At 47.9% G+C, this 144,179-nt stretch overlaps 2 protein-coding genes across 5 annotated transcripts in view; both read left to right on the forward strand.

The window, feature by feature from the left end:
• Window positions 1-12,923: 12,923 nt before the first annotated feature.
• LOC142564091 (chymotrypsin-1-like) lies at window positions 12,924-76,629 on the forward strand. 4 transcript variants are annotated; one of them, XM_075674933.1, is made up of 8 exons: window positions 12,924-13,283; window positions 19,718-19,745; window positions 33,209-33,282; window positions 45,115-45,224; window positions 50,638-50,779; window positions 56,745-56,856; window positions 67,557-67,720; window positions 76,279-76,624. In XM_075674933.1, exons 1-8 carry the CDS (start codon window positions 13,182-13,184, stop codon window positions 76,486-76,488), a joined length of 942 nt encoding a protein of 313 aa, XP_075531048.1. In that variant the 5' UTR covers window positions 12,924-13,181; the 3' UTR covers window positions 76,489-76,624. The 4 variants fall into 4 exon arrangements, 3 of the variants coding, with proteins under 3 accessions (XP_075531048.1, XP_075531049.1, XP_075531050.1); XR_012824482.1 differs by lacking the exon at window positions 56,745-56,856 and having other exon boundaries at window positions 76,279-76,413; XM_075674934.1 differs by lacking the exon at window positions 67,557-67,720.
• A 25,196-nt stretch (window positions 76,630-101,825) lies between these two features.
• LOC142564093 (chymotrypsin-1-like) overlaps window positions 101,826-144,179 on the forward strand; it is a 47,727-nt gene continuing 5,373 nt past the window's right edge. Inside the window, exons 1-7 of the mRNA XM_075674938.1 lie at window positions 101,826-101,993; window positions 106,060-106,087; window positions 108,680-108,753; window positions 118,127-118,233; window positions 120,025-120,166; window positions 125,225-125,336; window positions 132,219-132,382. Coding sequence (XP_075531053.1) covers window positions 101,892-101,993; window positions 106,060-106,087; window positions 108,680-108,753; window positions 118,127-118,233; window positions 120,025-120,166; window positions 125,225-125,336; window positions 132,219-132,382 — 729 coding nt within the window. The 5' untranslated portion in view covers window positions 101,826-101,891. The remainder of the gene's footprint in view (window positions 101,994-106,059; window positions 106,088-108,679; window positions 108,754-118,126; window positions 118,234-120,024; window positions 120,167-125,224; window positions 125,337-132,218; window positions 132,383-144,179) is intronic.

A 144,179-nucleotide genomic window follows, 5' to 3' on the forward strand; every position in this document is an offset into this window, starting at 1 on the left:
AAGGGGCCGTTCCTTATAAAGACTGGGTGGGCACCTCATTACAGGAGCCCATTGGCTCTAGCCGCGGTTCGGGCACGGCCGATCAGGGCCTCCTGGCTCGCCATGTCGGAGCAGCCGAGCAGGGCCGCCTGCCCGTCCTCCCGGGTAGGGTTGGATATAGGGGAAAGGTGAAGGGTTAACTGGCATGCTCACACCACGTGGAAAATATCCGAAGTTTTTTACTCACAGTGCGGAAACTTCCCTGTGTACGCAGGGTCGGAATGTTTTTGGACTACCGGGCACAACAGTGTTTTAGTACAGAGGCGAAGGAGTAAACGCTCCTGCGCCTACGTAAGGCCCTTACAGAGCTTAGGAAAGATTGCAGGGCCGCATTGGTAGTGTTGGGTGATTTCCTTCAAGGTAAATGCCGGATTGGGGTCGGAGTCCGCAGCGACGGGAGGCGAGGGCGATGCCCGAAGAGTGAGCACGCGGGCAGCGGCGTCAGCGGCTTCGTTGCCCTCGAGACCCTCGTGCGCGGGAGTTCATATTATCGCGCGGGATGCGGGGACCCCGAGATAATTGCTGCCTTGAAGCAAGCGGTATGCCAAATAGGGAATAAAGCCCCTTTCGATGTTTCTGCAGGCCCCTCGCGAGTTGCTAATAATGACCCGCGAGTCCTGATCTGCGGCGGCGAGCGCGATGGCCACCTCTTCCGCATGTGTTATGTCTTGTGCTTTGAACGTAAGACCGTTCGCTGCAGCGTTTTGGTGTACGACTGCGGCCGTATACCAACACCTATGGTGTGGGCCGGAGGCGTCCATGTAGAATACTCTGTGCTTGTTCCCATAGTGACGTGCCAATGCCAATGCCAATGCCAATGCCAATGCCATAGTGGCCGCGCGAGGCGCCGGCCACTATGGTCATCTCGTGTCATGTTGGCCGGAAGAGGGCGCACGTGCAGGGCGTATCTTCAGATTTCCGGGATTCGCACGCGCTCTTCCGTCAGTGTTGGATGGTGGATGTGTAGTCGGGCAAGGAGGCGGCCACCCGACGGCGTCTTTGAGAGTCTTGTGTAGTGGTTCGTCAAGTGTGCTTCTCGGAGCTCCGCGAAGGTGTTGAGCATTCCCAGGCCGAGGAGGCGCTGGTTGCATGTGTTGATCGGGAGGTCGAGAGCACGTTTGTAAATTTTACGGAGAATCACCTCAAAGACGTTCTCGTCAAACCTGCGAAGGTGGAGCTAAGGAGTCGAGTACAACACTCGACTGGTTACGAATGCGTGCGCCAGCCGCAAAGCGTCTTTGCACCGTAACCCCCAGTGTTTATTGGAAACCTGGCGAACCATGCGGCCCACCTGCTCCCCCACCTTGCGCAGTTTGGCCAGTGTTGTGTCGACTCGGCGGTGTTTATGAATAAAGAGACCCAGTACTCTGATATGATCGTGTTCTGTGATGGGTCCATTTGGCAGGGACAGTTCCATTTTGGTAGTGCACTTCGGTGAGGGGGAGCATTGAAGGCCGCAGCGGCGGGCGTAGGCATCCACAATCTCCGCCGTTTGCTGCAGGTTGGCTTCAATGTCTCCTACCGATTCGTGTTTACCCCAGATGGTGATGTCGTCTGCATACAGCGCGTGCTCTATGCCTTGTACATTCCCCAGCTGAGCCGGGAGTTTCAGCATTGCCAAATTGAATAGTAGGGGTGAGAGAACCGCGCCCTGCGGGGTACGTCTGTTGCCTAATTGGTAGGGGCCGTGTTCTTCATCTTGTATCCGGATGTACGATTGCCGGTCGGAGAGAAATGCTTAACGTATTGAAATGCATTGTGTCCACAGTTGGTTTGGGAGAGGTGTCAGAATTAGGTAATGTGTGACATTGTCGAAGCTCCCTGCAAATCCAGGGCGAGTACTGCCCTGTCATTGAAGCGGTATTCGACGGGATTTAGAATTTCGCGGTCTAGATGAAGCAGAACATCTTGCGCGGACCGGTGCGGGCGGAACCCCAACATGGCGTCTGTGAAGACGTTTTGGTTTTCCAGAAACTCGGACAGCCTATCTCGCAGCATAGTCTCCATCAGCTTTCCCGCACAAGACGTGAGGGAGCCGGGGCGGAGGTTGTCCGTGGTTATGGCTTTTACGGCTTTCGGAAAGAAAGTCACCAGGGCGGTCTTCCATTCCATTGGGAGGGGTGCCTCACCGAGCCATATTGAGTTTATCTATGCCAGGAGCGCCTCGTAGGCCGGGTCGGGAAGGTTGGCAAGTAATTTCACTGTTATTTTGTCTCTTCCCGGCGCCGTTCCTCGCTTCATTTTAGTGAGGGCCGCCTTCAGTTAGTGGAGACGAAACGGTTGGTCCAGCTCCGCGTTCTCGGAACCTGCATACGAGTACGCTGGCCCTCGGGGGTCCTGTTGTATACAGAGGCATTGATCGCGTAGTTTGCATGCTAATTTTGAGATTTCTCCATCGAAGCTATGGATAGCCCGTTGGAGATGTTTTTGTGTCTCGGCTCTGGTGTGAGTCGGATCGATAAAGGCGCGAAAGAGACGCCAGGTGCTCCTGCTAGACATTTGTCTAGCGGCCGTGTTGCATCGGTCCACCCAATTCGAATCGGCTCGCTGGGCCACGTACTCTGCTTCTCGTTGGTTGAGCTAGGCGGTGCGAATTTTGAGTTATCGATTGTATTTTTGGCGGCGCCACCTGCGGACGAGGCTCTGCCGCGGCTACCCTAGGTGCAGGAGGTGGTTGTCCACCTCCGGCGTGGCGTCCGATAGTTGAACTTGAGTTTCCGTCGAACGAAGGTGTGCAACCAATTCTTGTGACCACGCGTGGTAACCTTGTTCGTGGATAGGGGTCGAATTAGTGTAGTTTTACCGGAACTTGGTCCAGTCGGGTAGGCGGGCTTGGGAGTGGGATATTGCCAATGGTTGGCTTCTGATGGTTGTGTTGAGTATGCAGTGGTCACTGCCGAGGGTTTCCTCGGTGTTGGCCCATTCTGCGTGTCTAATGTTTTTGGTGAAGGCAAGGTCCGGACACGTGTCCAGAGTCGCGGAGTTACCCACCCGCATTGGATGTGCAGGGTCGGTGTGAAGAGTCAGGCCCAGCGTGGACGCAAATTCCGCTAGCTTGCGCCCGCGCTTTTCTTCCCGCACGTACCCCCAGAGTGTGCTCTGAGCGTTGAAATCGCCCACGATCACCAGTGGGTCCCTGCCCGCCGCCTTCAGGGCGCGATTGAACAGGGCTGCGAAAGTTACATTTCTGAGCTTGGGAGAACAATAGAGGTAGAGTATATGTAATGGTGCGTTTTGTTTCTTAAGCGGAAGAAGGGTGACCATCATATAGGAATAATAAGTATTGAGTTCCAAATCAACCTGGTCGGCTGTATAATTTTTGTGCACGCAGATACAGGAAGAGGGGTCCTCCTGGAACATGGTATAATTCGTAAAGGTGGCGGCCGCTCCCTGGCTCTTGGAGGGCAACCACCGCGGGGAGTGAAGCGAATGTTGACAGGAAAAGCCGGAGGTCCGCCCGCTTGGCATGGGAGCGGAATCCCCGGCAGTTCCATTGGGTAAATTGGATGGGGGTGGCCGAATTGGTACGGGGAGAGCGCCTAATTTGAGGGCTGTCCGTCATGGTCATGAAAGGGAAAGACCGATTGCAGGGACGCTGCTCCGGAGCCAGCACTCGTGTGGAGGGAAGCATCCTCCATTCCGGAGAGCGAGCAGCTGTGATTGTCTTCTACGTCAGTTTCAGTGGTGCGGCGCGACGTTTTCAGACATTGACCGGACACGTCTTTGATAAGACCGCCGGTTCTTCGGACGCCACACGAGGATTGCGCGATGTGGTGTGCGACGATTGTCAGTACGTTTGCAGTTATATTGGCAATGACGGAGGTGATTGCCGCTGAAATTTGACTTTCTAGGGTGTTGAAACGGGCGCCCATGCGGGCCTCCAGACGGGCCTCAAGTGCAGCTTCCGCGCTCAGTGCTGCATTCGGTGCTGCGGGCTCACTCTCCGTAACCTCAGTTGAGGGGGTAGAGGGGGGAGTGGTAGGCTGTTTTGACTGCGATTCCAGGAGCGTAACTTTCTTGAGCAGCATCTTAATTTGGCCCTCGAGAGCTGCTATCTTGGCTTATGGCTTATGCAGGGGAAGCGGAGGCAGCTGCCCGTACCGCTAACCTGCGTTGTGTGTTTCACGGCGTTGGCCCAGGCCGCGCCTCGTGGAGGTGACGTCGACAGCTTTCCAGTGCCGCCGTGTGGTGGCGGCTGCGTCGGCGGGCGCTTGCCGGCTCTTCCGGTAGGTGGCGCCGGCTTCTCGGTGTTGCTAGAGTTACTGTATGTGCTACCGCAGGTAGCAGAGTTGCGCGTCTGTTTTATCACGCCGCTAACGCCTCTATTGGCAGAACGTCATCACGTGGTAGCCAAGCAACCGTGCATTGCGGAGAAGCACATGTTCGGGCCAATTTTTGTATTTCCCGACGCCGCCGCTGCAGCGAACTGGAGCGCGCCATAGCACGCCGAGAAACTTCTGGCTTCAGTTTCGACTCTCCGCATGTGCGTGTCTGTGAAAAGCACTTCGACGCGAGTGGCATTGTGCGTGCGGATCAATGGGTAATTGATGGCGTGGTTGTGACGTCGCAGCGCGATGTGCCAAAATTTTCGCCATGCCGTGCCGAGGATTTCTGAAGGCCTCCCTGCGTATTTGGCAAAACCGAAAAAGTTCAGAACTCACTCGTCTCGACAGCCAAAGGCTACCAAGCGTCGCCGGGAACCGTCAGCTGACCTGGAGAGCTCCGGCGCTGCAGCGACGATGCGCTCGAGTTTGACGGGCGCAGATGCAATGGAGATTGGCGCAGGTAATGAAAGTAGACATGCGTGTGCCTTGTTGCCTGCTTGCTGATTTCATGTACGGCGCACGGGATATCTATGAGTGAAATTTTTGGTTTTTTTCTTTTTCGTAGGCATTGGGTGAACGGATGCGTACGTGTAGACGCTGCCTGTCAAACGGAGGAGAGAGCTGTATGCAGCTTAAAAAATTGAAGCCACATATCCGTTCCTTGGAGCAACGACTTCAGCGCTGTCAACTGAAGCTCGCCAGGGTGACAGCTCAAGAGGCGAAACACCGAAAAACTGAACAAAATTTGCACAATCTGTCAAAGCGTGAAAAGTTAATTCATGATGAGCGTTTAATGAGAGTGAACGTGAAGCCGCCAAGTGCAGTGCGGTAAGTTTTATATAGATAGGCACACCGCTCAACGTTTTATTTATTGAGATTTGCACATTTTTCCTGCTTCGCTACGAAAAAAAAATCTTTGCCAACAGGCACAAGAAGGAATGTCTTCATGACTGTATGCTGCTGAAGATAAAATGGGCATCAGTGTACACATTTCTTTATGAACATGAGTTTCTTCCCCGGCCACATTCTCGGACGTTGTACACTTTTTTGAAGACTCTAAAAGCAGATTTCGGATTTGACAAGAATTTGTTTCCTATTTTGAGGGAAAACCTCCAAGGTCTGCCTGAAAGGGAACGTCGAGGTGTGCTTTTATTAATTAAGGTTGAAAGTGGTGACTAATTTGTATTTCCTGACACTTCACTCTGTATATTTTCTTTTCTTTCAGGAGTTCTGATGTTTGATAAATTGAGCGTGAGGAAGAGTGTCCACCAACTAGAAAGTGACGTGAGGCTTCTGGATAAAGTTGATTTTGGTGAATACACCAGGGAATCTGATCACTTCAAGGATGGCGATCACGTTTTCGTGTTTCTGTTTCGGCCATTCCTGGGTGGTTGGTCACAGACCATAGGCGTGTTCTGTGCGTCTGGTGCTGCTCCAGGCACAGTCCTTGCAAAACTCTTATTAGGGTGTATTGCTCACCGTTGTAACGCTGGAGTGGTTATAGATGCAGTCACTTGCGACAATTCCGCATCCAAAAGGTCAGCTTTGAGCTCACTAGGTAAATGTTTTACTGTAGCACACGCATTAGTGGTATTAAATTTGCGAATTGTACATCATAGATAACGTGGCAATTTTCTTTAGGTGTCAGTGGAGAAATCAATGGACTGCAGACCTCTTTTGAACATCCATGTGATCCTGAGAGAACCATTTATGCTGTGATTGACCCGCCACAGATATTTAAGTGCATACGGAACAAAGTGGGGAAAGTTGGAAAATTGTTGGTAAGTTCTTATTGGCATGGAAAAAGTCGTCATGGTTTGATGATGCATTTACGTTCTTTTTTTTAACAGCTGCCTGGTGACAAAAAAGTCTGTCATTTTTACTACGCGGCCTTGCTGGTATATGAGGAGCAACAGTCTGGGCTACGTGCTCTCTCGAAACTCACAAAAGCTGATATATTTCCAAATGCAGTTCAGAAAATGAGCGTGAAGCTTGCAGTGCAGGTATGTTTACGTGCTGGTTACTGGATGCGTTTATTTGTGGTTAATGAGCCTTATAGTATATTTCTTAGTTTTCAGTTATTGAGTGAAAGTGCAGCTTCAGCCATGGAATTCTACAGTAAAAAAGAGAACTGCAGGAAGCTTCATGGATGCACCGACACTGCTGATTTCACAAGGCGCATGAACAAATTATTTGACTGCCTGAACACTAAACGCACAGAGTAGGTTCTATTCAAAGAAACTGAACATATTGCAGTGAGTAATATAGTCAGTGTGTTTTGGTAATAGGCTACATGTAGAGAAAATTTTGTGCATTATAAAAAAAAACACTTTGTTATCATACTCTGAAAGACAACATTGCATGGCTCGATGCTTGGTCTGCTTATGCCAAATCTTTGCCAAAACAGCTACAAATTTTCTTCCTCAGCAAGCCAACTTGTGCTGCTCTCAGAATAACATTGCATAGCACCGTGTCCCTTATGGAACGTCTCCTCACAGCTGACTTCCGTTACGTTCTCGTTGGAAATATCGGACAGGACCCCTTAGAGGTAAGCCAGAAAGGTCTGTCAGAAAACGTATGTCCTATTTACATTGCGTGTTGTGCTTGCTGCCACATTCTTGTAGTTATTACATATATAATGCTTATAACGTGTCATGTGATGAATGAATACATGTTTATGTCCTCTTTTTCTAGCGATTTTTTGGCATAGCTAGACATGTGGCCGGAGATGGAGGTCAACCAACTGTCCAGCCGCTCTTGTTTATCTACCGTATGCTACGTGTCAACAACTTGGTACGGCCTCCGAAAAGAGCATCAGTCGAAGGTGAAGCACCAAAGTTGCTGCTCAAGTTGCAAGATACTGACTGCAAGAGAGCACCTTCTACAACTCACGTAAGTTGCACATTTTTGTTTCGTGACAAGCTTATATGCAATTTTTCATTGCATATGAGTAACAGTACTGCAAGTTTTGTATTCTTCAGGTGGACACACTGGCTGTGCTCTTCGATGATATTCTTTTAGAGCCTGCTGACTGCATGGAAGGCAACATTGGCACAATGCAGCCTATGTCACCCAAGGAGCGTATTCTAGATCATCTTGCTGGCTACGTGGTCATGAAGTTTGCAACGATGGCTTGCTTGTTCTGTGTCCAAACCTTAAAAAGTTCTACTCGGAAGCCAAATTATTTGACATCAATAAGATCAAAAGGCTATCTACAAGTGCCCACAGAACACTTGCTTGGCTTTTTAAAAATCGTAGAAGGCGATGTGGAGGAGTTCACAGTAGAGAAAGTTGCATGCACTAATCTCATACATTAATATTATTGAAAGCATATTGCATGACAATAGAATTCCCTCTGCTAGCGTGGGCTGTCCATCCCATTTTGTTGCAACCACTGCAGAAGTTGTTCATTTCTTTCTGAGATGCCAGCTGCATTTCATCACAAGAGAAAAAAGGAACAAAAAGTCCATAAAATCATCGCGCTGGTCTTTTCCGGCAAGTGGAGGGAAAAAGTTGAGTTAAACATGGTTAAATGGTTCCTAGTTATTTAGCTCTGTCACGCCTCTGCAAAGTAAAAAGATTTGTGGGATTTCTTGCTTTAAAAATTGTCCTGTTCTCATGTATAAAACTATTGTTCCGACTTTCTTCATCTTTGACGTTGGAAACGGTTCTGACTTAGTTTACCTTATTAATTATAGTCTCGGCCATGAAGAAGAATTACTTGATTGTGTTGATAAATTATTATTACCAGTTGCAATAAAAACCAGAATAAAAGAATAAAAACTGCAGGATACTTTATAAGTAACCTTAAGGGCAGATGCGGAATGAAGGCGCTGGCATTAAAAAAAGCAACAATAAAGCAAGAAATTCATATGAAACAACACTTGGTCTTAATTGCTTATTCCGGAATTTGCATCACTGCTTTATTCATACTGATTGCAGTTACGAAGAAAATACATTGAATAAAATGGAAAACAAATTTTTACAAGTAAGCTTCTGTGTAGAAAATTGCGGACAGGCGTGGTCGCGAGCTGTAACCATTGCACTTTTGGGAGGCCTTAAGGCCGGTCCGAGTCTTAAAAGGGCCGTGGATCGGCTACTGAAATTTGCACTAAATGCTTTAGAAAAAAAAGAACGTTTTATCAGCATTGTATATTGCATAGTATAAATAACACGCTATTATTGCCATCGAAATTCTCGTTCTAAAGACAGATTTAATAATAAGTCCCATTAATCATCATTTGCCCAGATTTCCTTCAAGTAGTAGTCATGTGTAGTCTCAGACATGATGCACGCATTACAAGTTTTGAACATACCACGTAGTTTGATGGCCCAACTGGAGCGAGGTCATCACATTGCCCTTCGACTAATGCTTGGGTACCTCGTAAGGCGCAATCTATTGCATTATCATTGGTAAAAGTTGGATTAAACGTACCACCTAGTTTTACCACATACCACATACCACCTGACTTAGTAGAACTCAGCGCTGGTCCTGTGTCCTCTCTTGTCCGTGTTTTCTGGCGCTGTTTTAAATATGAATATTGCATTACTCACTGAAGCGCATCAGTTACCCCTGAGGCTGCAAGCAGACCAGAGAGCTCTGTATCATATTGAGCGTCTGCACCGCGCATCGAATGGTCAATCGCTCCTTGATCGTCTCATGCACCGCCCGTTATCTCGAATGTGAAAAATGGTGGCATTATTTATGAATATCGTTACCATTGCTGAACATGCTGCTTCAGATACGTCTCCGCCTCCAAAAGATATCACGAAACACGTATTCCCCATTTACCTCACAATCCCTGACAAGCACAAAAAGTCTGATATGCCTGTTTCAGCAATATTTCAATTGGCTCAGTCTCACATGTTCGAAAAGCTTACAGATTATCTTCAAGTATTCATAGATGCATCTGTACACAATGACGGTCAAGGCGCCTCTGCAGCTTTTTTCTGCCCTTCAACTCAAGTACGGCGCATTATTCAAGTACCTCAACCAACTTCGCCAACAACTGCGGAGCTATCAGTGATTAATGTTGACTGAAATGCGTGCAAGCGGAGTTAACTACATCGTAGGTTGCCATATTTACGGACTCCCGTGCTGCCCTTAGCAGATTACAGCGCAGGGAGATTGATTGTCGACTTGTGCGCAGCATTACTGACTCTGCGAGCAAAATTAGATCACGTGGGGTATCTCTCGTTGCTCAATGGAAACCTTAACACGTAGGAATCGCTGGAAATGAAGAGGCTGATCGGCTCGCTTCAACTAGCGCTCAACACAACTGTGACTGCCCAGAAATTTTGTGCAAGCTTGATGACGCTCGTCTGCTGATTCATCGTCACCTACTCAAGTAGCATCCAGAACAGCGCGTCGCAAATGGAACGTTCCCGCCGCGTGTTCGCGGTCGAGCCTCCCCTCGTCGCGCTAGAACACAACTACTCAAGCTGGGGGTTGGTTGCGTGAACGTGCACGAACGTTTATACAGACAAGGACGTGGGGCAAGTCCATTGTGTAGGTCTTCTGGCTGCTGCGAGACACTCCAGCACCTTATACTTGAGTGTCCCGCTTTCAGTGCGCAGCGCATGTGTCTAGTGAGAAACTATCATCTCCTTGGCCTGCGGTGTGCGACACTCGAAATATGTTTATACCCCAGTGGTCGTGCGTCTAAACGTGATCAGGCCCATCGCGCCCTACTTACCTTTCTAGGGTTAACTTAGGTTCACGCCTGTAGCGTGAACATTCACCATTCTGTAGTAGCGTGAGCTTTAGTGACCGGCCCTACTGTGTGTGATCTGTACTGTGTTCTACTTTAGTCTTCAGGCTTGTCCTGTTGCTCATCCTTTCCTCTTTCTTCCCTCCTTCCTATCTTCCATTTCTGTGTTGCTGTCACCTCCCTTCAGAAGAGTAAGCAGGCGTTGTGCCCCATCCGGTGGCAGTTGCCAGCCTGCTCCTCGCTTTCCCTTTCCTGTTAACTGTGCATATGTGTTCAAAAAAATAATAATTCCGAATTTCGACAACATTTTGGTAAAAATTTGACGTTTTAAATCAACATTATCTTTCCTATAGATTTGCTAGAATTTAATGTTCCCTCTGAAATGTAACATTGCGACTCTAGAGCCACCCTGGAGCATATCCTATGGGAATGTACGGCTATAATACACAACAACGGTGATGCAGCCTCAAACAGCGATAGCCTCCGCTCACGCTGGGAGTCTGCGTTGCTCAGCTCGAACCTGTAGCGTCAACCCTGGGCCATGAAGCGAACCGAGGAAACCTCCAAGGGCCAACAACCCTTGGCCGAAACCTAGGCGGGGTTCAGGCCCACCTCACCAAATCGCAGGAGACTCAATAATGTTATTTAAATGAATGAATGAAATGCAACACATTTCACTCGAATTGCCTCATAGAATTGTTTCTGCGTCTTACACGTATTAGAATATGGAAATTCGGAGTTGGACTGAAACTAGAGCTTCCCCTTAAGACGACTGTGACTATTCGGGGAGAAGCCTGTTTCTTTACTTGCTGGACACGTCTCGGCGTCTATGTCACAGAGAGCTTTCCATTGGTCGTTCAACCATAGGCGTAAGCAGCAATGGCGTTGATGGAGAATTCTGACCTGAGAAACACGCCGGCCTCAAACGTATACGAAGCAGTGGTAGTCAGCCACTAAAACGCTGTCTAATGCGGCGAATTTTCTGGCATGGGAATTTTACGGGCTAAGTTCGAACAGCAAATTTTTTTAATCGAACCGAATGCGAATACACGCAGGAAACGACCGCCGAATACCGGATCGAACATTTTTCTGATTCCTAAACAAAGTGATAGGTTGCGTGGACTCCACCTGGTAAAAAAAAAATAAAAAAATAAGGACGCTTTTTCGACACTTTTTGATAAGTGCACGTAATATCGTCTACACCTGCATGTACTTCCGGCCAACTGAGTACTTTGTGAATAAGAAACAACTGATTCTCTTATCTGATGCACCAAGACAACGACAGTATACTTGCGTATGAATGTACTAAAAGCAAAATGTTCTTATGGAATGACTGGGATGTATTGAACGGAAGTTAGGGGCTGCGTGCGTTTGCTCAGGAAACGACGCATCTACGCAACCATCGATGATTATCATGCCGCAGAATTATTCGAAACAATCCTGCCTTGCATAGAGCGGCATTTCTCCCTCAAGGCTCCCGAAGGTGTCATCTCTAATGATCGAAGAAAGCGAATATTCGTCAAAGTCGAATACTTAGTTTTTGTATCGGTAACGAATCGAATAGCGAAGATTATCGGATTGGTATTTGATATTTTGAATACTTGCATCATCTTAGGGCTCACCTTGTAGCACTGCGGCATTGTAAGGGCATACAACATTTGATAAATACGAATAATATGCACAACATTGGCTCTCGCAATAGCGGACATGGTATAGCGATTGCACCCGTTCAATCTCAGGCTCAGTTTGCCGGTACGGTGCAATGTCCCAGTAATTTTTGATCAAAGCTCGTAAATGCTCAGTCGGAATCCTGATAGAGTCCATGTAAGCGAAGGTGCACAAGGCTACAAGCGGTCGCCATGGCATACACCAAGACACTTTGCCGTGTTTACAACACTAACACTTACTGCACAGAACTTTTATCACACTTCACACCGTTTGCGTGGCTCTCTCGTAATCGACAGAATTAACATGTTTCAATATTGTGTGCATCAACTAGTAGCTCCACCCTCAAGTCCCGTATGTTGGCAATTTTTTATCCCATTCAAGCTGAACCATTCGATAAACCGAGAACAAATGCGCCGATAAAGGAGCTCCGCAGTGGTCTGGAAAAAAAAGTCAAAGAAACAAATGTAATCAGAGCCCTTCCAATTTGATGTTGCTAGAGCATCTAAATCACTTTCAATGAAATCTTCGGACTGTTTGGGTTGTTGTCCCGGCGTTTTCATAATATACGCACGTATTCTTAGAATTTTGCAGACGTGCGTGCCTTGAAAGAAGCTTCCGGAGTACGTCGTATATCTTGCTACGACTGGCGTGCCTCTGCGCTGAAGTCGTCTCTGTGACTTACGGGCGCGCTTAGAAAAGAAAGGTGCTGCAGTTATTTGTGAGATCAATTTTTAGCAGTTAGCCTTGGAAGTGTTTTTTTTTATTGCTTTGGGATTAGCAACAAAACTCACGCACAGCTAGTGCATTTCAAAATGATGCCTTTTGCACAAAACTTCGCACATATGATGGGACACATCGCCGGAGTTCCATTGCCAACGCGCACAATAGGATCGATTGAGAGGCGCGCAGACAAAGGCGCCACACGTTTCAAACGCCAAACGGCATTCTCCGCCAACGTCCGGGACCCGATGCTCAAGACGTGCACAATGTGTCACGCCAGGAACGTCCGCCGGCTAATAGCACGTTCGTTCAGCAGCACGACAAACTGAGAATATCGTTAACGAGCAGTTCCACTTAAGCGTGAAGTGCAACTGCAGCTGCCTGACACGCAGGTTCCAGAAGGGCAGGTAAAGTTTTTCTTTCTTTTTTTGCTTAAGACGTACGTCCGCGTAACTGAATGGAAAGCTTTAGAAATAAAGGCGCGCGATCGAGGAAGATTCATGGTGGCAAGTTCATTGTGCGAAACTTTCTAGCTTCATACATTTATCAGGCATTGGCAGTCTGATTTCTACGTCTGCATTTTAGGTTCGCCTTACTGGTTTATAGGCTGTAGTGACGACCGATAGGAAGGATTGAAAACTGCATGCTCTGCCGATGTGTCGTCCTCTTGGGACGCATCCAGATTTCGTGATCTCTACAAGAGGGAAACGTGGAAGGCATGGCTTCCTTACGTAGCGACTACGTACCATGGTATACGCAACTTTATCTCACAAAGGTTGCTCTCGTGATTTTTGTCATGGCGCTTCCGGCAACTGCTAACGTAAGTTTTTACTCTTACATACTTGACTACAATAATGTATGCTTAACGTAGATTGCACGCACCATGATGACCAATCGGCGATGGTGCCGGGTAGTCAATGACTGAACTGTTTTGTAGTTTCCGGAACTAGGCGTTATTTGAAAGAAACGTTGTCATTTAGGTGATCTTGTGTTTGATAACCGGCATGATAACCGGATTCATATGTCGGTGCGTTGCTTTTCCTACGCAGGGACGGTTAGTTTTTTGGAAGACATGGCATCCAGCATTATCGATCACGCAGCTCTTGAATTGTTTGTTTATTTTAAAATGGAAGAGCTCTCAGTATAGCTTAGAAATTGAAATCTGCGCGCTTCAACATTTACGGTTGTTTTTAGCTTGGTCCGCTAAAGCTTGTAGCCGAGATTATAGCACTATATATTATGAATACCTTTATATTGGAATTCATATGACGTACTTCCTACCGGAAAGAATAACGCAACTGTAATGGTTACATATAAAAAGGATAATAAAATGACATAGCCAACAATTACCCCTTCGTGTTTTACCTGCAATATGGAATAGATTCAATATCACTGCTATTGAGAATCGAAGGCTTAAAAAATATGATTTGTGCACGCAATCTGTCTCAACATACCGGAAGATTCGAAGCATTAGCTCAACTGTTCGAAAAATTGACAATCCTAGAAAACCTTAAACACCAGGAATATAAGTCGGATGTTTAAGATATCGTAAATCTGCTTTTTTCAAATTGACATTAAAACATTTGATTTCATGTTCTCGGAATTCATACATCGTGTTCTTACTTCATAAGTCGCCGACAACAAGCTAATTTTGTAGAGTTTATCCATCTGAAATGCAACTAATCCCAAGTGGTTTTCCACCAGGCCGCTTATCAGGGCCATTTATGAAATTATAAGAACCCTGTGCAAATTATGAAATGAAGTACCATTGTACATTACAGGGAGTATACATGTTGCACGCAGACCTTGCCGGACTAAATATCAGTGCCTGTTTAGCACATGAGCTTGTCGTCAGTAATCTTTGGATATATGAATTTATCCTTACGGGTGTACGTGAGCAAAACCTGCAATTTTGAAAAAAAAAGTTGAGTTTTGTGAACTCCTGGTATCTCCGAATCTGTCACTGTTGGCACAGGCGCGCAACACTCCTTGTTGCGTGTACAGTGAAAATTTACTTTGAATGTGAAGCAGTTATCGACGAATTTAAAGCTACAATAAACATTTCGAGGAGGGGAAAGCTGGTTTATCCGAAGTGACCTCAAGGAACATTTTTATTTTCCCCCTGTGTCAGAACGCGCACGATAAGAAATCCATTGACGATCAAGGGAGGGGGTGGGCTAAAATCGAATGATTCGTTGCTTAACTGCAAGAACTAGCATCTAGAAATGTCACATTTACTTGCAGGCTGTTTTATCTGAGTGGATACTTAGTTGTTTTATCTGAAAGTATACTGAGTTGTTGATGCTGCCAATCGTGATTATAGTTTTTCTTCATTTAAAAGGTATTGACAGTTGGCATAGCAATTGCAGAAAAGAACCTTTCACGACTCTTACTAATGGGAACATGCCAGCGTCATAAATGGCAAACCGCGCGACTCGTAACCGGATAATCAGCCCTGTTCACAGTCGCTGGGATCACGATGTTAGAACGTGTCACCCTACAATGCGCTATAAGAGGGGCATACAGTCTGAATTTTGTGGCAACCTTGAAAATAAATTTCTTAGTGAATTACGGTGTCTGATAGATTTATGTGCAATAAATAGAAAATGCTGGCAACTATTCAAGCACCGGATTTTCCACAAAAATGCTTCTATGGTTGAAGCGTCATAAGGGAGATGGTATGACCGCGGTGCGGTAATGGGGCACCTCATGAATATGCGTGTGAACAGCCTATATATAAAGAACACAAGCAAAACGGCATGCTTTGGAGTTTCTGCTGTCAGAAAGAAGCCAACAGCCTAAGAAAAATGTGCAGGTTGGACGCCTGCTTCTTTGTTTTTTAACCATGAGAACGGGAGGCTTAAGATGTGGTCGCTGGACGCTGATACCTGACGTTGTTTGCTGCTTAGTGCTGACGCACTCTTGCGGCTTTCCACTTCTTTGCTTCATCTGAGAGCGGCGCAAAGCACGTTTCAGGAATGCAGGCTAATTCACAGTCCCAGGCAAGTTCGCTGTACTAAAAGGATTCCTGAGGCGAGCAGTGCGAAAATGAGAATAAATACAACAGCAGAAGGAAGTCAAACCCAGCGCTGTTCATCTCAAGAGTAGGATACCATCTCGCGCAGCTAACCATCCTGCTAAAAGGATGTTTACCAGGCTTAAACATGGTGCGTGCATCCTCTCGAAGCTCAGCTTTGCTGCACCTAGTTAGAACAGTTTATAAGAACATGTCGCCCTTTCTTTGGTAAGTGGGCCGCGTTTCACGGATGGTCACTCTTCTGCTATATTCGAGGCCAGGTGACTTCGATTATGGAACCTAATTACAACGTCATCGCTGTTTTTTACCCAGTGATCAAACGATGCTTGCAAGCACTACTTAGAAGCTTGGACTATATTTTATCGGTACTCTGGCGTTTTCGGGCCGTTTTCAGTGGGAGTAGCATTCTTGGAATTGTCATACCAGTTTTTTTTCCCACCTATCGAGCTATCCCACCAAAAGTTGAGGTTCGATCTCTGAGATAGTGCAGCCTCAAAATATGGGTCGATCGCAGACTACTCCGTAAAACCTCGTCATGTAATGTCGCCCCACATATATTTTTAAAGCGCACCGATCTGTCAAGGAAATGCTGAATTACACTTGACGGATTTTTCGATTTACTTTATTTTCTTTGATTGAGCCATTGGTATGCGGCGCTGGTGGTTTGCCCCTGTTTTAGCCAATGATTGAAGATGGCCGGGGGTTATGTTACGCTTTGACACAGGAGGTGCATAATTCCGAAATGTTGCTTGATACGTGTCGCACTTTACTGTGCATACCCTTAGCATTACACCGTACCCTCAACAACCAGCATACATCGTTTTCGTTATTGTGACGTCGCTGCGTATGTATCCGTCTCAGACTGTGCATCCACCTGACTTGGCGCTTGAATTTCGACATAGCTTGTGAACGATGCAATCCGTAAACATAAAAATTAAACGACAAAATAGTTGTGACCTTCGTGGTGAATAAACAAACATTCTATAATGTTACGCGTTGGATATTTTGAAAGTAAACAAAATTGTACGCATCGACATTAGTTGAGAAGCACTGGATTAAGCCCATTAATTAATCACTAGACAAGAATTATGCAGATACAACGCACCCACTAGAAGGTATGTGAAGCAAAGCGGTTAATTGCACATATACTTGGTCAGCAGGCAAGGACTATTTAAGCCAGTTCGCTGGTACTTTTCTTCGGCATACATGACCTCCCGCTGGCCAAAAATGCTGGAGGCACGACCGCCGAGGCATATCGCGGCAAAGCCAACCCAGAGCTAGATCGGGACTTCTCAACCGAAGAGATACGCACGGCGCTTCAGAACCTAAACAGCACGTCAGCGCCGGGGCCGGACGGCGTAACTAAAAAGGCACTTAGAAACCTCGACGAAACCTCAATCGAAACCCTCACAGAGGAAATCAACAAAATCTGGAGGAACGGAGCACTACCCGAAGACTGGAAAACGGCCCTCATCGTGCTCATCCGAAAGCTTGGCAAGGCGCCCAACATCAATAACCTCAGACCTATCTCGCTGACGTCTTGCGTCGGCAAGGTAGCCGAGCACACAGTCCTAAACAGGCTTTCGAGGCATCTCGAAGAAAAAGATATCTACCCCGCAGCAATGATCGGCTTTCGACCCGGGCTATCCAGTCAAGATGCCATGAAGCTCCTCAAGCATGAGATCATTGACGACGCAGACACGAGAGACGCGAGAGTAATCCTAGAGTTAGACCTCGAAAAGGCATTCGATAACTTATCACATGACTACATACTCGACACGATCTCCAACCTCGACCTCGGCACGAGACTCTCCGCTTATACAACATCGTTCCTGAGCGACAGAACGGCCAGCCTCCGTCTAGGGCAAATCAAGTCCCAGAAATACAAACTCGGCGGCAAGGGCACACCGCAAGGTTCTGTCATCTCTCCGACGCTTTTTAACCTTGCGCTTGCCGGCCTAGGCAAGAAACTGGATCAAATCGAGAACGTCAAATACACGGTATACGCAGATGACGTAACGCTTTGGGTCCCCGGAGGTAGCCTGGGATAAATTGAAAGCGCTCTGCAGCAAGCGATCGATGCGATCGAGGAATACCTCGCTCCCACCGGCATGCGATGTTCGCCTGCGAAGTCGGAGCTCCTCGTCTACAAACCATCGAGAAGCGGTCCCAAGCGAAAGAACGAAATCAGAGACACACTCTCCATTACTCTCAGAACAAAAGACGGAGGAACCATTCCACACGTCAGCAAAATCAGAGTCCTTGGGATGCTCATTGAGAGCAACGGCTCTAACGCCGCGACAGTGGAGAAGATCGTGACAAAGTCGAATAATGCCTTGAATCTCATACGACGCGTAGCAAACAGACAACATGGCCTTAAGGAAGAAAATCTCCTCAAGCTAACACACGCCTTTGCGCTATGCCACTTCACCTACGAGGCGGCCATGCACAGATGGAAGGTAGCGGAGAAGGACAAACTCAATGTACAACTGAGGAAACTAATCAAACTAGCGCTGGGAATCCCTAAGAACACCGAGACAGAGCTCCTGCTGCGATTGGGGGTGCAAAATACACTTGAAGAAATCGCCGAAGCTCAAGAACGGGCCCAATGGACAAGACTCTCTGGAACAAAACCAGGTAGAGGTATCCTAGCCAAACTAGGTCATGACACCACAGTAATGGAGAATCTATATCAAAGCGTTCCGACGGACACACGCAACTCCTACACGGTTCGCCCACTCCCGCTGAACATGAACCCCGCGCACCATCAACCCAGAAGGCTGGCACGCGGATCGTTCATCCTGCGCGAAATACGTGATAAGAATATCTTAGCCTGTTTCGTAGACGCGGCACAGTACCCGACCAGGAAGGCCTTCGTTGCCACCACGATCAATGAGCAAGGTCAAGTGAGAAACGCTCTCACAGTCAAGACCCACAAGTCCGAGATAGATGAACAGGTCGCCATCGCACTCGCGCTCACAGACCCGACCACCACCCACGTCTACAGCGATTCACGCTCGGCCGTCAAAGCCTTTCAGAAAGGAGCAATTGCAAGCCAAGCTCTACAAATAATCAATAGATCCGCACCGCTGCAGCATCACACCACCTGCTGGTTCCCGGCACACCTCGGAGATTTCGAGGACGCCCCTCGCAATCTCAATGAGATGGCTCACAGGAGCGCGCGAGACCTAACCCTGCACGGCGCCACCTATTCTGGTCGTGACCATCCCAGCGAGAATCGGGACCCTCCCTCCACATATGACGAGATAACCTAGCACTATTATCTAGACCGCAGAATATACAGCACACCTCACAATAAGCTCGCCAGGCCTCAAGCCCTCACGTTCATCATGCTTCAAACAAACACGTACCCCACGCAGAACAGACTACATCACTATATGACAGACCTATACAAAACATCATATTGCGAAAATTGCCATAGCACACTAGACGTACATCACTTGCTCTGGCCGTGTGGTCGGACCCACGGAAACAAGGATCAAGACTCCGCCAGGCTACAAGAAGCATTACGCAGCACGGGCCTCGCGGAGCAGCTCTGGGCCGTCCAGCGAGGCCACGATGCGGCCAGGGAGTTACAATTCCCGGTCCCAACGTGGGAGTAGCCCGCTCTATGGGGCCTTGCGTCCCGTAGCTCACAGGACCTTTCATTAAAGTTATTCAATCCAGTCCAATGTAACCTTTGCGTGTATGTATGTCCACAAATATATCTACCGAGATAGTCACTGATGCAACACCCAGCAGCCCAACCAACACCACCTAGATAGCACAAGGCCTCTTCCCTCCGATCGATGTCATCGTGTTACCTGGCCCCACTGCCATAGAATCTAATTGGATGCTCCCGAGTAGGCAACTGTGATTTTGACGTCACCGCTTTTATCATGCCAGCCTTCTCAATGGGAATTTCGGGCCAGGTAGCGTGACCTCATGGATCGGAGTAAACATGCCTTGTGCTATCTAGGTGGTGTTGGCCCAACCCGGTAAACCAGGCAAAGAAAGCTTCGCTTTATTGAGAAGTCATTGAATACAATCTCCCGTTCCTGTAACAGGTCCAATGCTTTAGGCATTCCTGTGAGCCAAAATTATATGCCCAGTTTTAAGGTCGGGGTTCGTTTTTTTCCCTAGAACATAGGTTCCACGTTGAAGCTAATTATTTAGAATGCTGCTATTAAATGGGACCGTTATTTCTCTCTCCGCAGGAAATGGCCACTAATTTGAACCAAGCCGGTGAGTGAGACCTTTATTCTTTAATAGTGATCTCACAACGTGATCGAAATAGGCGGTTTTGTTTAACGACAAATGTGATCAAGCAGAGAATGAATAATATTTCTGCGTCCGCTGCAGCGAGGCCATTAAAATAATGATTATGATTTGGGATTTTTTTAAGTGAAAATTACGCATAGTAAAGTTTCTGCAACTTCCGCGCCAATAGAACCAGGCTTACGAGTTCAGGAGGGTGACGTAAGCCTTTCAAATACCACCTACATAGCCTTTTCATTTCAGGTGTTCTTTGTGTCATGCTCAGTGGAGAATTCCTTCATTATGGGAACTCACATAAACATCATAAAGATAAAAAGACAAGCGGGCTAAGAATTGTTTCTTGTAAAGGTCACATTTCCACCCACTTAAAAAGGAGGTAAAGAAAATCCCAGGAGGATCAAACTTGGTTGACGTCTTTGCAAGCAATATATAACCTGTTGCGCATTACGATAAGAGACGCACTGCAGTCATATTCATGACCGCAATCGTCGCCTACCATGGTCGACCTTGTAGAGACAGCGGTACCGTTATTCAGCGTTAAAACGTGTTCAATCGTAAGACATATGACGTCCCTGACCCGGCACGAACGTGCCACAGCGCAACAGTAGGAGGCGATGCGTGCCGCAAATTTCTTATCGTTGCCAACGAGGAGGCATCGTGAGAAATCAAGCATCGAAAATTTTGTTATCTATCTATTTAAGTCATTTCGAATGAAAACTTGTGCCATATAGTGCCCTCAGAGAGGGAAGTGCAAAAGAAAGTTATCACTTGAGAAAAAGAAAATGTGACACCACAACAGATCACACGCACAGCACCAGCACTGCAGATCAGAGTGCAGTTCCGTGGTTGAGATAAATTCTAGTAGAACTTTGTGAGCCTCACAACGAGTTAAAGCACGACCTTACGCAAACAATAAATCATTGAGTGCAGTTCGAGCAATATTAAGTTGGTGGAAGATCCTCCACCGCACGCACCAACAACTGTTGAGCGTTGGGCATTTCAACAGCAGGTGCTCAAGCGTTTCACTGCAGTGTCCACAAGTCGGACACGAAGGAATCGAGGCACGTTCTTGACGGTGAAGGCCATGTGCTACATCAACGCACCCAATGCGTAACTTTCCCAGTAGGGACCTATTGCAGTAGGTTGAAAGCGCGGACACCGATTGGTGCTGAGTAGGATCCCCTGGCGACCCGTTCATCAGGGTGCAAGCGTTGTAAGTTGCGGCATATAAGGCAGTAGAGTGTCATCAAACTTGTATGAGATGTTATGGGTCAAGCCACCACAGCATCAGCTGCCTCGTTTCCTGAAATACCAATCTACGGCAGTGCTCACTGCAACGTCAGTGGTCTTCCGTCATATACGATGAAAAATATTGAAAATTTAAGTTAAAAGAAAGGAGTTGACGTTGGAGAAGCGGCTCAGAGCTCCACAGGAGTCACTTAGGATCCCAGCCTTTAAAAATTTAGGATCTGAGATAATAGACTTCAGCGCCATACTGAAGCTTAAAAGTCCGCAAGACGTCTTGGGCAAGCAGAGCGTTCGATTGTTCGGAACGCGGGAGCATTGTTTGAAGAGCCACTTGACGATTTTTCTCCAGATGAGACATCGCTCTATATGGAACATTGATCAATGACAAATCCATTGAATGCAGCAGCTGCCGCTGTCAGTGCTTTCACATTAGAATCAAGAACTTAGAACCTAGAAGTAGAATGCGGCGGCTTTGTCTGTTTCATAGGCTCTACAACTGGCAGCTCGGCACCTCTATCATCCGTCCAGTTTACCGCGCGTAATACCGCGCAAGTAATTTGAAAGCCATTACTTACCCGCTTCACGACCACACTTCAGTAAACCTTAGTTATTTTTTGTGCGTATCTCGATGGGCTGGAATGACCTCCCACTTGACGGCGTGTACACTTGCTAGTCCCACTCACTTCAAACGCATCGTTGAAGATTGTGTTCCAGCTCAAACCTACCCCTCACGTAATACCTCTTTGATGCGGTATTTGAGGTGCTCAATAAATAAATAAATAAATAAATAAATAAATAAATAAATAAATAAATAAATAAATAAATAAATGGTGACCAAGAAGGTCGGCAGGCTAGATAAGCCCCATTGCCATCGCGTGGCTCATACCCAGTTCGTTCACTGACTGCGCCGTACCTGCCGCTGCTGCCTTGGTCGCTCCTTATCTACGATCCGAATAAGCCCCCTTTACAATTGGCGGAGCTGCTGGGTACAACAGGAGTTCTGGAACTTCGCAACCGGACACTGCAGCCTGTCTTCATTATGCCGGAAGAAGGACCACCGCAACCACGACCCGCTGCGCTGGTGACTACCGTGGCGTGCCCCGGCCCGTGGCGTCAACGCGACCCACTCTTCTTCAGCGGTACCGAAGACCATGACGTAGAAGACTGGCTCGCTGACTACGACCGGGTGAGCATCTACAACCACTGGGACGACACCAAAGAAACTGAATTACGTGTCATTTTATTTGAGCAGTGTCGCCAGCGTGTGGCACCGCAACCGTGAACGTGATGTCACGACATGGACGGCCTTCAAAACTAACGTGACGGGGGTACTCGGGCGCCCCGCCGTTCGCAAGCTTCGCGCCTAGGAACGTTTGCGTGGTCGTGCGCAACAGTGTGGGGAGACATTTACCAGTTACATAGAAGACGTTGTTGACCTCTGTAACTGCGTTGACGTCACAATGGCTGATTCGGAGAAGATCCGCCATATCTTAAAAGGCATTGAAGACGACGCTTTCCAGATGCTGTTGGCGAAAAACCCGGCGACAGTCTCTGAACACGTCAGTCTCTGTCAGTCAAAGCTTCGACGTACTCCGCAAACAACGCATAGCCACTCGCCAATCTACTCCTCAGGTTACTTCAATGTCGAGCTTGGCTGTTGCTCCGGATAACACGCCGCTGCTGCTACAGATCAAGGAGTTCGTCCGTGAAGAGGTGGCTCATCAGCTTTCTTTGATTGCATTTGCACACAGCCAGTTGAGTTCTCCGTTGGCGCCCGCTCTCCAGTCTGCCATCAAGGAGCAGGTAGCCGACCACATTTCGCTTTCTCTCCAGCAGGCTCCGATTGCCGCTTCACTGACGAACGCCGAAGTCTATGAGGCCTGCACCACAGACCTACTGTCCGCTTCGCCCGCCTTTGCGCCCGCCTTTGCGCCTGCCCGTATCCGCTCCAGTCCGGCCACTGGTGCAGTATGCACAACCTCAACAGCATTGGAGCACGGAACACAATCGTCCGATTTGTTTTTATTGCGGTCGTGCTGGACACGTAGCACGTCACTGTCGCCTCCTTACCTCGAACGTCCCCAACAATGTGCGTTCCCAACAACGCCACAACTATTCGGAAACCTTTGAATCTCCTCCTGGCGTCGAGACTGCTTTCTCCGCCGCTCGCCGTTCACTTTCTCGTCGCCGCCACTCCCTTTCCCCCATGCACCCTTGGCGGAGCCCCGTGCCCCAGGGAAACTACAAATCGCAGTTCAGGAGGCGAGAACTGCGGTGTGTGCGAAATGTATAAGGCCTCACACTTCCCCGAAAAACGTTTTTCAAGTCGCAATTGAAGGAGCATTGACGCTAGAACTTGTCGACACCGGCGCTGCACTTTCAGCGATAGATGTCGGTATTTGCCCGAAGATAGGAAAAGTGAGGACGTCGCTTTCTGGACTGTCCCTTCGGACTTCCAACGCGCAGCATGTTGAGCCATACGGCGCCTGCACCGCTCGTGTCGTCGTTCCGGAGGTCCTCTATATAATAGAATTCATCGTGTTGCCATCATGTTCACATGACGTTATTTTAGGTTGCCACTTTCTACCCACACATCATGCGATCATTGACTGCGCCCTGACCGAAATCGAGCTGTTTCAGTTTTCGGGCGATATTATCACTGACCACAGGGACTCTTGTCGCAAAATCGCCGTCTCTGAAGATACCATTATAACTGCTTGGTCTTCCGCTCTTGTCAGTATCTCTTGTGAATCTGTAGATGACGGCGCAGTCCTCTTCGCTCCGTCTGAACTCTTAGTTCGCCGCCATTCACTACTACTGCCGTTCACCGTCCTCGAGTTCAAAACTGGTGCCACTCTCATGTGCGTGTCAAGCCCATCGGTCGAACCAATTAGTTTACCCCGCCGTGAAAGCCTTGGCAGAGCAGAGCCCCTGGCCCCATCTTCAATATTTGACACGACGGACGACTCCACTTGCCGCTACCGAGGCGTGGCCTCCTCAGTCACTGCCGCGTTCTTTTACGCCAGCTATTGCCAGTGACCTTACGACGACGCAGCGCGATGAACTTCTTCACTTGCTTGAAGGCTTCCCTTCTTCTTTTGACTGCTAAGCAACATCACTCGGCCGCACAATGACGGTCTCGCACACTATCGACACTAGGAGCCATGTACCCATTCGGCAGCGTCCCTACCGTGTATCGGCGACCGAAAGACGTATTATCAATGACCAGGTGAACGATATGCTGAAACGCCGTGTCATTCAACCTTCTAGTAGCCCCTGGGCATCACCAGTCGTAAAAAAAAAAAAGACGGCACCATACGATTTTGCGTTGATTATCGAAGGCTTAACAAGATTACCCGGAAGGATGTATACCCATTGCCACGTATAGACGACGCCCTTGACTGTTTGCAAGGAGGGGAGCTTTTTTCCTCCTTAGATCTTCGCTCTGGCTACTGGCAGGTCCCCATGCCTGACGCTGACTGTTCTAAAACCGCGTTTGTAACACCAGACGGCTTGTATGAATTCACTGTAATGCCGTTCGGTTTGTGCAACGCGCCCGCCACCTTTGAAGGCATGATGGATGGCATCCTACGCGGCCCTGAAGTGGCATAATTGTCTCTGCTACCTCGACGACGTTGTCGTCTTTTCCCCTGATTTCCCGACCCATCTTCGCCGTTTACATAAAAAATTCTGACCTGTCTCCGGAATGCTGGTCTCCAGCTTAACTTAAAGAAGTGCCTATTTGCAGCTCGAAAACTGACTATATTAGGCCATGTTGCATCCAAAGACGGCATTCTTCCTGATCCTGCTAAACTTCGCGCCGTATCCGAATTCCCGAAGCCGACTAACTTAAAAACACTATGCAGCTTCATTGGCCTATGCTCCTACATGCGACGTTTCGTTTGCGATTTCGCTACTGTGATCGCACCACTATACGAACACCTACAAGGCGACAATATACTTTCTGCTTGGTCGAAAGCCTCCGATGATGCCTTTACGACTCTTCGCCGCCTACTCACGTCTCCGCCGATCTTGCCCCATTTTGATCCAAGCGCACCTACAGAAATTCACAATGACGCCAGTGGTGTCGGCCTTGGTTCCGTGCTCGCACAACGTAAGAACACTAATGCCGAATGGGTGGTCGCTTATGCCAGTCGTGCCCTCACAAAACCTGAGGCTAATTACTCAGTAACAGAAAAAGGGTGCCTGGCTATCGTATGGGCTATTCAAAAATTTCACCCATATCTCTACGGTCGACCCTTTGACGTGGTGACGGACCATCACGCTCTTTTCTGGTTGTCTAACCTCAAAGACCCATCGGGCCGCCTCGCTCGCTGGGCCCTCCGAATCCACGAATATGATATCCCTGTCGTCTATCGCTCTGGACGCAGACACGCTGACGCCGATGCCCTCTCACGATTCCCAGTTACTTCAGACAGCTGTACTTCTACCTACAGACATGAGATCTCACCATTTGATATCCTTGACATGGCGTCGGTGCAACGAAAATACTCATGGACCGTCAGGATATTACACTTTTTGTCAAATCCTCCGGAAGCTAGAGCAGCTCGAGCGTTACGCCGAGAGGCGCAGCATTCCACCATCCGCGACGGACTTTTATGGCGCCGAAACTACCACGACGACGGCCGCACATGGCTCTTAGTAGTGTCCCGCCACCTTCGACAACATTTATGCTTCGCTTTTCACTCTGACCCGCAGTGTGGTCACGGCGGAGTGTCGAAAACCTACACACGGCTTCGCCTACACTATTATTGGCGAGGGATGTACAACTTCGTCCACAAATACGTACGCTCCTGCATCGCCTGCCAACGCCGCAGATGTGTCCCGCATTTCTCCACCGCACCTCTCCAGCCCCTTCCCTGCCCAGCTCAGCCATTCGACCGTGTCGGCATTGATTTATGTGGGCCTTTTCCATCTACTGACGCTGGCAACTGATGGATTGTTGTCGCCGTAGATCATTTGACACGATATGCTGAAACCGCCGCTTTCCCTGCCGCATCAGCAAAATGCGTCGCCTCATTCATTCTGAACAACTTCGTTCTCCGCCATGACGCACCTCATGAATTGCTGAGCGATCGGGGTCGCGGATTCCTCTCAGACGTCCTGCAGCCACTCCTATCGGAACGCCAAATTATTCCCGGCACTACTACTGCTTATCATCCACAAACCAATGACTTAACAGAACGATTCAACAGAACTCTTGGTGACATGCTACCAATGTATGTTGCGTCCGACCACTCCAACTGGGATCTTGTGCTTCCATTCGTCACATACGCCTATAACACTGCCTCTCGAGCTACTACCGATTTCTCATCATTCTTTCTCCTTTACGGCTACCATGTGTGTATGTGAAGTGATTTTAGAGTGAGTGGAAGAGATGAGTGCAATGCCGTAACTGACTCTCACAGGAGGACACCTCAACAGCACTGCACGGGGAAAGGGGTGTGGGGAGAAAAACATGATATGGGAAAGGAGGATGCGGCAAAAAGAAAGAAAATGACATAAGCGAATGCAGGGCTCAGAGCCGCGCTCTTAGTTGTGTCGAACTGCAAAAGCCAAGTAGTGCCGCAAGCACATTCTTGACGATAGACGAGTGGGCAACAGGAAAAAGCAGCGCGTTGGCGTGTCGCAAGGCAGTCCCAAACGCCGATACGAAGAACACAAGTCCGTGCTCTCCACACTGAAAGCAGGACAGTGAAGTAGGAGGTGCCCGAGCGTCCAGACATCGGTACAGTTGCTGCACACTGGGCTGCCCTCTCCCTGCAGCCTAGGAGGAACGGAGGAAAAAGGAACGAATGGTCTTCGCGGGAGAGTCTGGTACGGGGCAGGAGGCGACGGGGCGTACCTGCCGCAACGCGCGGGTCCGGGTGCTGCGCGCGGGGCGTGCGCAGGATCGTCGTCTTGGCCACGTCGAAAAGGATGACGGAGGTGGCGATGGGGAAGCGATCGGAGTGAGCGTCCATAGCGACGGCGTCGGCCGCCTCGTTTCCCGGTAAGCCGATGTGCGCCGGGACCCACTGCAAGGCCAAATCGCAGCCCCGCCCGACGCGATGGCGGAGTTTTGAACCGACCCGCTGCACAAGCGGAAGACCGACATAGTTCTTCGCAAGCATGCACAGTGCCGCACGCGAGTCAGATAAGATCGCAGCGGAAACGACACCGGTCTGCTGTAGAAGTAGGTCAGCCGCAAGGTCGATCGCAGCGAGCTCGGACACCGTCGAAGACGAAGCAAACCGAAGGTGGCACTGTCGCGTAGCGGAAATGTCCGGCACCGTGCACGCAGCAGAACCGGAGCCATCACTCGGCACAGAGCCGTCGGTGTAAATGAGCAGCCGGTGCACTAGGCGCACGCAGAAAACTGCAGCCGCCTCCTGCTGCATGGCACATACGGCTGTTCGGCGCTTTGACTTGACACCCGGCACGGTGGTGGTGACGTCGAGTAGCGCGGAGTCGTGCGGCGAGAGCGGCAGAGGGAGAAGTTGCGGCAGCGACGCAATGAATACGCTGAAGTCGGTGGCGCGCTGGCCCATGCCCGAGCCCTCGAGGGTGTGGAGGCGGCACACGAGGCGCTGGCCCTGTGGCGAACGCTGGAGGCGCTCGATGTGTTGTAGCGCTTGCTTCCGCGCGCGTAGTGAGGGCGGCCAGTCTCCCGCATCGGCGAGAGTTGCTTCCATTTGCGAACTGCGAGGAAGCCCGTAGAGTTGGCGGATTACGGTGCGGTGCTCCATGTCGATGGCGTTCCAGTTGGTGGCTCTGGCGTTCGTGAGGGGAAGCACATAGAGTGCTGGCGTTGTTGCGACCGAGTTGTAAACTCGAAGCGCCAGTTGCGGTGTACAACCACGACCACGGGCGAGCAGAGAGCGTGCGGCGCCGGTCACCTTCCTAGAATTCTTGCAGAGCTGGGAGGCGGCGGCGCTAAAGTTGACCCGGCAGTCGATGTCAAGTCAGAGATAGCGCACTTTTCTCTGCCACGGGAGGGGGCTTCTGCGCAGCGTGAGACAAGCCATTTCGAAGCGCGCACGAGCACGCGGGTGTACTAACAACGCCTCAGTTGTTGACGCCGAGAGCTGGAGTCCTATGCTGGCGAGATATTCATCGACGGCGTTGATCGCCGGCTGCAGGCATTCTCGCACTTGGAAGCCGAGGTCCGCGGGCCCGCACGCGAAGAGTGCAGTGTCATCGGCGTAGATCGCCACGCGTACTTCGTGGGCTGTCATCTTCGGGATGTAGTCAGGTAGTCTTGCCAGTGCCAAGTTAAAAAAGAAATGGGCTGATCACACTGCCCTGGGGAACCCCGGAGGTCACGCTGCGAGGGGCACTGAGCGTGTCGCCAACTCGCACTCTGAGCGTACGGTCACTGAGGAAGGCCGCGATGTAGTCAAAGAGGCAGCCGGTGACACGTAGCTGAAGAAGGGCTTGAATGATGGTGGTGTGAGGGAGACTATCAAATGCGCGTTGCACATCGAGCAGCACGAGATATCCGGATTCTTGGCGACTTGCTGCGTGCTCGAGCGTAGCCACGACGTCCGCGAGCGAGTCAGCTGCTGAGCGCAGTCGCCGGAAACCACTCTGTTCAGGGGCGAAAGCGTCGAGGGCGGAGGCAATCCACTCAAGGCGGCGCAATGCCATGGCCTCCAGAGTTTGCCCGCTACCGAAGTAAGCGACACTGGGCGATAGGAGCTGACGCTCGTGGCAGATTCGCCGCGCTTGAGAATAGGGACGACGATCGCCTCTTTCCAGTCAGCAGGAGTAATGCCACTGCGCCAGACGCCGTTGAAGGCCTCCAGTAGGGAAAGGAGCTGCGCTGCATCGACGTTCCTTAGGACCTGATCTGTTAGTCCGTCGGCACCAGGCGCTGAGCGTCGTTTACGCGTGTTCAAAACAATGCGCAACTCACTGAGTGTAAACTCGGCCGAGCAAAGCACCTCAACGTGCTCCAAGATAGCACTCGTAGGGAAGTAGCGCAGGGGAGCGAGGAGTTCAGCCTTGTTGTGCGGCGGTAGTTCGCAGGTTGCACTGACGGGGCGCACAGACGGTGGCGGTGGAGTAAGGCATCGGCGAAGAGTTAGGCCAGTTGCTCTGTGCTCAAGCGCGTAGCCACCGAGATGCACAGTGCAGGATGGCGAGAGATCATGGGACGGAGGAGGGAAGCGAGAAAGCGCCGAGGGCGCGACTTGTCGCGTGTTTCCTCCAACGACACGCAGACTTTGCCAGCTCTGGTTGCGACGCTGCCTGGCGTGACGACGGCACGCAGCGTCTAGGCGGTGATATAAAGTCCAATGCTCCACCTTGTCGCTCTCGATGGCATGGCGTTCGGCGCGACGACGGACAGCGCGCAGATTGACAAGCTTGATATCGGGGACCGGCGTTGCAGCAGGCAGCATGCACAATTTTGTAGCGGCATCCAAACACCTCGTAAGATGCGTAAGAAAGTTTGTATTAGCCGGAGGGTGTATGGCACAGAGGGACCGAAACTGGGGCCAGTCCGTGACGCGGTACGTACGTGTCCTCGTGCGGTTCAGGCCGAGCGGGTCGAGGGACATCGGATAGTGATCCGACCCCTGCGTGTCAGGGCTGCGAACCCACTCGTAGTGGCGTGGCTGACTCACGAGGGACAAGTCTATCGCACTCCCGTGTACCCTCCGACGCACGAAAGGGGGACTTCCGGTATTGATGATTAGCAGGCCCGAAACATAGATGGAATCGAGCAGTTCCCTGCCATTCGGCTCACTGTGGGCAATGCCCCACGCCGTTTGGTGGGAGTTGAAATCTCCGCACACGACACAGTCACCACCGATGCGCGCGGTGAGGCTCTCGATGAAGGTCGTATCCCACCATGGTACTTGCTGCACGTACACGCTGGCGACACAAGTGTTGACCCCCAACACGCACAGTCACAGCCACGCACTCTACGGAGGTAGGAACGATGTCGGCCACACGAACGACGGCTTGGGCAAGATGGGCACGGACGTGAATAGACGCGCGGGAACGACCGGGTGGATAGAGCGGATCACAGCACGGCGCGTTGGCGCTAGTCTGTAACTCGCAGGTGGTCGCACTGTGGTATCCCACGAATCCCGGAAAGTTGCACTCCCCGTCGCGCGTGTATGGCTCTTGCAACGCGAGCACGTCGTACTCGTGCAGGAGTAGGTGTCCAGACAGTTCGGCGTGTCGACGGCGCAGCGAGCGCACGTTCCATTGCACGATGCGCGGCCGACGTTTTGCTGTGCGACTACCCATGCTGATTGTGTCGCTGTTGACATGCCACTGCCTGCAGGCAGATGGCCCGGAGCGGATGGTCAGCTGGCAGCATGGTGCTGACTGCTTGCATGGTGAGCAGCAGATTTTCTACCTGCGGATCCATAGTAGTTTGGGCGGGTGGAGCAGCGGTATCCTGTGTCTGCTGGCGTTGAGAGGCACGAGGGGCTGGTACCGGATGCCTGGGTGCAGGGCTGGGGCCCTTCAGCACGCTCGCATAGGAGCGCTGCTGCGGCTGCTTCTCCTCCCGGACTGCTGCCCTGACAGCACGCCTCGACAATGCCGAGATGGAGGAAGCCATGATGGTGGCTACCTCCCGTACTTCCTGCCATTTGGGGCGGGCGGGAGTGTCGGCCCAATGGGGCCCGCCGCAGTTCCTGCAACGGACTTTCTGGCAGGAGGTGCCCTTCGCGTGGCTCTTGCCGCAGGAGATGCAGTCGGTCGGCCATCTGCAGGACTCCAGCACGTGCCCGAAACGGTCGCACTGCCGACATTGTACTGGGCGTGGCCTGGCAGGCCTCACCCTGAACCCGAGCTTGAAAAGGCGCACGGGTTCAGGGCGGACCGGTCCCGCGAATCGGATGGTGATGGTGCTCTCCTCCCTCGTTGCCGACAGCACAGGAATGCTCGACTCGATGGCTCCCAGCAGGTCTGTGTCCGCGGGTAACCCGACCACCCTTGCAGGAAGACGGTGCTCTAGCGACGCTCGGCTGGCAGTCGGCCAGTCACTGGGATTCCGTGCAGCTCAGCGACTGCCAGCAGCTCCTCCAGACACTCCCGGGTGTTAGTATCGGCGGCCACGATGTTGCGTTCATGGCTAACGCGAGCCACTGCAACACCGGGCCGCGAAGAGAGGGTTGCAGCGAGTGAGAGGTGCGGTGCTCCTCGGAAGGCTCCACCGGGCGCCGAGGGACAGAAGAGCACCGTACCGACGACAGCAGGGTCAACCGGGAGTGCAGCAGTGTCCAGGGCTCGTGCACGCCGCCGGTCCCTCTTTGACTGCACCAGCGTGCAGTCGTACGTGATAGACTCGCGGGCGGCTGGTGTCGCTCACTGTACTGCGGCTGTAGGCACGCTGGGGGTGACCAGGGTAGTGGATGGGCGCCGCAAGTCGTCCGTTGCCCCGGGAGACGAACGTGAAACATGGGCAGGCTCCTTCCTCTTCTTCTGCTTCTTCTTCCCCTTTGGCTTCGGCCGCGAAGCAGGCTGGCATGGTGGGTCCTTTAGAAACCGCTCTGCGGGGTGATCAGCGCCCTGATGTGACAAAACAGTGGGTGTTGCGTCCGTCGGCTCCACCGCGTCGGCAGCGCTTTCATTTGTAGCTGATTCGCTAGCAGATGCTGCAGGGGACGCGCTGCCATCAGGAGCAGATGGCGCGTTGAGGATGGTGCCGGGCGTGCCCTTGCTCGGAGGGGGCGCGGAGGAGGCGGCTGTAAACTCGGCGGTATGTCGAGAAGTGGCGCTCGCCCTTTTTGGAGGCCCTCCGTCTTGGGCGGCAGAAGGAGAGGAGGTGGCGGCCGTTTCGGCCGAGTGTGGGGAAATGGCGCTGCCGTGGTCCGGTTGATGCACGTGGCAGCTGGCTGCCGTGTGATGCTCCGGGCTGGGGGAGAGCTCGACAGCTGCTTGCGTCGCCCGGTTGGCCCCTCGTCCTCGCTCTCCATCTCGCGGGCGCGTGTCTGGGAGCTGTACATATCCATGTCCTCGTCGTCGGAGGGGGGAGCAGGACCGAAGCATGGGGCTCCTGTACTGGGGGGCCGTCCGGGAGAGGCTTCAAAGCGGTAGTAGGCAGGGGGGATCCACAGGGAGATCGATGGTGGTGGCCCGTTGACTGAGCCGCTGGCCCAACATACGAGTGGCATGAAGTTCCAGGTCCTCCCTTGCCCGGAGTTCGTCGAGGGATGCAGGGCCGAGCGTCACAAGGCTGAAACTGGCATGGCGACGGTGGCGAACATGTGGCGGGCGCTCTCCGGGCGAAGCGAAAAGCATCTTGGCCCGAGACTTCAGAGCGACATATCCTATCTTCAGAGCCTATCATATCTTCCGCGAAACGACCCTCTGGTGTTGGATGCGTCGGCTTCGCCTCACAGTGCACGTGCAACGCCTATTGTTCGTGCGGCAGCGAGCGCTGTCGGACCCGTGTCACCATCTCCCGATCTGCGTCGTCGGGGGCTAGAGACTGTGCACATTGACCGGCTGAAGCCATTACGATCCGCTCACCTCTTCCTAGGTCGCCAGGATGGCTACTCTTCAATTCCGGGGGTGATTGTGACGAAGAAGATCGGCAGATTAAAAAAAGCCTCGTTGCCATCGCGTGGCTCATACCCAGTTCGCTATCTGGCTGCACCCTACCAGCCGTTGCTGCGTTGGTCGCTGCTTCTCTACGACCCGAATAAACCCCCTTTACAAAGTAAATAAATAAATAAATAAATATTTGTTATGTTTGTAAGCGCAGTTTTTACCTCTTCCCACCCATTTGCGGGTACTGGCTGCTATAGCTGCTACCTACTTGGTGCTGGCTGCTGTATTTCGCGACTGGCCCATCCTGGATATAGTGCAAACGGGCACTGGATTCATTGATTCGTAGGGTTTAACATTCCAAAACAGCTCTGGAGCTAAGGGACGCCGTTGTGCAGGGCTCCGAAGTAATTGTGGCAACCTGGGTTTGTTGAGCGTATTCTGAAATCTAAGTAAACAAAACGAATTACACGTGCGTTCTTGCATTTAACTTTATCTAATAGTCAAAAAATGATTAGGCAATTTTCATTACCTAGTGTATCATTTAGCATGTCTCGCGCGGCCTCGAACGTTCGCCACCATTAACATACCAGTTCATGAGAAGCCATACTTTTATCTTGAAAAAGCTACTATGCTTAGTCTTCGAATACGTTATATGAGTATTGCAGGTTGTGGCGAATTGGGGTCAAAAGGAAGAATATACCACGGCAAGCCAACCTCCAAGGAGGACATGCCATGGATAGTAAGTGAAACTTCTGTAGTTTATTATCGTACCTATTCGCGAGATTTATACCCAGCGAACGCATTTGCACAGAAGGTTAGGGCAGGAAAACATGCTTTGAGGCAAAAAAATGAAATAGCAAAATAAGCTGGGAACGATGGTGCTCATCGGGTTTGCTTTTAATGCAAATGACAAATACTGAAGAAAACAGTGTGCTACGGAATGGTGGCAATATAGCTGCCAAATAAGTTCTGCGGAATCCCGCAAGGTGGATGAAAGTTCAGGAAAGGAAAAAAATTGCTCTCCATCTGGCTGTAGCGCGAAGCTATATATACAAAAGAAACCTATACAAAGGAAACCTATAGAGATTTCCGAGAAAGAAAGCTTCACAGCTGAAAAAAAATTCGCCTTGGTCTGAGGTTCGAACCCGGGAGCAACACCTTCCCGGGCGGTCGCTCTACCATCTGAGTTATCCGGGAGGCTAGCAGACCGCAGAGAGACGGTAAATTAATTGAAACCTCGAAGCACTAGAGCACTGACCATGACACATCAGTTCCGTGGAGTCACGCAATAGAAAAGCTCATGAAAGGGGCGAGAATTGTCATCCACCTGACTGTAGCACGAAGTTACAAAGGAAACCAACACAGGTTGCTCAGTGAACTGCGAGCTTCGTCCTCCAGTCCGGTGGATGCCATTTTTTCCCCTTCGTAGCAACGTAGCTGTATGAAAATTGTGAAATTTACAAAAAAGCTCTATATAATCAAGTCATATCGTTATTCACATCACGTCTGGCTTAAATGAACCCCTTACAACGGCCCGCGTAACCCCCTGACTAGCCGGGCATCATTAAGTTTTCATTCACACCTTTCACCTGACCTACCATGGCTTTCTACGTACCATGAACCAAAATAGAGTAAAGAGAGAAGGAAAGATGGAAAACTCCCAATCTTAAGTGTCGCATAATGCCCTCTTTATACCCCTTGTGCATTAAATTGCACTTTTATTTCAATCCTGCTTCATAAATACTCCGAAGAAACCACGTTAAATATTTGCACCGGATATGGAGTCAGATGCATGCATTGGCGTACGGAAGTGGCTTAGTGGCTTGCCATCAGATTTAAAGAAAATTGACGTGAATGTGATCTAGACTGTTCTGATCTGATGTTCTGTTCTGTAATCTGACTGTTCTGATCTAGATTGTTCGTTAATGGTATCTAGACTGTCTTTACGGAAGGCGTAACGCTCCGGTCGAATGCGTTACGAATGCTGCGATACACGACATGAATATCGAGGATGCAGGCTGAATATGCCAGCCCATCACTAAAATGTGACATATTAATCTGTGATTAAGCAAAGCAAAATGTTTTTGTTTGCTTTTTTGCTTTTGCGGTTGCTTTGTCGACTTTCATGGAGATGTTAGTTTCAGCATCTAACCGCCATGTTTAGGCAAAGCAGTGTTTGCACTGTAAACGTGACACAAGGCAATGCCTATGAGACCCACGAATTTACTTGGCCGTAATTCCCCCCGAAAACATTCAATGCAGCAATTATCGAAGTGAAAATTTAGGAAACGTACCTATTCAGTGCTAAAAAATAATATGGATTTATTAGATTACAGGGCGCAATATTCAACAAAAAATTCACCGAAATGTGACATGCACGTTAGAACAAAGTACCAAAGCAAAATTGCAACAGTCAGATTCGAAATCCCCCTCCCCCCCCCCCCGCCGCTCCGTCGACCTCCTAATCTCAAATTGAAATTTCCAATCCCGAAGTTCTAGGTTCTCAGCACTGGGGGTGTCGTATGTTTATCATGGCCTTAAAAATTGCGGCCTTCCAATGCAATCCATCGTTTTACCGAGAAGTTCATCGTATTTTTTTACGTCTGCCTGTGAGAAATCTGGTGAGCGTTAGAATAATGTTATAACTGTAACACGAGCGATCAACAACGGTACAATAAAACTGGAGCCAACGTTTTGACAAGGTGACGTCTTTGAAAGAGCAAGAACAGCCACTTAGACAGAAGGTATATGTCATGCTTCTGATCGTTGGTCGGCAAAACATAAGGTGACTTGCATTGTGCCACTAAATATGGCTCGCTGAAACACATTAATCCCTTTATTCGTATTGCTCCCAAATTTGCGTTGTCAAGGGGAACTAACAATATGATTAGAAATAAAAGGCTTGTAGTAAAGTGATTATAGAACGAAAGCTGCTTCCACAGTCTTGAGCCATCATAGCACTCATGCAGGGTACCTACGTAGATTTTTCTATTTGCTGGTGGATTCCATGACAAATCAAATTGCCACTTTTTTGACAGCTCTATGCGTTTCAATGGTGTTGCCTCTAACATCCTGTTTGTTCAGGTCGGTTGATTCAGAATTGTTATCGTCGTCTGACTTACAATGCATAAATAAGTCACGAAATTTTCTTATTGTCGAAATCGCTAAACCCTAGGTCGGCAGAATGAACGGAACTGACTTAAGCTCACTCATAAAATATATTTTTTTTGCCTAGGAATTACTCGCACTCCGACTAAACAAAGTGCTACTCAACCGGCGCTCACTCCCACTGAGACCCATCAGACGTTTACTAAACTGGGCTCGCTAAAACTACACTAAGCCAGGTTCACTCGTACCAGAATCAGACACAAGCAGGCCCGTTGAAACTCACGAGCTTTTACTCGGGTTTAGTGAGATTCACATGATTACGGACGAATTCATGCTAATGGAAACAGGGGATCAGACTCCTTTGAAATTCATGGAGTTGCCCACTTACTCATTTGATTAGAACTCGCAGGCTTACAACTCACGGGAATTGCCAGCTCAATAAAACCATTGCTGAAGCAGAGCTCTCTTCAAAATCACGTTCACACTGACGTTTACAGACATGCACTGCTATTCATCGACTTACCGAGCCTTCTGCTCACACTCACACGTACTCGTTCTCGCTGATAATAACGTCCATTCACACTCGCCGGCGCTCACTAATTATCAAACAAGGGTGTCGAACTAAAGAAGAGATATCCGAGGACACATGAGCACTTATGAGTGGTGAATGCAAAAACATTGATGTCCAATTGAACGGCGCTGATGCTCTCCCCTCTCACACAACACCTGGTACTCTGTAGCACCTTAGCAGGTGCTCCCTTTCGACCACTCTGCCAGGCTCTGCTTCGGCGAGTAGTGTTGGAGTCAGAGCGAGGATGACGTGACGTCAAGGAGATCCCCTCTCGACTTACACTACACTTGGCGAGTTTTAACGTCGTAGCAGGTGTTGCCTTTCGACCGCTCTGCCAGGATCTACTCCGTCGAGTAGTGTTGAGAGTTAGTGCGATGATGACGTGGCGTCAAGGAGATCTCCTCTCCACTCACACAACACCTGGTGAGCTATAACCTCGCAGCTGGGGTTCCTCTGTCCTTTGTAGCAGGCGAATATGGGTCGTTAAAAACGCTGCATGTTCGGGGCATTCATGGCGAAGCTCGTTGAAGCGTTGGCTTTAAAGACAATAATTAAAAAGGCGCAAGTACCCTGTGAAATTGTGGCGCAGCCTGCTATAGCATCGGGAGCAAGTCCTTGAGGAATCATGTTGACGTGCGCTCGACACCGCCCAGCATCGGATAAATTTAAGGATGTTTCTTGTCGTTGTACGTACAGTGGCACATTCCCTTTGGCACATGCCTATCTACACAAGTTGGCGCGAAAGACGGCACCCACCTACTAGTGACCCAAATCGGCATCAAAGATGTTCATTGAAGAGAACGCTGAGATCGAGTGGCACATACCCCGTGCTCCAAGGTGGCGTCAAAATGTCTCATACAGCGTCACCTACCCAGTCACGCGTCTACATTGACCCATGTAGGCGTGAAAGTGGTTCGTTGAAGAGCGGCACATATGTGCACATTACCAGATGCTCAGATGAAGAGAAGGGCGGCCTCAGGTACGACGAAAGCCAGTTCCCGACGTTGGGGAAGACGCTGGAGACTGGGCGAGGACAAGATCGTGGGCGTCGACGTTCAAGATCAAGATCAAGGAGACCAGGTATAGCATCTCGCAGCCGCTCCGGTGGCCGGTCTGGGAACAGATCAGCGTCTACAGTGCGCTTCGGACTGAACGGACAGTTGGGAACTGGACTGCGCGTGGCCCCAATGGAACTGCGGGACAGGGTGTGCGCAAGAGTGGTGTGTTGTAGTGTCTACAAGGCAAGGGCCCCAGTGGAGCGGCCAGTGGTACTACCTGGGCGGAGCGCACAAGTACTCCAACGGAGACGCCTAGTTTGGTAAGGCCAGAACATAGCAAGAATCAGGCGAGATTCAAGAGGCTAGAACACGAAAGCGCAGCGTTGAGAGAAATGGTGAGGTTACTTAGGGCAGAAATCTCGGCCCTTAACGGTGTGGCAGGACCTGCACCGGCCGAGAGGGCAATGCCTGAGCCCATAGAGAGCATGGATTTTGCTGATGTAGGTGAGGCTAGTGATTCGCGCCCCTCAAAGAGGAAGGCGGTGACTCATGAGGCGGAGCCCGCGTCGAGGAAGCTGAGATCTGAGGTGAAGGAGATGCTGTCGATTGTTGTGGATAGTGTTAAGCAGGTCAACGATGGTCTGGCGCAGCTGAATACGCGTCTCACAGAGTCGCTCGGCTAGATCGATAAGAGGTTCAAGGAGCTGCAACGTAGAATAGAGTTGTTGGAAAACAAATCCAGTCTGAGTGCCTCTCCCCTTCTTAGGTCGGGATCCTAGTCGGCTCGTTCCTCGACAGGGAAGTCTCAGGTTCAGCAAGATGGCTCGCAGCAATTGCTTCAACATGGCGCGACAAAATAAGGCTTTTTTGTGTGTGGCAGTGGAAATGTAGGGGGTATGCTCGTAAACGGGTGCTTCTGCAGCAGTATATTCGTGCGTGTAAGGGTAGGCCGCAGGCTATTTTACTGCAGGAGACAATGACGGAAGAAGTTTCGGCGGATCCAAAGCTAGGGGGACCTGCATTCTGTTGGATAGCAAACGGACGCAGGTGGTCCATGATCTTAAGATACCTTTCAGTTCCCTGGAATATGTCATGATTGAGATGATTCCTAACCGAGTGAACAAGAAAAGCGTGTTTATCCTGAACGTGTATAGTGCCCCGAGGGAAAGGGTGCAGAGATTCTAGCTGCTTCTGCAGAAGGCTTCTAAGCTTGCCGGGGACCGTCCGCTGATCGTGGCTGGGGATTTTTGTGCTCCGTATTACGTGTGGGGTTACAAGCATGACAAAGGTAAAGGGAGAGACCTTTGGCAGAACGGTGCGGAGTTTGACCTTACGCTTGTCACTGACCCTGCCCTTCCAACACGTATAGGGACGTCGACGTGTAGGGATACTACCCCTGACCTCTGCTTTGTGAAGAACGCGGCCAAGCCTAGTTGGTGCAGTCTTGCCGAAGACCTAGGTAGTGATCATTATTTTAACAAAGTCGTTTTTGAGGCTGAGGGTAGGCGCCCTGCGGCTTTAACGTTTATAGACTGGGGTAAGTTTATAGACTGGATGATCCGGGAGGTGAGACGAGAAAGGGGAGTCCCTGGAGGATTGGGTCATCCAGGTGAGGGAGGATGTAATACGAGAGTTAGTCAGGGGCACGTCCTTGCTAGAGCTGTACACGAAGCAGTGGGGTCTGCCTCGGAGGAAGAGCTGGTTGAAAAGCTAGCGAACAAATACCTTCCTGTTGCGGACCCGGATGCTCTTCTGACGGAGAAGGCCTACACGGGAGAGGACAACTTTTCCCTAGATGACGACTCTCTGTGGAAGAGATACGCACGGTTTTGCATAACCTTAACAGCAAGTCGGCTCCTGGACCGGACGGGATTTCGAACAAGCTTTTGAAGAATCTGGACGATAGGTCAATCAAGTACCTTACCGGGGAAATTAACGCTGTGCGGAGAGACGGGGTGGTTCCTGAGCAGTGGAAGACAGCTCTCACGGTGCTGATTCTCAAGGCTGGCAAAGTCCCGAGCATTGATAACTTAAGGCCTATTTCCCTCACTTTGTGTGTGGGCAAGGTAGCCGAGCATGCGGTGCTCAATCGGCTTACAAGGTACCTTGAGGAGAACCAGGTCTACGCCCCACTATGATTGGTTTTCGGGCCAGGCTGTCGACCGAAGAGGCAATGAAGCTCATCAAGCATCAGGTCATTGATGGAGATGGAAGGGGCGTTAAGGCCATCCTAGGGCTGGACCTAGAGAAGGCTTTTGACAACGTTCGGCACTCTTATATTCTTAAGTCCATTTCGGATCTTGGCCTGGGCACGCGCTACCATAACTATGTCAGGTCCTTCCTGAGGGTTGCGGAGCTGGAGTCAAAGACGTTAAATCTTGGAGGCAGGGGCACTCCTCAGGGGCCGTCATCTCGCCCACATTGTTCAATCTGGCCATGGTCGGATTGACCAAGAAGCTCTTGGAGATTGAGGGGATTAAGCACACCATGTATGCAGATGACGTCACAATATGGTGTCCCGGCGGTAGTGAGGGCTATATCGAAAGTGTTCTGCAGGAGGCAGTAGATGTAATTGAAAATTATTTGGACTCGACGGGGTTAAGGTGCTCCTACTCCAAGTCGGAGGTGTTGCTGTACAGTCGCACTAGAAGGGGACCCAAGCCAATGGGATGGATCGCCGTGGACCAGCTGAGCATTCAACTTCGTACAAGAAATGGCGATCTGATACCTAGGGTGGATAAGATCAGGGTTCTGGGGATAATGATTGAGTCGAACGGCGCCAACACGCTGACGATCCAGAAGATCATTGTCAAGACAGAAAATGCGGTACGCCTAGTGAATAGAGCGGCCAACAGGCAGACGGGGTTCAAGGAGGATAGTCTGATTAGACTTATGCACGCATTTGTATTGTGTCACGTTACTTATGTGGCGGCCATGCACAAGTGGAAACCATCGGAGAAGGAGAAGCTTGACACGCAGATTAGGATGATCACGAAGAAAGTGTTGGGAGTGCCAATGTGTACCAGCACCGATCAACTTCTCCAGCTGGGAATTCATAATACCTTGGATGAGATAGCTGAGGCTCAGGAGAGGACGCAGATGGTGCGTCTCTCCACGACTAGCACGGGTCGGCAGATTCTGAGAGAGTTAGGTGTTCCTAAGGAGAAGATTTCGCAGCTTGATGTCGGTATTCCCTTGAAGGCCCGTAATCGGTATCACGTCAAGCCTGTTCCCAGGAACATGCATCCGGAGCGAAATGTGGGCAGAAGGAAGGCCAGGAGGGCTTGCCTGCTGAGACTCATTCGTGATGAGAATCAGAAGGTTGGCTTCGTCGATGCTTTTTTAAACGAGGAGAGGAAGGTGTTTACCATAGTTGTCGTGGACAATGAGGGCAGTGTCGTTCACGTTGCTACCGTTGGGACTGATAGGACACAGGTCGCGGAGCAAGCAGCTATTGCTCTCGCCCTGGTTGACAGGCGCAGGCCTTTTGTATATAGCGATTCAAAGTCGGCCGTTCGGGCCTTTGAGAAGGTCCCGGTGGCTAAGGTTGCTTTTAAAATTATGCAGACATGTGAGATCTCTCAACACTACTTGTGTTGATTCCCTGCTCACCTTGGGATGATTGAGGGAGCCCCTCCGAATCTGAATGAGTCCACTCATGAGGCAGCGCGAGATCTTACCCTCCTCTCTGCCCCGCGCCACGGCGTGGCGGTACTCCCCGAGAACAGAGACTCCCCTTCCACATACAATGAAATCGCGACGTATTACCTTCTTAATCGCAGGGTTTACGGTTTGCCACATCCTAAACTAAACAGGGCTCAGGCACTTACACTAGGCTTACTACAGACTGGTACTTACCCTTGCCCACGGAGACTGAACTTGTTTTATCCGGAGACGTATACAGGGCCTCATTGCCAAGATTGTGGTGCTTTAGCCACACTCGAACACATTCTCTGGTTGCGAAAGAATTGAAGACTCGGCGATCAAGGATGCGTCCAGGTGGGAGGCTGCACTTCGCAGCCCGGACCTGGATAAACAATTCTGTGCTGTCCAGCAGGCTCACGACGTGGCCTTGAGGCTAGGCCTTCCGGTCCCGAAGTGGGAGCGGCCCGCTTAGTGGTTAATTATCACTACTTGCAGGACCAAATAAAGTTTTCCATCCATCCCTCAGCACAGCAGCACGATGAACTACCCATTTTGCAATGAACTACTCAGCAAGCCAGGTAGGCGGAAAAGCGGTTAGAGACAAACATGCATTGCCACCGGGAAGTACGTGAATCACGCTCAGAATGAGAATGCAAGAAAATCCAAAAAGTAAAGTAACGGTAATAAATTAGTGAATGTTCACTCGATTATGTAAGCTTTTGCTCACACTCTGCGACGTGCTCGCGAAGATTGCAGCGTGAGAGAAATAGCACGTTCCGTGAATTCAGCGTGAAAACCCCAAAGTAACAAGATGCTTAACCTAACTATAATATATAATAGCAGTGCTGCAAATCCAAAAATACTGACTGACTCAGGTCCGGCTCGCCTCACAATTCTAAAGAAAGCACTGGACACCGAGGATTTCCAGATCCGCCGTTGTCTCTCAGATGGAACAGGAGTGCCAACCACAACACAAATTTGCGCAAGAGTAGACGCGCATGCAACACGGCCAGCGCACACCCGCCATATCGACATCGATATCAGTCGCACTGCACGCGATAGCCCCATCCGCACTAGGCAACAGTCCCGAAGTGATGTTTAAGCAGGACGCGGGTGTGGTACGGAAAAAGAAGATTGAGCGAGCGCTGACAACGAACAACTGAATAAATGCCACTCGGCATTGGGCGTTCATATCGCCTGCTTCTCGTGACGCCGCTGGAGCTGTAAGTACTAACCTTGTGTGACCTTCGTCCCAAAGCAGCAGGGGAAAGGGATAAGCAACTTTCTGATGGCAACGAATGCTTTGCACTCTCCTGCGAAGCTTCCCACATTTCCCTTCCAAACTGCCTGTATCGTATAGCAGAGGCGCGAAGAGTGGACACAGCCTTAGGAGGGAAATGGGAAGCACGGGACATATAGGAAGTGGATGTATGGCGCCGTACATCTAGACTGAACGGTGATGTTGCTTGATTTGCCCACGCTACGACGGCTTCCGACTGGCGCTATGCAGGGGCGTATCTGTCGAATGTGCGTGTGCACGTGAGGGAAAGAGGAGGTGCGATTACCCTGAGGATGCAACGTAGATCCAAGTGTAGTGCTGCCAACGACCCAGCGCCCACGTGATTCGATGCGCACCGCTCTGTGAAACATTTCAGGTTGCCGTAGTCTCCACAATACTGGCAATGTATTTCTTTAGAAATTGACTGAGATTCAACCAAATATTTAATTGTTGTCTAATGCCTTTGCTCAGCCGGGTTCACTAGAGGTCAGACTCAGCAGAATTGTTCTCAGTGTGTCTCACTAAGCCGAGAACTCACGGGTGAGCTTGAGTCTGAGTGAGTCTACTCATGAGTGATTTTTGCCGACCGACGCGCTAAACTAATACAGGATGTCTGAAAAGTCATAGGATGATTCAGTATCGTATGACTTAAACTAAGCTAAATGCGCTTCTACAATCCTGGAAATGAGTTAATCGCAGAAATGAGAAAATGACAAACACCTAACCCAAAGAAGAAAAGGCAAGCAGGCGGTTAACCGTGGTCACGCTCGATTTTCTACCCTACTCGTGAGGAGATAAGAAGCTGAGAAGGATAGCCGGTGTGCGCACGCCCACACATGAATGTTTACCACGTACAGTCACAAGCGGTCGGCAACACATTCGTATTCAAGATGCGTATTAACGTCTTGTTTACCTCTTGAATGCGCACCAGATTGCTTCGGCCACGGTCCTACGATATTTTTGCATCCGAGAAGGATCTGTCGTCTGAATGGTTACATGTAAGCAGAGCACGTCGTTTAGAGTGAAACGTGGACAATGGACACCGAATTTGCTGTATATTTGCGTCACACCCGCAAGAATGGCATGCGGCGCTATTAGTCGTTAGGACATGTGACTGAAACTGTATACTTAAGATTAGGAGAGAACAGTGATGCTGGGCAGGTCATGCAAATGATCCTTGCTCAGTCTCAAACCATTTCACTAACAAGCATATGTTGTAGATCATTACAAGATACCATATGCTATGTTCATTCATTTTCGAAAAACATTTGTGATTACGCACATTCGATTAATAATGGAGGTAATAAACAGTACAATTAAAGAACAGTAGAATTACAAATGGATAGTTAATTTTTAAACAACTGAGGCCAATCAGTCTATGTAAAATGGTACTAGCCTTCCCTTTCGCATGTAAAATCCGGCGTACCACAGGGCTGGGGCCTGGGTCCAACCTTATTTCTAATCTATAATAACGACACAGGAAAGACTATCTTCTACTATCACGTTATTCGCATGCCACTGTATTATATGCAGATGAATTATTAACACCCAAGATAATTCGCTACATTTAGACCTCGACAAGCTCGCATTTTGGCGTCGCCAGTGGCCAATGGAAATTCACATTTCTTAAACTAAGGCCATGACGTTCACGAGAGCACATAACCCAGGAGAGAGGTGCCAATTGAAGGAATGGATGTTGAAATGGAATCCACACTTAAGTATCTCGGAGTTCATTTATCGTTTGATTTTTCTTGGAACGAAGAAACGAATACCAAAACTAGTAAGGCATCTGACACATTCGGCATTATGAAACCCAACATGGCCAAATGTACTATTTAACTATTAGCATAAGCTACGCTTCTTCGGTTTAGGGTAGAATATGCCTCCATCATTTCGAATCCGCAACAAACGTATCTTGTCGATAAACTAAAGCTAATACACAATAAAGGAGCAAGATTTATCCCGAAGAAATACTCCCGCAACTGCAGCGTTACAAACATCAAGGAGTCACTTTCATTGGCCTCACTTGATAATCGCTCATAGCAATGACGCTTTTGCCCCATTTTCATGCGCGTTAGTAAAGTGAATCCCTGTTCCCTGAATCTCGCATCGTTGCAGTTCATTGTATATTTCAGCGTTTTGATGACCAGTTTAAAGTAAAACCAGTTTCATTTTCGCGCACTAATCTGTATCATTATTCACAACTTCTTTTGGCAATGTAGCATTTCAATAAATTATCAAGGGGCATTGTATGTGTCACTAATCCCGACGCTTTGGTTAACGAGTCAAAGCTTTGCCCGAATCCTAAATGTGTGATAATGTAGGTGTTTAGTGTGTAGCTGCATATGTTCTGTTTCCTGTGTGTAATTATGCCACTGTACCTGACTAATGTTCGTTTTTTGCACCTCAGTTATTGTAACTGACTCCCCCCTCCAACTTAATTCCCGAATAGGCCTTCAGGCTATATTAATAAATAAATGTGAATAAATAGAGATCATGATCGGTAGCTTATCAAAGTGACAGAACGGAAGTCGAGAGAATGAATACGCTGCGTGAGGCAGTCGAGAATGAAGCGGCATGTTGAGAAGACGAATTTTGCTGCAGCACGATGCGTTCCGCTGACCCAACACCAGAGTAACCGGAAGTCGCTTGGGCAGGCCTTGGTAATGCCGTGGAGGCACAAACACTCTGAGCCTGAGGACGTCTGTAAAGCACAAGGCACGCCGCACCGCTGACCTCGCAGTCTTCCAGATTGCCTTCGATTCGGACGCAGCCCGTTACATGGAACCTCTAGTCGTTTAGCGCGCCAGATACCGCAGAACTTGTCACATATTTTCGGCGGCCTGTTTCATGTTGAATCGCTGTTTTACGATGGCACGCCCTTCCTTAAAACTAAAGCATGCTCGAAAAATGATTTGCCATTATGTGGTATTGCGCAAAAAAATGCCTGTCACCTTTTTTCTTCCGTAGGTTCAAGTTTTTGTTCTCTTTGATCTTTCGTCGGATCGTGGAGGTGGATGTGGCGGGAGCATCATTACAAGGAACGTTATTCTGACTGCGGCGCACTGCTTGTTTGTTAAGTGAGTCGTCTAAAATGTTTCTGCACTTGATACAAACAGGGACCGGGCCGAGTTAGTAGGTTAACGTCTTCGAAAACGCAGTACAAACTAGTGAACTAGTGAAGTACTACGTGAACAAAGAATCAGAGAACACGAGCGCTGATTCATGACTAAATGTTTAAATTCGGACACGAGATTATACGGAACACAAATTAAATCACATGGTGCATGCCAGATTTGCAAGGTGCATCGGCAAATTGTGCCGCCTATTAATTTTACTTCCTTTTTATGGAAGCCGATAAAAGTCTCGACTGTATCGCGGTTTATTTATTTCTTGTTCTTTCTTTAAACTTCGGAACAAAATTTTAGTTTGATCAAACACGGTTCGGTTCCGAAATAAAAAGGCAATTAGACTGTCAGGGAGCTGAGGCATATAATATGCATAAACATTCTACCTCACGTGTAAGTTAGGCTTCTAAACTACGCGCTTGTGCTTTATTTTCTCGCACTTAAAATATTTTTCGCACTGGACTCCTTGGCCGTTTATGCCTAGTTTCGCGACATGGACAGGCCACTGAGCCTCTTGACCGCTCACTTTCTTCGACTAGCATCAAGAAAATCCTATGAAAGCGACCCTAGGGCAGAAAGGAAGCATAGAAAACAGTCATAGGAAAGCAAGCATAGAATCCTTTGCTTGCCCTCTTGATCTCGTATGCTTTGTGGCAATGACAATATTATCGAGATAAGCTTTCTTTGCCTTCTTCAGGCGTTTTGAGCGTCCGTCCGTCCGTAATGCATTCGTTGTCACACCATCATCGTGAAGCGTTCGTGGTCGTTCCGTTGTCGTCAATCCGGCTTCATGATTAAGCTCTCGTAATGCCGTCGTCATCACGCCATCGTCATCATGCGTGCGTCATCATACAGCCTTCGTGATACACCGTCGTCCCACCATCGGCGAAATACACTCGTAGTCTCTCTACTGTCCCCACACCGTTGTCATCGTCGCCATATCGACGTCGTCATTCAGTCGTATCATGTATTCGTTGTCATAGTGTCGTTGCGGTGCCGTCGCGGTCTTTCCTTCGTCGTCACTCTGACTTCATCATCCGACTCTTGTCACACAGTCATCGCCATACTATCGTCAGCCCGCCGTGTTCATTACACCACCTTAGCCGTTCCATCTACTTCATTGCTTCTTCGTCATTCCATCATCGTCACTGCATCGATGTCATACCATTATGCTCATAGGCCACCTTGGCAGGCGAGTGCAGTAGCAGAATGGGCCGATACTAGAGACAGTGTACGTCGCATGTAGCCGAAGCAATGGAAATCTCAGTATGACCACTACAGATTTTGAATAAACGTGACCTCAGCAATACAGCGAGTCGCTACATTGCTTCAATGCTAATCTCATTACCGTCGAGAGTTATCGTGCGGTGGTTCTGCCGTGTCTTATTTTCTGAGTTATAGTTTATCACTGTGCAATTCCGTTGAAAACAAGGCCAGCAGCCAGGGCATGGCATCTTTAGGGACAGATAAAGATGGTAGAGCGGTTCTGCATGTGACCTATGTGGCAATACCCCAGTCAAGAAAGTCCGAGATAGTTCGCAAAAAACAAAAGAGCTTCGTTTTAGAACCGCGGTGTCTGTATAACACACTGATGGAAACCTTAACCGCGGTTTTGGTGCAAAGTATAGAAAAGTAAAAGAATAAAAATAAAGGGAAGTGTGGCACGTGGCCAGTTCGACAAGAGGTAAGAAAGCGTTATACATTTTTCCTAGCAGCATGATTTACAGTGAGTCTACGGGTCATGTGGACGTCGACGTGGGCGGTAAAGTCGATGCCCCACAAGAAGTCTAGTAGACCATGGATGGGGCTGCTACGCCTTGAGCGCGTGGCACCGAAGGGAACAGGAGATCCTGAAGGTTCGCCGTCCGGAAATAGAAGTGTCGGTATGCAGACACCATGGGGCTACTTTCGGCGTTGTGACCTGAACATTACAGAAAAAAACTCTGAAACCAGGGCCTCATTTTCCTGAAAAATGAAGGAATTTGAGGGAGGTCATCCAACCCTGATGGAAGAGTCATTCTCCTGCATGTACACATCCGATACTCAGCACGAGTATGAATGAGTGGTCTTTCCGCGAAAGGAATGTCCGACACTGGCCGCTCTTTTCCAGCGCACGCTCGGTCTCGTGACCAACAACATTAGGCGCGCGAGATGGTGCTCCCATGAAGCCACCAGTCTTTTCGGCGCAACCTCCGAAGCTTCCCTTGCACCCTTAGCCTACGGCGTTAGGGGGTATCGTAATCGTTGGTGAAATTTTTATTGTCGTTGTTGTGTGTGAGCGACTTAAACGTCAGTGTCATTTGTTAAAGGACTATGGTAACGCGCGGGTGTACAACTTAACCGTTGTTATAGGTTTGAATTTCTCTTTTAAGGTTAAATCCTATGGCTTTCAGTGAGCGCATGATTTGCAGTGAGACGCGTTGGTTGCGTTCCGCTAGCGCGTGTTCTGTGCAGACGGCATGAACGTTAGTGGCTGGATCCCACGTGTGAGCTGAAGGCGGCAGTGTTCCGAGTTTTATCTTAAGCGTGCATGGAAGTTGTTAAGAGTTGACCCGTTTTTTTAAAAAGTTCTTCTGAGTGCGTAAGTTACGCAAATTTAGTTTAGCGGTACCCTTAAAGCCTGTCATGAGTGGAGGAAACGTCTGCGTGAGGTGCAAGCATGCGTTGTGAATTGTGACCGAAATATTAGCGATACTTTGGCCATGCACCCGCAGAGTCGGCAAGGCTGTTCAGTGGCACCAGTACGTGCGATAAGTAGTCCACTGTGATAGAGTGTGAAGGCGCTGTTCATGAAGTTAGGCCGTCTAAGGGTTTTGAAGCGTTAGTTATTTAGAGCGTTTGGTTTAATTCTACGTATACATTTGCTATAGTCTAGCACGACAGTCGCGCTTTGTCTGGGTCAGAGGAACGTGACCGCTCTCCCTAGTAGCACAAAATTTTTGGGTGAAGATTTCCAGTTCCTAGTTTAGCAGCTCAAAAAAATTTTTGTGTGAAACCCGGTGGTTTGACAGCTGATTTCGGGCGTCTGCGCGTTGTGTATTACTGCGTTGCTGGGATCGGTTCTTCCGCGCCGGTTGTTGCGAGATGGTTGCAAGCATTCTGAGTTTGCAGTTGTTGCAGAAGGCCAAGCCGTTTTCTTGGTCACCAGCTATTCTCTTCCTACCCGCGCTGACGAGCCGACATTTTCCGGGCCGCGGGGGGAGAAGTTAAGTTTGGCGAACTCGTCGAATTGCGGAGGCCTGGGTCAGTGTGTTATCGACGTCAAACAGCATTCCACGGAGTCGATGCGGACACTGAAATGCTGAAAGAATCGGCTTTCCTACAAGAAGGTGCGCCTATCAGTGGCGGCAATTGGGTAGACTTCGGCTTGGGAACCAGACGTCGGAGGGTTTCCCCGAACTTCACCTAGAGATGGCAGGACCTGGAGTGGGTTTACCTTCTGGCGAGCTTGGGACACAGAGCTCTCGCCCGTCTTCATTGAAACACTGGGTCTGGTATGGTGACTTCCCCATTTCCAGGATGAGCTTGCAGCCGGCGCATGCGCTTTGTGTCATCCTTCTCCTCTTCGGAGGTGGTGTGCTGTGTCATTAAGAACCACCGGACTTGTTGAGTGAGACACTACCCAGCGAGTGATCTAGCGGAGCGTGCTCTTCCAGATGTAGTAGCTATGACGTGTAACTTCTGCGCGCTACGATGCACGGCGCTCCGTGCTCCTGTGAGTGCGAGTATGACTGTTCTCTCTAAATAAGTTTGCCTCTTCTATGTAAACAATACGCCCCCTCCCTGTGCCGTTTCTCCATCCTCTCGCCCTCGTACTCATCACTAAAGAAGCAACCATCGTCAGGAAGGCTCGGGCGACGGCATAGGCGCGCTAAGCCTCACTGTGGCCCCCCGGTAGCGTAGGCCATGGCAACCCGCTTCCAGACGCACGGGCGGTGCAGGCTAGAGAGCGACGATCTGCGTGGCGCCAGACACGGACGACTGCGACCCCCAAATCCTAGAGACTGCAACCCAGTCACGCCATCCATGTTTACAGTAGCAGGAAAACCAGACGTGGACAACAGAAAGCCAGATAACGAGAAGGAGGAGGAAACGATAATCTTTCAGCCGCAAGTTCTTCATTTATTGCGAAAAAAGGAAAGATATATTTAGGAAGAAAAGAAGGAATAAATGTTTGTTTCGTTTTACACTGCGTAGTCTACAGATGTTAACACTGGCCGACTACATGCTGGCGCACAGGAACAGAAGTGTACTTCAGTTGAGTAGCTCTGGCTGCGCTGCCACTGAAAGCTGTAGCTGGATGTAGGTAGGGTCCTCTTTCGCGTCGCTTTTAATAAAAAAGACGATAATGCTTCACCGACAGTGGAATCGAACCTCTGCCGTCGAGCACAGCAGACAAGCCCTCTAATCACTACATGGCTCGATTTTTTCTTGCTCCTACGTCACTGATATTTGAAAGCTGTCAAGAAACGGGCCCCGATCGGGCACATACTTATCGAATTACGAAGGTAGCCAGCTTATCGAAAGGCTCGGTCAGCCACTTTCGCCTCTTTTTCTTTTGACTGCTGGCACTCTGAGGAGCCGTCTTAGATTTCACTATCTCCCAGACCCAACCACTTTTCTCTGTATTCTTCCACGTTGTGCGCAAAAAAAAAAAAATCTTGCGACATTGGACCGGCTTAACAATCGTACACATTGTACCTGTACTAACATTTCTTCGCGGCAGTACAAATGGTGTCGTCGATGTAATTTACAACACATCAAACAGCCGTAGGTAGTACGTACAAGCGGTACGATTGCATAGCACATTGCCGCTGATGACGTCGCAATGCGCGTTTCTCTCCGAGTACGCTCGTCCGCTGCCGACCTAGAAAGCAACAATTAGCATGTCGTGGGTTCGTGTTGAACGGCTGGCGTAGAAATTGTACCGCCGTCCTGCTTACGACGTCACAGGCACATACGGTCACGCGCCCCCCCCCCCTCTCGTTCCCACCCAACACAGAAACAACTACTCAATTTTCGCAAACACGCTGGTCCATTTCGTATCGCATTGCGGAACCACGAACAATCATAGCTAACCATGTACCTGCAAATCGGTTCGCATAAGATCTATTCCTGCAGCAATCTGCCATAATTTGTTTACATTATTTCCTACAAACCTCTACATTAGGTAAAGTTACGTATAGCTGTAACCATGTGGCTCCAGCTCTCTTCTGCTTCTTTTCCTCCACAATACTTTAGACACCTCTTTCTTATCTTGACTGCTGACCTCCGTATAGAGAATAAACGTCTATCGGCGAAAAGATCACTTAATGTATATACGCTGTTCTTGTTACAGTTGTTAATACACGCTTCTTTATTTCAGAGGCACCTTTGCACAAAAGGTCACGGTGGTGTACAAATCCCACCTGTATAACAATGGTAAAGCAGTTCAAGCTGAAAAGATGATGCTGCACCCAAAATACGTCAGCAAGTTAGAAATCGTGCATGACATCGCACTTCTAAAAGTAAGTTTGAAATTCTGAAGCACGCTTCAGCGATCATACAAGCACTTTAGCCTTATGCCATTGTCTAAAATGTGCACGCATAAAGAAGAGGCACAGCGTTCTTGTATTGCTATTTTAGACAATATTTCAATAAATATTCTGAATGAAGAGAATGAATATTAACAGGAATTTATGTCCAAGAGGGGCAGACTCATGAATGAGGGACGCCGCATAGGAAAGCTCCACTTTATCAAGCACAAAGCAGGTAATTCGTAGCATGTGCCTACCTCGGCAGTGTTTTGCATACCGTCCCCAATGGAATTTAGTAGTAGCACAAGAAAAAAAAAGAAGAGAAAATGCATTCAAGAAAAATAGAATTGGACTGTTCCGATGCCAGTCATTTCATTTAAAATCACATGACATAACCGCCGACAAAAATGTCTCAATTCAGTTTTTCGGAACAAAACGGTTACTAAGAGCAATATCAGTTTTTCATTTCGATATGCTGACAACGTTGCTTACAGCAGTCAGGTAGGTGATGTCGTGTAACACCACAAAAGTTTCGCCTTCAGGGGACTGCGCAAATGAAAGTGTCACCTCGTGCTCTTTACAAATGCCATCTAAGTAAACAAACTGAAAAAAATTTTTTTGCCCATTTATATGCAGTGTTGGTTCAGAGGGATCGTGAAAATTTGTTCCGATTAATCGTTCGCGTTCACAAGTGATCCACAGAACCTGTTATATGCTATAGCCACGACACAAATTAATAAATGACAGAGCGCCTAACCCAAAGGTAAAAAGTAAGGAAACGTTTATTGGACTTGCATATTAAAAAGTGTTATTTTAGGTACTATTTTATTGTTTACGCTTTTGAGCAATTATTGCTTACCGGTGCTGCGCAAGTGTTTGCGCTGTCACAAAAGACGACAGTTGACCTTGATTGGTGGAAAGTTATTGGGTGTTCTGACATCGCATAACTATAAATGGGATTAAACACACAGCACGGCGAATACCGAAGAAAGGAAGAGAAAAAAAACTTTAAAATACCCAAGGCGTTGTCAGCTGCGCCATGTATGAAACTGGTAGAAGTAGCTCCTGGGCAGTGTTCTCACCCAGTTGCAAGCGTCCGGGACCAGAAGTACACCGAAGACCTCCAAAATCGCTCTTTCCTTTTGCAAGCCATGCAGCTTTCCACGTCGTCATCGGCGCTGGCCTATCAGTTGATGTCAACACAAATGCAGGGCCTCTTCAATTTTCGGCGTTCTGAGAGCCCACTGGCAGCCAGACAGCAGCTAGATAGTTCCTGCAGCGCTCACAGATGACGTCATGGCCACGTAGGTAGGGAACCGAAGACCACCCGAAGCCGCCCGAATGTTGCGAAATTGAATGACGGGACAGCTTGGGCTGGGATAAACGTAAACGTGCCACTAGAACGACAGTGATCTTTGCAGCACCACTCCGTGTAGTCGACGTGCCTGAGCGTGGCTCGCTTGGAAATGCATACGTTTGCCCGGAGAGTTGAAGTGGTGTTGGCGAGCAATAGCATTCGCGGATGCAATCACTCTCGGGAGATCTTGCGCGACTCGGCAAAAGATGCGCGTCGTGCCAAGTTTACTATCATTGCAGAGGACAGTGCACAGTTGGCACTCAGAATGCTGATGTTCCAGAGCGGCCGTGGCAAAAAAAAAAGAGAAGAAAGAAACGCCGTCCTGTTCTAAAACGCGAAATCTCGCGAAAGTGATCGAATCCCCTTAAAGCAACCGCTCGAGGACACTTCTTGCAGCAATCCCGTTGCCCATCGGGCGCTTCTGAGTTGGCGTTAGGTCACCACTGGCCAGTTTCGACCTTCAAACGCAGTGTATACTTTGTACGTACTATCAGCGTGAAACGAAACGTGAACAATGGAGAGCGTGGCCCAAGCATAAGTGAAACACACTGCGGCATTTCAAAGCCGCAGTGTGTTTTGCATTGTTATTGTGGAAATATTTCACTGTTTTTTCATATATTGTATAACGGCAATGTTTTATGGCCACTATATAAATGTAGTTTATATGGCGCTTGATGTGTTACCCCATGCAGCCATATTGCACCTAAGGGGGTGAGGTTACCTCAAGCCGCGTCTGTGCGGCTTTTTTCCCTCATCCACCTCCATTTACCACTCCTCTGTACATGTGTGTTTGTAAATGGAAATCAATAAATCAAATCAAATCAAGGTATAGTGCGCGCCGTCCAGTCATCACCAATGACAGGCGCGCACATCCGATTGGGCCGCATGGCGCTCGCTTGGTAGTCAAACAAACGGCCAAACGCGCTCAGCACACCAATGCCGGCCACCGTCGCGGCTGCCAGCGATACCGCGCTGCGAAAGTTTGCCGATTGAAAGAATGATGTGGCGGCAAACAACATGAGCGAATCTTTAACGATGACGGTGCAAACTGCTCCATTGCGCACCGCTGTTCGCGTCGACGAACTATCAGACAATACTCACTGTAAACTGCATACTTTAGCTTCTGTTGCCTTTTATATTTATTTTCCACCTTTCGAATGTAAGAAGCATATCATAGGCGAACATATTTCACTATTGGGGGATCGCGCGGTGCGGCCAAATCGGCAAATGCGTGCCTGTCATTGGTGATGACTGGACGGCGCGCACTATACCTTCACTTATGCTTGGGCCACACTCTCCGCTGTTCACGTTTCATTTGACGATGATAGTACAAGCTTTCGCGGCAACTTGCTTGGACATCGAGTTAAGAAGGATGTGTCGGGTAATCCAGCCTCTCTTAATTCTGGCCCCTGTGCCAAAGGATATGGAGCTGGCACGTGGAAATGGGGGCACTGAAACGCCGCGGTCGCAAGACCGATAATCAAACATACGTGTGGTGAATTACACGGACCTGCTGATCGACCCAATCACCGCATTTCACTGGCATCGACGGGCTAGTCAGAAGACGTCTTTTTGACGTCATTTACGAAGCCAATTATTGATAGTGTTAGTATCTTTCATGTCGTCACCGCGTTTTCGCTCAAGGACCTCGAAGGTCGACTGAACGAGGAGACACATAAAGCTTTCGCCTTAATAAGCGACCATGAAGTAGTCCAGGTGATTTTCTCGTTTTCCCGTACCGTACATCACTAAGATCAGAAAATGCTCCACCTGTATGACAAATGAAACCATGCCACGCTCAACAACGAATTAGCTCCATTCAAATCGGGCTTTGAAAATAGCTCGATACAAGAAAACTGGTTGCTTCTTCAAGATAAAATGATCCTCGTTGCGCTGAACCTCGTTGAATGTCGTTGCGCAGTTTATTCCGATAAGTTCACTTCGCGCTAATTGTTATAGACCATGGTTCACGAACGTGCTTAAAGAACTAGGTAGGAAAAAGAAAAAAAAAGAAAATGACTGTGCCGCCTTATTAGGCTAAGGCAGAGTTCAAGCTCCCGGGAAAACTACTATGCAGCAGAAAGCGCATACTCGGCAGCTATACGCAACCGACGGACTCATATTTTTCTTTTCGACTTATCATGCACGATAACCGACAACACAAAAACATTCCGGCAAGTAATCAACACCAAGTTATCCCCTATTACAAGAATTTCCAATGATAGTGAACATTTGTCCCAACTTGCCTGTGCCATCATGCTCAACAGTGAATTTTTATCAGTATTGACCACCGAACCGAAGGCACCTCTTCCCGCTTTCCGTGTTCCTACCCTGTATTGAAGGCCGGGCATTACTTTTTCACCAGGTTGAATATCTGCACTGATTGATAACCTCAAACTATCGTCATCAGCCGGTGTTGACGAAATCACCTCAAAGCTAACAAAAAAAACTCAAAATGTATCTCCGAGATGTGTCTAACGTTGCTTTTCTCACATTCACTGTCATGAGGCACCCTATCGCAGGTGTGAGAAATGTGCAAGGTCTTTCTTCAAATCCGGTTACTCAATAGCCCTGAATCTATCGTCCCGTTTCCATAACTGGTGTCCCTCGAGAAATGGTGGAACATGTAATACACTCTCACGTAAATAATGCTCTAGACAGCAACTTCTTTTTCCCTCCATCACAGCACGGTTTCCGCAAACGTCTGTCATGTGACATTCAGTCAGCCACTTTTCTCAATGACTTACTAAAACCTTCATACGAACACTCAAGCGGATATCATCTTTCTTGAATTCGCGAAGGTGTTTGATAAACTAGCTTTCTCAGTTGAACTTTTGCACCCTGATAACTTGACCTGAATAAACGAATTTCTTAGGAACTGCTCACAAACCGTCAGTATTGACAGCACTACTTCGTACTTTCTTCTCGTTACATGCGGCGTTCCGCTAGGTTCGGTACTAGGTTCCCTCCTGTTCCTAATACTCTATTAATCTATTAATCTACTCTATACTCTAATGATCTATTACTGCATGTTACCTCTCATATTGGAACGTTTGCTGACGACTGCACTATATACCAATCTATCACTAACATTAACGGCCACATTTCTCTGTAGAAAGACCAACAACATCAGCGAATGGTGTTATTGCTGGTTAATGGTGATAAACCCTGCTAAACGTAAATCAATTTCAGCTTCCCGTAGTGCAAAACGTTCCCACATCTTTAAACAATTACTAACATCGCCATTGGCACTGCGTACACGTTGAAGTATCTAAGCGTTACTATCACGCACGACCTAAGCTGGTGCTCGTATGTAGCTAACTTCACATCATCTACCAAAAAAGATCCTTAGGATTTCTCACAAATGTAACCTTCGCAATGCTCCTCAGCATGTTGAATTACTGGCATATTGGGCACAGGTCAGGCCGAAACACGAATATACATCGCCCACATGGAATCCTCACCAGATTTACCTTGTGCCAACGCACTACAAATCCATACACAATCGAGCCACAAGCTCCGCTCTTTCTACATAACTCGTAGGGCAATTAGAGCGACGTCACTAAAAACAGAATCGGGTGTTTAGACATCCTATTCCATCGGCGCCGTATTACGAGCTTATCATTATCTCACAAGTTCTGCACCAGTACACTTCGCCACGTCCCTTAAATTCGACCACATTCACGCATATCACTACGCACAGGCAATGCATTAACTGATCCTCGCTGACATGCCCTTCCCCCCCCCTCCCCAAGTACTGTCGCCTTCTTGTTATCACTTGCGGCCCTTGCACAGCAGCAGACTGGAATGGCCTTCCCCATCCCATCGCTACCGTCATCACTTCAGCTGGCTTCATGGATGAAATAACAAGTGCTTTGCAAATAATATTGTGAACAACCTTTTTAGTTATTTCTATTCCAACCCCTTATGTAACACCCCGCAAGAGATTTTTCAAGGAAATGAAATGAAATGAAAAAGAATAGAGTGCCACAGCGTTGTGTGCATATCTTTCATGACTGGTTGTTCACATAAACAATTTCAAACAATGCGTTATGCGTGTCTCGTTCTTCAAGTACGTTTTCGCAAGCGTCATGGAAGTTTCGTTGCGATTGTCGCCACAGAGACACCCATTACGGCTGTGGTTCCCCAGTGTTTCAAATCTGTTAGGCGCATTCACATGTTCATAATTGTCCGCATAATTGTGATTGACGCTAGATTTGACGTTACGTGAAAAAGACCAGTTTGATTTAAATATTAGACACATGTTGTTATGACGATGTAAAGATCGTGAAATCTACACGAATCCTTATAGGTGCATGTAACTATGTTTTGGCAGTTGTAACCATGCCTAAATTTTACCTGAATTACTCGCCACTCTAAGTACGTTGGCATGCAGCAGGGAGCGATACACATGTTTTCATTGGCCTATATTTACAAAATTATTCTGTTTAGTACTAAAAGAACACATTAGAGTTGATGTGACGTTACCTCCGAAATTGTTGATTGTTTAGACCAGTCTGATGCATCATGTGGATGTCATCTGTTGAAACATTTTCTCTTTATCTGGAAATGAGCAGTTACATACGTTTCATTGAACAGCTGGCAGTGGACCTGGAATTCAACAGACAGGTTAAACCAGTGTGCCTGCCTACAGCTAAAATGGACCTTGCAGGCAAGACTCTTGTGGTTGCCGGCTGGGGAAGTACAGAATGTAAGTAGCAAGGTTTTCGTTGCGCACAGTTGAAACTATATTTGCTAGAAATGAGGAAATGCATAAGCTCCGAGGCAATATGGCAAGGTGACGGCGTTTGGCATTTGCAGAAGCAAGCACATTTAGCGGGCGACAGACATGCACCATTACTGTTTCAGATACTGTCGTCAAAATAGCCGCTAACTGCATGTTGACCCATTGCTAATTGTTACGCCGACGGCACAAATGCCTTCCCAAAAGATATTGCTTGCCTAGCTTAGAGCCATGAAAGACCAGAATACACAGGTCTCTGTAACACGTCTTTGTGATCAAACTGAAGTTTCATGGCCACCAGCTTCGGACTACGCCATTTTACGAACATACTTAGCTCACACTTTTTTTTTCTAATTTTCAGTGGAGACAAGCTAGAAAGTGCCGCGCACAATGCGAAGCACGTAGTGCTTCCCGCATACGTTTCCTGGTAAAGAGTACTGCTGCGTAAGCTGCCGCACCGATGACAACTTGCGACGTAGGGAGTTACGTCACTGACGTTTCGTATATGAAAGAATCAGCCGAGCAACTGATTTCAATGTTGTTGCCACAGCGTTATGGGTGATGGGGCGCTGTCAAATTTATCATCACTGCCATTACTTCCGTTACTGTAAATTACCATTAGAATCATTACCCTAAAGCAATAAGGCATTGCGTACCGCCTTCAGCAGTTGTAGCGGTGGTTTTCAACAGCTTCGCTGGAACACTTTCGCAGGGCTAGGATGTTGGGTCAATTTATTTATGCACACAATAAGAACTTGGTAACGAACTTGGTAACACACACACACACACACACACGCACGCACGCACGCACGCACGCACACGTACGCACGCACACGCGCGCGCGCACACACACACACACACACACACACACATACACAGAGAGAGAGAGATAGAGAGAGAGAGAGAAAACACAAACATGGCAAGCTTCGCCTTTAAACTAAAAAACTTGCTAAAAATAATTTATCTGACAATTTTTACAGTGTATTGTTACCGCCAGTACATTTACAAGATTTGTTTATTCGTTAGAAAAATGGAAGATACAGGTAGTATACTATACAGGGGAGGGTCTCCACAATGAGATTGCAACCGCACCCTCAGGAAGCTTGCCTAAGAAGAAGGATGCGCTCTGCGTCGTTTTGGCTTTTTATACGTTTTTTTTTTACATCAAGGATCGCGCCTACGCCAGACTTCGGCTGTCTCTCACAGAATAAACGCAGGTAATCCCAACCCATTCACCATCGGCCAAACCAGTCAAAAGGAAATGAAGATGCTCGCTAAGGACATAATCGAACCATCATATAGTCCTTGACCCTCCCTCATCATATCACCGAAAATAGATGACAATACTAGGCGGTTCTGCATCGATTACCGCCATTAGCAAAATTTTCTAGAAGAACGCGTAAAATCTTTTTCCCTGTTCACCACGCCCAGTGAGAATGATTGATGATGAACTCGATTGAATCCCCTTCAAAACGAGGGTGGTGACAAATAGTCCCATACACTGCCTGATCCTTACACGGGCATTACAGGCATCTATGGCCGTTTAACATCTTGCTTATCGCTGTTCGATCTTTTCCCTTTTCATTCGAACCTCTAATTTTATGCTGTACAGTTCACTATGTCTGTAATGACTCAGGTCCTATCATTCTCTTCCCTGCTACTTTTGCCACTAACACTGTGAAGGCATCTGGCTTACTCGATCCGATTCAGTTCGCTTTATTTAACATCGAAATGTTGAGGACCGCGAACATGGTCTACGGGCCTTTCTAACACGCACTGGAAGAGCATAAGGTGAGGTGTTACATACTCAGTAGAGTCATCTTAATCACACTAAGACAATGATTTACTAACATAATGCACTTATAAAACACACATGTGCAATGATACAATTTAAAGAGAAACGAAAGTATAAACGCGAATCGCGAGTGCACATTATACACAAATGTAATCAACAAATGTATCATGCAATACACATTGCAATGCACAATTCGGTAAATACTCAATAACAAAAATGTCATTTATCCATTTTTGCGCAAACAAAAAAAAAGCACAATAACGAGTGTTAGACAATGCAGATTTCGTTTAGACAAGAAAGTAAGCTAAATCACAAAACTTAGTACGTGTACTTGGCCTTGCCCGTGGCATATCCTAGTATTTACAACAGCATGTATTTATTCTCCTATATGTGCGTTTTAATTTCGACAAAGTTCTTAGAGTGTTATTATTTCTGTTAATACCCATTTTATATAGTTGAATTAGTGTTTGCTCATGAATATCAGGCATAGGAAAGATTAGGAGGAATAAACGTTTATTTTCAAAACAGTATTCCGGGGCAAGCTCCGGTTCTACTCTAGGTGGGAGGTCTCATCCCAGGAACCCTCTTGCCTTCGCTGCCTCGTTGGCCCTGTCGGCAAGGCGTCGTTGTTTTGCCAGGTCCTCGGAGACGACATTGGCCTCCCACGTTTCAATGAGGTCTTCGCTTTCTTGTCTGTCTGAGTGTAGATGTCATGGGCACTCGAGGATCGGGTGCGCCAAGGCATCCGGTACTCCTCACATTGGGCAGTGGTATACTTTCCGCTTTGGGTAGTGTCTCTGCATGAGTATTTCGTGGGGGCCAGTGTTACTCTGTAGTGTTCTGAGCGTGGTACTTTCTTCTTTGTTGAGGTTTGCGTGAGGTGGTGGGAACACCCCGCATTCCAGCCTGTGATGTTGAAATATCGTGGAGTAGGTGACGGGTACGGTCTCTGCCCTCGCTGACGCAGACCGGCCACCTCGAAGGTAGGAAGGTATGGCCCGGCAGGTGTGACGTCGGGCCGCGACGTGTGCCACTTCATTCCCCTCCAGCCCCTGGTGCCCAGAAAACCACGTCACTGAGGTGTGGAGGAAGGAGGAGGAAAGAGAAAAGTAGAAGGCAGGGAGGTTAACAAGGATAACGTCCGGTTGGCTACCCTACATCGGGGGAATGGGAAAGGGGAAAGCAAAGATCACAGGGAGAGAGAGGAGGGAAGGAAAGAAGGAAATTGCGGCAAGTTCGCTGACGCGTGTGGTTTTACAGAAGTTGCATTAATAGTCAGAGGTGGTTTCACAAACACGTCGTCCTTAAGAAGCACAAAGGCGCCTTCACAGCTTTATGGGCCGACGGGCGATGCGGGCGGTGTTCCAGCAGCACCTGCACAGAAAGCGGCCGATTGTCCAGTTTTTGGAAAGCTTTGGCAAGGTCTTGTCTCTATAGGGCATATCTTGGCCAGTGGCACAGCAGGTGGTCGATGTTTTCTTCGGTGCCACAGACCTCGCATGCTGCACTGTCAGTCACTCCAATTAATGTAGAGTATGCCTTTCTGAAGGCAACTCCTAACCAAAGGCGACAGAGAAGCGTAGCTTCACGTCGAGGAAGTCCATGTGGAGGTCGGAGTTGCAGGGAGGGGTTTAGTCGATGCAGTCGCGTAAGGCGTAAGTTTGGCGAGTTCCACTTGGTCACTGTGAGATTGCGTGCGAGGTGTCGAAGCGGCCTTGCAGCGTCAGTCCTCGAAAGCGGAATTGGAACACTGTGCTCTTCTTGATGTGCTGTGCCAGCAGCGTTATCGGCAGAATCGTTGCCATTGATGCCACAGTGACGAGGTACCCATTGAAAAACGACCTCGTGACCTTTTTGTTGGACATCATGGTAAAGTTTCACGACTTCGTATGTCAATTGGTCATGACATCCGTGTCGGAGAACTGACTGCGTGCACTGTAATGCCGGTGTTGAATCACAGAACACAGCCCATTTTCTAGGTCCTTCAGAATCAATGAATTCCAGTGCTCGACGCCGGGCCGTTAGTTCTGCCGCCGTTGAGGTCGTGAAATGCGATGTCTTGAACCGCAGTGTCATTCCTCGCGTGGGTATAACCACAGCTCCACCAGAACTGCACGACGTAGTCGATCCATCGGTATAGATGTGCACGTGGTTGCTGTACTTTTCATGCAGAAGAAGTAAACTCAGCTGTTTTAGAGCAGGAACCGGTAGATCTGTCTTCTTTGTAGTCCTGGAATCATTATATGTACCTGTGGACGGCTCAAACACCACGGAGGAAACGCTGGCTTGGCCGCAGGTGCGTACCCTGAAGTAAACGACGCACGGTGTGCACTGACAATACCGCTAAATGTCGAGCAGGGCCTTGCAGCAGTGAGGCTCGCCAAGTGGTGGGAAGGGGTCCTAGCATAATGCCTGAGATGCATACGCATTGTCTCAACGGTAATGTGCGTCGTGATCGGGTAATCCTGCGCAAGGGCAATGGTTTCAGCCGTTGATGCACTGCGTGGTAAGCGTGGAACCGTACCCGTCTGCCAGGAGTCGTTGTACAAGAGCAAGAATGCATTCCAAGCTTGGTCTCCTAGGTTGCACAGAGCACAATATGTAATACCGTCAGGTCCTGGCGCTGAAGAACGCCTGCACAAAGCCAGCGCAGCTTCTAGTTCTTCCATAGAAAAAGGGCATTCTATGCGGGAATCGCGTAAGAACACTGGGTGGTCGAGCGTTCCCGTACCCGTTCCATCGTAATTTGCCTCGCCAGCAATATTACTGCAGAAAGGTTCAGCGACGTCAATATCTCTACATTGTAGGTAATGTGCCAGAGATTTAAACGGGTGGCGCTGACCAAAGGTTGTGCGAAGGCCACGAACAGTCCTCCATATAAGCGACAAAGGTTTTCGCGGATCCAGGGACTCGCAAAAGGATGCCCACCGTCGCGAAGCCAGCTTGTTCATGTGAAGTTGTATTTTCTTTCGTGTTCGTCTAGCCAATCGCAAATCATGATTGGATTTCGTGCGTCTGTATTTTCGCTCCGCACGACGGCGAATGGCTCGAAGTTTTTCTAGTTCGATGTCGAAATCGGTGCTGAAAGAACTGCTCGAAAGCAAATGCGTGGTTGTTTGTATGGCATCATTTACCGCGCCCTGTAGGTTATAAGAGGTGCCGTCACGACAAAAGTCTTCCATTATAATTTTGTATTTAGGCCAATCGGTCACTGGACGGTTCTGGAGGACTTGGAGCTAGTCAAACAGTCGATCTTCAAATAGGTTGGGATGTGGTCGCTACCCCGTGTTTCTAAATCGGAAAACCAGTGCACTCTTCTCAAAAGTGACCATGAAAGGAAGGTTAGGTCCAAGCAGCTGCTATAAGCTGATCCACGCAGTTAAGTAGGGCTACCGTCATTTCACAAGCAAAATTCGCGTTCAGAGGCAAAGGACACCAACGTTCTGCCTCTAGAGTTAACTTTGGAGCTTCCCCATAGGTAATGGTGGGCGTTAAAGTCGCCAGTGAGCACCCACGGCTGTGGAGTCGATGTCGAAATTCCCCCTAGGCGCTCACCATCTAGACGGCTTGCCGGAGATAAATAGGCTCCAAGAATTGTAAACGTGAGCTTTTTCTTCTTCAGTGTTAAGCAAACGTATTGATTTGCTTCGTCAGGAGGCACTGGGTGACGTACATAAGTCAAGTGATGGCGTATAAGCACAACAACCTTGCTGCACTCTCCGTGGGTAGAGGACATAAAGCACTCATACCCGGACAGTCTGATGGGAGCTGACAGGTTGGGCTCGCAAATCACAATAATGGGGAACGGGTGCGTAAAGACAAACTGTCTAAAGTCGGACATGAGTGACTTAAGCCCTCTGGCGTTCCACTGAAGGACAGATGCATTCTTGACTTCCTCTTGAAACGACGGCATCTCTCGGGCCATGGTTTTACCCTAGAGCCGCAAGCACCGGACTCAAGGTGTCCAGCACCTGCACTGCGCTCTGTGCCGACGGGGTTTTCATGCTGCTCAGTAGAATGCGCATGGCGTCCATATGTGACTTCAGCATCACTATTACTTGGCGATCCTCAGTCGTGCCATCCGCGGTTCGTGAGGTCATTGAAGGCGGCGCAATTTGATGTGACTCCGAGGCAGGTTGTGCTCGTGGAAGTGTAGGCCACTCTTCAGGAGGTGAGAGTGTTGCGCCAGTCTTCCTTTTCGCAGTGTCTGTTTTTGTAGAAGTTGGCGTTGATAGGGTAGCCGCTTTGGCGGAAGATGGTGTATATCTTTCAGCAGGCGTAAGTCTTCGTGCTGCTCTTCGGTGCCGATGTCGTCGTCGCCTGAGAGTAGCGGCAGCCTCTTTGTGTGTTGAATGGTCCCGTACCATACGTTTGAGTACTGCTTGCTTGTTCCTCGCCCGCGGGCAGTCATTGGATGAGGCCTCATGAGTACCATGGCAGTTAGGGCACTTTAGCACAGTTGCGCGGCAAGCATCTGCTGAATGTGATTCGGCGCACCGTGGTGCAGGTGCGCCGAATCATTTGGCGCACTGAGGTGCAGGTGATCGGAGCGCTTCGGCGCTTCAATATCTTTAGTGCTTCCGTCGACACGCGACCCTTAGCGTAATTAGCATAGTCAGTAAATTTTGCTTTGTTTAAAAAGGCTGTCGTGTATGGCTGTCGTGAGAAACATCGAGAATACAATTGACGCAGATTTTTTGTGTTCTATGTCACGTGAAAATATTAGTAAGAGTCGTAGTACACTAAACTTGATGACAGTAGTTAATGTGGAAGAAAAGCAAGGACCTTAAAGGGGAAGCTTGATGGTTTTAAGGGAAAAAAAATTGAACCTTCAGAAATCTATCGCGCACTGACAATTTATTCTTTCATCCGCTTTGAATCCGAGATTTTTGAAAGGCAGACGTTCCCTGCGTATCTTGCGGGGTGAATATGTTGCCAGTTTCCTACAGTGCTGTGTGGTGTCCGGAGGTTTTTCTGGAGCTGACACGCGCCTTATCATATTGCGAATATTTGCTCCGCCCCGTTTCTGTCCTGAGGCGGTCAGCTCGGGTCTCAAATAGCAAGAGACTGCCCTTTGTGTTATTGTACTTATTTCCCCTCTCATTAATTCGGAAGCATTAAGTGCCTTATGAGTCGAAAAATCCAGATATCAAATACTTGACCGTCCGGCGTTATGGCACCAAACTTCACTGACACCAAATGCGACTACGGCGCCGCAGCGTGGACGCCCATATCTTGAAAGCGATCTGCGATGTGGACAAAGTGTCCCGAATGCTGGTAGCTTCGTATGGGCTGCGCTTTCGCGACTTACTTGGCGTATAAGCGAGAGGCAGCACGAAGGTCACTTCGCTCCCTGCTGCTGCCACGCTTCCTCGCTCCAGCGTTTCGACAGTGAGTTTCCTCGGTCATCGAGCGACATGTGTTCATGTTTGCCTGTGCGCGTGTGGCACCGTGCTTGTTAATTTAATTAGTAAGCAAATGTTTGCGAGTTTATACGGCACTAAAACTAATACCCCTAGTTCGTACAGCAGTATACTAATTTGCTATCGCAATCGATGCTTCGCCGTTTGGGCAAGACTGCGACTTTTTCATTAACTGCGTATATAGGGGGCAGTTGATAAAATGAAGACGGGGGAACTCAACTAATGTGCATGATGCCTAAATCGGTATTCATCCCTTCTTCAGGATAGTTAGGGTACACAAGCATGCAATCAATTTCACCTGCTTGCAACAACTTCGTGGCACACCTTACTTTGCCTGACGCATAGCACAATGGCGTCATACCCGCTGAATATAGTGCGTGCCCTAATACAGTAGGCATGGTGTCGTTTTAAAAATATTTACATAAATAAATGTAGTTTGTCCGTAAATCCGGCTCATCTTTCTCGCTGAGAATCCTTTGCATTCCAGATAGCAGAAAATAACTGCGGCGGTGCTGATTATGCAAATGTAGCACTAGACTCGTGTTATTGCAGTTTTATTTTACGTTGAGAGCTATCGACTTGTGAGACAACGAACGGAGCCATTGTCAGCTCCGACACGCCGGGAAAATCTCGCAAGATTATGAAATTCCAAACAGCCGAATTATTATTCTTTCGACGACACTCCGCGCGTTAACGCAGTGGCTTTAGCTTTTCGGTCGCGCCTGCAGCATTAGGACCAAAACGAAATGCAAAAACGCTTCCGTCATTTTTGGGGTGCGCGTTAAAGAACCCGGGCGCTCAAAAAATCCCGAGCTCTCCAATACAGCGTCCCTCATAATCCACTTCTGTTTCGGGACGTTAAGTCCGACAATATAGCTTTTTTTTTAACCGCGCCTTGATTTCCTTCTTTCTTTCCTCCTTTTGACCTCAACGCCACGGCAGTTATGGCCTCTCTAGCTAGTCGCAGCGGCACATGCCCCTGACAGGTGAAGAGGTTAAAACAAGCTAGCGTGTGCAAAGCAACGAAGCTTCCGATATTTGAAGTACAGTTCCGGTATGGTTCGCTAACCGAGATACCGACCTGCCTTATCGCTTCGCTTCAATATAAACGCCGAACCACAAAGTACAACGGAACGGCATAAAACATGCGCTTGAGAGCATTTTTTCTTCACAGGTACTCGTACTCACAAAATTTCTATATGTCACTCTTACTGACAGGGCTTCCCTGATGCTGACAGCGGAAGTTGACAGAAATATTTCCCGATTCAACAAACTTGGACGTGCGGGCCCAATCCCGCCCGCTTATTTGACGTTTCAGGATAGCGGAGCCGTCGAGACATCTCCAGGCAGCTCAACTGTGCAGCATGTGTAGTTACCGATAATTACAGATGTGCATGTTGCCAGTGAATCATGTTTAAAGCGAACCTTGCGATCGAGGTCGAAAGTTTCTCAGACAACGGTATGTCTCCGGTTAGACAGTGGAGAATATTAGTGCGTCCGGTATTCTAGCAAGCGCGGGCGGTTTGCCGGTTTAGCGGGGGGTAAACGTGAGCGGCCAGATAGGTGGCACCAGCTGGTGGCTCAAAGCTCAACCACACAAACATAAAGCTAATTACTATATCCTGCTTAGCAGCTGGTGTAAATTTTCGACAGTGGCGTAATCGTGTTCACAATCATGCCGTTACCAAAAATTTGCACCAGCAGCAACGCAGGATATAGTGGGTTACTGCAGTTTTAGCTCTGTGTTTGTCTGGTTGAACTCTACGACACCAGACGGTTGCTCCGCTCTGGCCGCTAACGTTTACGCCCCGGACCATCCGGCAATCCGCCGAAACCGCCCCCGCTTGCCGGAATAGCGGGCACGCTTAAAGTCTCTTTTCACCCGTTCCGCCCCACATGGCAGCTGTCGGCAACAGCATCGGCAACAGTTAATTAACTACGTGTACTACAAACTATCGCCGACGGTGAATAATCTGCCTCTCAAGCACAAATATATCTACAAATGGCTATGCGGACCCTGTGCGCGATCGAGGTGATTTTGATTTAGTGATTTGAGTGCTTGGTTGTTTCCTGCCAAACCCGGGTTCGATTTCTAGTGTATAATGTGGTTCAATGCTGCGTGTAATAAACTGCCCGCAAAATGACTCTGGGCGGCACTTATTTATAAGAAATTACATTTATAATGCGTAAGCCCCATTCTTTGGCGAGTACTCTAACAAAATCTGTCTCTCGCGCGAAAAGTGTAATGCCTTGTAGCTGCACAAGAATGTGCGACTTGCGAAGTTAAGACATTTAATGCTTATAATAGTGTAGATGTAGATGATTGGCAGCTTTATAAGCGATAAATAAACAATTGAAAAAAAAAACAGTAACTGGTCAGAGAGAAAACGGTTCTCGTCAGGCCGCCTTGAAAGCTTATCTGCCGCATTACGGGTTTGTGTACAGAGAAGCATGCTTTGGGGCTGCTGAGAAAAACTGATTGGTAAATGTGATAACAGTTTAATCATAAATGACTGGTGGCGTTAAAAAAAAAAACTAGCGACGTTGCCGCGTCGAGCTTGTAACAAAAAAGATGAAAAGAGTGAAAGAAAAATCTCGCAGCCTTTTCACTCTGCGAAGAAGGATGAGCAGCGAAGCTGTGCATGCGGGCCCCTTAATGGCGAACTGCACCTCCGCCGCTGGTCGGCGCGGCATTGCACTATCTTCGGGATCTGCCCACGTATGGGCAGTGCTTAACGCCTGCTTCACCTCTGCCGCGGGTTGGACGGCCATTGCACTATCGCCGAGATCAGCGCCCATTTTTTTTTGTTTACCCGCGAACAACAACACGAAAATAACTTCGCAGTAAAAGAACTCTGCCTCTATTCCAACCTGTGAAAGTGGACGCACGAAGTTGTACGTCAGCTTTCATTTTAACTCAAATTCATTTCAAATCGATACGTCTCGCCAGCTGCAATTCGTAAATGGCAACATGTGGCTCAAAGTAATTAATGAGGAAGTTAATTAGTGAGCTTTTGTTAATTAGCTTATTATGTGTTTCGATTTGTTGTAGTAATGTACCCCTCTTCAAATAATCCGACTCAAAGACAAAAATCATCATATCTGCCAAAAGGCGACATTTAAAAGTTCCTGAAGACATAGGAAGAATACGCATAAATTATGAACAGGCTATAAATACAAACCGCAAGATTAGAAATAAGTAGTTCACTTGTTTCGGCATATCCTGGCACATTCCTACCGCTCCTGTATAAAAGAATGTATTGGATAATTTCCAAATAAACAGAAAATGCAGATGTCAGTCAGTGCTCCCGTAGTGTCTTTCTTCACATTTACGTTGCTACTAGCATGTGAAAACCAACTATTGTTCGCGCTAGGTTTTTAATTCACGTAGCGAAGATATTATAGGAAAGCGTTTATTGTCCTCATTTGATTTTCTTCTTTCTATACAGCTGCAAACAGAAACAAAACTCTTCTGCAGGGAAAAGTTGTTGCTCTCCCAGAAGATCTGTGCCAAGCACTGATACAAAGAGTTATAAATCCCTCCTTGCGACGACGCACCGTGCATCCTGGTCCCGCAATTTGTGCTTCAGGCGAAGGCCAGGGCGTCTGTGACGTAAGCACAGTTTACCGTTGCTCTAGGAAGTTAAGGTCATGTACAGAGTGTTTATTTGGTGGATTACCATTTAGTTTTCTGCGTTGAGGGTAGGCCGGTTGATCACTGATAGTGGATTTTCGTGGCTGTGCTTCTGTAGTTGGGCGCTTGCCACGAATTTTGCCCGACAGAAGATGCACGTAACCTCACGGGAGAGCTGTATATCGTCAAGCTGTTCCGCACACCTTTCCACCGACCGCAAAAGCGGGCCAGCAGCGCGCGGATGTAGAAGCTTTAATCTAACCGAGTGGCGGGGGAGCGTTCGTTGGCCGACGCCAATCATTGCCCGCAATGGATGGATGGATGAATGTTATGAGCGTCCCCTTTAAAACGGGGCGGTGTGGTGCGCCACCATGCTCTTGCTATTATCTGCCTAATGTCCTATCTAGGTTAAACAATAAAAAAAACACTATGAACTCCCACAACCAAATTCTCTGATTCCCTATTGCGAACTGCGCTTCTGTACGTCTCCGTTTTTTGTCGTTTCCCTACTTTTCTTCCAATAATACTCCTATAGCCTCTTACTAATGCCTATTGCGGACATGTTTACTTTTTCACTGCTCTCGCTGAACCCAAGGGCTTCAAAGAAGCCAGCGCTGCCTAAATCGACCGCTGGGTAGACGTCTTCACATTCTACTAAAACATGCTCTATAGTTTCCCGAGCATTACTGCAGCAAGCACAGGCTTCTTCTTCCTTCTTATATCTCGCTTTATAGGTGCGTGTTCTAAGGCGTCCCGATCTCGCTTCGAAAAGTAATGAGCTTCCCTTTAAGTTGTTATAAATTGTTTCTTTCCTGATTTCGTTTTTTCCTCTTAAGTAGTTACTCATGTCAGGTTTCTTTTCCACTGCCGCCACCAATGAGATTATTTCGGCCTCTCTGACTTTCCGCTTGACGTTCTTTGTTGCTGTGTTGGCCACTCTACAGGCCGCATACTTGCTAGTAAGCTTCCTAGTTCTCCTCCTGCACTGTGAATCAATGTTTTTCCTGTACAGGTGCCTCAACACTCTCCCAGCCCATTTACTTTCCGCCATATTCCTCAGTTGTTCTTCATTCTCAATTTTACTGCGAGCTTCCCTCACTTCAAAACTAATCCCGGCCATATCACCGTGCACAGCTTGTTTGTGGTCTTTTCGTGAGCGCCCAATGCGGGGCGAGCCACTGATCTTTGGTTCCCATCGAGTCCTGATTGAACCCCTCATTTAAAGCAAACAACCGCGTTTCCAAAAGTTAGTCCTGGAACCATTACACCTTTCCACATACCTCGGAGCACCTCGTACCTATTTTATCCCCATAGCCCTCTTTGCTTCATTATGGTTGCATTTCTCTTCCTCTTCACTGTTATTGTTTGTTCATGTGTTTCCGTATATCTATTACCTTCGTTTATCCATATACGAAGGTATTCCTATTCTGTTACCCGCGGTATTTCCTGGTCCTGTATCGCCACTGTCTGGTCACAGTTTTCATTGAATACCATAACACCTGCTTTTCTAACACTAAATTTCTAATCTAAAATGTTGCGTTCCTGTTCACAGATATTAGCCAGACGTTGCAAATTGCTTTGCTTGTTAGCTAGCAACACAATGTTGTCCACATATAATGAACCTGGAAGCTACTGCTCTAATACTGTGCCCGCCTGTTTGTATGAGAGAATAAAGCCGATATTACTTCCTTCTAACGCCCTCTCCATCCTCACCATGTACATCATAAATAGCAGGGCGGATAAAGGGCAGCCCTGCCTGAGTCCCTTGTTGATATCACCTTTCTACTCGCTCTTCATTCCTTCCAATTCAACGCAAACGGTAATTTGTAAGTAAATCTCTCTCAAAAGCTGTAGACAATCTTCACCTAAGCCTTTCCCTTCCAGAATATCCCACAAGATGTCGTGGTCTACGTTGTCATAGGCACCTGTTATGTCTAAAAAGGCGACATATAACGGTCTGCTTTCTACTTTTGATATATCAATACACTGAGTAAGAACAAATAGGTTATCATCTAAACGCATACCTATTCTGAAGGCATTCTGGGGTCTTCCCAAAATGCCATTATTCTCTGCCCATGCTTGAACCTTTAATTTGATTGCCTGCATTGCTAGCCTGTATATTGATACGGAACAGCCGCCACAATGTGGCTGTACTGAGGAGGAAGAAGACAACGTGTGCCCGCTTGATATAGTGTCGCCATTTCGGCCTCCGTTAGCTCCCCTGTAAATAAATTGTAAATAGAATTTGGCATCAGCTACACATAACATTAATTTGGTGGAGGTGAGGGCTATACCGGTTCCACTACCCGTCATGGGGCTCCGCAGTGGTCGCAACGGCGATAGTGGAACTTCGGTTCCTGTTGGCGGCACTTCATCTGCGCAAGCGTCTCCGCCTGCAGCCCCGACCTACGTCGCCGTTTCCCCCCCTGGTGTTTAAAAAAATTATTGGGGTTTTACGTGCCAAAACCACTTTCTGATTATGGGCACGCCGTTGTGGAGGACTCTGGAAAATTCGGCCACCTGGGGTACCTTAACGTGCACCTAAATCTAAGCACACGGGTGTTTTCGCATTTCGCCCCCATCTAAATGCGGTCGCCGTGGCCGGGATTCAATTCCGCGACCTCCGTGCTCAGCAATCCAACACCATAGCCACTGAGCAACCACGGTGGGTCCTGGTGTTTTCCCTGGAGTCGGCAGTGCTGATGTTGCGACTGGCTCCGCTTATACGAACGTGTCGGCACCAATCACAGGTGGGATCCGACTATTATGCTTGCCAACGTTCTTTTCTACCTCAACGGAGCTCAGCTGGCATGGTTCCAGACTCACGAAGAGGAGATCTCGAGCTGGGATCTCTTCAAAGAGAAGATTCGCGACCTTTTTGGCAATCCGTTCGGTCGCGAAGTCAATGCCAAGAAAGCCCTTGCCACACGTGTACAGACGTCGACCGAGTCCTGCGTGTCGTACATCCTCAACGTCTTGACCCTTTGTGCCAAGGCTGACCTGAACATGTCTGAGGACGATAAGGTTAATCACGTCCTCAAAGCTGTTGCTCACGACGCCTTCAATTTACTGGTGTTTATGAATGTCACCAGCATCGATACCATCCTCAAGGAGTGCCGCCGTCTCGAGCATGCTAAAAGCCGCAGGGTATCCCAGCACATCACGCGACTTCCCAACACAGCTGCTACGTCATCCTGTGACGACCTCTTCCACCAGCCGTGGTGATGTGACAACTTGACCCGCATCATTCGTCGTGAGGTGGAAGCAGAACAACCGGCGGCCCCTTTATTTCCGTCACCTGATCATCCTCCGGTGACAATCTCCTTGGTCCAGGCCGTCGTCCGTCAAGAGTTGTCCAACGTGGGCCTGCAACCCATTCGTTCCGTACGCTCGGAATCTCTTTCTCCACGCACGTCCCCACTCCGCCCTTCTTACTCCTCTTATGAAAAGCGCAACCCCTCCGAATGGCGAACCGTGGACGACAAGCCGATCTGTTTTAACTTCCGACGCATTAGACATGTCGCTCGCCACTGCCGTAGTCGCTAGACTTCTCCGACACACTATTCTCCTGATCACCACCCTCGTCCCTCTAGCGCGTCATTTTCCTTCGCTCTTTCTATGCCCGCCCCATTATCAGACCCTGCGACACCTTTGACATGACCCCGCTACTCCTGCTCGCCTTCTCCCTCCCGCCGTCAATCTGGTTTGCCCCCGTCCCGCCGTGCTCCTTCTCCGACCTACTCGCCGCACCCCGTACCGGAAAACTAGACAGTGCAGCTTCTGGAGGTGAATCTGCAATGACGCCATTGGCACGAAATTCTCGCTTCACCTTACCCACGAACAAGAATCTTTTGGACGTTCTCGTCGACAATGTTCCTTGTGCGCATTGATTGACACCGGGCGCATGTGTCCGTTATGAGTGCTGCTCTTCGCCGTCGACTCAAGAAAGTTCTGACGACTGCCCCGAACCAAGTTTTACAAGTCGCCGACGGAGGGACTGTCGCTATTGTTGGCATGTGCTCTTCCCGACTAACCATTGCTGAGAGACACACCATCGTCCTGTTCCCCGTCATCGAGCATTGCCCTCGCGAACTCATTCTCGGTCTGCATTTTCTTGCCAATCATTCTGCCCTCATTGACTGTTCGGCCGGCTAACTTCGCCTCTTCTTGCCAACGCTGTAGACTCGCCTCCAAGCCATTTGAGCTGCATGGATTTTATTCGCCTACCGCCTCACTCTGCGACACACGTCGACTTGTTGTGCTCACCTGCTGTACCTGACGGCAATTATATGGTCACACCAATTCCGGCCGTTACACTTACACATGGTGTTACCGTGCCGCACACTGTGCTGACAATTACTGGCAACCGCACCTGCCTTCCCCTTGTCAATTTCGCGCTAACCGCGCAAGTTCTGCCTCAGGGGATCTCATTGGCTATAATTAGCGCTATCCAGGATGATGAAGTCCAGCCATTCACAGTGGAAGATCGTTACAGGTCAGCCCATACCATGACGTCATCGCATGGTACTCACGTCGACATTAAGAAGATGGTTTCCTGTGACCTTACACGTGCTCAAGCTGAAGCCCTTTGCCGCGTTCTTGAAGGCTATCGCGACATTTTTGGCTGTGACAATCGACCCTTAGGTCAAACGTCCGTTCGGACCCAATGCATAAATACTGGCGATGCGAACACTATTTACCGACGTCCATATCGTGTTTCTGCGTCGTAACGAGTCCAACAGCAAGCAAGAAATTCGCTTGAAAACGACTATATCGAGCCTTCCTGTAGTCCTTGGTCCTTCTTCCTGTAGTCCTTCTCCCGTCGTACTTGTCAAAAAGAAGGATTGACGATTTTGTGTAGATTATTGTGGCAATTTTGTGTAGATTATTGCCACCTGAACCAAAATTGGAGGACGCTTAAGCTTCGCCTTCAAGAGTGGAACGCGATAACGTTATCGGACCCCGTTCGCACAGCCCACTCATTCGCTGGGCATGCTCTTGAGTCACACAATGACGAAACGTGCGCCTGAGCAAGCGGAACGAACCAAAGAACTCGGTGTCTCGGAGGGAGAAACGACCTACGCGAGCCAAACGTCGTAATCGGCACGGACAGTCGGGCCGCGACTCGCCATGAAGGCGGACGTGATCGTAAGACTGACACCTCGATGGGATCATCCTCTATCTCGCTTGGGAGCACCACGCAGACGCATGGCTCCTCGCCAGCAGCACGGCACATACCGCAGGCGACGATTTCCCACCAGAAGCGCTACGGCGCAGCGATCACGTCAGAGGCACCCGAATCGAACGCTGCACCTAGGAATGGCGCTGTGAGTGGAAAGAGGAGCAGCGTCGCGCGGGCGAGTGGCGCGCCACCTGTCGGGGAAGCGTCGTACACTGCGAGGAGGGGGTCTTCTGTGTTTGCCGCAAGAAGGCTCTGCGTCTGCGCAGAGCGCAGAAGAAATCCTGCGGAAACGTACTTCGCTACTCGTGTAACTGCGACTCATAATTACAAATATACAACGCAGTATAACTTTCTACGCCACGCTTCTAGGGCAACACCGCATTCGCTATAGGTACTTTTGTCCAATTTCGAACCATCGAATTCGTGGCTGAGTGGTAGAGTCTCTGTCTCACACACTGGAGACCCTAGTTCCATTCCCACCCATCTTGCAAGTTGTTTTTTATTTATGAAGTGCCTTCTCGGATTTATCGTTCACGGCCAACGCCGCCGACGCCGGCACCGGCTCCTTAACGCTATTGCGTTAAAATAACAAAAAAGGACGGGTATCCTTTGCCAGATATTGATGACGCTCTGACTGCCTGTATGGTACCACCTATTTTTCTTCTGTCGGCGTACGGTCTGGCTACTGCAGATATCGGTCGATGACATGGACCGAGAGAAAACTGCATTTGTTACCCCGGACGGCCTTTATCAGTTTCTGTAACGGTCTGTACGGTCTCTGTAACGCGCCCGCCACCTTCGAACGAATGATGGACTCTTTGCTTCAGGGGTTCAAGTGGTCCACCTGTTTGTGCTATCTGGACCACGTCATCGTTTATTCGCCCACATTCTACACGCATCCAGACGGTCTTTCAGCGATTCATGACGCGTTCCACCACGCCGGTCTCCTGTTTAGCTCGTAAAAATGTCACTTCGGTCACCGCCAAATCACCGTCCTTCAGCATCTCATGGATGCCAGATGCGTGCGACCTGATCCGGACAAAAATTCGCGCCGTTATGAAATTTCCTGTTCCCAAGTCTACCAAAGACGTTCGTAGTTTCGTAGGGCTGTGCTCTTATTTCCGACGCTTTGTGAAAGATTTTGCGACCATCGCATGTCCCCTTACCGACCTCTTGAAGAAAGACGCCCCCTTTTCTTGGGGTCTGGACCATGCCACATCTTTTTCGCAGCTCACTACTCTCCTTTGCACGCCTACAATTCTGGCCCACTTTGACCCGTCTGCCTCAACGGAAGTTCGAACTCATCCCAGTGGTCATGGCATAGGAGTAGTGTTAGTACAACGCTAGCGTAGACATGATCGCGTTATAGTCTATGCCAGGTGACTTCTATCACCCAACGAACACAATTATTCAATCACAGAGCGCGAGTGCCTCGCTTTTTTGTGGGCTGTTGCGATGTTTCGTCCGTACTTGTATTTTGAGAATGACAGCCCGCAAACAAAAATGCCATAAAAAACACCGAGAGTGCATATCTTTTATGTTATCTTTTCTGAGACAGAAATGTTAAAAGAGCGATACAATAAGAGAAACCTAGAAATGATGTGATTTTTTCGGAGCGGCCGTGCGCTACCACCGGCATCGGCCCCCGCTTGAGGCCGCGTTTCAATTATGGTTTTCGGTTCCAATTCTGTTTGACATCCCACTAATTAAGCCATGAAACACGGCAGATTCCTCTAGTAGCTTCAACAAGCTATGAAGAAATCAAACGGAAACCATTAGCAAGTTGCACTATGGCCTAGCACGTGCGCCTGTATTTGTGGACGATTATTAAAAAGAATATTTGCTGCAACGGTAATGAAACATCTAATAACTCGAATAAATTGTTCAAAATCCGTCTATTCTTGTTCTTGCATTCAAGTGAAATCAGAAAAGACCACACTTCGAGGCAAATTTTCACTGCTGTAAAAAAGACCACGTGTTCTTGGAAACGAAAATTGCCCAATGACTGTGCCTTTAGTCATGTCCCCCGGGCTTCTTTCCTTCTTCTTCTTACCCTGCCTAATCTGGTGGCTGCTTCCCTTGCTCCTTGCAAGAAAAGAGAACCTAGGGAAGTTTTTGTAAGGCTCTCAACATTCAATCACATTTACCATCTCTTCAGCGCCCTCCTCGCAATGCAAGTACCTCTATAACTCCTCGCCGTTTCCTTGTGGTTCTGCGACACCTAATAAAGGGAATAAGGTTCTATAAGTGCCGGCTCCCTTTTCTATACCATTAGAGGAACGGCGACGATTGATCAAGTCCTCAGGCAGTAAATAGAAGCAAGGCCTGTCGAAAACGCCGGTAGAGGTTGTTGAATATGCGTCAGTGGTATAACTACCTCGGGTCCGCAATTTAGTAGTTAAGCAGACTAAGCAACTGCGCTACAAAAGTAGCTTAGGGCTTGTAGGGCCTTCCATAGAGAGCTCATCCTAATGTATAAAGTTGGTAGGTTGAATATTTTAATAAGTGAGGCACATATATCAGTGCTTGAAGAAGAGACGCCGCGAACACGCACAGTGGGCACCGCGGGGTCGAAACACAAACGGATGGTGCATGAACGATTCCGGCCACGGCGGCCGCATTAGGATGAGGGAAAAATGCGAAAACCGTGTACTTCGATTTAGGTGCACGTTAAAGAACCTCAGGTGGTTCATATTTGTGGAGTCTCCCACTACAGCGCGCCTCATTTTATTTTCAGATCGTGGTTTTGGCGCGTAAGATCACGTAATTTCATTTTTCATTTTAATAGGATGCAAACGCGGCGATTCCCTTCTCCACCTCCAGGCGCCTTGCTCCTATAGCGATCGCTACCGTCGCAGCGAAAAACAATGTCGCCGATTACGCTTGCATGTAAAAACTTCAGTTTCCGCGGTAGATGCGAGAGGAATGCGTTAGCATTACCTCGTACCTCTTTGAGGCGCCGGATACATGATTTAAACCACATCCGCCACATTGCGAAATAATGTTCAGAAGTGACGGTGGTCCAGATCAGGCCATCGTCAGTTGTAATATTATATATATATATATATATATATATATTCCCACACTCATCCACACTATTCTAAACTCTAGCATCCTCTCTTTACGTCCACTATGCGACCGCCTTCACACACACACAACAGCGCACACACACACACACACACACACACACACACACACGCACACACACACGCGCGCGCGCGCACTTTTCCCCACTATTACACTCCTAATGCCAATGCATTAAAAGAAAAGGACTCATAGGACCCTGAGTAATTTCAGCATTTCGAATGTGCTAGTCAGGTTGATGATCTGTATTTTTTCTTTTTTGTTCCGATAGGGGGATTCAGGCGGACCGTTAACGCTCAGGAACGACGATGGAAGAACAATGCAAGTCGGAGTTGTTTCGTTTGGTCCGAATTGCTTACCCCTCCTGCCGGCAGTGTACACGAGCGTTTCCAGCCACATCAAATGGATTCAAGGAGCCCTCAAACGCCCGAGAAAGTGGAGAAAGCTCCAGTATACCCGGAAGAAATGGAACCTCGGATAGGAAAAATGAGGCTCTTCCATTGTAACAGTATTGAAAAGTCTGCTTGGAATCGTCGGCTAAATGGTCAGGTATGTTGAAAGGAACAGCGCTGAAGACGCCGATTATACGACCCCGCTCCCCCTCCCCACCCCTTGAACAAAAGAAAAAAAAGACGACAGGAAGAAAAGGAGAGGCAGTGCTGAAACCCAGTTGATTAATAAAGTTGCTTATTCCATGCAATACAAGGGCTCCCAGCGCCAAGCGGTGTAGTTTCTTGCTGTTCTAATTTAGGAAACGGCAGCGGACCCGCTAGGACACTACATTGGAGAGCTAAGGCTGACGACGGAGTGGATGGCGTTCAACAACGATTATTTAAATATCAAGGTTCAGAAAGTAGTTGCTTGGGCGAGTTGTAACATTTCAGTCATGATCGCAATCTGCGCGCTACGTCAAATAAGCGACAAAAAACCAAGTGGGTAACGCGGATGCAGCGCTGTCTCCCAACCAAATGTTTTCTTGGACAACCATGGGCTTATATGCGGGAAAACGAGAACAGAAAACAAGGGACAAAAAACCGACAAAGCTTTTAAACTGTGTTACACGCGCTAAGAATCCCGCAGGGGAAGGAACTCGCGAATGGTGATGTCACCCCCAAACGCCGCTAACGCTCGCCCGTCTACACCGTGCAAGATACTAAAGTTACCGTGTTCAAACGTTTCTGTGCAAGGTGCGCTTTGTCGGTCACGTGGTATGTCGTCGCTTTCGCGGCATCTGTCGCCGCCACCTCCCAGGCGTCCATGCCAATGTTCTGGCACTACTTCGAGTACTGATCTTAGGCTCTATGCTGAAGCGTGCATTCAGCTACGAATAGAATATCTGCATTGCAGTTGACATTGAAAGGCAAAAAGCTTTATCTATCTATCTATCTATCTATCTATCTATCTATCTATCTATCTATCTATCTATCTATCTATCTATCTATCTATCTATCTATCTATCTATCTATCTATCTATCTATCTATCTATCTATCTATCTATCTATCTATCTATCTATCTATCTATCTATCTATCTATCTATCTATCTATCTATCTATCTATCTATCTATCTATCTATCTATCTATCTAATATATATATATATAAAGGAAAACACACCTTTTACTAGTTCTGCTCAGACCACTGTGTGCAGTGTGGTGTTGTACGCGCGCAGCTACAAATCACGAACCCTGAAGCGTTTTCGCCCACGCCGCCCACACCAGCAGCGGAAAGCCGAACGCTGTCCTGGCTCCGCCGCGGAGAAAACTGTGCAGGTAGCTGCACGGTGCATCCACTTTGCTGCTTCGTTTTCGCAGCCAAACGCACTGAAAATATGTCGCTTTTCTTTAGAGACCTATAATCAGGCACACACAGGCCAAGCGTTTGACACCGCGACACCACAGCGGTGACGACGGCGGCCGTGTACAATTGCTATTGCAGTAACAAAGTGAACGAGGAAAGGTCACGGACAGCGCAACTAAGCGGGCAAAGCAAAGCTGCGCAGTAGAACAGCAGCCGCCGCCATCTCCCGCTGCACACGTCATATCTCTGTATGGCTACTACCTACGCTGGCTTTCAAAGATTAACTTGTGTGACTTCTAAACCTTTAGTTGTGTGCAACTAAACAACGTTTTCTGTATCGAGGAACAAAATTTTCCTCTAGAACGTCTCTGGCTCTGATCATCGTTGTGAACCTTCTGTAAATGAATAAGGAAAAATTCGGCAGAACCCGCCTCCGGATCACTGTCGACGGCAGTGCGTTAACCTTGAATCAATACAGTCGCACAGCGGTATTGCCACCGTCGAAACGAGCTATGTAGGAGGCGTGTAATGCAGCGGTACTCCTCTTTCGCTCTTTTCCTCAGACATTCGGCGCCATCTAGCGCCGCCGCCGCGAATCCTGCGCGTGACGTCCGAAATGCATCGCGCACCGACGCGTGCGAAAGCGCAGCAACGGCTCATGCGACAACCGCGCTCTTCTCTCGCGCTTCTTTCTGGACACGCTGCTCCATCTAGTGGCCCTGGCGAGAAGTGCGCGCGTGGACTCCGACACGACAAGCATGGCGCTGCCTACGAACGCTGAGAATAGAGAGCTTTAGATTAGGGACCGCAAACGTTTGGGAGCCCCAAAGAAGTAGAGTCGAAGCCGCTGCGCATGCGCGAGGCATAAATTGCGTTTGGGCATCGCGTTGTGCACGCTATTTCAATGATTTAGCGGGAGCCCCCGAAGGCTGCCCCAAAAGCTCTGCGTCAACAAACAGGACGGCAGCCATCGAAACTACGGCTCTAACGAAGCACCCAAACTAGGTTCGATTCGAGGTAACGTGTGAAGTTCGCAATCTAGGCGAAGTGACTGCGATTGTCGCTTTCTCTCAACTAGCGTGTGTTATGAAAATTGATTCATTAGACGTCGCTGACTCCGAATTCTATTGACGATTTCATGGTTTGTAGGCCTAACACGGCTTAACTTGACTTGTGCAGGCGCGTAAATTCGGTTACCAAAATCTAAGCGCAAGTAATTGCTTGCTGCTAATAGAATAACCTCTAAATCACAACTCAAAGCGGAAACACGAACGTCAAAATTACTCTTCTCTTACATTGAAATGAAAATAAAATAAAGAGACGTGGTCACCTTATAATGATAGCGGCTACTCCTTTTTTTCATAGCGGGAACAACAATGTAAAAATATTTAGGAAAATGAAATGACTTCATATGGTCAGAAATCCACAGCACAGTCCTATACGCCCATGAACATAACAGTATTAAAGTCAAATCCAAATTGCACCACAATGAGTTTGGAAACGAAGTCACAAACACACATTAGCGGCCGTGATGTAGACTTCGATCAGCATATAAGCAGACGAGGAATTACACAGTGTGAAAATAATTCACGTACAGAAAAAAAAATGTATAATAACCATAATACAGTATATACTATATTAATAGTTATAACAGCTTTTCTTTGACTCCATAGTGGCAGTGCAAGCGCATGACGCTATCCACAAACGCGAAACGCTATTCTAAAGCTCTTCACTCATGCGCGCACCAACGCCTACACCCGCCATGCCCTTTGCGAACCCAAACTTCTGGGGCCCCTATTTTAAAACTCCCATGATTCCTTCGTTTGCAGCCTGTCACGCATACTCAGTGACCCAAGTTTGCGAGACGTTCATCGAAGGGCGGCACAGGACCAGTGCATTCATGGCGCACTTCGCGAGAGCGTGTGCGTGACAGGCGTTCATTGAAAAGTGGCGCATGCCCAGTGTATTTGTGGAGCAGCCTGATAACGCGTAGGGTTGCTGTTCTAGAGAAACCCTTGCGGCGTGGGATGGGTTACACTCAGTATCGGAGACATTTAAGGGACATCCGTTTCCTCATTGGGGAGCCGCACATTCCCAGTGTCACATACCGAGTGGCCCAAGTTGGCGTCAGAGGCGTTTATAGAAGAGCGACATACCCTTGTGGTACATGCCAAGTGACCCAAGTTGGCACGTAATACGTTCAATGACAACCAGCACATACCGAGTCGCACATACCCAGTGCTGCATGTCGGCGTCAGATATTTTTCAAACAGCAGTACCTACGCAGACCCGCGTCTACAGTGACTCATGACGGCATGAAAGAGGTTCTTTTAAGGCGGCACGTATGTTCACATTGCCACGCACTGAGTGACCCAAGTTGGTCAGACAGTCGGTTTCCAGTCCTATTACTTCAGCACAGCGGCCCGATGCGGTACCCATTCGACCACTGACTACCCAGTGAGCCAGTTAGGCGGCAAAGCGGCTAGATATATAAACACAAACATACAAAGATACACAGGTAGCTATCCCCAAAACTGCGTGAAGTATCCAAAGAACGTTAACGCATTAAAAAGGTATAAAGATTAAAAGTTATGGTCTATACGATACACTCGGGAACAATCTTACCTTGAGTAATCTTTGCTGGCTGGTTAGCTAAGGATTTAATCTCCGTGGCAGGGTTTCAGTGTATGAAAAGCGTGAAAACAAAAAGAAAACCAAAACGCCCAGGATGAGAGCTTTCTGTACTTTGACAGAGAGCGCTTATTTATGACTATGAGCCAAATGAGAACAAGGTAATGGCGGAAGCCAACGTATCGACAAGTGGACTTGTCTTCTTCAAGGCGACATATGCTTTCCTCGGCACAGTATATACAGGTAGGGTTCTTCTTCTGAGAAGAGGGAGGCTAAGGCGGGTGGGTGAGGCAACGAGCGAGGGTGTGTTAGCGGCGAACGTGTTCTATTGAAAAGAAAGGCGTGCTATTCAATGTCAGTGGAGGAATGTGAGGTAGCGCCGTGTGTCAGCCGGTTAACGTGTCACCAGCTGACATATGGCCGGTGATACGTCATCGTGTGACCACTTCAAAACATGTGCTGCTGGTACATAGCCCCAATCAGCGAACAGATGATATGCCCACTACATTCGAAGAAAAACCTGTGCGAGCTAATATACAAATAAACGAGTGACTCCGTAAAACACGCAGACTAAGCCCGTTGATTCAGAAATACACGTTAATTTGAAGCTCATTCTTGACTTGATCTAAGTGACCCCTGTCATGAATGGGTCGGTGGATAAGCAATGAACGTCTTGGATACGTTCATGCCAGGCGCCGTTCAGACCAAGTGGCCTCAAGTTAAGATAAGACGGGGAATGCGGGAGATGGCAATTCAAGACGATGAGCAAAACGTGAACAAGGTGAATGCAGGAGCCAACGTTTCGACAAGTGGACTTGTCTTCTTCAAGGCGACATATGCTTTTGCATATGTCGCTATAAAAGCATATGTCGCCTTGAAGAAGACAAGTCCACTTGTCGAAACGTTGGCTCCTGCATTCACCTTGTTCACGTTTTGCTCATCGTCTCAAGTTAAGATGTATTACATTATGCGGGGGTTATTAATAAACATGACGATGAACAAGTCCCAACTCGCAGCATGCGGCCTCTGCAGATGGCTCGCGCTACCAATGAATACACTGGGCCCTCGGGAAGTCCGGTTCATCGCAATTAGAGTTATTGAAGTTCGATGTGAATCACTGGTCGTGGCACAAATTTTCAGATTAAGCTTGCGTCTGCCATTAACACCAACGTTGACATGAGTATAGTTGTGAGTCCAATAACTATATCTCGCGTATTACTGGATCAGCTGCGTCGGCTATGTCGGCCCTTCACACTACTGGAGATTGTTATATAATGACAGCACTGAGTTTCGGCGAAATGAATTCGGCAACGATAGAATAATTGCGCCAAGATAATATTTATAGCCTTGTGACCTAAGGACAATGTGTCGTCGACATCTGACGTCTGTAATTTCTGGCACATAAATGACCAGGCGCAGATTTACAAGGATCGTGCGCACATTCCGATCAATTTGTGCGACATCCTGCTTATTGCTGCGAAAAATCCCCTTTCCGTCTCTTGATCTCCGACACTGACCTAAGTTTTCATGAGAGCCACTACGCCTCCGGCCTACCTTGATACATGTCCGGAATCATATATTCCAAAGGTTACAACGGAGTGGTGCTGTGAGAGCACCGCCCTAAGTGTCTTATCAAATTTTTTGACCACCAGCTTCACTGCAGGGATAAATTAAACAACAGACAACGCGATAAACTGCATATGTCAAAATCAAGAGACCATCACATGTTCAAGAGAATTGATTTGTATGAAATCTTCCGCCCGTGCCTACGCTGCAGACTACCACGACTAAAACTCATAGGCGCTTCTTCTTGCGCTCAAAAGAACACCGTCACAGAAGTTGGCGACACGGTAGACTTGAACAGAGAGCAAACGAAACAGCCATCCATGAAGAAAATTCGCTCCTTGCGTGGTCTGAAGCAGCTTGCACAAAAGTGTCGAAGTCGAGTCACCCGGTAGAATGCTCCCGATAGCACGTTGCATCTACGGGCGCACCTGAATTTACCAGGAATTTATTATGTTGCAACTGCGGTTGCCGACTTGCCTTGTACTCCGACAAATTGTCAATTCTACGATGGCAGGTACCGCGACGCACAGTGAACATGGAGTTCTCTTTGACAGCGGGAACCAGTGGAGCTTCTTTACCACCAACGTTCGGAAGAGGTTGGGATGTGAAGTGATGGATCAACAATCTTCGACAGTTGGTGTATTCGGAGGTAATAAAAAATTCAGAGAACGATGAAGAATGTATCCGGTCATATGCAGCGGCCCCACAGTCAACGTGCCATGGGAATGCAGTCTTTAGATGGTCACACAATATAGAGTGAGTATATTTAATTCCCAGAGAATAAGCGTAATAGACGCGATGCGCTGAATAAAATTGGGCCCACAACCACTCAGGATGTGCCTCGATGATAACTATGTGTAGACTCAGAAGTTGTCCACTCATGCTACGAGGGCGAATAAGAAAGTCATTGGCTGTATTTTTATTAGCCAAAATAAGGTACATACTGGTGAATGCGAATATACGTACTATTCTACGTACACCGAGCGACAAATGTTTAGGGACCACGGGATCTCTGAAAACATTTAATTCCCAAGCAGATTTTAGCAGTAGCCAGTAAAACTGGATACGACGATGTTGTTAGCCCATTGTAGTTGAGTCTAGAAAAGCAAATACCAGACTGCTTTGTGAGGTTGCGGATATATTCACTTTTTTCGCTAATTTCATGGTACATAGTATTTCGTCGTCGGGTGTTCCTCACGCTATTTTTCCACATAGTCTTCACACAAGTTTAGACATTTGTCTCTACGCAGCGTTAAACTTAAGGTGCCCCTGGGTCGTCAGTCATCAAGGCACGCGGCCTCCCCGAACGCTCATTGTCATGCAAGTGCTCACGGCTCTTTTGAGAACTCACAACACTAGCACCTGAGACTTCTCAATGCGAGACAGCTTTCCCAATACGTGCCGTATTTCCCTGTTGATTTCGATGGGCGTACGTTCCGTTGCTTCAAAGAAAACGAATCAGACTTTGTTGCTCATACGCCACGAACGTGTGAGGCACAACCCGCATCTTCAACAACTGACAGCAGTGTCGTTCCGCGTAGCTACCAGCATGAAAAGGCTGGGTTTGTCCAAGAAAGGTCTACCGCTGGAATGGATAAGTTAACCTCGCATTTAAAGCCAGTGTTTGGCTAAAGAAATAAGGACAAGAACTTTCTGATTAGTCCTAAATACACTGAAAAGTTCGGAAACGAAAATACATTGGGAACTGCCAGTGCCACTTTTTTCGTCAGGCAATCCAACAAAGTGCTTGAAAGTCGTCGTGATAGAAGCATTCGCTGCATTTCGGCTGAGACCAATAATTTTGACAGGAAAGCTTTAGAGTACACCTGAAAAGCACTGTGACTAGGAAGGCTGACTCCCTTTTCACACAGTTTCTTCAATAAGAAAGATAACAGAGGGACTAGAGCACGCTTCGATGAGCCGCCGTTGAAGCGTCTAGTCAACCATGCAGAAAGCAACGTCGTTGAGGCAAATTTTCCCATTGCGTGGTAATAGCGCAAGTCTGGAAAACGACAACACAAAAAAAGGCATGCACAAAAATTTAATGCATGAAAGTACTCTTGAACTTTATGCGTGGGACTTCTTTTACGTTCTGCTAAAGTAAGGTATGCTGTTCACTTGTGATCATGCAAAACGAACTCCATATAAACAAACTCGGGCTTTAGACAAATAGTGATTGGGGCCATGGCCTTCGCACCAAAACTGCAACATATAGGCCCATAGACATCAAGAACTCACGTGTAATACCTCACGCCATCGTGGTCATACAGTCGTCGTGCGTTTATTGTCATACCGTCGTAATGAGGCCGTCGCGGTCGTTCTATCGACGTCACTCCACCTTCGCACTTCGACTCTCGTTACGCTATCGTTGTCACAACATAGCCGTTCATCAAACAGTATTCATGATACAGTCGTCGTCGTGAAGCTGCCGTCATGTACTCGTCTTCATCGCCTTGTCCTCCTACCACTGTCATTCATGATCGCCATTGCCTCATCGTCATATAGTCGGCGTCATGCATTCGTAGCTCACCGTGGTGATGATGCCGTCGTGGTCTCCCTGCTGTCGTCATTCTGCCTTCGTCATTCGGCACGTGTCATGCCGTCGTTGTCACGCCATCGTCGGCTCACTCATCTTTATGCCATTGCCGCCAAGCCGTCATTGTCACGCTCTCGTTCTACCATCGTGACCCCTTCATAAATGTCATCATATTGTGGTCATCTTCATACCGCATTGGTCTCATCAACGTCATTCCATCGTCATCATTCCATCTTAACTATTCTGTAGACACTCAATCGTGATTATGCCGCCGTTGTCATGCATTGATGTCATTGCGTCTTTGTCAGACAGCGGCTGGCATATGCAATCGTTGTCATACCGTTGTCATCATGCCGGTGTCGTCGTGTTATCGTCCTTCCTGTTTCGTCAAGGATTTTCATCATAGTGCCTTCGTCACGTCGGTGCCATCATGAACTCGTCCTGGTCTCATTGTGTCCATGCCGTCGTGTTCGTGCTGTCGCCGTTATATCATCATCATTGCAGAACCTTAATTGTGTACGGCAAGATAATGAAGAAAAGACAAGCCAATGCAGGGTTTCTTCAACTTTGTAATTTGCGTATTTGCCTAATTATATTGCATTGGACAGTCCCGGCGAAAAACAACACATTTCAATAAAAAAAGATACCGTGTCCTTCGAACGTGAAAGCATGTCACTTCAAGAATTGAACCCCCAACCTGCACCCCCTCATTCGCGCAGTGTCCACTAAAAGCTTGAAAGCACATTCAATTTAGTATATGGCGCCACTGGTTCCATAGACGACAATAGTGGAAACAGTGACCTGCCCTGCAGTGATCATGAGGACTTACGCAACGCCCTGGACGATGTTTTTTGTCGATATTTAGCACGAAAACTCCCCGAGTATACCAACTTGTATTTCGACCCTGTCTGTGTGGAGCATGGAGGAAAGAAAGCGTAGGACAGACTATGGTGGCTATGGTGGCCAGAAGTATGGTGGCGCCAAAGCCCGTATGTTAGCGGCAAAAGCGCGCTGCTTGGATTCATGCCGCCGACACAGTTTCCGTGGTAGAGCTGCGGTCAGCATCGCGATGTCTCTCCTAGCCCCTCTGCCTCTTTCCTCCGTATATGTGCATAAGCGCGTGTTATGGTCGTCTTCTCGGTTCGACGGTGCGCGCATGTTAGTTTCGCAGCGTTTTCTCTGTGGTGAAAGATTGCTCGTTGGCATGCAGGCTTGAGTTCCGTGCCCTGTTCCAGCCAAATGCACCCTCGCGTAAAGAAAGCGAAGCAAACGCACTGCTTTGCGCCTCAATGCACGCCCGGTTACGCATCATCAAGGAAGACGGGAAGCGTGTCACTTTGTTTTCTGTGCCAAAGGACTCCGAACCTTACGAAACGTGGTGGCGGGCTGTCCCTCGGGCTGCAAATTTGTCAACGAGAAATCAGCTCTCTGTGAGCTTCACGTCCAGGAACAATACTTTGTGTGGCACTTCACGTACATGGCCAACGGCGAAACAGTCATGATTCCCCGTGATCGACCCGTGCTTACAAGCGAGGCAGTGCCAACAATTCACCGAGATACTCCATCGCACCTCTCCAGGAAAGCTGCGCTCACCACTGCTGTTGACAGGGGAGGACTTTTATTTACGTCAGATCAGCTGAATACACTGGTGACATCACTGGAAAACACTTTCACCCACTGCTTCAGTGTGAAGCAAGTAAGAAGGGAAAGCTTTACGGATCTGGTATCGCTTCTTCAGCTTACCAAGTTGAAACTCATTGGCTGCCATGAACACAAAACAACACTTACGAATACAATTATCAAGTTCTATGTGCTCACAAGGTTCCATTTCAGCGTCAAGTCCCGGAACGCGAAACGAGGCAAAACGAGGGAGCGAATGAAGATGCTATAACTGCGTCGATTCTGTGAATTGTGCATTGCCAACCTTGCTACAAATATTTTATGATCAGTGATATTAGTTTAAGTAATGTGTAATTTCTCTGTGATTTGTGTTGAGAAGTCCTATTTCCTGAATACAATGTGCAGTCAGTGTCGTTCTAGCTACTTGGATTCGGATCCTGAGGTTCATGACTGTTTCTGCTGTGCTCCTCTATTAGTTGGAGGACGCGCCGTGAACTCACGCGGTGAAGCAATACTTTGTACAGCGTCAAGTCCCGGAATACAGCGTACAGCGTCAAGTCCCGGAATACAGCGTCAAGTCCCGGAACGCGAAACGAGGGAAAACGAGGGAGCGAATAAAGACGCTATAACTGCGTCGATTCTGTGAATTGTGCATTGCCAACCTTGCTACAAATATTTTATGATCAGTGATATTAGTTTAAGTAATGTGTAATTTCTCTGTGATTTGTGTTGAGAAGTCCTATTTCCTGAATACAATGTGCAGTCAATGTCGTTCTAGCTACTTGGATTCGGATCCTGAGGTTCATGACTGTTTCTGCTGTGCTCCTCTATTAGTTGGAGGACGCGCCGTGAACTCACGCGGTGAAGCAATACTTTGTACAGCGTCAAGTCCCGGAATACAGCGTACAGCGTCAAGTCCCGGAATACAGCGTCAAGTCCCGGAACGCGAAACGAGGCAAAACGAGGGAGCGAATAAAGACGCTATAACTGCGTCGATTCTGTGAATTGTGCATTGCCAACCTTGCTACAAATATTTTATGATCAGTGATATTAGTTTAAGTAATGTGTAATTTCTCTGTGATTTGTGTGGAGAAGTCCTATTTCCTGAATACAATGTGCAGTCAATGTCGTTCTAGCTACTTGGATTCGGATCCTGAGGTTCATGACTGTTTCTGCTGTGCTCCTCTATTAGTTGGAGGACGCGCCGTGAACTCGCGCGGTGAAGCAGCACGCGCGCGGTGCAAATGCAGTTTCTTTCCAACGGCTGAAAGAAGCTGCATTTACTTCAGTTCACGGCACGTGCTTACACACCGATAAACTAAGAGCGCAAGTGAGGACCTAAAGGCCTATAGCAAGAAAAGTTCTACTTCAACTCTTGAAAGCGATTATAGCACCGCACTCGATAGGGAGGAAACTCGTGATTCTCATACGATGTCCGAGCTCACGACGCCCAGCTCCAACTAATGAAGGAGCACAGCAGAAACTGTCACGAACGTCAGCAAGCATATGCATGCTGCCAAAGCGACATTCGTTGCACACAGCATTCAGGAAGCAGGACTTCTCAACACGAATCGCAGAGAAATTGCTAAACGGTGCCCGCGGCCAGCCCGGCGAAGCGCATTGGGCGCTCCGCGCTTCACGCTTCTGAAAGCAGCGCCACTTGCGCAAGATATGAATTAGAGGAGCGACGTTCGCCGCCCGTTGGCGTCACCTAACAACTTCTGACCACCACACCCCGGCCATCTCGAACGGGTTGCAGAAAGTGTGGCGGAGCTCGCGCGTTGTTTTTCGCAAAGGAGCACTGGGACCGCAAACGTCTACGCTGTCATACAAACTGCGCTCCTGTTGGTCTTGCTGCTGCTCTAGACCCCTGACAAGGGAGAAGTTTCTTCGGCCATGTCTTTTTCGCAACAAATTCTGTTCGCCAAACAAGCTTACTTTGGAATGTTCTGTGTAAGTTTGAAAGTTGTGTTTTGGTTCTGTGAGTGGGAGTGTCAGCCAACAACAGAGACACTCAAGCAGAGTACACCGCAGAGCTCTTTTTTCTTGCCGTGACTGTTGTGTGTTTATCGATGCGGGGGAGCCTTTGTGCGGCAGTGACCGCGACGGTGAATCGGGCATGTGCTCTCGCCAGGCCGACAACGCCGTACCTTGCAGTCACTTTGTGCACGTGTCGCGCGGTCGTCTCACCCTCGGCTGTATCGGGGGACAATGATTCATTAGTCATGGTCAATTTTGTTGAGTGTGCAAACACGCGGCTTATGATGCGTGTCGCATGTTTGCGGAGCCAAGAGAAATTTCGGCGTGATGCAGTTACCACTGCACTGAAAGGTTACATAGTTGTTCTTGGACGACCTAGTATGAGAGCATCATTGGTATCAATTGGTGTCACGTAAACTTCACGAAAAAAGAGCTAGGCCATCTCCATATCATTTCGCAGCACGTGCTGGCAACACATTTAACGAATGCCACGCCGGATTGCACAAGCCCGAGGGACGGAAAGGCTCTCCGCAAGCCCACTCCTTGTCACCCGATGAAAAACTATGTTTATCCAGACTGCCAGTGCTGTCTACCTTGTCCTTAGAAACGTATAATGTTCTCTTGCAAAAAGGTGAAAGCACAAATGCACAGAAAGTAATCGTTTTAAAGCGAAGCTTTGTTCGCTCTTCCTTCTGCTTAGGCGCTGCTGCTCTCTTCTTGCACGTCACGTTGAGTGGTTGTTCAGAGCGTGTGTAAACATAGCAGGAGCGTGAGAGAGAGGAAAGTTGACGAGAGACACTCGTTTGCAGATTTACATCATGTCATATGTGCACAATGCCCTCTGGAGCTCCCTCGGTGTCGCTGAACGTAATTAACCTGTGTTCGTACCAGTCGCTATTTCTTTGTGCATACTTCCACTAACCTAAAGGAGTACGCCCCCAAGCAAGTACGTTGAACGAAAGAAACCTGCGATCTATTCCAAAGACATTCGTAGCCCCAACGTATCCAAAAGCACCTGGAGATACCTGAACTTCTCATGATGATGTATGGGGTTTCATGGCGCAAGGGCCAGGAATGGCCAAAGAGCGCCATGTCTGTGGTAGTGGGTGTGCAGTGTAACTATGATTACTATGAATTGGTGTGTCGTGGCTGTAAAGGGGCCTTAAAATATACGCTCTAAAATGCGTAAAATCTGTGTAATAAAATTATGGCGATGACGTATGACTTGTACTATGAACATTTAGATGCATATAAAAAAATGATATGATAGGTAAAATATATCAGATTATGAGAAATGCCAGAGCACTACTGCCTCCTTAGAGCCCTTGAAACACAAGGGTCTGGAGGCATGTGCTATACCGTACAACTATCCCAGCGGCATCCTCTAAAGAGAGGAAGCGCTAGGAATGCATGGGGCTAATAACATGTAGGACCACATCTCTCAGAAAACCTAGGACTGTGTCTGTGTTAAAAAGCGGTTCTGGGCCGAGGAACATTACTGGATGAAGAGGGATGTGCTGTCTGTAAGCTAAGGAAAAATGTTTCATTCTTTCAGATTCGGCTTCCCGACACTCCAGGAGGACGTGGAGTACGGTCAGCCTCTCCCCGCATCTACCACAAGTAGGAGGCTCACTTCCGGTGAGTAGAAAATTATGGGTGCCAAACGTGTGTCCTATTCTGAGACGACAGAATAGGACATCTGTTCGGCGCGATTTTATAGTAGAGGGCCAGAATCCTAACTGCGGTTTTATCAGGTGCAGCTTATTATTTGTTTCCGCGTCCCATATGTGTTGCCAGTGGGCTCGCAGCTTCCTTCGCAAGAAAGGCCTCAGATCTGTGACAGGCACCTCAGCGGTAGGATTAGCGGCTCGCGATGCGATGGACGTGGCCATCTCGTCCGCCAGAACGTTACCCTCAATGCTCCTGTGGCCAGGCACCCAGCATATAATGATACGCTGGTTAGATATGTACGCTTTACACAAGACGGTGTAGAGTTCACTAAGTACAGGATTTTTGTGAGTATAGAGTGACATCAAGGCCTTCACGACGCTTAGGGAGTCTGTATAGATCGCTGCTTTTGGAAGTCTTGATTTTCTTATATGCTTCACAGCAGAAAGTAATGCGTAGACCTCAGCCGTAAATATGCTTGTTTCCGGATGCAGTACGTCGGATTCCGAGAAGGATGGGCCGACGGCTGCATAGGATACCCCGGCATTTGACTTCGAAGCGTCTGTGTAGAACTCTGCACAGGAATGCTTGTGCTGGAGTTCTAGGAAATGCATTCTGATTTCGGCCTCAGGAGCGTGCTTTGTAACTTGAATGAAAGATGTGTCGCATTGTATCAGCTGCCACTCCCAAGGAGGTAGCAGCTTGGCTGGATGCATTAGGCGAAGCTCGGGGAGTGGGACATGTATCTCATCACTAAGCTCCCTCACTCGAAGCGAGAAAGGCTTTCTTACAGAAGGACGATTATGGAATAGTGTAGTGCAGGTCATATCGTTAACAGTGTTAAAACATGGATGTTGATGATTGCAGTGTATTTTTAGGAAATATGTAAGGCTGATGTAAGTTCTCTGTAGATGGAGCGACCATTCGTTTGATTCCGCGTATAAGCTTTCAATCGGGCTTGTTCTGAAAGCACCAGTGGCTAAGCGGATACCTAGATGGTGGATAGGATCTAGGATCTTTAGTGCGCTCGGAGCGGCAGAGTTATATACGACGGCACCATAGTCCAATCGTGATCGAATTAGGCTCTTATAAACATTCATCAGACACTTCCTGTCGCTACCCCATGTTGAGTGGGATAGAACTTTAAGCAAGTTCATTGTCCTTAGGCATTTTTCTTTAAGATATTTAATGTGCTGTATAAAAGTGAGCTTGGAGTCAAGTATAATACCTAAAAATTTGTGTTCTTTGTTGATAGGTATTTGATGTCCACTCAGTTGAACACAAGGATCTGGAACCAGGCCTCTCTTTCTAGTAAAAAGAACACAAGAGCTTTTGTGGGGGTTGATCTTAAATCCGTTTTCGTCAGCCCACTTGCAAACCTTGTTCAGGCCCTGCTGTACCTGTCTCTCGCATACTGCGAGGTTGCAGGATTTAAAGCCTATTTGTATATCATCGACGTATACGGAATAAAAAATGGCCGGTGGCAGTGAAGCACGTAGTGTGTTCATCTTAACAATGAAAAGAGTGGAGCTGAGCACACCTCCCTGGGGTACACCAGTTTCCTGCGTAAAAGGACGTGACAGTGCATTACCGACTTTTACTCGGAAGGTACGGTTGGACAAATAGCTTTCTATTAGGGCGAGCGTATTGCCACGGATGCCCATTCCCGACAAGTCTCTCAAGATTCCGTAGCGCCACGCTGTGTCGTACGCCTTCTCCATATCGAGGAACACGGATAGGAAATATTGCTTATGTAGAAAGGCGTCGCGAATGTTTCCCTCCATGCGCACAAGGTGATCAATTGTAGCCCGCCCTTCCCTGAAGCCACACTGAAAGGGATCAAGCATTTGGTTTAATTCCAGGAAATGTATGAGTCGCCGATTAACCATTTTCTCAAACAGCTTACAAATGCAACTTGTGAGGGCTATCGGGCGGTAACTTGACGCCAACGAAGGATCTTTACCTTGCTTCAGAATGGGAATCACAATCGCTTCTCTCCATGCAAGTGGAAGATATCCAGCAGCCCAAATAGTGTTAAAAAGTGCAAGTAAAGTCAATTGTGTATCAGTGTGTACGTTCTTAATTATGTCGTACATAATTCTGTCAGGTCCTGGTGCAGAGCTCTTGCATGTCATCAAGGCAGCTCTTAGCTCGGCAATGCTAAAGGGACGGTTGTAAGGCTCATTCTCTCGACCTTTTCTTGGTAATGGCTTACGTTCTTCTGTTTCTTTGTGTTTGAGAAAGGATTGTGTGTAATTTGTTGGACTTGACACGCTCTCAATATATTCCCCAAGTGAGTCGGCCTGGTCTTGCAGTGTATCTCCCTGTGTGTTTACCAGGGGGAGTGAATGTGTTTGCCGCCCTCTAATCCTATTTACTCTGTTACAGGCTTTGGCCTCATCCCTAAACGAGTTAATACTTGATAAAAACTTGTGCCAGCTTTCTCTTCTGGCCTGTCGGCGGGTTCGCCTGCCTTGGGACTTTATTTTTTTAAAGTTCATAAGATTCTCTGCAGTGGGAGAAGCGCGTAGCAACCCCCACGCCTTGTTCTGATTCTTACGGGCGATCCTACATTCGCTGTTCCACCACGGCACACGTCGTTTGCATGCCAGACCACTCACTTCGGATATGCATTTAGATGTGACATCTATTATGAATGCTGTAAAGAACTCGACTGCAGCATCAATTCCTAACGGGGACAAGTCAGCCCATGAGATACTAGACAGAGATCGAAATTTCTCCCAATCAGCTGTCTCAACCTTCCATCTAGGAGCGTGTGGTGGATATTCATTTTCTTTCGGTGATCTTAGCAGTATAGGGAAGTGGTCGCTGCCGTAAGGGTCGTCGGTAACTTCCCATTCAAGTTCAGGCAGTACAGACGGGGAGACTATGCTTAGGTCTATGGAAGAATAGGTTCTATTTGCAAGAGAGTAATATGTGTGTTCCTTTTTATTCAACAGACAAGCACCAGAAGAAAAGAGGAACTGTTCGAGAAGACGTCCTCGCGCATCTATACGAGGGTCGCCCCACAGGTAGTTATGTGCATTGAAATCGCCAAGAACAACGTAGGGTTCTGGCAATTCATCAATAAAGGACTGAAATTCATGTTTGCTTAGTTTATAATGTGGGGGTATATAAAGTGAGCAAATAGTGATAAGCTTGTTTAGCAGAATGACTCGAACCGCCACTGCCTCAAGGGCCGTTCGTAGCTGCAAACGTTGACAGGCTATGCTTTTTTGAATTATAATTGCAACACCGCCCGATGATGCGAGAGCATCATCGCGATCTTTGCGAATAGTAACGTGTTGTCGAAGAAAATTTGTGTGTTTTGGTTTTAAGTGTGTTTCCTGTAAACACAGCACTTTCGGATTGTGTTTATGGATAAGTTCTTGCACGTCATCGAGATTCCTAAGAAGACCTCTGACATTCCATTGAATGATTTGTGTATCCATATTTAAAGAAAAATTTGTGCTGTGTTTACGGAAATTGAGGTGATGCCGCTTAGGTTACAGAGCTCTTTCGAGGCCCTGTAACGGGGGTTCTGCCCTTTCTGGAGCGTTCGAGGGAGCCTCGCCGCTCCTTAGGCGCTTGGTGCGCCTTGAGAATAGGTGTAGTGTCCATTGCCTCTTGTGAGGCGCCGGACACCTGCTCTTGCGAGCGAGAAGTTTCCCGAGAGGGTCCCGCCTTGGAGGGCAAGACCCCTGCGCCCACCAGCCCGGAGGTCGATGGGGCACCCTGCGGGATTTGGCTGCGCCGGCTGTTGCCAGCGCTGGGAGGGGCCGGGGAGATTGGGGCACCCTCTGCTGCGCCCACCTTCGGGGTCGATGGTCCCCCCTGCTTTGTTGACGGAGCAGCGCTAGCTGCGACCGCCGCGGGGGCAGATGGCGTAACTGCCGACTCACTGCTTGTGGGTCGGACAGCCGCCGGAGGCCGTTGTGACGCTGCCCCCTTAGTCGCCACATCGGCAAAGCTGCTCTTAGACAGGTATGACACCCGCCTCCGTGCCTCTTTGAAAGTGATATTTTCTTTTACTTTTATGGTCACAATTTCTTTTTCTTTTTTCCAGGACGGGCAGGCGCGCGAGTATGCGGCATGCTCGCCATCACAGTTGACACAGTGTGGGGTGTTCTGGCACGTTTCGGAGGAATGTTCATTGTCACTGCACTTGGCACAAGTCAGCCGGCCTCGACAGTTCTGTGAACTGTGGCCGAAACGTTGGCACTTAAAGCATCTGAGAGGATTGGGAACGTATGGTCGAACACGAAGTTTGATATAACCAGCCTCGATGGACTCGGGAAGGACACTAGAGCCGAAAGTGAGTATCAGGTGTTTCGTCTTGATCTCTTTTCCATCTCGCCTCATCTTAATTCGTTTAACATTTATAACATTCTGGTCACTGAAGCCCTCCAAGAGTTCAGCCTCAGTGAGCTCCATCAAGTCATCGTCAGAGACAACACCACGGGTGGTGTTCATCGTGCGGTGCGGGGTTATAATTATCTGGGTTTCCCCAAATGACACTAGTGTAGACAATTTTTCATATTGTTTTTGATCGCGGAGCTCCAAGAGGAGATCCCCGCTTGCCATCCTCGACGCCTTATATCCAGGACCAAAGGCTTCAGTCAATGACTTCGAAACAAGGAAGGGTGAGATAGTTCTTACTGGTTTATCTGGTTTTGAAGAATGGATAACATGGAAACGCGGGAACGATTCTTTTTGGCGGCCAAAAAATTGAAAGACTTCATCGGTGCGCCCTCTTTTCTGAGGGCGATCAGGTAGTGAAGGGAAGGAAGTAGCCATGTGTGGACGTGTAGTTTTCGGCAGCAACGCCAGCCACCCACCATGGAGTCCAACAAGGGGACGCTGCAGGGCCTGAAAAACAGGGCCTGCAAACGCCAGCTGTACGTTGCCACTATAACCCAATATGACATAACCAAGGTTGGCTACTCACACAAGGTTAACCCTTGCTGCCAGGAAGGTCGGAAGTAATAAAGAAATGAGAAGGAGACAGGAAAGGCGGAAAGTAAGGGAAAGACGAAGGTAATAGGGAGAGAGAGACAGGAAAAGGCAACTACCGATTTCCCCCGGGTGGGTCAGTCCGGGGGTGCCGTCTACGTGAAGCAGAGGCCAAAGAGGTGTGTTGCCTCCGCCGGGGGGCCTTAAAGGTCCAAACACCCGGCATCGGCTCAACCCCCAGGATCCCCCTTTCCCCGGACACGGCTAAGCCGCGCACGGCTACACGCGGGAGGGTCCAACCCTCGTGTGCTCGGGTACGTGGTGTCGCAACACACCAAACGCCTGCTTACGCAGACGCCCCTGCGGGGGTGAACTTCTCATAAAGTTCACACTTGTATTACTGCAAATATAGGTCCACGAAATTCTTTACGAACGTATCGAGCACTCTATCGAAGATGTAACATTTATGCGGAAACCGCAAAAGAATGCAGTTTAACAAATCACACGATCACCATCGATGGTAACAGCACTCGTATAGCAAATTGGCCTATATTTAGCCCTATCTCGACTGCGTGTACAAATTTGTGCCGCCGGCTCTGTTCTCCATACAAGTAATCAACGAAACAAGCGGTACCTAAATATATTTCTTACGGGAACTATATACCTCAATGGCGTGATTTTTTTTATTAGTAGACAACTTTGTATGCTTTTCTCTCGTCGTAATTTTTCTGAATGGGCGAAAAAGGGTAACGCTTCTGTTCGGTCGGTTTCTCGCGACGGAATTTTGAAGACCCGTGCGCAACAGATGAAGCGAAAGTTCTCGAATCAAATACACTGGCACCGGATTCCGTTAGTCGTTTTAAAGAAACCGTTCTAGACGTCAAGTAATATGTTCAGCCATACGCTAATGCGATCAACAGAACAGTGGGGCGCAAAAATCGAAACACATGAATCAACTTGCCAAGTTCGCGTAGAGAATCGCATGACGAACACCGAAAGCTAGAAGGGCATAAAAGTGGCAAAAACCTATATCCTTTCGAAAACCTCACATCAAGTTGGCAAACTTGTTAGGCGTGTTGCTTTGGTGCCTAATCTATGAAAAATTTATCAATATGAAAGCAATTACAGAATTTCCCGGAGCTCATTCCCGCCCGTGGCGTCGCCTTCGCCGCCGTCATGCTGACCCGCTATCGACGACGCATGCGCAGTGCCGTGGCCCAAAGCGCTAGTGGGCCCCAGGACTTGCGTGCGCATATCCTAGAACTCCCGAATGACTCCAGTAGAGCGAGGTGCGTTTGGCTGCACATGCGACGAAGTGAAGATGATGCGCCATCGACGGTCCACTGTGCTCAATCGGAGCCACAAGGGGGCGTAATGGAAGTGTCCACCTGGCGTGCATGTATGTATGTCCACTAGGTTGGAACAGAATACTACACCTGCAAGTCATGAACCCCGTACCAAAGGGCGCTGGCGCTGGTGCATCCTTGCAATGCAAAGCGGACGCCGGTTGGTGTGCCATAAGCGCGGGGTGCTTATTTTAATACCAACTGTTATCACGGGGCACATTTGCCGTCTAACAACATCAGAGCCTTTGCACGTGCAAAAGAGGCTATAATTAGACTATATAAAGCTTATTTTTAAAGCAAGTTGCTTTGTCTGGCTCTTTCAATTATGTAGGTATTTACTGTCAGTTAGACCTTAAAACTTTCGCACAGATACAAAGGTACCGATGCAAAGGGCACAAGCTGTTGCACAGCCGAGTTGCAAAAGTTTATGTTTAGGTCTATAGAGATGAATGGGTGCTGGCTACGACCTTCAGCGGGGATTGAATTAACAAATTATTAAATTAACCATAGTAAGATTAGCGGAAGACTGCACCGCCTTCTTTCCTTATTGTGCAATAGGCCAAAGATATCTGGCTGGAAAAGCAGCCACAGTCAGTTGCACAAGCTTCCTCCACATTCCACAGAATATGGCACAAGTGAGAGGGCACCCAAACCTGCGAAGACAGGTCAGTCAAGGTGCAATCTCCCTGGTTGTAGATGGTGACCGACTTGACTCCGCTGAGGATATTCTTGGCAAACTCAATGCCAAGGCGCCGCATTCCACAGATCCGCACATCAGATTAGGCCATCCGCTGGATGGCCTCATGTCCCAACACACAGCTGCGAGGAAAGGTTTTGGCCACATTTTGCAGTTACAGCAATGGTTGGGCAACCATTAAGGCTTCCATGCAATGTTGCGTTAAACTCTCCGTCCGTGCGTACGGTATGGACACCAAAATGCACAACATACCAGAAGCAATACGGTTTCGTACGTGCTCTGTCCCTGCACTTGATGTGTGGAAATACGTAAGGAACGATGGCCACTATCATTGCTAATACGACAATTGCACAAGCAAAATCTGAACTTTTGATTTCATGTGAAATTCTTCAATGAAGTTTCTTTGTGGTGCAAATTTCGAATAACTTGAGTAGGGTAATGGGTTAGTCTAGCCTGACTTGACTCTTCCTTCTTGTGTTTTCAAATGAGCTGTCACATTTGTTCATTTCACATTCACAGTTCATGCATGTCTAATGGCTCAGGACGTGTTTGAAGGCCACAAACATTTACATGGGGGCGAGGACAACAGCTTTCCATGCCTTCTGAAGGGGCTGCAAATTTGCCTCGTAGCGTCATGCCTTCCTATGAGTGGTTGATTGTAATGAAAGACTGGTTATTTGGAATAAGCAAAACAGGAGGCCGACGATCGAACACGACGGGGTATACGGTGAAACAAACAGCCTGAGTTATGGACCATATCCAGTTGGGCTTGTGCCATTGTACATATTGGTCGGAAATGTTAACTTGCGAATTTTGTTATGGCCACCTTCATCGATCTTCGCAAAGAGCCAGTGTCGTTCCATTCTCTCTTCACTTCGTCACCATCACGCGTTTGTCACGCCGTTGACGTCAGTATGTTGTGGCTCCATTGTATTCATTACGTCGTTAGGATGATGCTGGTTATCCACTGTCTTCAGTCCCTACTACACAAGAACTCCTACTCAAGTCTGTAAGCGAAACAAGCAAGACGCAATTTCCCTGGGTTCGTTAACCCCTGGCTGGGTGCCGGGAGAACTCCAAGATGTAGTGTGGCGCTTCGGCTGGTCCGTCTTGCCCCCAGCGGACCGAGTGTGCAAATTGCAATATGTACAAAGTGAAAAATGTGTTAACCGTTCAGCACATGAAGATAAGAAACATGAATTGTTGTCCTGTCGGGTAGCCAAAACATTTCGGACGCTGATGGTCAAGGCATACACTCATTAATGGTTCAAAGGTTTATTATAAAGGGCCGTGCGCACGTAATGTCATCGCCAGGCTTTTAATTGCGGCTGGGTTCTTTGTCTTACGGGAAAGCAAGGGATTGGCGGTTAATCAGGGCAAACCCCCAAGAGAACCATTGCCTGTTGCTCTCAAGAATGTATAATACAGACAGACCATATGGAGTTAGACCTATTTGTATTTTGGGGGTGGGGAAGAATTCCGCAAGTGATCATGCCCTTGCATTGAGCTGCTGGCACATGGTACATAGTATTGAACTCGCACATTATCTGCACCCCGATTGAAGGGCTGTGCATAACTTGACGTTCACGTTGTTTCTGCTTAGAGATAATAGGGCCACGGAACCTGCCACAGATCTCGAACGTGTGATTCCCATGGGAATTAGTTTTCTGCAATCACGCGCACAATATAGATTGAGCCCGAAAGAGTGAGCGGCTTCAGCTTCGTGCTCCCTGTCGTTTCTTCGCGTACGAAGCGGCGAGAACACAGCGTGCGAAGCTATCAGCCGTCGGCACTTTCCATATGCGTCGCATATCGCGTTCAAGATACGGTCTGCGTGGCGCATAATGGTTGGACGCGGGTGGGTAAGGTACTAAAGAGCGATAAAGGATTATGATGATCGGAAGCTGATGAGCGCACCTGGCACCGCCGCCTGCAGTACATTGCTAGCCTAATTAATTCGCCTTGTGCAGCCGTCCGCAGGAGTACGTGCTGCCGCAGCGTTGTCGTTTACAGCGGTCGTATCAAGTTTCATAACATTGACAATGACACCGGGCTACCTGGAGATGAGCAAGTGGTACAATGTTTACGAATAGTTAGGCAACTGGTGGAGCAGTTCGTGCGCGAATTTTTGTATACTTTCCGATTTTCGACAACACTTTGTTAAATATTTGATGTCTTAAACCAAATTATCTTTCCTATAGATTTCCTAGAATTAAACTTTCCCTTCGAAATGCAACATTGCGACGCTAAGCCACCCTGGAGCATATCCTATGGGAATGTACGGCTATAATACACAATAACGGTGATGTAGCCTCAAACAGCGATAGACTCCGCGCGCGCTGGGAGTCTGCCTTGCTCAGCTCGGACCTGAAGCACCAACTCTGGGCCATCAAGCGAGCCAAGGAAACCACCAAGGGCCAACAACCCTTGGCCGAAACCTAACTGGGGTCCAAGCCCACCTCACCAAATTGCAGGAGACTCAATAAAGTTATTTAAATAAATGAATGAAATGCGAGAAATTTCATTCGAATTGCCTCAGAAGTATTTCTGCGTCTTACACGTATTAGAATACGGAAATTCGGAGTTGGACTCAAGCTAGAGCTTCCTCTTAAGACGACCGTGACCGTACGGGTAGAAGCCTGTTTCTTTACTTTCTTAGCACGTCTCGGCGTCTATGTCGCAGAGAGCTTTGCGGCGGTCGTTCAACCATTGGTGTAAGCAGCAATAAAGTTGATTGAGGATTCTTACCCGAGAAACACGCCGGCCTCAAACGTAAACGAAACTGTGGTAGCCAGCCAGGGAAACGCAGTGTAATGCGGCGAATTTTCTGCCACGTTAATGTTACGGCGCAAATTCGTGCGGCACAATATTTTTAATCGAACTGAATGCAAATATACGCAAGAAACGACCGCCGAATACCGGATCGAACATTTTTCTGATTTCTAATCAATATGATAGGTTGTGTGGACTCCACCTGGTAAAACAAATAAGAAGGATGCTTTTTCTACACATTTTGATAAGCGCACCTAATGTCGTCTGCACCTGCATGTACTTCCGGCCAAGTGCGTACTTTGTGAATAAGAAACAATTGATTCTCTTATCTGATGCACAATGACAACGACAGCAATGAAAAAAAAAACTGCACGTCGCCAGACTCACGTAGAGAGTGGGGTTCATCGAAGGAGCCAAGTTTCATACTACAGGATCGCACAGTGTACTAAAAGGATACAAACGTGACGAGATTGACCAAATAATAAATTACCTAGGCCAAATACAGACGTTATACCTGCGTATGAACGGGCTAAAATCGAAATATTCTTATAGAATGACTGGGAATTATTGAACGTTAGTTAGGGGCTGCGTGCGTTTGCTCAGGTAATGACGCATCTACGCAACCATCAATGGTTATCATGCCGCAGAATTATTCAAAACAATCCTGACTTGCATTGAATGGTGCTTCTCCCTCAAGGCTTCAGAAGATCTCATCTCTTATAATCGAACAAAGCGAATATTCCTCAAAGTCGCATGCTTAATTTTTGTATCGGTAACGAATCAAATAGCAAATATTATTGTATTTGTATTTGAAATTTTGAATGCTTGCGTCATCTTAGTGCTTACCTTATAGCACTGCGGCATATTTAGGACATACCACATTTGATAACTACGAATAATTAGCACAAAATTGGCTCTCGCAATAGCGGACATGGTATATAAATTCCACCCGTTCAATCTCAGGCTCAGTTTGCCGGTGCGGTGCAATGTCCCCGTAATTTTTGATCAAAGCTCCTAAATGCTTAGTCGGAATCGTGACAGAGTCCATGTAGGCGAAGGGCCACAAGGCCACAAGCGGTCGCCATGGCATACAGCCAGACACTTTGCCCTGTTTACAGCACTTACACTTACTGCACAGAACTTTTATCACACTTCACACCGTTTGCGTGGCTCCCTCGTAATCGACAGAATTAACATGCTTCAATATTGTATGCATCAACTAGTAGCTGCACCGTCACGTCCAGTAAGTTGGCACTTTTATTTATCCCATTCAAGCTGAACGATTCGATATACCGAAAAAAAATGTGCCGATAAAGCAACTCCGCAGTGGTCTGAAAAAAAAAGTCAAAGAAAGAAATGTAATCAGAGCCCCTCCAATCTGATGTTGCTAGAGCGTCTTAATGACGTTCAATGAAATCTGCGGACTGTATGTGTTGTTGTCCCGGCGTTCTAAAAATATACGCACGTATTCTTGGAATTTTGCAGACGTGCGTGCCTTGAGAGAAGCTTCCGGAGTACGTCGTATATCTTGCTGCGACGGGCGTTCTTCTATGCGGAGACTTACGAGCGTACTTCAAAAAGAAAGGTGCTGCAGTGATTTGTGCTATCGAGTTTTAGCAGTTAGCATTCGAATTGTTCTTTTTATTGCTTTGGAATTAGCAACAAAACTCACGCACAGCCAGTACATTTCAAAATGATGTCTTTTGAACAAAACTTCGCGTATATGATGGGACACATTGCCGAAGTTCTATTGTCAACACGCACAATAGGATCGATTGAGAGGCGCGCACACAAAGGCGCCACACGTTTGAAACGCCAAACGGCATTCTCCGCCAACGCCCGGGACCCGATGCCGAAGACGTGCACAATGTGTCACGCCAGGAACATCCGACGGCTAATAGCACGTTCGTTCAGCAGCACGACAAAGTGAGAATATCGTTAGCGAGCAGTTCCACTTAAGCGTGAAGTGCGACTGCAGCTGCCTGACACACAGGATCCAGAAGGGCAGGTAAAGTTTTTCTTTCTTTTTTTGCTTAAGACGTACGTCCGCGTAACTGAATGGAAAGCTGTAGAAATAAAGGCGCGCGATCGAGGAGGATTCATGGTGGCAAGTTGATTGTGCGAAACTTTCTAGCTTCATACATTTATCAGGCATTGGCAGTCTGCTTTGTACGTCTGCATTTTAGGTTCGCCTTACTGGTTTATACGCGGTAGTGACGACCGATAAGAACCATTGAAAACTGCATGCTCTGCCGATGTGTCGTCCTCTTGGGACGCGTCCCGATTTCGTGATCTCTACAAGAGGGAAACGTGGCAGGCATGGCTTCCTTACGTAGCGACTACGTACCATGGTATACGCAACTTTATCTCACAAAGGTTGCTCTCGTAATTTTTGTCATGGCGCTTCCGGTAACTGCTAACGTAAGTTGTTTTACTCGTACATAGTTGGCTTAAATAATGTATGCTTAACACAGATTGCACGCACCATTATGACCAATCGACGAGGGCATCGGGTACTTCATGACTGAACTGTTTTGTTGTTTTCGGAACTATGTGTTGATTGAAAGAAACGTTGTCATTTAGGTGATCTTGTCTTTGATAACCGGTATGATAACCGGATTCATGTGTCGGCGCGTTGTTTTTCCTACGCAGGGATGTTTAGTTTTTGAGAAGACATGGCAGCTAGCGTTATCAATCATCCAGCTATTGAATCGTTTAATTTAAAATAGAAGAGCACTTAGTACAGCTTAGAAATTGAAATCTGCGCGCTTCCACATTTACGGTTGTCTTTAGCTTTGTCCGTGGAAGCTTGTAGCCGAGATTAGAGCACTATATATTGTGAATACCTTTATATTGCAATTCAAATGACGAACTTCCTACCGGAAAGAATAACGCAACCGTAATGGTTACATTTAAAGGGGATGATAAAAATGATATAGCGAACGATTAACCCATTCATGTTTTACCTGCAATATGGAATAGAGTCAAAATCACTACTATAGAGAATTGAAGGCTTAGGGAAATATAATTTGTGGACGCAATCTGTCTGAACTTACCAGAAGATTCGCAGCATTAGCCCAACTGGTAGAAAAATAGCCAGTCCTAAAAAACTTTAAACACCAGTAATATCAGTGGGATGTTTAAAATATCGTAATTATGCTTTTTTTCTAATCGACATTATAACATTTTATTTCGCGTTCACGGAATTCCCACATGGTGTTTGTGCTTCATAAGTCGCCGACGAGAAGCCAATTTTTGTTGAGTTTACCCATCCGAAATGCGACTAACCCAAAGTGGTGTTCCACCAGGCAGCCTATCAGGGCCATTCACGAAATTATAAGAAACCTGTGCAGATTATGAAATGCAGTATCCATTGTACATTACAGAGAATGCACATGTTGTACGCAGATCTTGTCGGCCTAAATATCACTGCCCGTTTAGCAGACGAGCTCGTCGTCAGTAATTTTTGGATATATGGCTTTATCCTTACCCTTGTACGTGAGCGAAACCAGCAATTCTGAAAAAAAGTTAAGTTTTTTTTTCACTCTTGGTGGGGACTTGTAGAATATGTCACTGTTGGCACAGGCGCGCAACGCTGCTTGTTGCGTGTACATAACGCAGTGAAAATTTACTTTGAATGTGAAGCAGTTATCGACGAATTTGAGATTATAATAAACAATGAGAAGAGGGAAAAGCTGGCTTACCCGAAGAGACCTCCAGGAAGAATTTTAATTTCCCCCTGTGTCAGAACCTGCACGATAAGAAACTTTTTGACGTTCAAGGGGGGGCGGGTGCTAAAACCGAATGATTCATTGCTTAACTGTAAGAACCAGCATCTTGGAATGTCACATTTACATGGAGACTGTTTCATCTTAGTCATATATGAAGGATACTGAGTGGTTTTCCTCAATATAGGTTTTCCTCATTTGAAAGGTATTGACAGTTTGAATAGGAATTCCAGAAAAGAACGTTTAACGACTCTAGCTGATGGAAACATGCCAGAGTCATAAACAGGAAAACGCGCGATTCGTAACTGGGTAGTCGCCTCTCGGCAGTCGCTGGGAATAGGTTGTCACCGTACAGTCTGCTATAAGAGGGGCGTATTGCATGAATTTTGTGACAACGTTGAAAATAAGTGTCTCAGAGAAATACAGTGTCTGATCAATTTATTTGGACTCAATAGAAAATGCGGGCAACTATTGGCGCACCGGATTTTCCACAAAAATGTATCTATGGTTGAAGTGCCATAACAGGAGATGGTGTTACCGCGGTGCGGTAATGGAGCACCTCTTGAACATGCGTGCGAACAGCCTATATATGAAGAACACAAGCAAAACGGCATGCTTTGCAGTTTCTGCTGCCAGAAAGTCAATAGGCTAAGAAAAATGTGCAGGGTTGACGCCTTCTTTTTTTTGAACCATGAGAACGGGAGGCTTTCGATGTGGTCGCTGGACGCTGATGCTTGACGTGGTTTGCTGCATAGTGCTGTGCTGACGCACTCTAGGAGCTTTCCACTTCTTCGCTTCTTCTGAGAGCTGCGCAAAGCACGTGTCAGGAATGCAGGCTAATTCGCAGTCCCAGGCAAGTTCGCTGTACTAAAGGGATTCCTGAGGCGAGCAGTTCGAAAATTAGAATAGATGCAAAAGCAGAAGGAAGACAAACCAAGCGCTGTTCATCTCAAGAGTAGAATACCATCTCGCGCAGCTAACCATCCTGCTAAAAGGATGTTTACCAGGCGTAAACAAGGTGGGTGGATCTTCTCGAAGCTCAACGTCGCTGCTCCTAGTTAGAGCAGCTTATGATAGCGTGTCACCCTCTCTTTAGTAAGTGGGCCGCGCACCAGGGATGCTCACTCTTCTGATATATGTGAGGTCAGGTGGCTTTTATTACACAACCTAATTAGAACGTCATCGCTGTTTTTACCCAGTGCCGGAGCGATACTTGGAAGCACTACTTGGAAGCTTGGACGATATTTTATTGCTACTCTGGCGTTTTCGCGCCGTTTTCAAAGGGAATAGCATTCTTGAAATTGTCATACAATTTTGTTTGTCCAGCTATCGAGATATCCCACCAAAAGTTGAGGTTCGATATCTAAGATAGTGCAGCCTCAACATATTGGTCGATCGCAGATTACTGCGTAAAACCTCGTCATATGGTGTCGCCCCACATATATCATTAAAGCGCACCGATCTATCAAGAGATTGCTGAATATAACTTGACGGATTCTTCGATTTACTTCATTTTCTTTGATTGAGCCATTTGGTGTGCGCAACTGGGGGTTTGCCATCCTTTGGCTAATCATTCAAGATGGTTGGGTCATGTTCCATGGTGACGTAGGACGTGCATAATTCCAAAATGTTGCTTGATGCTTGTCGCACTTTACTGTGCATACTCTTACCATTACGCTCTACCCTCAACAACTAGCATACATCGTTTTACTTATTGTGACGTCGCTGCGTATGTATCCGTCTCAGACTGTGCATCTACCTGACTTGGCGCTTGCATTTCGACACAGCTTGTGAACTATGCAATCCGGAAACATAAAACTTAAACGACAAAATAATTGTGACCTTCGTTGTGAATAAACATAAGCATTCTATGATGTTACGCGTTGGATATTCTGAAAATAAACCAAATTGTACGCATCGTCATTAGTTGAAAAGCACTGGATTACCTTGTTAATTAACCACCAGACAAGGATTAAGCAGATACAACGCACCCACTAGAAGTTATGTGAAGGAAAGCTTTAGCAAAGCCGTTAATTGCGCATATACTTGGTCAGCAGACAAGGACTATTTAGGCCAGTTCGCTGGTACTTTTGTTCGGCACACATATAACCTTTGCATGTATGTATGTCCACAAATATATCTACCGATATAGTCACCGATGCAACACCCAGCAGCCAGGCAGTCGTGGCCAACCAATACCACCTGGATAGCACAAGACCTCTTCCCTCCTATCCATGACGTCGTGTTACCTGGCCCGACTGACATAGAATCTAATTGGATGCTCACGGGTAGGCAACAGTGATTTCGACGTATCAGTTTTCATCATGCCAGCTTTCTCAATGGAAATTTCGGGCCAGGTAGCGTGACCTCTAGGATCGGAGTAAACAGGCCTTGTGCTATCTAGGTGGTGTTGGACCAAGGCAGAAAGCTGGGCTAGTAGGTGTGTCATCATTAATCAAAAGATTAGCGCAAATAACAGGGACACAGACAAGGAAGACGACAGGACGAGCGCTAATGCGTTGATGTCACCAACCCGGTAAACTAGGCAAAGAAAGCTTCGCTTTATTGAGAAGTCATTGAATACAATCACCCGTTCCTGTAAGATGTCTGGTGCTTTAGGCATTCCTGTGAGCCAAAATTATATGCCCAGGTTTAAGGTCGGGGTTCGTTTTTTTTAATTACTAGAACATAGGTTCCGCGTTGAAGCTAATTATGTAGAATGCTGCTATTCAATGGGACCGTTATTTCTCTCTCCGCAGAAAATGGACACTAATTTGAACCAAGCCGGTGAGTGAGACCTTTATTCTTCAATAGCGATTTCACAACGCGATCGAAATAAGCGGTTTTGTTTAACGACAAATACGATCAAGCAGAGAACGAATAATATTTCTGCGTCCGCTGCAGCGAGACGATGAAAATAATTATGATGACTTGGGATTTCTTTTAATGAAAGTAACGCATAGTAAATTTTGTGCAACTCCAGTGCCGGTAGAACGAGGCTTACGAGTACGCGAGGGTGACGTAAGCCTTGCAAATACCACCTGCAGAGCCTTTGTGTCATGCTCCGTGGAGAATTTATACAATATGGGAACTCACATAAACATCATATTGATAAAAAGAAAAGCGGGCTAGTAATTGTTTCTTGTAAAGGTAACAATTCCCAGCCACTTAAAAAGGAGGTAAAGAAAATCCCGGCAGGACCTAACTTGGCTGATGTCCTTGCAAGCAATATATCGCGTGTTGCGCATTACGATAAGAGACGCACTGCAGTCATTGATGAGCGCAACCCTCGGCCACCTTGGTGGACCTTGTAGAGATAGCGGTACCTTTAATCAGCGTTAAAACATTTTTTAATGGCAAGACATGGCGCGCCTGACGTGGAACAAACGTGCCACATGCGCAGCAGTAAGATGAGAGACGTGCCGCGAATTTCTTATCGTTGCCAACGAGGAAGCATCGTTCGAAATGAACCATCGGAAAATTTTGTTTATCCATTGAATTCATTTTTAATGAAAACTAGCGACATATAGTGTCCCAAGTTGGCTATAAATGGCCAGCGACTGACAAACCAAAAAAGGGGCAGAGGCAAAAGCCAAAGGAAGTTATCGCTCGAGAAAAAGAGAATGTTACATCACGACAGATCACACGCACAGCACCAGCAGCACAGATCAGAGTGGAGTTTCGTGGTTGAGATAAATTCTAGTACAACTTTGTGAGCCCGACAACGAGTTAAAGCACAACCTTACGCAAACAATAAACCATTGAGTGCAGTTCGAGCAATATTAAGTTGGTCGAAGATGCGCCGCAGCGTGCACCAACAAGTGTTGAACGGTGGGCATTTCAACAGCAGGTGCTCAGGCGTTTCACTGTAGTGTCCACAAGTAGGGCACGAATGACTCGGCGCACATTCTTTAGGGTGAAGGCCGTGTGCTTCATCAACGCACGCAATGCGTAACTTTCGGAGTAGGGACCTGTTGCGGTGGGTTGAAAGCACGGACACCGATTGGTGTAGAGTAGGGTCCCTTGGCGACACGTTCATCCGGGTGAGAGCGTTGTAAGTTGCGGCGTATGAGGCTGTCGAGTGTCGTCTAACTTGCATGATGATGTTATGGCTCAAGCCTCCAGAGCACCAGCTGCCTCGTTTCTTGAAATACCGATGTGCGACTGTGCTCATTGAAACATCAATGTTGCTCCCTCAGATGAGATGCGATGGGCGACCTTGAAAACTTAACGTAAAAAAGGGAGTTGATCCCTGGACAAGTGGCTCAGAGCCCCGTAGGAGTCACTTAGGATCCCAGCCTTTGGCAATTTAGGATGTGAGACAATATATTTCCGTGACATACTGAAGCTTAAATGTGCGCAAGACGTCTTGGGCCTGCAGAGCGTTTGATTTTTCCGGACGCGGAAGCATTGTTTGAGGAGCCACTTGATGATCTTTCTGGAGATGAGACAGTACTCGATATGGAACATTGATCAAACACAAATGAATTTAATGCAGGAATTTCCGTTGTCTGTGCTATCACATTAGTATCTAGAAGTTAGAATTTAGACGCAGAAGTCGACGGCTATGTCTGTTTCATAAGTTCTACAACCGGTAGCTTGGCAACTCTATCATCGGTGCAGCTTGCCGCGCGTAATAACACGCAAGTAATTTGAAAGCCATTACTTACCCGCTTCACGACCGCACTTCAGTCAACCTTAGTTATTTTTTTTTCGTATCTCGATGGGCTCGAATGACCTCCTGCCCGTTGGCGTGTACAGGCACTAATACCGTTCACTTCAGGCGCATAATTGAAGATCGTGTTTGGCTCAAACCTACCCTTCACCTAATACCTCTTCGATACGGTATTTGAGGCGCTCAAAAATAAATAAATAAATAAATAAATAAATCAATAAATAAATATTTGTTGTTATGTTTTAAGCGCAGTTTTTTGCCTCTTCCCAGCCCTTTGCGGGTGCTGGCTGCTATAGCTGCTACCTACTTGGTGCTGGCTGCTGTATTTCGCGATGGACCGGTTCTTGATAAGGTGCAGACCGGTACTGGATTCATTCATTCGTAGGGTTTAACATTCCAAAACAGCTCTGGAGCAATGAGACGTCGTTTTGTAGTGCTGCGAAATAATTTTGGCAACCTGGGGTTGTTTAGCTAGTACCGAAATCTAAGTAAACAAAACGAATTACACATGCGTTCTTGCATTTTACGTTATCTAATAGTCAAAAGATAATTAGGCAATTTTCACTAACTAGTCCGTCATTTAGCATGTCTCACGCGGCTTCTAGCGTTCGCCCCCACTAACATACCGGTTCATGAGAAGCGATACTTCTATCTCGAAAAAGCTACTATACTTAGTCTTCACATACGTCATATGATTATTGCAGGTTGTGGCAAATTGGGATCAAAGGGAAGGATACACCACGGCAAGCCAACCTCCAAGGAGAACATACCGTGGATAGTAAGTGAAACTTCTTTGGTTTATTATTGTTCCTATGCATGAGATTTATACCCTGCGCACGCACTTGCATGGAAGGTTAGGGCATGGAAAACATGCTTTGAAGGAAAAAAATGAAATAGCAAAATAAGCTGGGAGCGATGGTGATCTTCGTGTTTGCTTTTAATGCAAATGACAAATACTGAAGAAAACAGTGTACTACGGAATGGTGACAATATAGCTGCCAAATTAGTTCTGCGGAATCCCGCATGGTGGATGAAAGTTCAGGAAAGGAAAAAAAATTGTTCTCCATTCGACTGTAGCGCGAAGCTATGTATACAAATGAAAACTATACAGAAGAAACCTATAGAGATTTCCGAGAAAAAAAGCTTCACAGCTAAATAAAAATTCGCCTTGGTCTGAGATTCGAATCCGGAACGAACGCCTTCCCGGGTGGTCGCGCTATTATCCGAGCTATCCGGGAGGCTAGCAGACCGCGGAGAGAGGGTAAATCAATTGAAACCTCGAAGCACTAGGGCACTCACCATGACACATCAGTTCCGCGGAGTCACGCAACAGAAAAGCTCATGAAAGGGGAGAGAATTGTCATCCACCTGAGTGTAGCACGAAACTACAAAGAAATCAACACAGGTTGCTAAGTGACCTACGAGCTTCGTCCTCCAGTAGGGCAGATGCCATGTCTTTCCCCTTCGTAGCAACGTAGCTGTATTGAAATTGTAAAATTTACAATAGCCCTCTAGAGGGGTTGCTCAAGCTCACCGAGCTCCATGCGATTTGTGTGACTGGCCGACTACCGGCGGCCGAGCGCGGCAAGAGCACCGGCTTCCTGCTCGGTGTGAGCGGACTGCGTGAAGACACAGACCTACTGGGAGACATCGAGTCCATCATCGCTGTGCTGTCGGCAATGATGGATGGGAGCGCCGTCACCATGCGCTTTGCGGGACCGGTCCCTCCGGAGCACGTACGCCTCTTCAAGCTCGGCTTCAGGGTGAGGCCAGCGAGGCCCCGCCCAGTACAGTGTCGACAGTGCGGACGCTTCGGGCACGTCCTGTAGTCCTGTCAGTGGCCGATTGGCTGCATCTCCTGTGGCAAAAGCCACGCGGTGAACGTCTCCTGCCAGGCCGTACGCTACAGGATCTGCAGGGGCTCACTGGGCGGACAGTCCTGCTTGCCCTAAATGGCAGGAAGAACGCAAGGTGGCCACAATCATGGCTTCCTCCACCACGCCATTGTCGAGGCACGCTGTCAGGGAGCAGTCTACAAGGAGCAGCGGCCGCAGCAGTCCTCACCTCAGGCGAGGTCCTATGCCAGCGCGCTGAAGGGCCCCAGCCTGGCACCCAGGCCTCTGGTACAAACCCCTCGTGCCTCCCGCCGCCAGGAGACACAGGACACTGCCGCGCCTCCTGCCCAGACTGCCGTGAATCAGCTGGTTGCGAACCTGCTGCTCATCATGGCAGCAGTCAGCACCATGCTGCCAGCTGACCACCCGCTCCGACCCATCTGCCTGCAGACAGTGGCTTGCCATCAGCCAGCCAATAACCATGGGTGATAAGCCAACAGCAAGGAAGGGTCCCCGCCAACCGAGTGTTCTCCAGTGGAACACTAACTCTCTGCGGCGGCGACACGCAGACCTTGCCCTGCATCTCCTACAGAGCGACTACGACGTGCTTGCTGTGCAGGAGGTGTACGCGATGGCCGAGGACCTGCGACTCCCGGGATACACCGGTTACTCAGGCGCCACCACCTGCACGACACGCGGCTCCACGGACGCGCCGTGCCTGGACGACACCCACCAGACCGGCAAGCCACGGACAGCCATCAACGTTCGGTGCAACCTGGCGCACGCTGTGCTTTTAATGGCCAACGTCCTAGGAGGGCCTCTGGAGTGTTGTGCTGTCACGGTGCCTCTCGGCAGCCAAGACACGACCATGGTGAGCATATACATACGACAAGGAAAGACATGGGACTCCTCCATCCTTGACCAGCTGGCTCTACGCCTTGGGAGGCACGCAGTCCTGTGTGGCGATTTCAATGCCCACGACACAGACTGGGAAAGTCGCCGCTGCTCCAGCCGAGGCCGAAGCCTCCGCAACGCTATCAGCAGAGCCAGACTGGTGATCTTGAACAGCGGAGGACCCACCTATGTCCGCTGAGGGGTGAACTCAGCCATCGATCCCTCCCACACCACAGAACAGTACTCCTACTCCTGGGACACAACTTCGGACACTTGGGGTTCGGACCACTTCCCCATTGTGATCAACTCTGTATACGGGAGGAAGCCAAAGACAAGAACTTTCCACGTCATTGACTGGTCTTTGTTTCGGAAGCACTGCAGTGCGGCGGCCGATCGCTGTGTTTTTCTAGATGCCATCGCGGAGTGCGCCCAGGCGGCTATCGTTCAGTGTTCTGCGCCACCGGATACCCCTGCTCCGGATCTCCGCCAACTAAATCTCTGTGCCTCCTGGCGCCGCATGGAGCACATAGCAATTCGGACAGGGAAGGCAGAGCACTGGACTGAATACAGACGAGTGGACGCCTGCTGTAGAAGACAGGCCCGGCGCAGGAGGAATCAGAGCTGGGTGAGCCGGTGCTCCAGCATCAACGACCGTTCAAGGGGACCCCTAACCTGGCGACTACTCAAGTCAGTCACCGGCAAGAGGACGAGCCGTCAACCTGTCCTTGCTGTGGCCACCTTGCTAGGAACCAGCGAAGAGGCCCTCGCGAAACATCTGGCGGACCGGCTCGCCCCTCCCGTGCCACAGAGTGCAGCCATCCTGCCGGTCGGACATCCCTCTGCCCAGCTGCCCACCTGTCTACACAGCATCCACCCTGCTTGGACGTCCAGACAGGTTGCTGCCCTCTGCCAAGAGCCAATTGATTGATTGATTGATTGATTGATGCTTTATTGGTTTATCACATATACATGTGATGGGAGGCGAAGGGAAAAGCCATTCAAGGATGGCTTGAGGGAGTCCTTCGCCCCCACGCTGGCAAAGGCAACAGCAGAGGCACGCACGTCCTGTTCACATGGTTGTAAACTTTTTCAAAACCGTCATATTAAGCACAACATTGCCATAAACATTGACAAAACTATAAAATTAAACACATTAGTTACTGTCCTACGTAGGGCATCATGCGTTAACATATTTTACTTCACCTCATCATCGAATGACAGCACATTTCATAACAATGTACGCTTAGTAATAGTGACATTGAAACATTTTAATTAAATAGCAATCGTAAACAGCTCTAGTGGTCAATGTTAGGCTAGAAAGAATGTGTACAAGTCAGATAATGTTGCTTCGCGAATATCGATTTGTTTTTTATTAAGCTCATTTAGTAGACGTGGAAGTTTGTTTTGGAGCGTTTGCCGACCATAGCCTTGCCCTGCACGAGCTCCAGGTGGCTCTGAGGCGAGGGAAACGCAGCAGCGCAGCGCCGCAGACGGTGTAACGCCACAGATGCTCCGCAACCTGGACGCCAGCGAGGAACAGCGCCTGCTCGAGCGCTTCAATGAGATCTGGCACTCAGGGCAGGTGCCCGTGGCATGGCGCTCAGCCATTGTAGCACCCATCCTCAAGGCCAGAAAACCGGTTAGGGAACTGTCATCCTATCGACCGGTCTCCCTCACCTCCGCTGCCTGCAAGGTGATGGAGGCCATGGGTCTAGCACGACTGGACTGGGTGGCCCGTGCTCACGGGGCCTCGACCTCCTCGGCATCTATAGCAACCTTCGGGGGTTCCTCTGATCGTCCCTGCACAACGGCACCCTCAGAGTACGTGTGGGTCAATCGATGAGTACCCCCCGTACAGTCGCTGCAGGTGTACCACAGAGGTCAGTGGTGAGCCCCTTCCTTTTCAATCTGGGCATGGCACGGTTGCCTGCTGCCCTCCCGATCGACCCTTACTTCCCCGTGCAGACCTCAATGTACGGGGACGACATCGTTCTATGGGTGCGGGGACCTGCAACACATCCGCAAGGCGCGTGCGGCTCTACAAAGAGCCTTACTGAGGCCCTCTGTCAAGCTCTGTTCCGTCGAGGAGAGTTGAGAGTCAGAACGAGGATGACATAGTGTCAAGGTGATCCCCTCTCCCCTCACACAATACCTGGCAGGCTATAATGCCGTAGCAGTTGTTCCATTTCGACCGCTTTGCCAGGCTTTGCTCCGTCGAGCAGTGTTGAGAGAGAAAGAGCGCGGATGTCGAGGCGCCAAGGCAATTCCCTTGCCAGTCACACAACACCTGGCGAGCAATAGAGCCGCAGCAGGCGTTCCCTTTCGATCGCTCTGCCAGGCTGTGCTTCGAGAGGAGTGCTGAGAGTCAGAGCGAGGATGACGTGACGTTAAGGCGATCCCTTCACCCCTCACACAATACCTGGCCAGCTATAGCACCGTAGCAGGCGTTCCCTTTCGACCATTTTGCCAGGCTGTGCTTCGTAGTGGAGTGCGGAGAGTCAGGTTGAGGATGACGTGACGTCAAGCGATCACCTCTCCCCTTACACAATACCTGGCCAGCTACAGCGCCGGAGCAGGTGTAACCTTTCGGCCGCTCTGCCATGCTGTGCTTCGTAGAGGAGTGCTGAGGGTCAGAGCGAGGATGACGTGACGCCAAGGCGATCTGCTCTCCCCTCACACGACACCTGGCCAGCTATAGCGCTGCAGCAGGCGTTCCTCTGTCCTGTGCAGCAGGCGAAGATGCGTCGTTAAAAACGACACATATTCGGTGCATTCATGGCGCAGCTCAGTAAAGCGTTGGCGTTAAAGCAATCAATTAAAAAGGCGGCACGTACACAGTGCGATTGTCGCGCAGCCTGCTAAAGTGTTGGGTTGCTGTCCTTGAGGAATCATGTTGACGTGAGCTCGACACCGCTCAGCATCGGATAAACTTAAGAATCTTTCTGGTCGTTGAACATAGAGTGGCACTATGCCATTGCCGCATGCCTATTAACGCAAGTTGGCGCGAAAGAGCGCACCTACCTACTGGTGATCCACGTCGGCATCAAAGATGTTCATTTAAGAGGACGCACACATCGAGCGGCTCATACCCAGTGGTTCAAGGTGGCGTCAACATGTCTCATTATGCATTTGCACCTATCCTGTCACGCGTCTACATTGCCCCATGCAATCGTGAATGTCGTTCGTTGAAGAGCGGCACATATCCGCACATTACCACATACTCAGTTACAAAAGTTGGTCCGACGGGTCTTTGTGAACCATGCTCCCTCAGCAAAGCAGCGCGACAAACTACCCATTTTGCCATGAACTACCCAGTAAACCAGATGCGGGAAAGCAGTTAGAGAGAAACATACATCGCCCCCGTGAAGTACGTGAATCACGCTCCGAATAATAGGGCAATAAAATCCAAAAAGTAAAGCAACACAAATAAATTGGTTAATGTTCACTCGATTATGTAAGCTTTTGCTCACACTCTGCAACATCTTCGCGAAGATTGCAGCGGGAGAGAAGTAGCACGTTCCCTGAATTCGGCGTGAAAACCCCAAAGTAACAAGATTCCCAACCTAACTATAATACAAAAGGGCATTGCTGCAAATCCGAAAATACTGAATGACTCAGGTCCTGCTCGCCTCGCCACTTCGAAATAAAGCACTGGACACCGAGCATTTCAAGGTCTAGCGTTGTCTCACAAGTGGAACAGGTGTGCAAACCACCATACAAATTTTCTCAAGTGTAGACGCGCATGCGGCACGGCCAGTGCGCACCCGTTGTATTGGCATCGACATCAGTCGCAGTGTAAGCGAGTGCCCCATCCGCACTAGGATGCGGGTGTGCTAAATTTTTCATTTTCAGTGACCACTGAAAACGAACAACTGAATAAATGCCACTCGGCATTGGGCGTTCATATCGCCTGCTTCTCGTGACGCCGCTGGAGCTGTAAGTACTAACCTTGTGTGACCTTCGTCCCAAAGCAGCAGGGGAAAGGGATAAGCAACTTTCTGATGGCGTCGAATGCTTTGCACTCTCCTGCGAAGCTTCCCACATTTCCCTTCCAAACTGCCTGTATCGTATAGCAGAGGCGCGAAGAGTGGACACAGCCTTAGGAGGGAAATGGGAAGCACGGGACATATAGGAAGTGGATGTATGGCGCCGTACATCTAGACTGAACGGTGGTGTTGCTTGATTTGCCCGCGCTACGACGGCTTCCGACTGGCACTATGCAGGGGCGTATCTGTCGAATGTGCGTGTGCGCGTGAGGGAAAGAGGAGGTGCGATTACCCTGAGGATGCAACGTAGATCCAAGTGTAGTGCTGCCAACGACCCAGCGCCCACGTGATTCGATGCGCACCGCTCTGTGAAACATTTCAGGTTGCCGTAGTCTCCACAATACTGGCAATGTATTTCTTTAGAAATTGACTGAGACTCAACCAAATATTTAATTGTTGTCTAATGCCTTTGCTCAGCCGGGTTCACTAGAGGTCAGACTCAGCAGAATTGTTCTCAGTGTGTCTCACTAAGCCGAGAACTCACGGGTGAGCTTGAGTCTGAGTAAGTCTACTCATGAGTGAGTTTTGCCGACCGACGCGCTAAACTAATACAGGATGTCTGAAAAGTCATACGATGATTCAGTATCGTATGACTTAAACTAAGCTAAATGCGCTTCTACAATCCTGGAAATGAGTTAATCGCAGAAATGAGAAAATGACAAACACCTAACACAAAGAAGAAAAGGCAAGCAGGCGGTTAACCGTGGTCACGCTCGATTTTCTACCCTACTCGTGAGGAGATAAGAAGCTGAGAAGGAGAGCCGGTGTGCGCACGCCCACACATGAATGTTTACCACGTACAGTCACAAGTGGTCGACAACACATTCGTATTCAAGATGCGTATTAACGTCTTGTTTACCTCTTGAATGCGCACCAGATTGCTTCGGCCTCGGTCCTACGATATTTTTGCATCCGAGAAGGATCTGTCGTCTGAATGGTTACATGGAAGCAGAGCACGTCGTTTAGAGTGAAACGTGGACAATGGACACCGAATTTGCTGTATATTTTCGTCACACCCGCAACAATTGCATGCGGCGCTATTAGTCGTTAGGACATGTGCCCGAAACTGTGTACTTAAGATTAGGAGAGAACAGTGATGCTGGGCAGGTCGTGCAAATGATCCTTGCTCAGTCTCAAACCATTTCACTAACAAGCATATCTTGTAGATTATTAGAAGATACCATATAGCCCACCATCATATTATTTCTAAGAAAACAAGATTTATTCTTGATCAATACGCATGGTTTTCTTCGCGCTGGTTCTTGGGAAGCTCAACTGTTTGAATCGGTAATTGATCTGAAGGAGGTCGTTCATGGTGCAGTACATGAAATAACGCTATGTTCATTCATTTTGGAAAAGCATTTAAGATTCCGCACATTGGAATAATAACGAAGCTAAGCAGCCTTAAGAATAACAGTACCATTATTAATGAATAGTTAATGTTTTAAACAACCGAGGCCTATCACTCTACGTGAATTGGTGCTCATCTTCTCTTTCGCATGTAAAATCCGGCGTACCACCGGGCTCCGGCCTGGGTTCAACCTTACTTCTCGTCTGTAACAACAACACAGGAAACACTATCTTCTTCTAACACATTATTGGCAGGCGATTGTATTATCTGCTGATGAATTATTAACGCAGAAGATTACTCATTACGTTTAGACCTCGACAAGCTCGCATTTTGGTGTCGCCAGTGGCAAATGTAAATGAGCACTTCTAAATCTAAGGCCATGACGTTCACTAGAGCACATAACCCGAGACAGAGCCGCCAATTGAAGGAATTCATGTTCAGAAGGACTCCACATTAAAATATCTCGGAGTTCATTGAACGTTTTATTTTTCTTGCAGTAAAGAAGCTAATACCAAAATTAGTAGGGCATCTGAAACATTCGGCTTCATGAAACGCAACTTGATCTACTCTGCTATACTTGATATTAGCATGATCTAAGCTTCTTCGGTCTAAGGTAGAATACGCCTCCATCATTTCCAATCAGCATCAAACGTGTTTTGCCGATAAACTAAAACTAATACACGATAAAACATCAAAATTTATGGCGAAGAAATATTCGCGCAACTACAGCGTTACAAACATCAAGGAACCGCTCTCATTGGCCTCCCTTGATAATCGCACATAGCAATGACGCTGTGTTCCCACTTTCATGCGCTCCATTAAAGTAAATCATTGTTCCTCGAATGTTACATCAATGCTGATCATTGCATTTCTCAGCGTTTTGATCACCCGTGTAATCTAAAACCCGTGTTTTTTTGCGCGCACTAGTCTGTCGTCATTCACAACTTCTTTCGGCAATGTAGTATTTCAATAAATTGTCAAAGGGCATTGTCTCTGTCACTAATCATGATGCGTTCCTAACGATTCGAAACTGTGCCGTAATCCTAAATGTGTGATTATGTTAGTGTTCATGTTTATTTGCATATTGTCTTATTTCCTGTGTACAATTATGCCACTGTACCAAAGTAATGTTCTTTTTTTGCAAGCTATTTATTGTAACCGACTCCCCCCGCCAACGTAATGCCTGAATGAGCCTTCAGGTTATATTGTTAAATAAATATGAATAAATAGAGATCATGATCGGTAGCTTATCAAAGTGAGGAAACGGAGGTCAAGAGAAGGAATACGCTGTGGAAGGCAGTCGAGAATGAAGTGGCATGTTGAGAAGACAAATGTTGCTGCAACACGATACGTTCGGCTAATCCAAGACCAGAGTAACCGGAGGTCGCTTGGGCAGGCCATGGTGTTGCCGTGGGGGCAAAAACAGTCTTAGAATGAAGACGTCTGTAAAGCAGAGGGCACGCCACATCGTTGACCACGCAGTCTCCAGATAGTCTCCGATTCGGATGTAGCCCGTTACACGGAACCTCTACACTCTTAAACAAAATTTCACCCTTTGGGTCGTATCATGCCGCAAAAGAATAATTGTCATTTGTCATGTCCGCATTTCTTTTCTTTAACGCTGCGAGCCTGGTACTTCCAAGTCACGAATGGCATGCGTGTTATCAGCATGACAGAGCATTCTCGACAGGAACGTAGCGAGCGCTGAGTTTTCGAGAAAGGAAATGCGGGCAAGACAGATGACGATTATTCTTGTGTCGCAAATATACTCCTCAAAAGGTGTATACTTCTTTAGAGTGTAAAAGCCTGCAGTCGTTTAGGGCAGAACTTGTTACAGAACTTGTCACAGAACTTGTCACTTGTACCGCAGAACTTGTCACAGATGGTTGGTGGCAAGTTTCAGTTTCACTAGCTGTTTTATGGTGGCAAGCACTACCTTAAAACTAAAGCATGCTCGAAAAATGATTTTCCTTTATGTGGTATTAGGCAAAAAAAAAAATGCCTGTCACCTTTTTTCTTCCGTAGGTTCAAGTTTTTGGCATCTTTGATCTTTCGTCGGGTCTTAGTTCCTTATGTGCCGGGAGCATCATTACAAGGAACCTTATTCTGACTGCGGCGCACTGCTTGTTTAAGTGAGTCCTCTAAAATGCTTCCGTACTTGATAGAAACTGCAACCGGGCCGAATTATTAGGTTAACGTCTTCGAAGACGAAGTACAAACAATGTGAAAAAAGAATCAGAGAAAACGAGCGCTGATTCACGAATAAATGCTTAAACGCGGAGTCGAGATTATAAGGAACACAAATTAAATCACGTGGTGCACGTCAGATATGCAAGGTGCCTCCGAAAATTATGCCACCTCTAAATTTTACTTCCTTCTTTTGCAAGCTGATAAAAGTCTCGACTGTCTCGCGGTTTATTTGTTTCTTGTTCTTCTTTAAATTTCGGAACAGAATTTTAGTTGGATCAAACCCGGTTTGGTTCCGAAATAAAAAAAAGCAAATAAACTTCCAAGTAGCCGAGGCATATAATATGTTCAGGCGCGGCCATTGTTACAGGTAACACGGCGCTCCTCGGACCAACAAGCGGGCATCTCGAAATGTATTGGGGCGCAAGCGCAATCAGTGACAGAGGCGGATGTAGGTGTGCGACGTCTCTACGGTTCCTCCCACTTCGCCACACACGCTCTGGTACAAAAGACTGCAACTATGGTGGTCGAAAGGAAGGAGACCTTCATCTAAGCTTCATTTGCAGCCGTGGTCTGGGCTTCTTCGTATTTACCATATAATAAATCTGAAGCATAGATATATAAATACGCATTGCTGGTCGTGTCATTTTTTTACTTCCTTAGCGTGCGAATTCTGAAATCCACCCTCTGTGTCAAGAGAGACCTTTTAGAAGTAAAAGGCACAGTTAAAATTTTACGCGCACAGCACGCCTGCGTGCTTTTATAACTGATTTATAATACTACGTGTTGACGCACCGTTGCTACAGGGCTTTTTTTTTTTGCTCTTACGTCACTGATATTTGTAGGCTGTCCGGAAACCGGTAATAGGCCACGATCGGGCGCACACTTATCAAAAAACAAAGCCAGCCAGCTCTTTCAAACGCAGCGACTTTCGCGTCTTTTTCGTTTGACTGCTGGCGCTCTGAGATTTCACTACCTCCGGGACCGACCCACTTTTCTCGGCATTTTTTCGCGTTGTCCGAAAAAAATAAGTTGTACGACATTGCAACGGCGTAATGATAGCCCACGTTGTCCGTACTTTAACATTTCCTCGCCGTAGTACAAATGGCGTCGTCGATTTAATTTACACCACATCACACAGTCGTAGGCAGTACGTGCGAGCGGTACGATTGCGTAGCACATTGCCGCTGATGACGTCGCAATCCGCGTTTCTCTCCAAATACGCTCGTCCGGTACCGACATAGAAAGCAACAATTAGCATGTCGTGGGTTCCCATCGAACGGCTGGCGTAGAAACTGTACCGTCGTCCTGCTTACGACGTCCCAGACACGTACGGTCATGCCCCCCCCCCTCTCCCTCTCACCCAACACCGACTCAACTACTCAATTTTGGCAAACACGCTTGTCCATCTCGTATCGCAGTGCGGAACGCTAAAGAATCCTAGCTAACCATGTACCTGCAAATCGGTTCGCATAACATCTTTTCCTGCAGCAATCTGCCATAACTTGTTTACATTATTTCCTAAAAACCTCTACATACGGTAAAGTTACATATAGCTGTAACGATGTGGGCTCCAGCTCTCTTCTGCTTCTTTTCCCCCACAATACTGTAAACGCCTCTAGCTTATCTTGGCTGTTGATTACAGCATAGAGAATAAACATTTACCGGCGGGAAAAACACGTAATATATATACGCAGTTCTTGTTACAGTTGTTAACACACGCTTCTTTATTTCAGCGGCGCCTTTGCGCTAAAGGTCCGGGTGGTGTACAAATCCCACCTGTATCAAAATGGTAAAGCAATTGAAGCTGAAAAGATGATGGTGCACCCGAAATATGTAAACAAGTATGAGATGGTGCATGATATCGCCCTTCTGAAAGTAAGTTTGAAATTCTGAAGCATTTTAGCCTTATGCAAAATACAAGCACGTTAGCCTTATGCAATTCACAAAACGGTACACGCATAAAGAAGAGGCACAGCGCTTTTGTATTGCTATTTTAGACAAGATTTTAGTAAATATTCTGCATGAAGAGAATGAATATTAACAGGAATTTATGTCCTACAGGGACACACTCATCAATGAGGGACGCCGTACAGGAAAGTACCACTTTTTCATGCACAAAGCAGGTATTTCGTAGCATGTGCCTACCTCGGCAGTGTTTTGCATACCGTCCCCAATGGAATTTAGTAGTAGCACAAGAAAAAAAAAAGAAGAGAAAATGCATTCCTGAAAAATAGAATTGGACTGTTCCGATGCCAGTCATTTCATTTAAAATCACATGACATAACCGCCGACAAAAATGTCTCAATTCAGTTTTTCCTAACAAAACGGTTACAAAGAGGAATATCAGTTTTTGATTTCGATATGCTGACAACGTTGCTTACAGCAGTCACGTAGGTGATGTCGTGTAACGCCACAAAAGTTTCGCCTTGAGGGGACTGCGCAAATGAAAGTGTCACCTCGTGCTCTTTACAAATGCCATCTAAGTAAACAAACTGAAAAAAATTTTTTTGCCCATTTATATGCAGTGTTGGTTCAGAGGGATCGTGAAAATTTGTTCCAATTAATCGTTCGCGTTCACAAGTGATCCACAGAACCTGTTATATGCTATGGCCACGACACAAAATAATAAATGAAGGAGCGCCTAAGCCAAAGGTAAAAAGAAAGGAAACGTTTATTGGACTTGCATATTAAAAAGTATTATTTTAGGTACTACTTTATTATTTAAGCTTTTGAGCAATTATTGCTTACCGGTGCTGCGCAAGTGGGTGCGCTGTCACAAACGACGACAGTTAACCTTGATTGGTGGAAAGTTATTGGGTGTTCTGACATCGCATAACTATAAATGGGACGAAACAAACAGCACGGGAAATACCGAAGAAAGGAAGAGAAGAAAAAACTTTAAAATACCCAAGGCGTTGTCAGCTGCGCCATGTATGAAACTGGTAGAAGTAGCTCCAGGTCAGTGTACTCACCCAGTTGCCAGCTTCCGGGACCAGAAGTACACCGAAGACCTCCAAAATCGCTCTTTCCATATTTCCACCCTGCAGCTTTCCACGTCGTCGTCGGCGCTGGACTATCAGTTGTATTTCACACAAATACAGGGCTGCTTCTATTTTCAGAGTTCTGACCGCCCACTGGCAGCCGGACGGCAGCTGGATAGTTCCTGCAGCGCTCACAGATGAGGTCATGGCCACGTGGGTAGGGAACCGAAAACCACCCGAAGGCACCCGAACGTTGCGAAATTGAATGCCGGGACAGCTTGCGCCGGGATAAACGTAAACCTGCCACTAGCGCGGCAGTGGCCTTTGCAGCACCACCACGTGTAGTCGGCGTGCCTGAGCGTTGCTCGCTTGGAAATGCGTACTTACGTTTGCCCGGAGAGCTGAAGCGGTATTAGCGAACAATAGCATTCGAGGACGCAATCACTCTCGGGAGATCTTGCGCGACTCCGGAAAAGATCATCGCAGAGGACATCATCATCGCAGAGGACAGTGCACAGTTGGCAGGCAGAATGCTAGTGTTGCAGAGCGGCCGTGGTAAAAAATAAAGAAAGAAACGCCGTCCGGTTCTAAGACGCGAAATCTCACGAAAGTGATCGAAACCTCCAAAAGCAATCGCTCGAGGACACTAGCTCACGCCGATCCCGTCGCCCACCGGGAGCTTGTGAGTCGGCCATTAGGTCACCACTGGACAGTTCCGTCCTTCAGACGCAGGGTATACTTTGTACGTAAAAGTATTCGCGGCGACCTGCTTGGACTTCGTTTTAAGAAGGATGTGTCGAGTAATAGGGCCTCTCTGAATTCTGGCCCCTGCGCCAATGGATATGGAAGTGGCACGTAGAAATGGGGACACTGGAATGCCGCGTTCGCAAGACCGATAACCAAACATTCGTGCAGTTAATTATGTAGACCGGCTGATCGACCCGATCACCGCATTTCACTGGCATCGACGGGCTAGTCGGAAGACATCCTTGTGACGTCATTTACGAAGCCAATTATTGCTAATGTTAGTACCTTTCATGTCGTCGCCGCGTTCAAGGACTTTGAAGGTCGACTGGAGAACGAGACACAAAGCTTTCGCCTTAATAAGCGACCATCAAGTAATCCAGGCTGTTTTCTCGTTTTCCCCTATCGTACATCACTATGATCCGAAAGTCATCCACCTGTATGACAAATGAAACCATGCTGCGCTCCACAACGAATTAGTTCCATTCAAATCGGGGTTTGAAAATAGCTCGTTGCAAGAAAACTGGTTGCTTTTCCATGATAAAATCAACGACCTCGTTGCGCAGTTTATTCTGATAAGTTCACTTCGTACTAATTGTTATAGACCATGGTTCACAAACGTGCTTAAAGAACTAGGTAGGAAAAAGAAAAAAGGCAAAATGTCTTTGCCGCCTTATTAGACTAAGACGGAGCTCAAGCTCCCGGGAAAACTACTATGCAGCAGAAAGCGCATATGGAATTACCATGTATAATAACCGATAACGCAAAAACATTCTGGCAAGTAATCAACACCAAGTTATCCCCTGTTATACGAATTTGCAATGATAGTGAACATTTGTCCCAGCCTGTGCCATTATGTTCAACAGAGAATTTATCAGTACTGACCACTGAACCGCAGGTGCCTCTTCCCACTTTCCGTGTTCCTACCCGGTCTTGAAGGCCAGGCATTACTTTTTCACCAGATTGCATATCTGCACTAATTGATAAACTCAAACTATCGTCATCAGCTGGTGTCGACGAAGTCACCTCAAAGTTAAAAAAGCTCAAAATTTATCTCCGAGATGTGTCTAACGTTGCTTTCCTCACAGTCACTGTCATCAGGCACCCTATCGCATGTGTGAGAAGTGTGCAAGGTCGTTCTTCAAATCCGGTAACTGTGAACAGCCCTTAATCTATCGTCCCGTTTCCATAACTGGTGTCGCTCGAGAAATCATGGAACATGTAATACACGCGCACGTAATTAATGCTCTAGATAGTAACTTCTTTTTCCCTCCATCACAGCACGGTTTCCGCAAACGTCAGTCATGTGACATTTAGTCAGCCACCTTTCTTAATGACCTATTCAAACCTTGATACGAACACTCAAATGGATATCATCTTTCTTGAATTCGCAAAGGCGTTTGATAAAGTAGCTCATCAGTGCTTGATATTAAAACTTTCTGAGTTGAACTTTTGTACCCTGAAGGCTTAACCTGAACAACCGAATTTCTTAGGAACTGCTATAAGACCGCCACTATTAATAGCACTACTTCATACTTTCTTCTCGTTACATGTGGCGTTTCCCTAGGTTTGGTATTAGGTTCCCTCCTGTCCTTAACACACATAAACAATCTACTACTGTATGTTACCTCTCATATTCGAACGTTTGCTGACTACTGCATGCACTATATACCAATCTATCACTAACATTAACGGCCACATTTCGTTGCAGAAAGACTTAAACAGCAACAGAGAATGGTGTGATTGCTGGTTCATGGTTCTAAACCCAGCTAAACGTAAATCAATGTCAGCTTCCCGTAGTCAAAAACGTTCCCGCCTTTTTTAGACAATTACTAACATTTACTAACATCGCAACTGGCGCCGCGGACGCGTTTGAGTATCTAAGCGTTACTATCACGCATGACCTAAACTGGTGCTCGTATCTAGCTAACATCACATCATCTACCAATAAAGAACGTCAGGATTTCTCACAAATGTAACCTTCGTAATGGTCCTGAGCATGTTAAATTACTGGCATATTGGGCACAGGTCAGGCCGAAAGTCGAATATACATCGCCCGCATGGAATCCTCACCAGAGTTACCTTGTGCCAACGCACTAGAATCCATGCACAATCGAGCCACAAGCTCCGTTCTTTCTACATAATTCGTAGGGCAATTAGAGCGACGCCATTAAAAGCAGAATCGGGGTTTAGACATCCTATACCATCTGCGCCGTATCGCTAGCTTATCGTTATTTCACAAGTTCTGCACCAGTACACTTCGCCACGTCCCTAAAATTCTACCACCTTCACACGTATCACAACGCACAGGCCATGCACTAACTGATGCTCGCTCACGTGCCCCCCCCCCCCTCCTCCCCAAGTACTGTCGCCTTCTTGTTATATCACTTTCTCCCCTCGCACAGCAGCAGACTGGAATGGCCTTCCCCACCCCATCGCTACCTTCATCACTTCAGCTGGCTTCATGGATGAAATAACAAGTTCTTTGCAAATACTATTGTGAACAACCTTTTTAGTTATTTGTATTCCCAACCCTTATGTAACACCCGGCGAGAGATTTTTCAAGGAAATGAAATTAAATGAAAAGGAATAGAGTGCCTCAGCGTTGTGTGCATATCTTTCATGACTGGTTGTTCACAGAAACAATTTCAAACGATGCGTTATGCGTGTCTCGTTCTTCAAGTATGTTTTCGCAAGCGTCATGGCAGTTTCGTTGCGATTGTCGCCACAGAGACGCCCACTACTGCTGTGGTTCCCCAGCGTTCCAAATCTGTTAGGCGCATTTACATGTGCATAATTGTCTGCATAGTTGTGACTGACGCTAGATTTGACGTTACGTGAAAAAGACCGGTTTGATTTAATTATTAGACACATTGTTATGACAATGTAAAAACTGTTAAATCTATACGAATCTCTATAGGTGAATGTAACTATGTTTTGGCAGTTGTAACCATGACTAACCTTTACCTGAATTACTCGCCACTCTAAGCATGTTGACATGCAGCAGGGAGCGATGCACAGGTTTTCATGGGCCTATATTTACAAAATAATGCTGTTTAGTACTAAAAGAACGCATTAGAGTTGATGTGACGTTACCTCCGAAATTGTTGATTGTTTAGACCAGTCTGATGCATCATCTGGATGTCATCTGTTGAAACATTTTCTCTTTATCTGGAAATGAGCAGTTACATAACGTTTCATTGAACAGCTGGCAGTGGACCTGGAATTCAACAGACTGATTAAACCAGTGTGCCTGCCCACAGCAAAAATGGACATTGCAGGCAAGACTCTTGTAGTTGCCGGCTGGGGAAGAACAGAATGTAAGTAGCAAGGTTTTCATTGCGCACAGTTGAAACTATATTTGTTATAAATGAGGAAATGCATAAGCTCTGAGGCAAGATGACAAGGTGATGGCGTTTGGGCATTTGTAGAACCAAGCACATTTAGCGCGCGACAGACATGCACCATTACTGTTTCACAGACCGTCGTCAAAATAACGGATAACTGCATCTTGATCCACTGCTAATTGTTAGCCTGACAGCACAAATGCCTTCCCAACAGATATTGCTTGCCTAGCTGAGCGCCATGAAAGGCCACAATGCAGACGTTATCGACTCTATTCCGTTTTTCTGTTCAAACTGAAGTTTCATGGTCATCAGCTTCGGACTACACCATTTTAGGAACATACTTAGCTCACACCTTCTTTTTCTCTAAATCTCAGTTGAGACAAGGTAGAAAGTGTCGCGCACAATGCGAAGTACGTAGTGCTTCCCGCACACGTTTCCAGGTAAAGATTACTGCTGTGTAAGCTGCGGCACCGACGGCAACTTGCGACGTAGGGAGTTACATCACTAACCTTTCGTATATGAATGAATCAGGCTAGCAACTGATTTTAATGTTGTTGCAGCGGTGCTATCCGCTGGATAGACGGAAGATACAGGTAGTATATTATACAGGGTAAGGGTCTCGAAATTAGATTGCAACGGCACCCTCAGGAAGCTTGCCTAAGAAGAAGGATACGCTCTGCGTCCATACGGCTTTTTATACGTTTTTTGACATCCAGGGTCGCCCCTACGCCAGACTTCGGCTGTCTCTTACAGAATAAACACAAGTAATCCCAACCCATTCGCCATCGGCCTTAGCATGTGTCCACGTCTGAGCATGAAACCATTCACAAGGAAATGAAGATGCTCGCTACGGACATAACCAAACCATCATATACTCTTTGACCGTCCCTCACCATATCACCGAAAATAGATGACAATACTAGGCGGTTCTGCATCGATTACCGCCATTAGCTAAATTTTCGAGAAGAACGCGTAACCTTTTTTTCGCTATTCACGACGCCCAGTGATGATTGATGATGAAATTGATTGGAATCCCCTTTAAACGAGGCGGTGACAAATAGTCCCATACACTGCTTGATCCTTACTCGGGCATTAGAGGCATCTATTGCCGTTTAACATTTTGCCTATCGCTCTTCGATCTTTTCTCTTTTCACCAGAACCTCTAAATTTATGCTGTACAGTGACCTATGCCTGTAATGACTCCGGCCCTATCATTCTCTTTCCTGTTTCTTTTCCCACTAACACTATGAAGGTATCTTGCTTACTCTATCCAATTCAATTCGCTTTACTTAACATCGAGATCATCAGGCCGCGAACGCCGTCAACGTGCCTTTCTTACACGCAGTGGCAGAGCAGAAGTTATTCAGATAGTCAGTAGAGTCACGTTAGCCTCACGAAGACGATGATTGACTAAGGTAATGCACATATAGAATACACATACGCAACGTTAAAATTGCAAGAGAAACAAAAATTAAAACGCGAAGCGTGAGTGCACATTATACATAAATGTAATCAAAATACACACTGCAATGCACAATTCGGTAAATAGTCAATAATAAAAATGTAATTTATCCATTTTTGCGCAAAAAACAAAAAGAAAACATAATAATGAGTGTTAGACAATGCAGATTTCGTTTAGACGAGAAGGTAAGCTAAATCACAAAACTTAGTACGTGTACTTAGCCTTGCCCGAGGCACATCCCACTATATACAACATCATGCATTTAGCGTCCTATATCTGCGTTTTAATTTCGACAATGTTCTTAGTGTTATCATTTATCTTAATACCCATTTTATATGGTTGAATTAGTGTTTGCTCATGAATATCAGGCATAGGAAAGAGGAGGAGGAATAAACGTTTATTTTCAAAATAGTATCCCTGGGAAAGCCCCGGTTCTACTCTTGGTGGGAGGTCTCCTCATCCCAGGAACCCTCTGGCCTTCGCTGCCTCCTTGGCCCTGGCGATGAGGCGTCGTAGTAGTTCCAGGTCCTCGTAGACGACATTGGCCTCCCACGTTTCGATGAGGTCTTCGCTTTCTTGTCTGTCTGAGTCTAGATGCCATGGGCACTCGAGGATCGGGTGTGCCAAGGCGTCCGGTACGCTTCACATTGGGCAATGGTATACTTTCCGCGTTGCGTAGAGTCTGTGCATGAGTATTTCGTGGGTGCAAGTGTTACTCTGTAGCCTTCTGAGTGGGGTACTTTCTTCTTTGTTGAGCTTTGAGTTAGGTGGTGGGTACACCCCGCGTTCCAGCCTGTGGTGTTGAAGGATCGCGGAGTAGATGACGGGTACGGTCTCTGCCCCGCTGACGCAGACCGGCCAGCTCGAGGGCAGGAAGCCTTGAGCCGGCAGGTTTGACCTCGGGCCGCGGCGTGTGCCACTTCATTCACCTCCAGCCCCTCGTGCCCAGAAAACCACGTCACTGAGGTGTAGGTGGTCGGAGTGCTTCGGTGCTTCAATATCTTTAGTGCTCCTGTCGACACGCGACCCTTTGGTTAATTCGCATAGGCACTAAATTTAGCCTTGTTTAAAAAGGCGTCGTGCATGGCTGTCGTGAGAAACATCCAGAATACAATTGACGCAGATTTTTTTTGTGTTCTACGTCACGTGGTAATATTAGTAAGAGCCGTAGTACACTAAACCTGATGACAGTAGTTAATGTGGAAGAAAAACAAGGACTTGTAAAGGTGATGGATTTAAGGGAAAAAAATTGGACCTTCAGAAATATATCGTGCGCTGACCATTTATGCTTTCATCCGGTTTGAATCCGAGTGTTTTTGAAAGGCAGACGTTCACTGCGTATCTTGCTGGGTGAATATGTTGCCAGTTCCCTACAGTGCCGAGTGGTGCACGGAGGTTTTCTGCAGCTGACACGCACCTTATCATATTGCGAATATTTGCTCCGGCATGTTTCTCTCCTCAGGCAGTCAGCTCGGGTCTCAAATAGCAAGCCACTGCCCTTTGTGTTATTGTACTGATTTCCCCTCTCATTAAGTCGAAAGCCTTAAGTGCCTTATGGGTCGAAAAATCCAGATACCAAATTATTGACCGTCCGGCGTTATGGCACCAAACTTCTATGACACCAAAGGTGACTACGGCGCCGCAGCGTGGGCGCCCATATCTAGAAAGCGATCTGCGATGTGGACAAAGTGTCCCGAATGCTGGTAGCTTCGTATGGGCTGCGCTCTCGGGACTTACTTGGCGTTGAAGCGAGAGGCAGCACGAAGGTCACTTCGCTCCCTGCTGCTGCCACGCTTCCTCGCTCCAGCGTTTCGACAGCGAGTTTCCGCGGTCATCGAGTGAGATGTGTTCATGTTTGCCTGTGCGCGTGTGGCACCGTGCTTGTTAATTTAGGTAGTAAGCAAATGTTTGCGAGTTTATATGACCAATAAAACTAATATCCCTAGTTCGTTCAGCTGTATACTAATTTGCTATCGCAATCGTTGCTTCGCCGTTCAGGCAAAACTGCGACTTTTTCATTAACTGCGTATGTAGGCTGCAGTTGATAAAATGAAGACGGAGGATCTCAACTAACGTGCACGATACCTAAATCGGAATTCAATATCTTCTTCAAGATACTTAGGTACGCAAGTATGCAGTCGATTTCACCTGCTTGCAACAACTTCTTGGCACACCTTACTCTTCCTGACGCATAGCACAATGGCGTCATAACCGCTAAATATAGCGGATGCGCTAATACAGTCGGCATGGTGTCTACTTAAAAAATATTTGCATAAATAAGTGTAGTTTGTCCGAGCATTAGGCTCATCTTTCTCATTGAGAATCCTTCGCATTCCACATAGCAGAAAATGATAATTGCGACGGTGCTGATTATACAAATGTTGTACTAGACTCGCCTTATTCCTCTTTCATTTTACGTTGAGGGCAATCGACTTGTAAGACAAGGAACGGAGCCGTTGTCAGCTCCGACACGCCGGTAAAATCCCACCTGGTTATGCGTTTCCGAACAGCCTAATTATTATTCTAACGACGACACTCCCCGCGTTAACGCAGCGTATTTAGCTTTTCGGTCACGCCTATGGCTTTCAGACGTATACGAAATGCAAAACGTTTCCGTAATTTCTTGGGTGCGCGTTAACGAACCCCAGGTGGTCCAAAAATCCCGAGCCCTTCAATACAGCGCCTTTCATAATGCTCTTCTGTTTCGGGACGTTAAGTCCCACAGTATAATTCTTTTTAACCACGCCTTGATTTCATTCTTTCTTTCCTCCTTTTTAACCTCAACGCCACGGCAGTTATGGCCTCTCTAGCTAGTCGCAGCGCCACATGCGCCTAGCAGGTGAAGAGGTTAAACCAAGCTAGGGTATGCAAAGCAGAAGAGCTTCCGATATTTGCAGTACAGTGCCAGTATGGTTTGCGAACGGAGATACCGACGCGCCTTACCGCTTCAATATAAACGCCGAACTACTAACTACAACGGAGCGGCATAAAACATGCGCTTGAGAAAATTTTTTCTTCTCAGGTACTTTTACTCATAAAATTTCTATCAGTCAGTCTTACTGAGAGAGCATCCTTGATGCTGCCAGCGGAAGTTCACAGAAATATTTCCCGATTGGAACAAACTTGGACGTGCGGGCCAATCCCGCCCGCTTATTCGACGTTTCAGGATAGCGGAGCCATCGAGACATCTCCAGGCAGCTTAACCTTGCGGCATGTGCAGTTACCGATAATGCCAGATGTGCGTGTTGGCGGTGAATTATGTTTAAAGAGAACCTTGCGATCGAGGGCGAAAGTTTCTCAGACAAAGCTATGTCTCCGGTTAGACAATGACTGCCTCGAACCATCCGCAGGGTGGCGAATAAAGAACTAAACATTATATAGTAACAGTCGCCCGACGAAGCAGTTTTTAGTTTTCGCGCAGTTCCCGAGATCTTGAGAATTTTAGTGCGTCCAGTATTCCGGTAAGCGCGGGCGGTTTTCCGGATAAGCGGGGGTGTAAACGTGAGCGGCCAAATTGGTGGCATCAGGTGATGATGCAAAGCTCGACGTCCTAAACACAGAGCCAATCACTATATTCTTCTTAGCTGGGGCGTAAATTTTCGACAGCGGCGCAATAGCGAACACAATTACGCCGTTGCCAAAAATTTGCACCAGCAGCGAAGCAGAATAAAGTAGGTTAATGCAATTTTAGGTCTATGTCTGTCTGGTTGAGCTCTACAAATCCAGGCGGCTGCGCCACTCCGGCCACTTACGTTTACGCCCCGGACCATCCGGCAATCCGTCGAAACCGCCCCCGCTTGCCGGAATAGCGGGCACGCTTAAAGTGTCTTTTCACCCTTTCCGCCCCACGTGGCAGCTGTCGGCAACAACATCGGCAAAAGTTAATTAGCTACGTATACTACAGACTATCGCCGACGGTGAATAATCCGCCTCTCAAGCACAAATATATCTACAAATGGCTATGCGGACCCTGTGCGCGATCGAGGTGATTTTGATTTAGTGATTTGAGTGCTTGGTTGTTTCCTGCCAAACCCGGGTTCGATTTCTAGTGTATAATGTGGTTCAATGCTGCGTGCAATAAACTGCCCACAAAATGACTCTGGGCGGCACTTATTTATAAGAAATTACATTTATAATGCGTAAGCCCCATTCTTTGGCGAGTACTCTAACAAAATCAGTCTCTCGCGCGAAAAGTGTAATGCCTTGTAGCTGCACAAGAATGTGCGACTTGCGAAGTTAAGACATTTAATCCTTATAATAGTGTAGATGTGGATGATTGGTAGCTTTAAAAGCGGTAAATAAACAGTTGAAAAAAAGAAAAAAATACAAAAACTGGTCAGAGAGAAAACCGTTCTCGTCAGGCCGCCTTGAAAGCTTATCTGCCGCATTACGGGTTTGCGGGCAGAGAAGCATGCTTTGGGGCTGTTGAGTAAAACTGATTGGTAAATGTGATAACAGTTTAATCATAAATGACTGGTGGCGTTAAAAAAAAACTAGCGACGTCGCCGCGTCGAGGTTGTAACAAAAAAGATGAAAAGAGTGAAACAAAAATCTCGGAGCCCTTTCACTCTGCGAAGAAGGATGAGCAGCGAAGCTGTGCATGTGGGCCCCTTAATGGCGATCTGCACCTCCGCCGCTGGTCGGCGCTGCATTTCACTATCTTCGCAATCGGCCCACGTATGGGTAGTGCTTAACACCTGCTTCACCTCCGCCGTGGGTCGCACAGCCATTGCGCTATCTCCGAGATCAGCCCACGTTTTTTTGTTTACCTCGCCAACAACGACACGAAAATAACTTCACTGTAAAAGAACTCTGCCTCTATTCCAACCTGTGAAAGTGGACGTACGAAGTTGTACGTCCGCTTTCATTTTAGGTAAAATTCATTTCAAATCGATACGTCTCGCCGGCTACAATTCGTATATGGCAACATGTGCCACGAAGTAATCAATGAGTGAGTTTTTGTTAATTAGTTTATTAGGTGTTTCGATTTGTTGTAGTAATGTACCCCTCTTCATATAATCCAACTCAAAGGCAAAAATCATTCTATCTGTCACAGGCGACTTTTGAAAGTTCCTGAAGACTTAGGAAGAATACGCATAATCTACCAACTGGCTGTCAAATACAAAACGCAAGATAAAAAAAATTAGTTAACTTGTTTTCGCATATCCTGGCACATTCCTACCGCTCCTGTATAAAAGAATATATTGAATGATTTCTAAATAAATAGAAAATTCAGGTGTGAGTCAGTGCTCCTGTAGTGTTTTTCTTGCACATTTACGTTGCTGCTTGCTTCTCAAAACCAACTATTGTTCGCGCTAGGTTTTTAATTCACGTAGCGAAGATATTATTGGAAAGGTTTAATGTCCTGATTTTATTTTCTCCTTTCTATATAGCTGCAGACAGTAGCAAAATTCTTCTGCACGCAGAAGTTGTTGCTCTCCCAGATAATGAGTGCCGAGCAAGAGTACCAAGAATTCCGCATCCCTTCTTGCGACGACGCCCCGTGCATCCTGGTCCCGCAATTTGTGCTTCTGGCAAAAACCAGGGCGCCTGTGACGTAAGCACAGTTTACCCTTGCTCTAGGAAGTTAAGGCCATGTACGAGTGTTTATTCGGTGGATTACCATTTAGTTAGCTGCGGTGAGGGTAGGCCATAAGATCACTGATAGTGGATTTTTTTTGGCTGCGCTTCTCTGGTTGGGCGCTTGCCATGTATTTTGCCCGAGAGACAATGCACGTAACCTCACGGGAGAGCTGTATATTGTCAAGCTGTTCCGCACACCTTTCCACCGACCGCAAAAGCGGGCCAGCAGCGCGCGGATGTAGAAGCTTTAATCTAACCGAGTGGCGGGGGCGCGCTCGTTGTCCAACGCCAATCATTGACCACGATGGATGGATGGATGTTATGTGTGTCCCCTTTGGAACGGGGCAGTGTGTTGCACCACCAAGCTCTTGCCTAATGTCCTACCTCGGTTAAACAATAAAAAAAAACGCTATGAACTCCCACAACCACATTTTATGATCCCCTATTGCGAACTGTGCTTTTGTACGTCTCCGTTTTTTGTCGTTTCCCTACTTTTCTTCCACCAATACTCCAATCGCCTCTCATTAATGCATATTGTGGACATGTTTACTTTTCCTCCGCTCTCGCTGAATCCAAGGGCTAAAAGGAGGCCAGTGGTGCCCAAATCGACTGCTGGGTAGACGTCTTCACATTCTACTAAAACATGCTCCATAGTTTCCCGAGCATTACCGCAACAAGCACATGCTTCTTCTTCCTTCTCAAATCTCACTTTATAGGTGCGTGTTCTAAGACATCCCGATCTCGCTTCGAAAAGTAATGAGCTTCCACTTGAACTATCATGAATTGTTTTTTTCCTGATTTAGTTTTTTCCTCTTAAGTCGTTACTCATGGCAGGCTTCTTTTCCGTTGCCGCCACCAATGAGATTATTTCAGCCTCTCTGACTGTCCGCTTGATGATCTTTGTTGCTGCGTTGCCCACCCTATAGGCCGCATGCTTGCTGGTAAGCTTCCCAGTTCTCTTCCTGCACTGTGTCAATGTTTTTACTGTGCAGGTACCTCAACACTCTCCCAGCCAATTTACTTTCTTCGATACTCCTCAGTCGTTCTTCATTCTCAATTTTACTGCGAACTTCCCTCACTTCAAAACTAGTCCAGCCCATATCACCCTGCACAGCTTCATTTATAGTCTTCCGGTGAGCGCCCAATGCGAGGCGACCCACTGACCTTTGGTTCCCATCGAGTACTGACTGTACCCCTGATTTAAAGCAAACAACCGCGTTTCCAAAAGTAAGTCCTGGAACCATCACACCTTTCCACATGCCTAGGAGCACCTCGTACCTATTGTATCCCCATAGTACTCTGTGCTTCAATATGGCTGCCATTTCTCTTCTCCTTTACTGTTGTTTTTTCCTGTGTTTCCATGTATCTACTGCCTTCGTTTATCTATATACCAAGGTATTTATATTCTGTTACCCGAGGTATTTCCTGGCCTCACGTCGCCACTGTCTGTTCACTGTTTTCATTGAATACCAACACACCTGATTTTCTAGCACAAAATTTCAACCCTAAATTGTTGCCTTCCTGTCCACAGATATTAGCCAGACGTTGCAAATCAATTTGCTTGTTAGCTAGAATACAATGTCCACATAAAATAAACCTGGCAGCTGCTGATCTACTACTGTACCCGCCTGTTTGTATGAGAGATTAAAGCCAATATTACTTCCTTCTAGCACCCTCTCCATCCTCACCATGTACACCATAAACAGCAGTCGGGATAAAGGGCACCCATGCTTCAGTCCCTTGTTGATATCATCTTTCTCCTCGCTCCTCATCCCTTCCCATTCAACGCAAACGGTACTTTCTAAGTAAATCTAAGCTGTAGACAATCGTCACCTAAGCCTTTATCTTCCAGAATATCCCACAAAATGGTCTACGTTGTTATAGGCCCCTGTAATGTCTACAAAATGCACATATAACGGTCTGCTTTCTATTTTTGATATTTCAATACACTGAGTAAGAACAAATAAGTTATCGCCTAAACGCCTACCTATTCTGAAGCCATGCTGAAGTCATCCCAAAATGCAATTATTCTCTGCCCATGCTTGAAGCTTTAATTTGATTGCCTGCATTTCTAGCCGGTATATCGATACGGAAGAGCCGGCACAGTGTGGCTGCACTGAGGAGTAAGAAGACGACTTGTGCCCGCTTGATATAGCATCGCGGTTTTGGCCTCCGTTAGCTCCGCTGTAAATAAATTGTAAATAGCATTGGGCATCAGCTACACGTAACATTAATTTGGTGGAGATGCGGGGTATCCCGATCCACGTACCCGTCATGGAGCTCAGCAGGGGTCGGAACCGCGACAGTGCAACTTCGGCTCCAGCTGGCGGCACTTCATCTACGCAAGCGTCTCCGCCTGCAGCACCGACCGACGTCACCGTTTCCCCCCCCCCCTCGGGATCCTGGTGTTTTCACCGGAGCCAGCAGTCCTGATGTTGACGACAGGCTCCGCTTATACGAACGCGTCAGCACCAGTCACAGGTGTGATCCGACTATTATGCTTCGGAACGTTCTTTTCTACCTCATCGGAGCTCCACTGGCATGGTTCCAAACTCACGAAGAGGAGATCTCGACCTGGGATCTTTTCAAAGAGAAGCTCCGCGACCTTTTTGGCAATCCGTTCGGTCGCCATGTCAATGGCAAGAAAGCTCTTGCCACATGTGTACAGACGTCGACCGAGTCCTACGTGTCGTACATTCTCGACGTCTTGGCCCTTTGTGCCAAGGCTGACCTGAACATTTGTGAGGACGATAAGGTTAGTCACGTCCTCAAAGCCATTGCGGACGACGCCTTCAATTTACTGGTGTTTACAAACGTCACCAGCATCGATACAATCCTCAAGGAGTGCCCCCTTCTCGAGCATGCTAAAAGCCGCCGGGTATCCCAACACATCACGCGACTTCCCAACCCAGCTACGTCATCTCGTGACGACCTCTTCCGCCAGCCGTCACGATGTGACAACTTCACCCGCATCACTCGTCGTGAGGTCGAAGCAGCACAACCGGCGGCCCCTTCATTACCGTCACCTGATCATCCTCCGCTGACAACCTCCTCCGTCATACGTCATCACAAGGCCGTCATGCGTCAAGAGTTGTCCAACGTCGGCCTGCAACCCATTCGTTCCGTACTCTCGGAACCTCTTTCTGCATGCACGTCCCCACCCCGCTCTTGTTACTCCTTTTATGGACAGCGCAACCCCTTCGAATGGCGTGGCGTGGACGACAAGCCGATCCGTTTCAAATGCCGGTGCATTAGACAGGTCGTTCGCCACTGCCGCAGCCGCTGGACTTTTCCGACGCGCTATTCTCCTGATCACCACCCTCCTCCCTCTATCGCGTCCTTTTCCTTCGCTCCTTCTATGCCCGCCCCATTATCGGACCCTGCGACACCTTTGACACGACTCCGCTACTCCTACTCGCCTTCTCCCTCCCGCCGTCAATCTCGTTCACCCCCGTTGCGCCGTGCTCCTTCTCCGACCTACGCGCCGCACCCCGGACCGGAAAACTAGAAAGTGCAGCTTCTGGAGGTGAAGAGTCAATCACGACATTGGCAAGAAATTCTCGCTTCACCTTACCCACGAACAAGAATCATTTGGACGTTCTCGTCGACAATGTTCCTGTGTGCGTGACGATTGACACCGGGCGCATGCGTTGCTGCTCTTCGCCGTCGGCTCAAGAAAGTTCTGACGCCTGCCCGGAACCGAGTTGTGCAAGTCGCCGACGGAGGGATTGTCGCTATTGTTGGCATGTGCTCTGCCCGACTCACCATTGCTGAGATACACCATCGTCCTCTTCACCGTCTTAGAGCATAGCCATCACGAAGTCATTCTCGGTCTGGATTTCCTTGCCAGTCATTCTGCCCTCATTGTCTGTTCGGCCGGCCCACTTCGCCTTGACTTGCCTCTTCTTGTTTATGCATTCCACTAACTCTTCATTCTTCTCTGTGCAATTATTTCCGGTCCACAAATAAGTAACACCCATCCAAGCTTTTCGCCACTCATTGTAGCTGATTACCAAAGATGCTCTTGACATATTGAATTTACTCTTTTCCATTTGACTCCCTGATGAATGAGCATTCTGACTCCCCCTCCCTATCTTTCCGACTTAGTTCTGTTGCACCCTTCCCAAACATAATTCTCAATCACTGGCGGCTCTTCCGAGTCTCTAAGGTGCGTTTCTGTAACCGCATGCACTCCTATTTGTTCTCTATTTAACTTCTCCTCAATCTCTGCCCACTGTTCCTTTCTTCTGCCGTCCTGCATGTTTATGTAGTCTATTGCATGGCGAGCTCTCTTTGGCCACGATCACGAATCAATAACCACGAGAACGTACCCTGGCGCCGTGTGCCGCCAGCGATCCGAGTTACGTGCGAAACTGGGTCACGTATCGAGATGCCTGCTAAGGCGAGGCCAGGCGCTACGTTTTCAGTAATAGTGGACTAGCGGGTGAACGGAGAAGCCACTGCGCATGCGCGGTTAGGGGGCGGGCTGCTCGCTCGCTCGTTATCGCTTGTCTCGTATCCCCAGCGAAGCGCGCTCAGCGGACCTTGTGTTTTTGCGAAACAAACATGGCGACAACCGCTAGCGCGAGCACGAGTGGCATGTCATGTCAGGTGCGTTGCAGTGACCATAGGATGGTGAGATATTGGTTTAGCCTAGGCTTGAGGAGGGAACGGAAGAAACTGGTACATAAAAAGCCGCTCAATGAGTTAGCGGTAAGAGGGAAAATAGAGGAATTGCGGATCAAGCTACAGAACAGGTATTCGGCTTTAACTCAGGAAGAGGATCTTAGTGTTGAAGCAATGAAGGACAACATTATGGGCATCATTAAGGAGTGTGCACTTGAAGTCTGTGGTAATGTCTGTAGACAGGATACCGGTAACCTATCGCAGGAGACGAAAGATTTGATTAAGAAAGACCAATGTATGAAAGCCTCTAACCCTACAGATAGAATAGAACTTGCAGAACTCTCCAAGTTAATCAACAAGCGTAGATAGCTGACATAAGGAAGTATAGTGTAGATAGAATTGAGTATGCTCTCAGGAACGGAGAAAGCCTGAAAGCAGTGAAGAAGAAACTAGGATTAGGCAAGAATAAGATGTATGCGTTAAGAGACAAAGCCGGCAATATCATTACTAACATCGATGAGAACGTTCAAGTGGCTGAGCAGTTCTATATATCTTTATACAGTACCAGTGGCACCCACAACGATAATGGAAGAGGGACTAGTCTAGAGGAATTTGACATCCCACAAGTAACGCCGGAAAAAGTAAAGAAAGCCTTGGGAGCTATGCAAATCGGGAAGGCAGCTGGGGAGGATCAGAATGAATGAATGAATGTTTGATGCTTTATGGCTCAAGGGCCAAGTATGGCGAAAGAGCGCCATGTCCGTGTTAATGAGTTTGCAGTGAAATCATGAGTTCGATGAAGTTGGTGTCACGTGGCTGTAGAGGGGCCTTAAAAATGGTCGAGCTAAAGTGCGTAAAATCTGTATAATAAGATTATGGCGATGACTTATGGCGTGTACTATGAACATTACGATGCATTTAAATAGAATGATACGATGCGTAAAAGTATATAAGGTTATAAGATTGGCTAGAGCACTACTGCCTCCTTAGAGCCCTTGAAAAACAAGGGCCTGGAGGCATGTGCTATGCAAAACTGTTATCGCAGCGGCATCCTCTGGAGCGAGGATGCTCTACGAGTTTATTGGGCATATAACGTGTAGTACGACATCATTTAAGAAGCTGAGGACTGTCTTGGTGTCAAAAAGCGGTTCCTTACCAAGAAACATAGCCGGGTCTAGAGGGATGTGATGTTTATAAGCAAGCGGAAAATGTTTCTTTCTCTCCGTTTCGGCTTGCCGACACTCCAGGAGCACGTGGAAGACGGTAAGCCTGTCACCGCATCTACCACAGATTGGAGGTTCACTTCCAGTAAGCAGATAATTATGGGTGCCAAATGTGTGTCCTATTCTGAGGCGACAGAATAGGACATCTGTTCACCGAGATTTCGTTGGGGAGGGCCAAAAACCCAACTGTGGCTTTATAGCGTGCAGTTTATTATTTATCTCTGCGTCCCACATGCGTTGCCAGTGGCCTCGCAGTTTCTTTCGTATGTAAGGTTTCAGATCTCTCAGAGGCACCAAAGCAGTATTATTAACAGCAGGGAGAGCAATTGACGTAGCCATCTGGTCTGCCAAAACGTTACCCTCGATTCTCCTGTGGCCGGGTACCCAGCATATGATGATTTGCTGGTTAGATAGATAAGCTTTGCACATGTCGGAATAGACCTCAGTAAGTACAGGATTTTTATGTTTGTAGGGTGACATTAAGGCCTTCACCACACTTAGGGAGTCTGTATATATAACGGCTTTTTGGAGTTTTGCTTTCTTTGTATGCTTTACAGCCGACCATATAGCGTAGGCCTCTGCCGTTAAGATACTTGTTTCTGGATGTAGTACATCGGATTCCGAAAAAGAAGGACCGACGGCTGCATAGGATACTCCGGTATGTGACCTGGAAGCGTCTGTGTAGAACTCTGTGCATGAGTGTTTGTACTGAAGTTCTAGGAAATACATTCGAATTTCTACCTCTGGAGCACGCTTTGCAACTTTAGAAAGGATACGTCACATTCTGTGACCTGCCAGTCCCAAGGAGGTAATAGCTTGGTTGGGCGCATTAAGCGGTGCTCCAGGAGTGGGACATGCATTTCATCGCTAAGCTCCTTCACACGCAGTGAGAAGGGCTGTCTTATAGACGGACGGTTGCGGAAAAGTGTAGCATACGTCATATCGGTAATGGTATTAAAACATGGGTGTTCAGGAATGGAATGCACTTTAAGGAAATAAGTAAAGCTGACGTATGATCTCTGTAAGTGGAGCGGCCACTCATTCGATTCGGCATATAGGCTTTCGATCGGGCTTGTTCTGAAAGCACCAGTGGCTAGGCGGATACTTAGATGATGGACAGCATCCAGCATCCTTAGCGCGCTCGGGGCGGCAGAGTTATACACTACGGCGCCATAATCCAATCGTGACCGTATTAGGCTCTTGTAGAGATTCATTAGACACTTTCTGTCACTACCCCACGTAGTTTTGGATAGAAGTTTCATTAAGTTCATTGTTTTTAGACATTTTTCTTTGAGATATTTGATGTGTGGAATGAAAGTGAGTCTATCGTGAAGTATAATACCTAGAAATTTGTGCTCTTTGTTGATAAGAATTTGTTGTCCACACAGTTCTAAGCAAGGATCCGGGACCAGGCCTCTCTTTCCTTTAAAAAGAACACAAGAACTTTTATGAGGATTGATTTTAAATCCGTTTTTCTCTGCCCATTTTGATACTTTGTTCATACCATGCTGTACCTGTCTCTCGCACACTGCGAGGTTACAGGATTTAAAAGCTATTTGAATGTCGTCCACATAGAGTAAAAAATGGCCGGTGGTAATGAAGCACGAAGCGTGTTCATCTTCAGTATAAAGAGCGTGCAGCTAAGCACGCCTCCCTGGGGTACACCAGTTTCTTGTGTAAAAGGACGTCACAGTACATTGCCGACTTTTACACGGAATGTGCGATTGGACAAATAGCTTTCTATGAGGTTTAGCATATTACCATGAATGCCCATTTCTGCCAAGTCTCTTAAGATTCCGTAGCGCCACGTTGCTCGTATGCTTTCTCCATATCGAGGAATATGGATAGGAAAAACTACTTGTGTACAAATGCGTCACGGATGTTTCCTTCGATGCGTACAAGATGGTCAGTTGTGGAGCGCCCGTCTCTGAAACCACACTGATAGGGATCAAGCATGTTGTTCTGTTCAAGGTAATGTATGGGGGTGCGATTAATCATTTTTTCGAATAGCTTACAAAGGCAACTTGTAAGGGCTATCGGGCGGTAACTTGCCACTGAGGAAGGGTCCTTGCCTTGCTTCCAAACAGGGACCACAATGGCTTGTTTCCATGCGGTTGGAAGGTATCCCACAGCCCAAATAGTGTTAAAAAGTGCGAGTAGTGTAACTTGCGTGTCATTGTGTAGGTTTCTGATCATTTCATACATTATTCTGTCAGATCCAGGTGCAGAGCTCTTACATGCGCTCAAGGCAGCTCTAAACTCCGCAATACCAAGAGGACGGTTGTATGGTTGATTCTGACGCCATTTTCTGATGAAAGGCTTACATTCTTCTATTTGTTTGTATTTGAGGAAGAATTGTGAATAATTTGTTGAACTTGACGCGCTCTCAAAATACTCCACAAGTGAGTCTGCCTGGTCTTGCCGTGTATCGCCCTGTGTGTTTACCAGAGGGAGTGAATATGTTTGCCGCCCTCTAATCTTATTAACCCTGTCCCAGGCTTTGGCCTCATCTCTGAACGAGTTAATACTGGACAAAAACTTGTGCCAACTTTCTCTTTTGGCCTGTCGGCGGATTCGCCTGCCTTGGGACTTTACTTTCTTAAAGTTCATAACATTCTCTGCAGTGGGAGAAGCGCGTAGCAACCCCCACGCCTTGTTCTGATTCTTACGGGCGATCCTACATTCGCTGTTCCACCACGGTACACGTCGTTTACATGCCAGACCACTCACTTCGGATACGCATTTTGATGCGGTATCTATTATGAAAGATGTAAGATACTCCACAGCAGCATCAATTTCTTAAGAAGACATGTCGGCCCATGAGATGTTAGTGAGAGTTCGAAATTTCTCCCAGTCGGCTGTGTCTATCTTCCACCTAGGAGCTTGTGGAGGATATTCGTTTTCTTTAGATGTTCTTATCTGTATAGGGAAGTGGTCGCTCCCGTAAGGATTGGTCGTAACTTCCCATTCGAGTTCGGGCAGTATGGACGGGGAAACTATGCTAAGATCTATTGAAGAAAAGGTTCTGTTTGCTAGGGAGTAATACGTGGGTTCCTTCTTATTCAGCAAGCACGCACCTGAAGAAAAGAGGAACTGTTCAACAAGACGACATCGCGAGTCTGTACGAGAGTCGCCCCACAGGGAGCTGTGCGCATTGAAATCGCCAAGAACAACATAAGGTTCTGGCAATTGATCTATGAAGGATTGGAATTCATGTTTCGTTAATTTGTAGTGGGGGGGTACGTAAAGCCAGCAAATGGTAACGAGTTTATTTAGAAGAACAGCTCGAAGCGCCACTGCTTCAAGGGGCGTTTGTAGCTGTAAATGCTGACAGGAAATACTTTTATGAATAAAAATGGCAACACCGCGTGATGATACGACAGCATCATCGCGATCTTTGCGGAACTTGACATAAGGTTGGAGAAAGTTTGTGTGTTGTGGTTTAAAGTGTGTTTCCTGTAGACACAGCACTTTTGGATTGTGTTTTTGGATAAGCTCTTGCACGTCATCAAGGTTCCTAAGAAGACCTCTAACGTTCCATTGAATAATTTGTGTATCCATATTGAAAGTAAATAAGTGCTGCGTGTATGGAAACGGAGGTGATGCCTTAGGTTACGAAGCTCTTTTGAGGCCCTGTAACGGGGGTCCTGCCCTTTCTGGAGCGTTCGAGTGAGCCTCGCCGCTCCTTAGGCGCTTGGTGCGCCTTGAGGATAGGTGTAGTGTCCATTGCCTCTTGTGAGGCGCCGGACACGTGCTATTCCGATCGAGAAATTACCAGCGAGGGTCCTGCCTTGGGGGGCAAGACCCCTGCACCCACCAGCCCGGAGGTCGATGGGGCTCCCTGGGGGATTTGGCTGCGCCGGCTGTTGCCAGCGCTGGAAGGGGTCGGGGAGGTTGGGGCAGCCTCGGCTGCGCCCATCTTTGTTGTGGGTGGCCCTGTCTGGTGGGTTGACGGAGCAGCGCTACCTGCAACCGCCGCGGGGGCAGATGGCGTAACTGCCGACTCACTGCCTGTGGGTCGGACAGCCGCCGGAGGCCGTTGTGACACTGCCCCCTGACGCGCCACATCGGCAAAGGTTTTCTTGGGCAGGTACGATACCCGCCTGCGTGCCTCCTTGAATGAGATATTCTCTTTTACCTTGATCGTTAAGATTTCTTTTTCTTTCTTCCGGAAGGGGCACGACCGCGAGTATGCGGCGTGCTCCCCGTCACAGTTTACATAGTGGAGAGCGTTCTCACAAGCTTCAGAGGTGTGTTCTTGAGCAATGCATTTTGCACAAGTTTGGCGGCCTCGGCAGCTCTGAGAGCTGTGACTGAAGCGCTGGCGTTTGAAACATCGGAGTGGGTTTGGCACGTTCGGCCTAACACGGAGCTTGATGTACCCGGCCTCGATTGAATCGGGCAGGACACTAGAGCCAAAGGTGATTATTAGGTGCTTGGTCTGGATCTCTTTACCATCTCGCCTCATCTTAATTCTTCTGACATTGATAACATTTTGCTCACTGAAGCCCTCCAGGAGTTCCGCTTCAGTAAGCTCAAGCAGATCATCGTCCGACACAACTCCACTGGTGGTGTTCATTGTACGGTGCGGGGTTACTGTTATGGGGGTCTCTCCAAATGACACTAGTTGCGGTAGTTTCTCATATTGTGTTACATCGCGGAGCTCCAAGAGGAGGTCGCCGCTTACCATCCTCGACACCTTGTATCCTGGACCAAAAACATCAGTCAAGGACTTTGAAACAAGGAATGGTGAAATGTTTCGCACTGCTTTGTTTGGCGTTACGGAATGAATAACGTGGAAGCGGGGAAAATTCTGGGTTTGGCGTCCAAAAAATCTTGAAGACATCTTCGGTGCGCCCTCGTTTCTGAGGGCGATCAGCAAGGGAGGGGAAAGAAGTTTCCATGAAAATATGTATAGATTCGGCAACAGCGCCAACCGCCCACCACGGAGCCCAACGAGGGGACGCGGCAGAGCTTGCATAGAAGTCTGCACGATGCCAGTCGTACGCCGTCACTATAACCAAATATGGTGTACCCAAGGTTGGATAGCCACACAGGGTTAACCCCTGCCGCCAGGAGAAAGGAAGTAAAAAGAAGAGACAAGGAGACAGGAAAGGTCAAAAGGTGGGAGGTAAAGACGAAGATTCGAGGAGGGAGAGACAGGAAAAGGCGACTGCTGATGTCCTCCAGGTGGGTCAGTCTGGAGGTGCCGTTTATGTGAAGCCGAGGCCGAAGAGGTGTGTTGCCTCCGCCGGGGGGCCTTAAAGGTCCAACCACCCAGCATCGGCTCAACCCCCAGGATCCCCTTTTTCCCAGACACGGCTAAGCCGCGCACGGCTACACGCGGGAGGGTCCAACCCTCGTGTGCTCGGGTACGTGGTGTCGCAACACACCAAACGCCTGCTGACGCAGACGCCCCTGCGGGGTGGGGGGGATCAGGTGACAGCAGATTTTTTGAAGGATGGTGGGCAGATTGTTCTAGAAAAACTGGCCACCCTCTACACACAATGCCTCATGACCGCGAGCGCACCGAAATCTTGGAAGAACGCCAACATAAACTTAATTCATAAAGGAGGGGACGCCAAAGACTTGAAAATTTGCAGACCGATAAGCTTACTGTCCGTTGCCTACAAAGTATTTACTAAGGTAATCGCAAAAAGAATCAGGAACACCTTAGACTTCTCTCAACCAAAGGACCAGGCGGGATTTCGTAAAGCCTACTCAGGAATAGACCATATTCGCACTATCAATCCGGTTATAGAGAAATGTGCCGAATATAACCAACCCTTATAATAGCGTTCATTGATTACGAGAAAGCGTTCGATTCAGTCGAACCCTCAGCAGTTATGCAGGCATTACGGAATCAAGGTGTAGACGAGCCGTATGTAAAAATACTGAAATATATCTATAGCGGCTCCACAG

This window comes from Dermacentor variabilis, chromosome 11 (assembly GCF_050947875.1).
Source record: "Dermacentor variabilis isolate Ectoservices chromosome 11, ASM5094787v1, whole genome shotgun sequence".
Lineage (NCBI taxonomy): Eukaryota > Metazoa > Arthropoda > Arachnida > Ixodida > Ixodidae > Dermacentor > Dermacentor variabilis.

Coding starts and splice junctions, on each gene's coding strand:
- LOC142564091 (XM_075674933.1), top strand. CDS start 13,182: ATGGCTTCCTTACGTAGCGACTACGTACCATGGTATACGCAACTTTAT. Junction 13,284..19,717: donor CGCTTCCGGCAACTGCTAAC/GTAAGTTTTTAC, acceptor CTCTCTCCGCAG/GAAATGGCCACTAATTTGAA. Junction 45,225..50,637: donor GCGCACTGCTTGTTTGTTAA/GTGAGTCGTCTA, acceptor TCTTTATTTCAG/AGGCACCTTTGCACAAAAGG.